General features: G+C 50.4%; 2 protein-coding genes and 1 long non-coding RNA gene across 6 annotated transcripts; 2 read left to right on the top strand and 1 right to left on the bottom strand.

Annotated features, from left to right (window-relative positions):
* Positions 1 to 28,235: 28,235 nt before the first annotated feature.
* On the bottom strand, positions 28,236 to 34,816 carry EMX2 (empty spiracles homeobox 2). Of its 2 annotated transcripts, XM_004611895.2 has the most exons (3): positions 34,144 to 34,687; positions 31,988 to 32,172; positions 28,236 to 29,784 (listed from the first exon to the last, which is right to left on the bottom strand). In XM_004611895.2, the coding sequence occupies exons 1-3, from the start codon at positions 34,550 to 34,552 to the stop codon at positions 29,617 to 29,619; spliced, it is 762 nt and encodes a 253-aa protein (XP_004611952.2). In that variant the 5' UTR covers positions 34,553 to 34,687; the 3' UTR covers positions 28,236 to 29,616. The 2 variants fall into 2 exon arrangements, with proteins under 2 accessions (XP_004611952.2, XP_004611953.2); XM_004611896.2 differs by lacking the exon at positions 31,988 to 32,172 and having other exon boundaries at positions 29,681 to 29,784; positions 34,144 to 34,816.
* A 648-nt stretch (positions 34,817 to 35,464) lies between these two features.
* LOC129399409 (uncharacterized) lies at positions 35,465 to 76,264 on the top strand. 3 transcript variants are annotated; one of them, XR_008627063.1, is made up of 4 exons: positions 35,465 to 35,782; positions 64,890 to 65,015; positions 68,870 to 69,574; positions 73,222 to 76,264. It is a non-coding gene; the product is annotated as an uncharacterized LOC129399409 (long non-coding RNA). The 3 variants fall into 3 exon arrangements; XR_008627062.1 differs by having other exon boundaries at positions 35,466 to 35,714; XR_008627064.1 differs by having other exon boundaries at positions 35,468 to 35,714; positions 69,392 to 69,574.
* Positions 76,265 to 130,784: 54,520 nt separating this feature from the next.
* Positions 130,785 to 131,823, top strand: LOC101552883 (40S ribosomal protein SA). Its single transcript, XM_004606213.3, has one exon. It carries the CDS (start codon positions 130,862 to 130,864, stop codon positions 131,747 to 131,749), a length of 888 nt encoding a protein of 295 aa, XP_004606270.2. The 5' UTR covers positions 130,785 to 130,861; the 3' UTR covers positions 131,750 to 131,823.
* Positions 131,824 to 142,895: the final 11,072 nt, after the last annotated feature.

The following is a 142,895-nucleotide window of genomic DNA, read 5'->3' on the forward strand; positions in this document are numbered from 1 at the left end:
ACAGCCCAGGGTAAATTGGAGTGGGGTGAGTCGGCCTGGTGCCCACCCTAGCAAAACCCCCTGGCAGTCACAGTCACTTGGCTTCCATAATCCAAAATCGCCGCCATGCCCCTGTCTGGACCCCACTGCCCCAGGAAGAACCTCACCAAAATATTAACCTGTTGAAAATTTGGATATGTGGACTTTTTTGACTGAAATCTCCACAGTTAAAATGGGCGACCTCCACCCACTTTCCAATACTCCTAAAAGCACTAGCAGTCACCCCCATGGACCAACTCCAGCACCACCCTGTAAGCTCTACTACCGGCCTTACTTCAAAGACCCATAGATAAATCTCAAAAGAGATCAAAAACCGTAGTTAATCTCGGACCTACACAAGGCTGAACAGACCCAGGTAAATTGAAGGGGGAGCATGTCAGCCTAGTGCCCTCCCAAGCAGACATCCCACCACAGCTACTTTCTTCCACAATCCAAAATCACCACCACCAGGCCCCAGCCAGGCTCCACCATCTCAGAACAGACCTCACTGAGATTAAATTTGCTGAAAGTTTGAGTATGCAGGCTTTGTGACTGAAATCTCCAGGCTTTCTCAGGGTCTGTGAGCTACCTCCCCCCACATACCTGTACTTCCAGAAGCCTTGGCAGTCACGTTCAAACCCCAAAGCTGCCACCCAGTTAAAAAAGCTACTCCAACCTTACCTTCCCAATAAAAATACTGAATTCCCTGAATAAACGTGATGACCATTAAGTACTGGTATTGCAAACCATAATGCACAAAAGAAGAGAGAGAAAGAAGAAAAGTGCCTGCCATAGAGGCAGGTTGAGGCAGGGAATGGTGTTGAGGGATGAGAGGAAAACAGGGAATATTGGTGGTGGAAATGTCCACTGGTGGAGGGATGGATGCTGTCAAAGTATAACTGAAACCCAATCATGTAATGGTCTTTATAATGGTCTATCTCACAGATATTCAATTTTTTAAAAAAAATAAATAAAAATGGAAAGAAAGAACTAAAATGGACTATATGTGATAAGATAAAAAATTAATGAATCTACAAAATATTATGAAAACAAGGCAGATAGCAAGGTCTGTATTAGTAGAAGATATTTAGAGAACTAAATTTAAAAATTGACTTCATTTATAATAGCATCATTAAAATGGATAGAATAGTTTAGAAATGAAAGATTGTAACATTTACTACTTCTTCACTGAAACATACCAGACATTGCTGGAAAAAATTAATACCTTCTGGGAAAACTAAATTAAAGGATTACATTATGTTCACAAGTAGAAAAGCCTAAATATTAGAGTATGTTTTGTTTTTTATTTGGGGGGGGCACTCAGTGCTTGGGAGCACACCTAGTGCTCCCCATGCTCAAAGAACCATGTGATTTTGGAAGAAGAGGCGTGGCCTCTTCTGTATGCCAGGCAAAAATGCCTCAGCCTCTGAATTCCATTCTCTTGTCAGCCCTCCTATCAGATTCAATATTACAATGTTCATTGATACCCAACTAACCTATGAATTTAACACAATTCTCATAAAACTTCCAAATAATAAATAAACATTAATTTGTAGATGGACTGGAGAGATAGCCCAGCAGGTAGCGTTTGCCTTGCACGCGGCCAACCCGGGTTTGATTCCTCCATCTCTCTTGTAGAGCCCGGCAAGCTACCCTCACTTAGGAGCCTGGCAAGCTCCCCATGGCGTATTCGATATGCCAAAAACAGTAACAACAAGTTCACAATGGAGATGTTACTGGTGCCCGCTCGAGCAAATCGATGAGCAACGGGATAACAGTGCTATAGTGCTATTTTGAAGATATTCATCTAATGATGATTAAAATTTCTTTGAAAATGAAAAGGACTTGGAGTTACCAAAAGTATTTTGAACTGGAGAACAAAGTTAGAGGATTTGTACTACCTGATTCAAAACTTACAATAAAACTACAGGACACTCTAGTTAAGATATAGTTGTGTTAGTGTGGAAAGAATAGATCTCTGAAGTCCAGAAGTAAACCTACGCATAAGGGTCAACTGATGATTTTTCACAAACATGAGAAGCTAATTCTACAGGGGCAAAGAGTAGGTTCTCAGATGATGCTAGGATAAGTAGATGGTCTGGAGGGAAAAAATGACTTAACTCAGAGTTCACATCTTACATGCATGCATACACACATTCACACACAAGATTAAAATTAATCATAGGCCAAGGCATAAAATCTAAAATATAAAGTGTCTAGGAAAAAGATATATATCATGAGTTCCCTTAGATGAGGCATACAAAAATATTCATCATTGTTTTTTTTTTTGCTTTTTGGGTCACACCCAGCAATGCTCAGGGGTTACTCCTGGCTTTGCACTCAGGAATTACCCCTGGCAGTGTTTGGGGGACCATATGGGATGCCGGGGATCGAACCTGGGTTGGCTGAGTGCAAGGCAAACGCCCTACCCTCTGTGCTATCGCTCCAGCCCCTCATCGTTGTTTTAAAGAGAGAAAAACCAATTACATCAAATTACAACTCTGCTCTTCAAAAGATATTATTAAGAAAAATAACAGAGGAGTGGAGAGATAGTAGAGAAGGTAGGATACTTGCCTTGGATGTCCAACAACCAGATTTGAGCCCTGGAACCCCATATGGTCCTCAAGAGTAAGCCCCTGAGTACTTCTTATCCTGAATGTGGCAAAAAAAGAAAAAGAAAGAAAGGAAGAGTAAGGGAGGGGAGGAGAGAGGAGGGGACGGAGGGAGGGAGGGAGGGAGAAGGAGGAGGGAGAGAGAGAGAAAGAGAGAGAGAGAGGATGGGAGAAAGAAAGAAAGAAGAAAGAAAGAAGAAGAAAGAAAGAAAGAAAGAAAGAAAGAAAGAAAGGAAGGAAGGAAGGAAGGAAGGAAGGAAGGAGGAAGGAAGGAAGGAAGGAAGGAAGGAAGGAAGGAAGGAAGGAAGGAAGGAAGGAAGGAAGGAAGGAAGGAAGGGAAAGAAAGAGAGAAAGAAAGAAAGAAAGAAAGAAAGAAGAGAAAGAAAGAAAGAAAGAAAGAAAGAAAGAAAGAAAGAAAGAAAGAAAGAAAGAAAGAAAGAAAGAAAGAAAGAAAGAAAGAAAGAAAGAAAGAAAGAAAGAGAAAGAAAAAAAGAGAAAGAAAGAAAGAAAGAAAGAAAGAAAGAAAGAAAGAAAGAAAGAAAGAAAGAAAGAAAGAAAGAAAGAAAGAAAGAAAGAAAGAAAGAAAGAAAAGAGAAAGAAAGAAAGAGAGAGAGAAAAAGAAAGAAAGAAAGAAAGAAAGAAAGAAAGAAAGAAAGAAAGAAAGAAAGAAAGAAAGAAAGAAAGAAAGAAAGAAAGAAAGAAAGAAAGAAAGAAAGGAGAAAGAAAGAAAGAGAGAGAGAAAAAGAAAGAAAGAAAGAAAGAAAGAAAGAAAGAAAGAAAGAAAGAAAGAGAGAGAAAAAGAAAGAAAGAAAAAAGAAAGAGAGAGAAAGAGGGAATAAACAACAGCTATAAGAGTTTTATATATATGTATATAATGTATCTATACATATATATACATATACAAACATAACTAGCCATAAAATATATGTATCCAGAATAAGTGCATGAAGACAAACAAACCAATGGGGGAAAAAAAAAAAACACAAGGAAGGATTTGAGCAGACATACTCACAGAAGATGATGTACAGATGGGCAATAAGCACTTGAAAAGATGTTCTACATCAATAGCCGCCTGGGAAATGCAAATTAAAAGTATAATGAGATTCCTCTACACAGCCACTAGAATTGCTACCAAAAAAAAAAGACAATGCAGAATAAGACTTGCTGAAGAACTATTGGGGAGCAGAACCTCAATTAAACCAACGGGAAGATCGATCCAGTTGAGGTCCTAGGCTAAGTAGTAGAGCAAAGGGCATGAACTTGCACTCCTTGATGTCAACAAAATATTTGCTGAGAAGCATCTGAGGGGCGAGTTTGAAGGAGAGAACACTTAGAAATCAGCACTTGATTCCCGTGAGGATCATCAAATTCTCCAAGGATGAATGATTTCTAAGGTATTGATTGTCATTGCCGCCCTCCATCTCAGTAAGTGTGGAAGGGCACGTGATGGCTGTGACGAGCAACAGTTTCAGGAATGTGGCCACCTGACCCCCTGGACTCCTGCCACTGACCTGGCAGGTCATCCAACAAATGTGGGTAAGACCACCTGCCCCCCAGCACTGCCACAGGGTTTTCATGGACACCAGCCGCATGCAGCTCATGGTGAGGTATCCACACGTGGCTGGTGGTCCTCCTCTTGCTAACCCTCTCTGAGTCTCTCAGAATCTGGAGATGCTGTCAGACTTCTTTAAGCAATGTCTCCTACCATTCTATCTGAGGATGCTGGAGCAAGACAGGGGCTAGTTTGCTCTCAGCCCTGTTTCTCCTCATCGTTCCCTGCTCTGCCTCACGCAGGGATAACCCAGACTCCTGTATCAGGAGGGCACCAGTAAGAGGCTGGAGGAAGGGCAGAGAAAGGAAGAAATCAAGGCATGTAACATCCTCCGTCCCTGCTTAGGGTTCCTTCCTGGCCAGAGCTTGCCCAGAACGGGTTCAGAGCAGATGTTATAGGTGCCACTTTTCCAAGCTCTTTCACAAGGAAGATCTGCCTGAGTCCAGTTCCCACATGGGCCCAGGACACTCTCTTGCTTTTGTTACTCTGACCTGGGTGAAAAACTTCCTGACCTGAGTTCTTCTCTGAACCCCATGAGGGTGCCTCTAAATCAGCTGCGCAACCAATATGATGTATTCCACCCCCTCTGGTCTAGTTACATGAGGAGGCCCCAGATTTTCTCCCGGGTAGCACCTGAGTGTCCAGACAACTGGTCACCTGGCACCAAGCACCCAAGCAACTTGCAGAACTTGACCATTGCTCATGCACTTGCTCAGACCCCTTTGCGCCTGCCAGTTCTCTCACAATCTCTGCAAAAGGCACCCCCCATTCCCACCCCGCCACCTTCAGCAAATCACCTGCTACCATCCATTACATGGGGAAGGGGGGAGCAGTGGGGGATGGGCAGAGTTGGCTTTTCTCTGCTTCCCAGGCACTGTGGCCATGTCTCATTCTACGTGTTGGTTTCTGGGGCATGCCTCTGGTGTCGGGGTGTGGGGAATACTCTCTCCCTTTAACAGAGAATAACTTCCATAGTGACAATCCAGTCACTATGGAGAGGTCCTCTTTGCCAGCTGAAAGCTGAACACCAAGTGACCTACATGACACACGGTCACCCCCTCCACCTGCCCCGCCCACCCACCCCCCCACACACACACACTTCACAGGGAAACTCAGGACTGAGGCTGAATCATCATTTCACACACCCCCAGGGTTGATCTGGATGGACAAAGCTACTTCCCACAGACATTGGGGACACTGCTTGAGGGTCCTGTGTGGACCCTTTCAAGAATGTGAAGGTGACAGCAAAATTCTTCAGGCTACATCCCTTGTCTCTGTTCTCCCTGGACTCCCGGGACTCCAGACCAGGGACCCACAGTTGCTGAGTGGGACCCAGCACAGGGTCCAGTAAGATGCCCATGGGTCACCTGTGGTCCGTGCCTGATCCCAGAACTGACTGTTCCCAGGAACAATCTGAGCAGTGTACAGGGAAAACCAGAAGGAGGGGGAGTCAGGAAGGCAAAGGCCTCTTGGACCAAACATATAACTTTGCAGGGTACCATAAACTCTGCCACCCAGAACATTCTTCCACACACATCTAGCTTGGACCAGCTCTGCAGTGGCCTCGTGGGAATGAACACCTCAAAGGCTCCATCATTTTTCTAGCTGTCTTCAATAACAATCTTTCGATCCTTTTGAGTCCTAAACCCAATCTCACAATAGCCACTACTATGTCACACCCAGTGTGACAACTTGGCACTTTTTCCCTGCTCATCACATCCAAATGGGGTCTCCCAACCCAGGCCAATATGGGGGTAGGTATATAGACAGGCAAGGGCCAGGAGGCTCTGAGACGAGGAAGAGGAAGATGGGTTAGGATGGGTTCATGGGCAGGGCATGGTGTGGAAGTACAGAGCTTGCTCTTACTCTTGGAAGAACGCCTTTCTGAGTCCGGGGATGACTTCCATGAAGGTAGCATCTACTACTACTTGGGGCATCCCAGTCCCTGGTCTTTGAGTGCTTCCTCCAGACATCTCAAGTTGGGGTCACATTGCCTGACCTGCCCACTGCAGTCTCTCTTATCTCCTAGGGACACCCATATACCCAGGTCCCCAATATCAGGGGCTCTGATAAAGCTTTCTGAGTGGTTCCCCCTGAAGCTGTCTCCTGGGGCTTGACATGAGGAGGAGATACCAGGACACAGCACACAGGGTGGAGAGGATAGGTCAGAAAGGTCTTTCAATGGAAACATACCACGTTCTAACTGCTTCCTTCAGAGAATGTTCTTGTCTTTATTTCAGTTCTTTCAGAGCCTCTAGTAAATAGCAAACATTGGTGAATCCCAGTCCTAGAAACTGTGCAAAGTCTTTGTAAAGGTTACCTGTGTATTGAAATTTTTAAAGTATGAAGTTCTGGGATCCAGCACAGACCACATATCCATTCATTCATCCATCATCTATACATCCATTCATCATCCATATATCACCCATCTACTATCTGTTTTCCATCCATTCATCATCTTTCCATTCATTATCCACTCATTCAATAAACTGAGAAGCTAGAATGTCCCATATCCTGCATTCTGTGCTCAGAACTCAGTCAGGATTAGCCACATGGAGAGAGGCTGCCCGGTGAAGCATGCCCATAAGGAAGCAGCTATTAAAACATGTATGGCATGATGCCCCCCGGGCCAAGTTCTCATGCTGGAACCACAGATCAGGCTCCTGATGGTGACTGAAGCCTCATGTTGGAATGATGTGTACATTAGACCAGCATTAACAGTATCATAAGACAGTAACTCATTGAAGATAATAAATCACACTTAAAAATAAATCAAATTAATTTTAAGAGAATAACATACTGAAGGAAAGCATCTGCTGTAAGCAGAAAACCCACCATGAATTTTTGAGCAAATAATGTTATTCTTGAGCAAATAATGAGAAGGGAAACATCTGCCTTCTGTGGCACTGTAGCACCCCCTACACATGAGGATGACCACCAAAGAAGCGTCATTAGGACTCACACATGCAGGAGATCGAACATACCTGTCACTTGAGCTCCTGGGTGAGGCCATCTGTGAGCTAAGACAGTGCTAGACCTTTACATATAAGAACTTAGCTACGCCCCACAATGACCTTTTGGGGATAAACATTCCCAGCAATTCCAGACGATAGATGATGAAACTTTGGTTGCCACAGGCTAGCTCTGGCCCTGGCATCTGTCCACACCAGAGATTCTCCCAGTGGTGTCCCCACACTTGCATTCTGAGAATGAAAATGCTCGTGCCCAGGCAAGGTCCAATCTGGCTCACCCACGGAAACAGGTGCTGTGGTCAGAGTAGCGGTGGCCTCATGTGCCCACCATCTGATTCACGTGTGATCTCCGTCAATGTCGCCCTCTTACTGCATCCCGCTGAATCCTAGCTGATGGGGCCCTGGGAATTGGAATTTTAGGAAACTCCCATCTCGGCAAGTCTCTGAACCCACTTCTGTTTTGTTTTGTTTCCCAGGCGGCTTCACATAGCTTCCTCCCAGTGAGCTGGAAGGAGAAGAGAGAGGAGTGGTGTGTGGGTGCTCAGGTGGGTGGGTGGGTGGGTGGGGCCCACAGACACAGATTTGTCTTCCTTGAAAGCACAGCTGTTTCATCCCTTGGTCAGGGAAGTGACAAGAATAAATCTCCGGCCTCCTCCTCAGAAGAGCAGATTCCTCTCCCGCAGGAATGCGCCAGCCTCTCAGAACCCGGGGCTCCGGGCAAAAGGTGGCCTATGATTGCAGCCCTTTGAGAAGCATGGCTGGGCCCGGCCCGGCACTTCCTGTAATAAATACCTTTGTGTCTTGAAGGAAGAAGCTGTGGATCGGAAACACCTTGGGCTGTGATATCGGCTCTGCCTCTGTCCACAGCACCTGGGCCGCTGCAGGACGGGCATCTGGGGAGACGGATCACCTCTGCAGCCTGTGGTCTCCCTCCCCGCCCCCAAATCTCCCGGTGTTCACTTACTGTTAAAAACCCAGGAGTGCAGGCAGACTGTAGTGAGGGTTGGTCTCTGGCACCCACGGCCTCCTGCACATTACCAGGCACAACCCTGGGACCCCCAAGTACAGGCCAAGAGGCCCTGGAGGTCCCCAGCGCCCCTGGGCTGGCAGCCACAAGTCTTCAAGCCTTAGCACCGAACTGACCACCTGGTTGACAGGGTACCACCAGAAATGACCCCTAGCTCAGCACCACTTGGGAACCTCCAAGAATAAAGAGGGGGGGGTGATTGGGGGAGGGGAGTAGGGTGTAAAGCTGGCAGAATTTTTATGATTAGTATTAGTCAATTAGACAGATAAGTAAACTCAAGCATGGTGCTTTTAGCCCAGCTCTCAATAGGTGGTATATTCTAAAATTCTGCATTGTTCAGTCTGCCACAAGATATTCTAGAACATTCATTTTGTTCAGTCCGCCACAAAAGATAAATATGGACTACTCTGGACTTATACATGAGAGGCAGTCTTTTCTCTCTGTGGAATTACAGAAAATCCTCCTCCCCTAAGGCATGTACTCTTAACACACTATATTGGACTCAATGCCTCCACCTCCAGGCAGTCTGCCTGGACAGTCTTCACCTTACCCTACAGGTAACTCCAACATCCTTTTGGTGTCTACACAGACAACAGAGCATGGGTCTTCAGAACTCAGGCTTTGGAGTCAGAAGGTCAAATCCGAATCTGCCCATTTTCTAGCTCTTGTCTGCAAAGCCCATTTGTGAATAGAGACTAAAAGACTCTCTCCATCTTGTACTAAAGGGGGGATGCCTAGATCACCCTTGACCCCAGTACTTAGAGAGGAGAATAGAGAAGGAAAGAAATCAAGGCGGGTGGGAAGGAAGAAGAAGAGGAAGGGAAGTAATGGGTGAAGAGCGGCCAGGGCTTCGGTTGTACGAGTGATGTAGGGGAGAGCCACATAGCCATATGTTCAAAACACAGACTCAACAGCACTCAAAACATGGGATGTAAGCGCAATCACCAAACTTTACAATGCACCTGTCAAGATGGCGGGAGGAAGGGAGCAGGGTGGGAGGATGGAGGGGAGTGGGTGGGAGGGAGGGTGGGTGTGGAGGGAACTTGACACTGGCGGTGGGATTGGTGTTGAAGTGCCTAAAACTCAATTATCAATAGCTGTGCAAGTTAAAGATCTTTAACTAAATAAAAATTAGCACTGTAGCACTGTCGTCCCGTTGTTCATTAATTTGCTCGGGCGGGCACCAGTAATGTCTCCATTGTGAGACTTGTTGTTACTGTTTTTGGCATATCAAATACACCAGGGGGAGCTTGCCAGGCTCTGCCGTGCGGGCAGGATACTCTCGGTAGCTTGCTGGGCTCTCCAAGAGGGACGGAGAAATCGAACCCAGGTCGGCCATATGCAAGTCACTATGCTATCGCTCCAGTCCAAATAAAAACCATAGCACTGGTAGCACTGCACTGTAGCATTGTCGTCCCATTGTTCATCGATTTGCTCGAGCGGGCACCAGTAACATCTCCATTGTGAGACTTGTTACTGTTTTGGCATATCAAATACGCCACGGGTAGCTTGCCAGGCTCTGCCGTGTGAGTGGGATACTCTCGGTAGCTTGCCGGGCTCTCCGAGAGGGACGGAGGAATTGAACCCGGGTCGGCCGCGTGCAAGGCAAACGCCCTACCCGCTGTACTATCACTCCAGTCCAAATAAAAATTATTTTTAATAAATTGTAAAGGCTCTGAGTACCAATTGAGGTACTGAGGCCCCCACTGTGAGGTTCTTCTCCAGAACTGACCCTCCCCTCCTCTTGAGACGGCTACCTTGTCCAAGGTCCCCTCTTCCCTGGGGCTCCAGAATATTGCCTCAGGGCATGGTGGGGCCCACTGGGAGCTCAGCTACCAGGCTTCCCTGCCATGCTCCCTGCGGCCTCACCCCTCCAAAGGCTGCCTTCCAAGAACACCCCCCTGAGAGGTCCTCCTCCCTCATTTCTGCCCCAGACCCAGCTCTCTGAGCCCCACTAGGTACACCCCAACCCATCTCATCTCATTCAGAAGAGAGAACGAGCTCAAAGATACTTCCCCACTAGGTTCTAGAATGTTCTCAGGGGGCCTCTTCCCGAGTCCTGTGCCAGCCCCAGCTTCAGTGAGGGCTTCCTTTTCAAGGTCCGACTGTGTCCAGCATCTTGCCCTTCCTGCCCCCATCTTTTCCCCCATCAAGATCCTCAATTGCCCAGTGTCCACTTGCCAGGAGGCCCTGCCGGGGAGCCGGGTCTTGGGACCCCCCTGCCCCCAACCTGGATGATCTCAGTTCCCGGCCTGCACTGCCCCCCTGTGTGCTGGCGGAGCTCCTTCCTTGGGACTCTCTTTAAAGAGGGAGACGGATGGAGAGATGAGCTGGGGGCAGAAGCAACTCTTTCCTAGATGAGGCTGGTTGTGCCTCCGGAGAGGAAAACGCAGCTTATCCTCCTCCCAGGGCGAGGGCAGAGAAGGATGAGGAGACCTTGTTCTTGCTGCCTTTCCTCCCCACTGCCCAAGACGGGGGCCCACCCTAGAGTAGCGTGCGTGCCTCCTGGGGGCACAGCGGTTTGGCACAAGACGCCCCCACACCTTGCAGGTATGGGACCTCCATGTCTTCAGCCCCACAGGGACCCCTCGCCTGTCTGTGCAGAGGTGGTGGGCACACGAGGAAAGGAGGGGTGTGTCCACACAACTTGCCGTTTCAGGGACCCCCACCCTGATGTCCTGATTGATAACACCCCTTTTGTGGATGAAGAAACAGACCAGCTGGCTCCCACACTCCGACTCCTGCTGCCCGGGGGGAGAGCCGGAGGGGTCCGGGCGTGGAGAGAGAGAAGTTCCCACCGTTCACTCATTCAGTCAGGCCACTCCAGGGTGTACCTGTGCCAGCCAGTGCCCGGCTGCCACACTCTGCCCACACCGATTCTTTTTCCCCATGCCGGAAGCTCAGCCTCCCTGTGGCCAGCTGCCGGCAGCCTCCGGCACCCAGATAAGGAGCTCTAGTGGATGTGCTTCCGGCCCCACGCGTGCCGCTGGACTTCCAATGCACAGCCGACCACAGCGGGAGTAACCTATTTTTTTTGGGGGGGGCAAATTTTTAAATAATTTTTATAATTTTTTTGTAATTTATTTATTTATTTTTTAATTAGTGAATCACCATGGGGGTACAGATTTACACATTTTCGTGCTTGTGTTTCCCTCACACAATGTTCGAGAACCCATCCCTCCACCCATGTCCATTCTCCACCAGTGAACCCAGTATCCCTCCCACCCACCAAACCCATCCCCCCAACTCCACCCTGCTCTGTGGCAGGGAATTCCCTTTTGTTCTCTCTCTTTTTGGGGGTGCTGTGGTTTGCAATAGGGGTATTGAGTGGCCATCGTGTTCAGTCTCTAGTCGACTTTCAGCACACATCCATCTCCCTTCCCGAGCGGGATCTCCATCCACATTTGACTTGGTGTTCCCTTCTCTAACTGAGCTGCCTCTCAGGGGAGATTTTTTTTTTTTAATTTATTAGTGAATCATCATGAGGTACAGTTACAGACCTACTTCCATGCTTGCGTTTCAGTCATACAACGGTCGACTGCCCATCCCTCCACCAGTGCCCATTTTCCACCACCAGTGGTCCCAGCATCCCTCCCACCACCCCCACTCCATCCCCTCCACCCCACCCCACCTCTGTGGCAGGGCATTCCCTTTTGCTCTCTCTCTCTCTCCTTTTGGGTGTTGTGGTTTGCAGTAGACATATTAAGTGCCCGTCATGTTCGGTCTATAGTCTATTTTCGGCCCGCATCTCCCATCCCGAGCAGGCCCTCCTAGTACCCTTTACTTGTTGGAAGTAATCTATTTTTACTGCACCATTTATGTACGGCAGGGACAGCAGTGACAAGGGTTACTGCAGAGATGGAGACCAGGCCAGCAGGGCCCGGCTCCTCCCTCGAAGAGGATGCTCCATCCTCCATCTGTCAGTGCTGATGGGACCTAGTTTTCCATACAATTAGCATACAATTTCCATACAATTCCATACAACATACAATTAGCACGGGGCCTCTGGCTGGGAGCAGGCTGCTACGTGCAGGTAGACCAGGATGGCGCTTTCCCGTGGGCATCAGAGAGGCCTCTGGCCGGACCCCTAGCAGGAGGCTCCCCTGCTGCTCGGCGGAGGCCCAGCTGGGCGCTGTGTCCCCTTCTCTAGGGAGAAGTTGCTCTTAGCAGTGCACGTGGCGTGTGGTTCTGGGGCTGGAACCGGGCTCCGCCATGTCCCGGGCCCCTCCCCGAGAGATTTTCCCAGACCGGCATCCTGTTGGGGGTGAGGAAGTGATCATGTTTCTCCCTGTAAGCCTTTCCACCTGCCCCCCGAAACGGGACGCTTTCTGTTCCTTCCTCCTGAACGGCCTTCCATGCACCCCCCCCTTTCCGACCTAGGCCAGCCACTCGGCCCCGAGTCCCTGTGCCACACAGGTGTGCTGGGCGCTCGCTTGCTTGCAGGCAGGTAAGTAGGATTTTGGTGCACAGCCAGTTCCGGGCACTGGATACGGGCACAAAGCCCCACCCCAGGGCACTGCCCCTGGCGTATTATCAGCTGCTCCTGAAACCCAATGCCCACCAGGCCAGGCAGCCAGGTGTGCCCCAAACAAGGCTATTTTTCCTCCCTAGAGACCCCCACCTCGTCTAGAGGGGGCTCGGGGGGCTGTTTCCAGCGGGCAGGGTTTCCCCAGCTCTGCCCGCTGGCAGGGTGAGCTTCCTTTCCTGCCTCCCTCCTTCTGAGACCCTGCGTCAGCCCCTGCTGTGCTCAGTCTTCCTGAGGGTGTTGACTCAAGGCTCTTCTCTCCCCCCTTCCTTCCTCTCTTCCTCAGCCCCCCTGGCTGCTGCCACCCCGGAGGGCTGGCCCTCCTCCCCGCGCCTGACTGCAGACAGGCCTGCTTGAGACCACGGGGCCCAAAGCTCTAGGCCCTGCTCTCTCGGGGACTGGCTGTGTATCCTTGGGCACGACTCTGAATTTCTGAGCCCAGGGTCCTCACAGGGGTAAGAGCAGACATGACGCCCGATGCCCCCTACACAGGAAACACAGGAAGTAACCAGCCCGGCTGACCCAGAGACCATCGTGGAACCTTCCAGCAAGTCTGCATTTTCACTTCCTCGGCCTCGATTCTCAGTCAAAGGTTTCCCTGGAATTATTTTGACTGCACCTTTTTAATATTTTGATTATACTTAATTATGTTTAATTACATTGCCCATGAGTCACTTCAAATGATTGTTGAAATGAGGCAAGAAAGACACACAGAGACAGGCAGATAGCAGGACAGGTGACACAAGACGGAGACAGGGAGATGAGCAATGACAGAGAAGCTCTGACCTGACCTGGGCACCAAGCACTAGCTGAGGGAGGCAGGGCCCAGCCCAGCTCCTGTGCCTTCTGCAGGCCCTTTGGGTTGACCCACAGGGTGGGAGGGGGACGAACCTGGAAGCAGGATCTTCCCCTGCTACAGGATCTTCCCCTGAACAGGGAAGGGTCCCGAAAGGCTGGCTGGGAAATCCAGGTCAACTTCCTGAAGGTAGGGGAACTGGAGACTGCAGGAAAGGTGTGATGGAAGTGGAGGAGGATAGACGGGACCCCTTTAGAAGACCCACTGCGAGTGAGCAAACTAGCCGGGCACTCAGAAGGAAGGAACACTCAGCAGAAAAACCCTCACTCCCCCATAATGCATACATACACACGTGCACACACACGCACACTCAATCACACATACCCATGTAGATATACACGTTCATTCCACACACCAGATGTAGATATACACATTCATCACACACATGTAGATATACACATTCATCACATACCAGATACCCATACACAGCTATACACACACAAATCTTGGCATACACACCCAGATACACACATACAATACATTCTCACATGGCCATATACACTCAGACACATATAAACACATGTACATACGCATATCCATGCAGGCACCAATATATGCATATCCACATACATGCCCTCATACAATATACAATCCATGCATACCCACACACACACTCACACTCATGTATACACCTATGCACACCCACTCACACAATATACCCCAGACACATACAGCCATGTACATACATACACCAATACACTCAAACATGCCCATATACAAACATACGCATACAACCTATAATACACAACCCCGTGAATGCCATATGCTTACACACATGCACATGCCCAACACACCCATATGTACACATATGTAAGGACACTGTACAATACATGTACATACTCACACACCCACAGACACTATATACCCACATATATGCACATATCCACACACCCATAGACACTATACATTGACATACATCCACACACCCATAGACCCTCAGATACACACTCACCTTTTCCCTCACACACCCCTTTACGGAGCCATGGCTCTTAGGGGCCCACCCCCCACCCCTTCACATCCCCAGGGTCCCCCTCACCACCTGGAAGAGCTCCGAGACCCCTCTGGCCATGCCTACACCCAGGGCCTCTCAGGAGTGCCTTTGGCACCTTCTCCGAATCTCTGGGGGTGGGGCTCAGAAACTATGATGGAAGCTGGGGGTGGTGGTGGGAACAGACTACTCAGAGTCACTAGGACACCTCAGTGGAGGGTCTTGAGAGCAGAGATGCTTGCCTCACCGGCACAGGTGCCCCGCCTGGAGGTACACAGAGTAGAGTCCCCAGGAGAGGCTGGGACGGCTCAGGTGAGGCCTTCAAGGCCGTGCACAACCAGCCTGGCCCCCAGCAGTCTCTGCTAGCCCCCACCGGCCAGCCTGGACTCCACCACCCCTGCAGCGCCCCCACCCCACCCCCCACACACACCCCAGGCCAACCTGGTCCTCAGCCCGAGAGATCCATCTCAAGCCTTTCAGCATAGGCGGGACCAGGACGGGCGCTGCCTGGAAAGAAACAGGTCAGCAGACACCTTTCCTACTGTCCAGAAGGGACTGTTTGGGATCATTAATCAACACATCACCAACACCCAACACCGAGGGATTGCTCTATATCAGAAGACATATAATTAAGGAAACAATAGCAGGCTTGTTGAATATTTTATTCTTAAAGATTGTTAATTATCTTTAGCACCCTGACACCTCCCAAGGTTCTCCCCAATCTGTAAAGATCAAACACGAGGCTACCAGGTAGCTCTCTACAGAGATCCGAGACGCAGCGGGCTGGGCTTGGAGGGGCCCCAGTGCCTCTGCTAGCTGGACCTGCCCACTGGGCGGAAGGGGAAGGGTTCTTGCAGCTGCAATGTTATACTCACTAGAGCTTAATTACACCCTCCCCTCAGCACCTCATTTGCTTAGGGTGCAACTATGCTACTGCGGGTGTAGTGACTTGCCCAGGACACAACTGTGCAGCTGAGCTGGAGAGATGTGAGCCACACTTAGGTCTTCTCAGACAAGCTGCAGCCGGTGGCTGTGGTCTCTGGGCCCAGCCCCCTGCAGGTGGGAAGAGATCAGCAGCCTCAATCCAGCAGCCTGAGCACCCCAAGCCTCAGAAAAGCCCAAATGGTAGGCTCGGAGAGGGGCCAGCAGGACCTGCCAGGAGGCTGCCTCTGACCCTAAGGAAGAGGCCCCCGTGTGGGAACACCCAGTCCATATTGGGGTGTGCAGGAGAAGTCACGGACCACAAGAGAGCAAAGGTCAGGAACAGAACCCCTCCTGAGACCCTGGAGTTCCACTGCTCTAGCAAGACCCCTTTAGAACATCAAGATCTATGACCCTACAAGAGATGTCACCCCCATTCCTCCACAGTGGGAAGAGGGGACCATTTGCACCTCCTTCGCTAGGCCTCCCCCCACTCACACCAGATCATACTAGGGTGCGTCTGCTCACAGCAGAGCATTGTCTCATGGAGAGGAGGAGGAGGAGGAGGAGGAGGAGGAGGAGGAGGAGGAGGAGGAGGAGGAAGAGGAGGAGGAGGAGGAGGAGGAGAAGGAGGAGGAGGGGGAGGAGGAGGAGGAGGAGTTGCCCAGGACCTGTGCTTAAGCTTTGCAAAGACTCCTATGATGAATCCACCTGAAAACTGTTACTAGCGAAGAGAGAGATTGTCTGAACTTTATATCTGAGCTGCCTGCTAGAGGGTTGGGGGGGGGGGCAGAGGGCACAGAGGGGGCCCACAAATGGCCTTGAAGGGATCATGTGTATTTATATGCTAGTGTTGCTGTAACAAAGCGCCACAGGCAGGGGTGTTGGACAACTTTTATTTCCTCCCAGCTCCAGAGGCTGATCCAAGGTCCAGGAATCCAGGAATTCCTGCTGGGAGTCAGCAGGGAAGGAAGAACGTGCTTCGGACCCCATTCTGCCTCACTGATGCTCCTCTTCTTGCCGTCTCCGGATCATCTTCCTTCTAAGTGTGTGTCCAAGCAGCCCCTCTTGGTAAGAATCCCAGTCCCACTAGATTAGGGCTCACCTAAATGACCTCTTTTTTTTTTTTTTTTTTTTTGCCCCTGGAAAGGTCCAACGCCAAATGCTGGGACTTAGGACTTCAACATAAAAAGCAGTGGATTTCACTCACCCAATAACTGTCAAAGATGGGAGAATACACCCAGCCTTCTACTGCTATTGAGCTTTCAGTATTTTCATAACACTAGGAGGGGACACACAGGGACACGAGTATCAGACAACAATGTCACCAGGTAAACGCTAGTGAGACTTGTTCTGCAGACTGCAAAGGAAATCCTCAAATTTGGTGCTTTTACAAAATAAATATGGCAATTTGGGGAGAAAGTGAGTTTCTCCACTAAAGACACAGCCAAGCCCAAGTCGCATGTCTGACAGGTGTCTGTAGAATCCCTTCTCTGCCGGGATGCTGGACTGGCCGGACTCTGCCCAACTCATGGATGGGAACCAAAGCCAGTGGCATCTTGCACTGCTTCACAGAAGAGCCGTGGCCAAAACAGCATGGAAGAGGGGTGTCCTCTTCTCCTTAGCACCAGAGGGCATTACCTGGATCCGCTCTGAGAACCCACCAGGCATGACTAAAATGTCCCACCCAAAGGGGAGAAATTCAGTGCCAAGGAGTCAAGATCAGTCATGGAGTCCAGAAAGTCCAGAAAGCTCTCAAGTACCCTGGCATGTATGTGATTCTTTCCCTGTGAGTGTTCACGTGCATTGGTTCAGATGGTTTGGTCATTGAACATTTACATTATCTTTAAGTAGCTCCCGTTTTTTAAAAATTTTATTACAAAGTTATTCATAGTTGGGTTTTTGGCATACAATGTTCCATCAGTGATCCCACCAGAAGTGTCAACTTCTCTCCACCAGTGTCCCCAGGTTCCCTCCCCTACCCCTCACCCCAGACCCAGCCTGCCATCTTGTCAGGCACCTTTTTTAAAGTTGGTGATTAAAGTTTGGGCCTTGAGATTTCAGTGTTGATAACTCTTGTTTGGATACATAACTCTACTATTCCTTAGCACCACCAATGTACCTGGGTCCTCTTGACCCCTGCCTGTTGCTTCTCATTTATCGCTTCCCTCCCCTTTCCCTTCACCCTATTTCTCTCCTTCTCCCTATCTTCTGGAGCCAAGAGTGATCTGGGCATCCCCACGCCCCCTTAAACCATTGTATTTCCTCGCCCCTTTATTCTAAGTACCACATACAAGTGGTATCATCCTGCTTTTGTCCTTTTCCTTCTGCTGATCCCTCTCATTTTAGAGTGAGAAATAAGTCTGATTATTTTGAACCATCCTAAGGAAATTTATTTTCTACTCCCCTATCGGCGGATACTTAGACCACTTCAATATTTCCCTGGAGCAAATAATGACTAATAACTAATCTCATCCATATGTCACTTCATATATGAAAGTGAGTGTGTTTGTGGAATAAATGCTTAAAAGAGGAAGTAAGCGGGCTGGAGAGATAGTACAGCGAGTAAGGCACTTGTCTGGCAGGTGGCCCTCTGGGGTTTGATCCCTGGCATCCCATGTGGTCCCTCATGCAAACTGGGAGTGATTCCTGAGTGCAGAGCCAGTGGCCAGAAAATAAATAAATAAATAAATAAATAAATAAATAAATGGAAAGGATAGAGTGAGGGAATAGAAAGGGAGGGAGAGAAGGAGGAGGGAAGGAGGGACACAGAGAGGAAGCCAGGCTCAGGGGAACAACAGATTGATATGGAGCCAGGAGGGTACAACTCACAATCAGGCAGCAGCTTAAAAAGTACCAGGTAGAGATAAGGTGCCTATTTTGGTTCTAATGGGAGCAGGGGTTCACAAGTGAAGATCAGGAGATCTGGGGGCCTCTCCCAGAGATTCTTCATTGGTGCAAGGAGACCTCCAAGTTACACCCAGCAATGCTCAGAGGGCTCAGAGGTGCTGAAGGTTGAAATAGAGTGGGCTGTGTGCCAGGAAAGCACCTGAGCCCCCATCCCCGTAATATCTCTCCAACCTTCTCATTTTCCCCCAATAATCCTCCGGCTTGGTTCTTTTGACTGAACAGGAGAAAGCAAATGGGATGGGGGTGGGGGTGGGGGTGTTGCTCCTCTCCCTCCCGTGGTTCTTTACTTCTCTTTATTTTTTCTTTTTTAGCTTTTTAGGTCATGGCCAGCAATGCTCTGGGTTACTCCTGGCTCTGCACTCAGAAATTACTCGGGGGATGATATGGGATGCCAGGGATCAAATCTGGGTCAGCTGCATGCAAGGCAAATGCCCCCTCCGCTGTACTTATCACTCAGACCCCAACCTCCTCCGTATGGTTCTGCACTGAAAAAGGCCAGCAGGACAGGGCCGGGAAGCAGTGGCCAGCACCAGGAAGAGGCCACAGGCTGTTGCATGCCCACTGGGCACCAGCAGTGTCTGTGTGAGGGGACAGCCTGGCTCTCCTCCTGTCCACCAACTGGTTAAAGACCTGGAATAGAGGCTGGGGAGCAAAGCAAGTTTCAGACAAAAGTCACTGGACCCGGATGTGCCCCCCACCCTTACCCCAGACCCCCAGGCCCCTGGATGTGCCTAACCCCTCTCCCCTGGTTAGGAATCAAGGGAGACAGCTAGACTAGAGTTTCCCACACTTCTTTGGCTTATTGCCCCCTTCTCAGAAAAAAAAAATGACTCAGCGTCTCCCTGGAAATCAACCTTCTTGAGATGAACAAACGGGAAACAGCTCCTCCCAGTTGTGCCAGAGGCCACTGTCACCCCAAGATCATTCCAGCACGCACACCCCACCCGGGAGGTGGGAGCACCCACTTCGGGGAAAGTCTGCTTTAGATTTCTTCCTGCAAGATGCTGCACTTGCCCCGAGGAAACCTGCTCAGACGCAGCCACTACATCACCCTTCACAAGGGCCTCATCACGCTCCCCTCACACATGCCTTACCACTCTCTCTACAAGGGCCTAAGCAGCGTACTACTTCCCCTCCCCTCCTCAACTCTCCCCCTAGCACGTGCTCAATAAAATCTCCTCTCAGCTGGGAACATTTGATGCGTATGTATCTGTGTGTGTGTGTTGTGTGTGTGTTGGGAGGGTGGGGTCATTGTGTGAATCACTGGGGAATCTCTCTGGGGCTGGGGAACTGGCTCCAAGGGCTATTGAAGAGTGCGAGCTTTGTGTGCCAGAGAGCTGGCTTTAACCTTCTGGCACCACTGGAATAATCCCCAAACACTGAACAGTGCTCCTGGGCACTGTTGGGCATGTCCCCAAACCCCAAAAAGAATAACAAAAAAGCATTTCAATAAGGCATTCCAGCTTGAGGAAACATCAGCATCATTCATTCCCCACCCCCCACCCCCAAAACTAGGTCCCGAGAGCTGTGTAAGTCTCAGCTGTGCTACCCTCTGACAAGCAGGAAAGGAGACATGAGAACCAACATGGCTTCAAGGCCTCAGCTAGCGGCCTCCCACCTGAAGGGAGGGACTGCCGGGCCCTGGGGTGTCTTGGAGACCCACTGAAGCCACTTAGGGGCATTTCAACGGCACTGTGGACTGGGCATCCCGGGCAGACGCCTTCTCCCCCACTTACAGGGCTCCCAGGGACCCACAGTCATGCACACACAGGCCCTTGCAGGCTCTCACCGATGCACACAAGCCAATGTTCACGTGTGTGCACCCTCAGCTCCTCCCTCCCTCATAGGCATAGGCACAAAGGTCCTCCTGGTCCCCAGGGCCCAGCACAGAGTTCAGGAGCTTTGTGGCTGCTGTTTCCCAAAGCTCCAGGCTCAGAAGGGGCAGCAGACACACACACACACATACACACACATACACACATACACACACATACATACACACATATACACACATACATACATACACACATACACACGTATACACACATACACACACATACACACATATACACACATACACACACATACATACACACATATACACACATACACACACATACATACACACATATACACACATACACATACTCACACACATACAAACACATACATACACACATACACACATATACACATATACACACATACACACGTACACATACTCACACACACATACAAATACACATATACACACACATACACACATACACATACATACACACATACACATACTCACACACACATACAAACACACATACAAACACACATACACACATACATACACACACACACACACCCCACCAGCCAAGAGTACATGCAGGACTGCTCAGAAGGAAACAGATTCATTTGCAAGAGCACCTGCCAAGGTGTCCCTCCAACACCCAGATCCCCGCCCTGAGCTCCCGTGTGTGGGGGTCCAGCTGCATGCTACAGGAGAGACGGGGCTAGGCGGGGGCTTCACAGAAATCCAGCTCATGGCTCCCTCCGCAAGCCACGGGAAACCAGCCTCCCCCACTCTTCCCCCCACACACGGGCTCTCCTCAGCCCCCAGACGGGCTCTGGAGGTGATGCCCGGCCACCACTGTGGTGTGCACACTTCGCTCCTGGCGTGTGAGCCGCTCGCTCCAAGGGACCTGACACACAGGCACAGCCAGGCACACTCAAACGCCTGCAGCCACCAGCACCTGAGCCCCAGAACCAAGCTCAGCACAAACTCTCCCTGAGGCAGAGCTGTTTGCTTCGGGGAAGGCACCTGCCTCGCACACAGCTGGCCCTTGTTTGAGGCTCGGCAGGACCTGGTCCCCCTGAGCACAGGGCTAGGAGGAAGCCCTTCCTGTCGCAGCACGGCTGGGCGTGCCCTGCCCCCAAACAAATGACAACTCTCTTCCTTCCCAGTTTCCATCCCAGGTACCCAGGCAGGAACTCAGCTTGACTTTGGTCTAAGCTGACAAGACCTGGAGTCCCCAGGCCAGGCCCTGGGCCCCACAGGAAGAGTCTTGGGGCAGGGGGGACCCAGAAACTTGGCTCAGGACCAGGACCAGCAGGTGCCCCTAAAGTGACCCTGCCCCTGGGCTGGAGCGATAGCACAGCGGGGAGGGTGTTTGCCTTGCATGCGGCCGACCCAGGTTCTAATCCCAGCATCCCATATGGTCCCCTGAGCACCGCCAGGGGTGATTCCTGAGTGCATGAGCCAGGAGTGACCCCTGTGCATCACCGGGTGTGACCCAAAAAGCAAAAAAAAAAAAAAAAAGTGACCCTGCCCTCCACTATAGGCCAACTCAACTGACTTCCCGGTCCCAGCGGAGGCTGAAGCTGGGCACCCAGGGACCAACTGGGGTGGGGTCGAGAAGGTGGTCTGACAGGGGGGAGGGACCCCTGGCATCTCAGGAAACAGAGAGGACACCCCTGAAACTATCACTTCATCCTGCCTTTTGGCCCACCTCTGGCCAGGTTTGATGTCCTGAATGAAGTTCCTAGGCCTCAGCCCAAAGTCCTGTGCCACCTGCAGATGGGGGCAGGCGACTTGGCGCTCCCTCCCCCTCCCCCAGCTCCTGCCAGCTCCTCCTCCTCAGGTGTGGGGAGTGGGGGAAGGGCAGGCAGGCTCTCTGGGGAGCAAAACGGAAGCCCCCTGAAGTGACCCCGTTTCTGAATGAAATTGAGCTGCCATTTTCATCTTCTTCCCAAATGTCAGCAGCGTTAGATCAGATTAGGAGCTAATCTCTTGCCAAAAATTCATTTCTCCAAACAGGAGAGGTGCCCGCAGGCGGGTGGAGGTTTGTGGTTAGTTTCCTCGCCACCCCCCCATACCTTTCCTCACTGGCTTGGATGGGGGGGTGGGGGTAAAGGCCCCAGCCACCCTCTTGGAGACGGAGCAAGGGAACCCACCAGCAAGGACATGTTGCGGGGGGAAGGTGCTGGAAGGGCCTGGAAGTCTACACACCTTCCTCCCTACTAAACCTAGGTCCCTCCCCAAAGCCCACCTACCCGCGTCCCCAAGTCCCCAAACCCCCAAGTCCCCCACCCAGGGGATGGAGTGGAGAAGAGGAAAGGAAAGCAACAACAACCTGAAGAGAGAGGAGGAAAGGGAGGGTCCACTAAAGGCACTGGTCAGTACCCGGCCGGCCCTCATCTGACAAGTGACCAGAGCAAGTGGCTGGGCTGAATGCGTAATTACCCCCAAGTGAAAATTCCCCATCTAATTTGATATTTGGTTCTTTGCAGAAGCTATAGCCTTCGTAAATAATATACAAAGTAAGAAACCTAATCCCGCCTGCTAGAATGTTTAATTCATCATTATGCGAGCTAATTGGAAGGTGATTATATGGTAATTGCTCATTAGTGGTGTATATTTATCGCTGTACCTTATGTCAAGGCCATGGGAATTGTGTAGAGTCTGTTCTCTCATTTCAAGGATCAGTTTCAGAAGCAGGAGCGAGGCAGGCAAGATCAAGTTCTTCCTGACGTCAGGGTCCAGCCGAGAGCTGGGGAGACCCGCGCTATATATAGGGCTTGGCGCGCGCCGTCGGTGGCCGGGGCGGAGGGACCAGACAGCCAGGCCACTGGCAGGCCGAGCCGGTCCTCCCGCCGGGAGAGAAGAGAAAACGGCCTGGGCCACTCTCCAAACGCGACTCCGTCCCTTGTTCCCCACCCCTCCCCCCGCCCGCACCTCAGGGCCCTGCCTGCGTCTGGGCTCTCTGGGGTCCTCCTGGGAGAGGAACCCTTCCCTTCCCCTCGGGTCCCCCGCGATGCGGCGGGGACGCGGGTGAAGGGGGCGGGGGTCCTCGAGGCTTAGACAGGACTCGGGGTAAGAGAGGGAGCAGGAGGGGGAGGCTTGGCCGGGCGAAAGACGCAGTTCGGAGACGGAGGCTTCCTCCCCCGCCCCCCGCACCACCCACCACGTCCGAACTCTCCCACCTCCGCCGGATGGAAACAGACCCCGCATCCCCACCCTCCGTACCCCGCGGGGCGCGCGCCGGGGTGGTGTCGCTGGGCAGGAGCACCTCTTCTCTCTGGGGAAGGCGGCACCGCCTGGCGAGTGGGGGGGGAAGTTGGGGGCTCCGAGACACGATGCGCGCCCAGCCCAAACCTCGGGCGGGCCCGCCGCAGGGCCTGGAACTCGGAGAAAGCGGGTCCCTAGCCCCAGAAAGTGGGGAGCGGGCGTGGGCTGCGTCCGCGGGTGGAGGCACGGCCTAGGCCGCGGGCCTCCCGCAGCGGCTCTCGGCGGCGGCGGGCACCGAGCTGGGGCAGCCGCCTCCCGCCGGGCATCTGCGCACGTGGGCACGAGCTTGGGCGCGCTCTGGCGCCCCCTCAGAGGAGGGCAACGGCGCCGCCGGGCTCTCTTCTGGGCCGCCGTTCCCAGGGCGCCCGTCCCCACCAGATCCCCACCGGCCACAGACCCTCGGAAACAAAAGGCCACGCGGAGGCCAGGGCGAGGCCGATCGATGGACCTTTCGCTTTCCAGCGTGGCACCGCGTCGGGGTTCCTGGCGTACCAGGTCGCGTCGGGAGAAGCCACCTCCTGCGCTCGGGCCACGGTTGGGGTCAGCGGGTTCTCAAAACTCTCACTCCCCCACTCTCTCCCCGACTGTTTGGGGGACGTCAACCGGGCGCCTGGAGGTGGGGGTGACGGGGGGGGGGGGTAGGCACCTGGGCTGAGACTAGGGCTGCGTTCACGCGCAGAGCGGGCCCCGCACCTCGGCGGCGGCGCGGTCTGCGCGTCCCAACGCTCTAGGCCGCCCCTTCGCTCTCCTGCGCCGCCAGCCCGGCCGCGCTGCCGCACCCCTGGAAATCAAAGGCGATCGCTGGGATAATAAAGGCCGGCCTAGGAAAAGTCGCAGTCACCAAATACGGCCATGGTTTGCCAAACTCCAGAGCGAGTGAGTGGTGCGCTCTGGGAACCCTTACACACCACCAAGCCTTTTCGCAGGCGCGCGCGTATAGATCCCGAGACACAAATGCTGCTCTGGGCCGGGCATGGTTGACATCGCGGGGAACCCCACCCAAACACGAGAAACGTCACGCGAGCGCGCGCACGCGAGCGCACGCGCGCACACACACGCACACACATCCCCATCTCCTGAGACTCAGCCCGCATCCCCAGTCACACACCCACTGCACCCACCCAGAGCAAATTCTAAAAACAACTGCGCTCCTTTGCAGGCCCTCAAGAACCAGCCCTCCGCTTCTCCCCACACTCAGTGCCATCCGGGTGCGGCTGGGGCAGATGGCGCTCGGCACACTCACAATCCACACTAGTGGCCTGCCCTCTCAGGCCTCAGACTGTGTTCCCAGCTGAGCCCTGGGCCGTCCCTCGCACCCCAGTGCCATCTCCACCCGACACAACTGCCTTCCAGCTGCAAGTCCTCTGCTCAGTGTCCTCAAGCCCGTGCAGACACACCAGCTTCTCCCCCACACTCACAGGCGCACCCCGAATGCGACTTGCAACTGTTCCCAGACGGCTAGCCGAGCCCAGATCCCTCCACTTCAGAGTGGAGTGGGGGTGAGGGGGACCCCCCAGCAGGAGCTCCTCCCCGTATCCCGGACTGGGTTCCTGCGGAGGTTTCCAGGGCCGCGTGCAGGCCCGAGCCCCCTCGCTGCCGGTCCCGTTTGGCGCGGCTGGCGGCTGGACACATTCCGTCCCCCGTACAAAAGTGGCCAGGCAGGTTCCCGGCCGCCGCCAAACGCTCCCGCTCCGGCTCGGCTCGGCTGCCAGCAGCAGAGTGAGAGGGACACAAGGGCACGCAACACCCAGAACGGGAGGCAGAAGCGGACCACAGACCGGGGAGCCAAACTTTCTCTCATCCCAGGAGTTCCTGGTGATTTAAAACCCACACCCCCAGCTCCCGACCCCTACATCACCCCCCTCCCCTCCCTTCCCCTCCCCTCCCCTCCGGGGCCGCGCTACCCGGCACTTGGTTGCACAGGATTCTGAGCGAGAACTGCTCGCGGGACTCACGTCCACCTCGCGGGCAGAGAAACGCGGCCTGGGCACCCTAATCTTGGCCATTCCTCTTGGTCCTCTGGAGTGGAGAGTGGCAAACTTTAACCCCACTCATCTCTGCGCCCCAAATCTACCGGACACGGGGAGGGTGGTGCGCCACAGGAAGAGGCCCTAGGCCACGAACAAGCAGAGCAGGACGCGGATTGAACGCGTACCCTGATCACGGTTGGGGTACCGACAGATCGCAGGGCGACGCGCAGGCGGTTCGCTGCAGGCAGGAAGGGCCGCGGAACCTGGTACTCCGTAGCCAAAGAAGCCTGCGGGGGTCACCCAGATCTGGCACCGGACGGCGACCCCGGGCCGAACGACTCCCACGCACCCTGCCCTCCGGGCTCCCGCCGAGGTCGCGCGCGCTCCGCGGCGGGAGAAAATACGCGCCCGGCACACGCGCCCCGCACCCGAGCCCGCGCGCCCCGCGCCCAGAGTCATCGTGGGATGGCATCTCGCAAATATTTATATTCTTCAGCACCACGGCAGCCCGCGTCCACATTAGACGCTCTAATCCTGCCACTTTAAATAGATGAATTAATAAAGCAAACGAGCGGCTAATAAGCTGCCTGTCTTGCCTTTTTGAGGCGGGGGAAGGACTGGAAAGTGCGCCAAATTTGTTTGCAGTGGATCAAGGCGAGCCGCCTCTGCTTCACTTTCTTTATCTTAATTCCGACTTGAAAAGATATAATTATCTAGTTTGAACAGAGCTGCTATCAAATCCTTCTTTGGGCCAGGAAGGGGGGCATTGGAGTGGATTGTGGCTCTCTGAGCCGCGCGGTGCAGCCGGAGATAGCGCGTAATGAAGATGTGGAGGCCCGAGATACAAAGGGCATTAACCTCATTAGCATGAAACCTTTTCTTCTTACCATTGTGGGACCCTTTCAGCCGTCTAATCCCCCCTATTTTCAAAGCTTGGTTTGTAATAAAGCTTTTAGGTTTTTTTTCCCCCAAAGCTAATAGTATTCTCTGATGATTTTATTGCTGTTACACTACATAGGACTTTTACCCCAAAAATCTTCATTGCCCTCCTCCCCCCCTCTTTTTTGTACTGAAAAAAAAGAATACTTTATGTCCCTGCAGAAATCAACGTTTTCATGAAGTTGGTAAGGAAACATTCTTTTTCTGGGAGAGTCTGTCTGAATTTTACCAGTCGGTGTCTGAGTTGGTGGTAAGTTTGGCTATGGAGGAAGAAAAAGCGAAACTTGTTTGAGGGAGAGATGCAAAGCCTACCCAGTGACAGCAAGGACACCTATCTGTCACTGGGTCACACTGACTGAGCAGCTCAAAGGGCCACTTGAGTTTCCAGGATCCCCTGAGCAGCACCTGTGCCCTCAAGAGGCAAGCCTGGGTATCCTGGGGTGGCCCCTCACCCCAACATCTCCCTGTAGCCAAATCTTACTCACACGTGTTCCTAGAAACAAAACAGGAGGGAAGAACCATGAATAACACCAGGACTGCCCAAAAAAATAAAAATTAAAAAAAACAGAGATGGGAGAACAGAGACAGAGATAAGGTATGGGTGAGTGAGTGGGGTGGGGGTGGGGGTACCAAGACTAGAGTCTACTTTAGAAGAGAGGAGAGGAGTTAAAAAAAAAAGGAAAGAAAGAAAAATTTCCATAGTGCCCTATAGTCGCCACACGTGCACAGAATGTCTAATCTTAACTTTTCAAGGCAGGATGTTAACAAAGCTTGTATTTTTGCCCAGCATTGTAACTTGGCCTTATCACAGTGTAAAGGGTGGGGAGATTGTCCTAAATTATGTCCAGGCAGCCCCCCTGGATCTGTGGATTAAGAGATTAAAGGAGACCACTGGGCAAGGCCTCCTCTTTCCCCTTCATATTCCTGGTATGATAATTGCTTAAACTGATTTGCACTTTCACAAAAGCCTGTAGGACGCTTTGTAGCTCGAACTGAACAGACGAGGTTTCTCTATCAATGGAAATAAAACTGATTAATGCAGCCTATCAGGATAAGAAGCAAATGAAGCATGCAAAAACAACCTCGTACCCCCAGAAGGGAGAAGGGGGGGAGCTAAGTTTCCTCCAAGACTAGTCACAACTTTTTCTTTAATGTTAAAATTCAGAGTTGAAGGTTTTTCCAAATGCTTGCCTTATAAGGTGGCTGAGGCCTCTGCTGTCTCACCACCTCCAGTAGAGTGGGGCCAGAGAGGGGAAAGAAAAAAGGAAGGGAAGGAGAGAGGGAGGGAGGAAGGAAGGAAGGAAGGAAGGAAGGAAGGAAGGAAGGAAGGAAGGAAGGAAGGAAGGAAGGAAGGAAGGAAGGAAGGAAGGAAGGAAGGAGAGAGAGAGAAAAAGGGAAAAGGAAGGGAGACAGAAGGGTATGAAGGTGGGAAGAAGCAGAGGCATGACTCGCTCTTTGAGGTCTGAATGAAAAACATTTAAAAGTGTCAGGATTCTGATTCTCCTAAATGTATTCCCCCATCCTGGGAAAAAATTCTCAATGCAACACTACATCTAGAATTTTGAAATAAAAACTAGAGATTAAAAGAAGCATTTTGAGCCTGAAACTCCAAATGAACTCCCTCAGGACTCCCTGCAATGGACAAAGTTCTGGCTGGAGAAGTTCCCTTCCTTCCTTTTTCTCAAAGATTTCACCGTCCCAACCCTCTCTCTTTTCCACACTTGTCTCTAATAGAAATGCCCAAGCCATCAGTCTGATGGCTCTCTCAGCTCAGACTGGGTTTCTTGAGCCCATTTGGGGGAGGATCACTCTTAAGTGATAAAGGTAACTTTTCTTAAAAAAAAAAAAAAAAGCACTTCAATTTCCCAAGACAACTACTCTGAGGGCATATTGATAAATCTTTATTGACAAAATATTGACATTGACATACTTCTTGGAAGTATATAGTGTGTTAGAATTCTAACAAATTAACACAAAACACAAAAATATTTACATTCTGGTATAGAAGACATTAAGGAAGCATTTGTCACTCTCTTTAGTAAGTCTATGATCTTGGAATAGAAACTCAGTGCTTGAAAACACGCTGCCCATGTCCTTGGCCACACTTAACACATCATCCCCGCTAACTACAGTCCGTCAGTTTCTGCAGTAGATTTAAAGTTTGGAATGGCCTTGCCGGTGAATTGTTGAACTCAGTCAATATCTCCAAACAATAAAAGGAGAAATTTTACCTCATGGTTTTAGCCCCAGGATGTTAGGAAAGGGAATGTCCAAGAAAAACAATTAATTTAGGGTTTTTTTTTTGTTCCAGTACAAGTCCTGACTCCTCCTGGGCACCCTCCCCCGCCCCCCAGCCCCCCTCCTGCTCCCCATTTCTCAGTATGAGGACCACTATGCGGAGCCCTACTTCACTTAGCTTTCACGATCACTTTGACGTCAGAAGGTATCAAAAAGTGTTTACAGACTGCACAGTTCTCGAAAAAAAAAAATCCAAATAAAAGGCACACAGAACCTGTCTTTGAAAGGAAAAGAAAATTACGATTCATTTTCTGTCTTTCGACACCATTCACCCAACAACTGCTACATGCAATTCAAGTTTTTGAACAGGTGTGGGGTGGGGCTGGCTATGGAATTTCGATTGTTATTATCACTAATTACTTTTAAACATGGGTGGGGGGGGACACTGCAAAGTGCAAAGTAAAAAGTCCTGTGCCTGGTTGGGTGTTTGCGTGTGTGTGTGTGTGTGTGTGTGTGTGTGTGTGTATGTGTATGTGTTATTATCATCTTTTTTAGAAAAAAAATCGGACTGCGATAAACGGAATGCCTGCCAACCATCTCGTCTCGCTGGTTTGGTGTTTGACTGACAGCTCCCCTTGTCAGAAAGCCTTCGGCCACATTAGGGTCTCTCTCTGCCTCTCTCTGCCTCTCTCTCGCTCAGTCTTTCTCGCTCTCTTCTCACTCACTCTCTCACTCTCTGCCTCCTCTCTCGCACTCACTCACTCTCTGCCTCTTTAGACAAGGGTTGCGTTGATGAAGGAGCCGCCTCTGACCTCTGCCATCTCAGTGCGCGCGCGGCCTCAGATCGGGACTGTCCTCGCTGCCCTCCTGGTCCCCAGCTTCCGCTGCTGCTCTCACTCCCTCTCCCCTTCTCGGTGAACGTGTGTGCGGTTTGGTTTTGATTTGGAAGTTTGTTATTTTTGTTTCTCCTCCTCTCGATCTCGGTTTTGCTTCGTGTTGTCCGCGTCTGTGGGGGTTCCATTTGTGGGTTTAATCATCTGAGGTCACATCTATTTCCTCGGGACTCGCCTGTTTGGTGGCGATCCTCCACCGGTTAATATGGTGTGTCCCTTTTTTCTTTTGTTGCGAATCTGAGCCTTCTTCTTCCAGCTTCTGTCTTTTGAACTTTGTCCTTCGGTTCTGAAACCATACTTTTACCTGTGGGCAAGAGGCAAATGGAGTGGTTAGTTCCTCCTCCCTCATGCTCTAAATCCTCTTCCTCCTTCGCCTAGTCCACACCGGATCTGAAACCCAGGTCAGGGGGGGCCCACCCTGTGACCACCCCTCAGTGGGAAGCATGGCACCTCTCCCCAGGCGCAGCACCCTTCTGACCCTGCCCTCGTCCCACTATGAACAAAAGCCTGGCAACAAACAAACGGGCAGACACGACCAAAACTAATAAATGGGAAGAAAATGTTCAAAGATGGGTCAAGAAGCCTCTGACCCGGACAGTTGCGGCAAAGACCTCCGTGTGGGCTACCATCGCTTCTGCAGGCCCGAGTTCTTTCTATTTTCCGCTCTGTTTGGCAGCGTGACCTAAATATAGCGCCTCCTCTGCGGAGCCCGCCTGGGGAGCCCGCCTGGGGAGGCAGACCTGCATGCAGGGCTCCTCCACCCAGGACACCCGCAGGTGAGATGGAGCCAGTGAGATGCAGGTGCTGGGAGGAAGCCAGGGGGATAGGGGGGGAGTAGGGGGGCAGCGGCGAAGGATCAGTCCAGCAGCTACCTTTTCAGCAAAGGAAAGGGGGCTCAAAAGTGAAAGCTTCTGAAAGGCGGTGGGATCAAAGGGAAGCGAGACCCGAGGAAGAGCCAGGAGAGGGAGAGAACTTGGTCTTCCACCCTTCTGGTTCCCTTACTTCCTAGGTCTAACCAGCCCCGGCCAGACCTGGCCAGGCTCCTCTCTGGTCACTTCACTTCCTCCCAGGGAGGAGCTAGCAGGCAGGGCCTCCTGGCATCAACTGCTAGAGGGCCCTGGAGAAGGGAGAGAAGGGCAGGTCCCAGCTGCAATTCTGACCTCCCCTCTGAGGCTCGCTGTGAGAGGGGTCCCTCGGCCCCAACCAGGCGGTAAAACTGCTCCAAATTCCCACCAGGGAGATAAGGGTGACAGAAATGGAAGTGACCAGCACCTCCCAGATCCCTCCCCCCCACCCCCCACCCCCGCCTCAATTGTCCCCGACAGCAACCCCCCGAGACTCCTGGGGTCGGCTCCAATCCTCCCTTTGAGATGGCCAGCCCAGGTCCCGGCTTTCTCTCCCATTGCCGCAGTCCCCCAAAGTGCCCCATGAAAAAGCCGAGCAGGAACACACGGCTGAGTTTAATTTGCTTTGAGTTTGCTAATTGAGGGGGAGGACGGTTCATTTCTCCCCGGCGCTCGCCCAAGGCGCGCGTCGGTGCGCTCGGGGCTTGACACGCACACAAAGGCCCCAGGCAGCGTGGGCAGCGAGGCGGACAAAGACCGCCGCCTCGGCCATCCAGGAGAAATCAGCCGGGCCGCGCCTGCTAACGGGCCCCGCACCAACCCGCGAGGCACTCGGCGGTTTTGTCCGAGGGGGACGTCTTAAAACAAAAGCCCTCGACCTCATTGCGCCTCCCAGAAAAAGTGTTACAACTTAATCTGCCCGAAAGCGTTACAGTTCGCGGAGAACTCTGACCCCGCCCTGCGGCTCCACGTACAGTAGCATCAACTGTAGCCCTAAACCCCCTCCCCGCCCCTGGGCCAGCCGGAGCCAGAACCGCCTCGGGATCCTATAGCGGCTCAGGGCTCCTGTCTCTCCCCCAACCCACCCCCCCTCCCCGGCCCCGCACCCCATTCCACCCCAAGAAGCGCCTCTGCACATCTCAGTTTCTCAGATGTAAGGACGCACCCAGGTTGTCAGGCCTTCTCTGATCCCCTCGAGGGGAGTAACTGGAGCTGTCTGTGTAGACAGGGAGGGGGCGACAGAATTTGCCCTTAACCCACACACCTTGATGCAGCCTCCAGCCTCCCACCCCAACACACACACACACACACACACACACACACACACACACATTCCCGACACCCCGCAGAGCTCTCCCTCTTTCTGGATCGCTACGGGGCGGCAGACTCTCTGAGCAAAACTCACAAAAAGTGCAGAAAGGTCCGAACAGGAGTTGCAAGCGGTGCCGGGCAGAAAGAGCGGCTGAGCCTGGCCCTCCAGAGGCAGAGACCCGGCTGCTCTTACAGCTCCAGGGCCCCGCACCTGGAAACACATTCTGAAACATCCGCTCGGAACCAGCTGCCAGACTGGGCACCTAAGGCCCGCTCTGGGTGCCACGCTGCTGTGCCAGCTGCCGGGGTCCAGAGCTCTGGGCCCGGGGTCGCCGTCCTAGTCCCGCTCACCTGAGTTTCTGTGAGGCTGAGACTGTGCGCCAGCTGCTTGCGCTCGGCGCCCACCACGTAGTGGTTCTTCTCGAAGGCGTGTTCCAGCCTCAGAAGCTGGGATGGGGAAAAGGCCGTTCGGATCCGCTTCGGCTTTCGGGCCAGAGCGTTGTGCAAAAGGAAGCTCTCGGGACTTGTGTCGTTCCCTGCAGGGGACACAGCAGAAGTCCCATTAGCTCAGGCCGCCCGGGCAGCGCGCTTCTCCCGAGCCGGGCTGGCAAGGCGAGCGCTTCAGGCCTCCGCGTACCCGCTGGTAGCAGCCCCGTCGGGGCCAACGGGCTGCCCAGGGCAATTGCAGGATCACGAATGCAGGCGCCAGGCCTCAACCACCAGTTTGTACCTGTTCAGCACTCAGAGCCCCTGCGATTCCGAGCCTGGGGCTCCGCCACCGGCGGACTCCACTGCCAGGGTGCCTACTGGAGCCCCGCGCTGAGGAAGGGGCGGCAGAGGCCGCTGGGGATGGGGGCCCAGGACCCAGAGAAAACTGTCTTCTCTGCTTTCTTACCTCTCCGGGAACTTGGGCCCGGGAAGGAGAGGCGGCGGAATTGGGGGGTGGGGGTCGGGGTAGGGGGGCGCTCTGCAGAGTTCCTGGGCACTTATTTTTAAATTGCCTTTCCTCTCCGGGAACGGGCGCTGCAAGGTTGTCTTAGCAGTCGTTCCGGAACCGAAATCTCGCCCAAGAGTGGTTTCGCGCAGAGGTGCGCGAGTTTCTGTCGCTGCCGCCTTCGTGGGCCGGGCAGTCCCGCTGCCCCGCTCCAGAGAACTGGGAGCCGCGAGCAAAGGGATCGAAACCCGGAGGTGCCTGCGCGCCGGCACCCAATGGAACCGCCCTCGACCCGGAAGATCCCGGTCTCCAGGCCCGGCGTGGGGCCCCAGAGCGTGGCCCGCGGAGAATGGGGAAAGGAAGCCCCAAACTTTGCGGGCACGGGCACCGAGTTTGGAGCTCACTCGTTATGAGCGGAAGTGAATTCCCCGCGAAACCCAAAGGAAAACAAAACCAGGCAGGAACGGAGGCAAATCTGAAGCGGGAATAAGGGTGAAAGGTGGTGGTGGGGGGGTTGTTTTGTTTTATCTTAATAGTGGGGTGTACGGGGGGCATTTCCGCGTTCGAGCAGGAAAGCCAAGGGTTAAGCATCGGACAAGCCGCAGAGTATTGATCGGCTGCTGCGGGGCGGACCCAGGTCTCTTCCCGGTTCCGATAGCTAAACTCCCAAGGCGTCCCCTTTTCTGGAGTTTTAACTTTCCTCCCACCCCCACGCAGAGAAGAAAATAAACACGTAGTTTTTGCTGCTGTTGTTGTTTAATAGCAAGGAAATAACACCCAGATCTTCCCCACTGCAGCCCGTCTCCCGGTCCAGTTCATTTTTTTTTCTACAACGACAGCAACAACAAAAAGCAAAAAGCAAAACAAAACCAGACTGAACCTGCCTTCCCGCCGCGGCTGCTCGGCGCCCGGTTTCAGACGCAGACCGTGCGGAGAGGAGCGAGAGCCGCGAGCCCCCGGACGCTTCCACCGGGCGGCTTCGCGCCTCTCCCGGGGCCGCAACACAGGAAAGAAGCCAAAGACTCTGGTCCGAGGACACGAAGGTCCCCTCGCCGCCCAAAGAGGGTCGGACTCCAGGGAAGCGGAGAGTGTGCGGAGGGGGCGCCGAGTGAGCGGCGAACGGGATCCGACGCCTGGGAAGGCGAAGCTGGCAGCCCGCTCCTCCCGCGCGCGCCCCTCCGAGCCGCGACGGGGTGGGCTTCGGGGAGCAGATGCAAAAGCCGGGGGTCCCGCGAGCTCGGAACCTCCTTGGCGACCGGCACGCCGCCCAGATGGTCCCGACCAGCCGCGCCACGCAGAGCACTTGGGGACAAGTTCTCTATCGAGCCGCGTCGCACTGCCCAGGGTCCAGCGGCCCGCAGGCCTGGCCCCCTGCACCCCCCGCCCCCGCCCCACCGCCAGACCGCAGCTGCGGGACCCGGGACCCGGTGCACGCGCGGCCCCCGAGGCCCCTCGGCGCCCCGTTTCCGAACGAGCCAGCGAACTCCCTCGCAGGCCTAGCCGGGCGCGCGTCCCGAGCAGGCCGGGGCAGTGCGGGATGCGGCGCGCCGCAGCCCCGCGACGTGGCACGTACCTTGGAAGCGGTGGCCCAGATATCGGTAGCGGTGGATGAGCCAGGGGTAGAAGGTGGACGGGTCCCGCTGCTGCGAGGCGAAGAGGGGGTGTGGCGAGTGCGAGGAGGGCAAGGGGTGGGCGGCCAGGGCGTGCGGCGGCGGCACCGGGTGCACCGGCACGGCGGGGTTGGGCGGGTGCGAGACCGCCTCGGCGAACACCAAGTCCGGGTTGGAGTAGACGCCCCTGCCGGCGGCGGCGGCGGCGGCGGCCGAGTGGAAGCCGTTGAGGAACGGGTTTATGGGGCTGGAGTTGGCGTAGCTGAGCGCCGCGGGACGGATGGGGTCCTCCGAGCGCGAGGCGGGCAGGGGACTGTCCTTGGCCACCAGCGACTCGATGGTGAAGCAGCGCTTGGGCGCCGGCTGGAACATGGTGCGCCGAGGCGCGGGCGCCCGGGGCTCCCGGCTCCCGGCGACCGCGGCGCGCTGCCTCCGCCGCCCGCTGCCCGCGCCGAGGACCGACGAGAATCGGGGACTTGTGGGGTGGGGGCGGGGTGGGGGGAGGAAAGGAAGAAAGAAAGGAAAGGAGAGGAAAAAGGAAAGGAGGGGGGAGGGGAAGGGAGCGGCGACGCCGAGGAGCCCGAGACTCTTGCACCAAACGCGCCCAACCTGGAGAGAGGGGGAAAAATCCTTCCAGAAGAATTTGCAGGCGTGGATCGGGGTATTTTTTTTTTTGGCGTGATGGCGTGGGGGGGGTGGGGGGATCGGAGTTAGAGGCTGGGAGGAGGGGGGGGAAAGTTTCTCGGGGGAGGCAAAAAAAAAAAAGTTTTCTCTCCTCTGCAAAAGGCGGGCAGGGCGCCCTAAGTCCAAGGACAATCCATGGAAGTGTTCGCTTCTTCACAAGTTGTGCAAACGATTTGTTAGTTCATGAGCCTAATTAGTGCGGGGATCACATAAACAGCTTCCTCCGAAGCCTGGTAAATGGCTTGATGATTGGTCGCTATTACTCGCCCTGAGGTGGAAGGGGGGAGACTCTTTAAAGTGCGTCAGAGGGAGGCGAGCGCCTGGGAACCCGGAGGCCTGGATCCGCGCCGAGAGTGGAACGGAGTCGGCGCCGCCGTCTCGGCCGAGCTTCCCGCCGCCCGCGCGGCCGCCCCGCTCCCCGCCCGCCCGCGCCGCGCGCCCCGTCCCCGCTTCCCGCCGCGCCCGCCGCCGCTTCTCCTCCTCCCTCGCCGCCTCCTCGTCCTTCGGTTTCTTCTTCTCTTCTTCGCCTCCTCCTCCTCCTCCTCTTCCTCTTCTTCCGCCCCCTCCTCCCCCCCTCCTCCTCCTCCTCCTCCTCCTCCTTTTTCCCCACCTCCTCCCCCTCCGCCGCCTCCTCTTCCTCCACCACCACCAACACTCCCTCCAGGACACCCCTGTCCCCTTGGAGTCCCGGCCCCGCGCCGCCTCTGCAGCGGCCCCCCTGGTCCCCAGGCCGGCTACACCTGAGCCGCCAGGACACACAGAAGCGCCGGCTCGCAGATTCCTCGCGCGCAGCCGCCGCCGCCGCAGATCCTCGAGGCCCGACGTCGGGGTTGCTGGGAGCCGCGCGAGGGTAAGCGGGCTGGGCTGGGTCGCGGACAGAACTAACGGAGCCCAGCGGCGCGGCCAGCGGCTTCCGAGGTGAGGAAGGAACCCGGCTGCTGGTGTGGGGGTCCTCCAACCGCGCCAAGCTTGGGGGTCCCAGGGTCCCAGCATTCCCGTGCGTTCGTTTGCAAATTGGCTCCGGAGTCGACAGCCTCTGGCTGGGGCAGGGGGCTTCAACTCCCGTCCACAGGGGCTCTCGCCCTGTGTGGGTGCTCTGCTTCTTCCCCAAAACTGTTTTTTTTTTTCTGTAATATCTGGGGCGGGGGCGGCCGAGGGGGGGAGTTGAGGTCAAGGGAGTAACGGATGTGGTGCAACTATTGTCGTTCGGTTGTCGTTATTACTTTTATTGGTGGTGTCGTCGTCGTTATTATCAGTGCTGTTATTGTTATTATTATTGCTATTATTATTCTGCCATCTGTCGTCCTAGGCGTGGGTTGCTATACAAACCCAGGGCTGGAAACTAGGAACGACAGACAGTTCGCGTCTCCGCTCCCGGACCGTGTCCGCATTTTCAAGCTCGCCTTCGGTTTTGGGATGATTTTAGGGCCGCGTTCCCTCATCCCCATTGGCTCACGCAGCGGCATAATTATGATCACATCCCAGGCTGCTGGCGCTGCTCTCTGTTTATTGGTGGTTAAGGGTCCATTATCTATTCATCAGCCGCCTCTTTTTTCCTGTCTTTTTTTTTCTTTTTGCCAATTACATTCTTCTAAAGTGAAGTACCAGCAGGTATTTTACAGGTTTACAATTAATGATTAAAAAAAAAATCTGATGTCCTTTAAATCTATTACTCTAGGCCCATGTCACTTCTCTTAAAGACCAAGAAATGCCTGTTTAGTGACTAGATTTTGTGAGACACAGGGAAAGTGGGGTGGGGGGAATGTGTCAGGGAAGCGAGTGGTCAAGGCCACCAGGTTTGTTTATTGGGGGAGGGTTCAGGCTTTAGGCCATCCATTCTGATTTCACCTGGCTTTCTGCTCCTGTCCGTTTCCCATCCTCTCTATTTTAAGAATCCGGTTGTCAGGGATTGGGGTACACAAACCCCTTTTTGGAAAGCCCTCCGGATTGGAAGCAAAGTAAGCCTTGTGTTCTGGGCTTGTCTGGAGCCCTGCTTGTCTTAGCTCCCCCCCACCAACCTTCCCGGGGCACACGTTCATATTTGGTCCTTGGGTTTGTGCCCCGCCACAGGAGGCCGTCTGCTCTGGTGCCAGGCACGGCCTTGGCCAGGTTCCTTCCTTCAGGGACTCTCATGGCCTCGCTTTTGTGGGTGTTTTCTTTTTTCCCCAGGCCCCTGGATACGGGCTAGTGACAGAGTTATTGGAATGGGGTGTGCCGGAAGATATTCTTCCCTGAGACCCTGAGACCCAAACCCCCAGTGCCAGACATGGCCAGGTTGCAGAGCTGGCTCTCAGCAGGGCTGGGTGGTCACAGCCCCAGGAAGAGCAGCCCAGGAGGGCCAGTGAGGCCTGAGGCCGCTGGAGAAGCCCAGGTCTTTGGATTGAGCTAGCTGGAGGCAGCGTGGACAGGGCTCAGCCCTTCATTTCCAAGGCCAGCTGGAAATTTGCAACCAACTTTGGACCCCAGATTCTGAAGGCAGAGGACAAGCGACCACCCTGGGGTGGCTCTGTAGGAGAACTGGAGGGCCAGGCTCCCCACTCACCCTCCAAAGTGGGCCTGGAACCTGGGGTATTCACACTGCCCCTCTGGGCGGCTTCATTGCCAGGCTGGTGTTTGAGATCGCAAAGGGGGATGTGAGACTGGATGACCTGGTGGGCAAAAGGGGTCAGTCCACAGAAGCCCCAGTTGGTCCAATGTGTCTCTCCCTCTTTAAAAGCTCTCTGGCTGTGGGCTAGGGAGATGGCTTAAAGGGCTGGTTGGTGTACAGGGTCCCTCACATTGACTCCTGCACCTCCGGGTGCCCCTTACCACGCTCCAGCCCCAGAGCCACTGGGAAGAATGGACCCCCATTCACCCTCCACTGTCCAGCACTGAGCAGGGAGTAGTCCTGGCTACCACCGGATGTGCCCCGCAAACCACAAGCAACAGCAATTCAGAGTGGATCCTTCCCTTTTAAATACTTTTCCTTTTTGGCCAGGATGTCCTGAGGGAGTGAGTGACCCTCCAGGCTAGATTGGTCTCCTGCAGGGACTGGGATGCTTGGGACCCTCGCCCTCCCTGGAGTGCTCCCTTCTCTGGCCTTCCACGGTCCTTCGTGGGCCTGGGGAGAGCCAGGTTTGGCCCACAGGTGGGGCAGCAGGGAGGGTGCCCATCCTCTTGCCAGGCCCCCTGGCCAGGCACGCCCAGGCCCCCAGCCTAGCTCAGCCCTCGCCCCCAGAGAGAGAAGCCCTTGGGGGGGGGGGGTGAGAGAGGAGTCTGGCCTGGTGGATGCCCTGGGAGTGAGATAATCTATGCTAATTCATGCGCCCAGACGAGAGCTAGGAAGGGTTGAGCCGCTAGGCCGCCCTGCATGCTGGGGAATTAACTAGCAGAGTAACTCATTAACCAGATAGGAGGGGGAGCAGCCTGGCCCCTGGGCGCTCTGGTCCCCACTCGGACCTCCAGCCGCCTCCTGCCCCCACTTCTTGGACCACGAGTCTGCCACTCATTTACCTAGTGGCCTTGGGCCCGGCAGAACGTGGCCCTTCTTTGTTCCTTAGCTGCCCTGGAAGGCTGGTGTTCGGTGACGTGCCCGACGGGTGCCACGTAAGGAGGGAGTAAGGAGGGGATTTGTGGATTCCACCTTAGAGCCCCGACACCCCGCCCCGGGAGCCAGGCAGCTGTGGGTGGGGCCGGGCTGCATAGATGCGGGAACCAGCTTCCAGCGGAGGCTGGACTGAGGGAGGCTCTAAACTCCGAAGGAGAGAGATCTTAGCGGGGAGATCTCGGGCGACACTGCAGATCTCTCCCGACCTCCATCTTGGAGTCGGTAAATCTGCCCAGTGCTGCCCAGAGGCCATCGATGGCAGGAGTGGGCTGGTGGGAAGGCTGACCGAACCTTCCACTTCCTGGCTGGCCCAGACACGGAGCTCTGGACAGGGAGGGCAGGTTATACCATGTATACATTATAGCCTATAAAACCTGCCCCTTTTTTAAAAAAATCAGTCCTGGGTGACTTGGATCAAGTTCCCCCACTTTCCCATGCCTCTGTTTTGTCTTCTGTAAAATGGGGATCAGAAACAGTCACTCGGTCCTTTTTGTTCAAGGAGCTTAAGTCCAGCCAAGCGCTCAGTGTTCAGCACATCTTGAGCTACAGGAAAAGTCACCTCTTGTCCACCAGGCTGCTGCTGTTACCTCCTTCCCGACGCGCTGTTTGCGGGGCCAAACAATAAATTGTGCAAATACTCCGTTTTTGCCAGTCTTACACTCCCGCCAGGAACAAGCCCCATCCCTCTTGTTCCAGTCTTCCCAGGGAGATGCTGGGAGCAGAGGCCAAGGAGAGGGAAAAGCCACCAATTGGAAGATATTGTGGGGAGGGGAGCCTCCCATAACCGGCTGTTCATTCACACGCGACCCCCGCCCTTTGGAAAGGCAATGCCTTCTTATTACCGCCCCCCCCCATCGGTCTCTGTGGAAACTGGGGGTCCCTCCTGCGCCTCGGTGGAAAGGAAACATCGGTCTCTTCGGAGTCCTTGGGAGGAGAAAGTCCTGAGCGTCCTGACCTTGGTTAAATATTAGGTCAGGCTTAGGCCAGGGGCTGGTGCGGTCTTGCCCACCCGCGGGCTGAGGCCATACCCAGGTCGCGGCGGTTTCGGATCTGTCCCGCGGGCGGGCCGGAGCCGGTGCTGTGCGCGGGCCAGGCGAGATGCGCGGACGTCGGGGGAAGAGGAGCCCTAACGCGGGTCCCGGGCTTGGGGCTGGGTGAGGCCCCCGGGGCCGGGGAAAGAATTCCTCCGACTCACCGAGATGCCCCGTGACGGGCGTCGGGGAAGGCGGAGGTCGGCGGTGGGGGCCTGGGAGCGATGTAGAAAATAACTACCTTTCAGACTCAGTTCAAATGCTGTCCGGACGGGAAACCCCCTTCTGGCCTCGTCCGCGGAGGCGGCTGGCGGCGGCCCGGACCCCGATCGGCGAGCGCGCAGCGGCGCCTAGTGGCGAGGGCCGGGCGCGGGCGGCCTCTCCGCCGGGTCCCCGAGCCCCGGAGCGCCCGGCCGGCCGGGGAGAGCTGGGGTGGCTCTCTGTCGAAAGATCCCGCCGGGACCGCGATGGGGCCGGGAGAGGAAGTGTCGGGAAGGAGAGGAACGCGGGAAAGCGCGCGTCCCTTCTCCGTCGGCTCCAGCTCTCCCGCTCCAGAGTTCTCCAGCCAGGCTAGAATTGCAGCGCCACTGGGACAGGACGCGGGCACCGAGGGGACATGGAATGGGCAGCGGTTTCTTTCAAAAGGCCAAGATGACCGAGCTGTGCCACGGCCGCCCCCCCGCACAAACTCAGCCACAATTCCGTGATGCCCGGCGCTGGGCGGCCCCGGGTGGGGGATGCGAGGAGCTAGGCTCTGCTGCGAAGTTTTCCCCGCTCCACGCCCCCTCGTGGCGGGCCCAGAAGACCCCGAGATTGGGCTCTCGGTGAGGATTCAGGAGGTGACCAATGATCGCCAGCCCCGTAAGGTGGCCGCTTGGTGGCCTCGGTGACCAGGATGCGCCCCTCATCAGTCCCGGGGCCAGTGGGCCCCTTCGCTGAGCAAGGCAGTGGAATCTGGTCGCTGGCTGGAAATCCGGAGACGGCTGGGGTCCCTGCCCAGTGCGAATCAAAGCCTGGAGGGGACAGAGCCCTGGAAGGAGAGTCTGAACCCGGGTCCTGACTCTGCGCCCTCCACCTCAGGCCGCTGCAGCAAGCCCGGGCGTCTCGGGGTCTCCGCGGACCTTTCAGAGGCAGGAACTCAGCACTGACCCAAGTCGTGCCACACGCAGGACCTGTCCCGCTCCTTGGGCACAAGGAAAGGCATCAGCCGCTCAGCACAGGCTGCCAGCACGGAAAGAGAGCTCCGAAGGCCGGCCTCACTCCTCTTAGCTTGCCTTCAAGTGGCCCCAAGCAAGGGGAGGTGAGGAACTGATCCTGACACAGAGGTGTAGGGACCAGGGCATAGGATGCTCTTTCACTGCACCACTCTGCACCTGGTGAGCTTGTCGAATTATACCCCCAAAGTTGCCCCCAAACTGTGGCCTTCAGTCGCCTTGTGCTTCCTAGGCTGAACAGGGAGACACAGAGACTCCCAGTTTGGAGGCTTGGGGGTTCTGACTTTTAAATTTGAGACTTGGATCCCTAGGATGATTTCTGAAAGTCAATTCTCACCCCCCCCCCCAGTGCCATCCCCATTTCCTGGGTCCTGGGACTTAGAAAGCGGGGAGGGGGGACAAGGGCATCAATGGGAAGGAGACTCCAGGATCTTGCTCTGACAGTTCCAGCTCATCCAGAACCCAGAGGTGAACTCGGGGGAGACTCAAACCAACCATTGCCCTCTTGTACGGAGCATCAGGGGTGCACAGAAAGATGTGGTCGAGCCCAGAATCTCCATGAACCTCACAATTTCTTGTAGAAGGAATCAAGCTACCCATTCCCCAGATGAGATGGCCGGGCTGAGAGAGGTGGCACAAGGCACTGCTAGCCCCTGCTGGCCCCAAGGCCGCCCCGCCTCCTCTGGCCGCGCCAGACACCTGCATCCAAGCCAATGAGAAGAAGCGGCGAAGACCCCCCTTAACCCCACCCCGCCAACTGCCTGGGCCACTTCCTCGAGCACCCCTAGCTCGATGCAGATGTCCCCATACACTGCCTCGACCCCACTGATCCACCTTATCCCGTTCCCCACCCCCACTCTACCCGGCCTCAAGTGCCCCTCCACCACCCCGCCGCCACACACGTTCCTCCTTTTTCCTCTCGGGTCGCCTCCAGCGGACTCGGACTTCGGGTTTGACACGAGCCGGCAGTTGGCACCCTCAGCGTCGTTGCTAGCAAGCGCCTGGGACTACAGGAGCCCTGGGGCTGCGGGGGCGACTCCGGGCGGGCGATCCCGAGTGACCCCGCCGCCTCGGGACGTGCGCACCAGCCAGCACGCGCCCGCGGACGGAAATGTCGCTGGCACGCCCGCCCGGCGGAGGCCGCAAAACCCCGGGCCGCGTGACCTCAGCCTCCAGCCACCTAGGGAACAAGAAGAGCGGACAGACGGGGAGGAGGACGGGGGCAGGAGGGGGCAGGGGCTTCCGAAGGGGCCCTCCAGAGAGGGTTTGTCGCACCGGGGTTCCGCGGAGCTCGCCTCCCAAAGCCTCTGCCCAGGAGACCTTTGTGAATCACCAGCGGCCTCGGCCAGGCTCCGGGCTGGAGCGAGTGGAAAGAGTTGGCTAGTTCGGGGCCCACAGCCGCTACCCACCTTCCCACCCCACCTCCTCCGACACACGCACATTCCTGGGTCCCTGGTGACCCGAAATTGTACTGGCACGCCCTTTGGCGCCCCTCACCCGCCCCCAGAGTGCGCCCAGCTTTCCGCGGCGGCCCCGAGCTGCCTCGGCGTGGTGACCCGCCCTCGGAGGCGGCGGGAGCGGCGGACAGCTGCAGCCGACGGGGACCTGCTGGGACCTGCCCGCGCCCCAAGACCGGCTGGCCTCCGAGACCGCCGCGCCCGGCACTCGGAGTTCCCCGGGCCTCGGCCCCCGGCGGGGGCCCCCGCGCTTAGCCGGACCGCCAACGGCTCGCCCGCGCGCGCTGATCAGCAAAACGTGCCGTCGCAGCGGCGCGGGCGGGGACCTCATTGGTTCAATATTAGCTTTTCATTCCACTCTATTGTGCCCATCTGAGATAATATTGACAGTGAGGTGAGAGTCCGCAGACCGCAGGGCTTGTGGAGCACTCGGCGAAGGGCGCACTCGAAGGCACGAGAACCCGACGCGCAAATAAAGGCACTCGCGCGCCCGCGCGCACAGGGCCGCGGGCCGACGCCGACCCCGCGGCCGGATCGCGGAGGGGGGACGGCGGGGCCTCGAGCCGGGCGCTGTGGAGGGGCGCTGCGCGTTCCCTTCGAAAAGAGACTATGGACTTCGAGGGTGCGCGTCGGTATAGCTCGGGAGGAAAACGAATTCCTATGCGCTATGATTTGGGTTCCCTGTAAAGTTAAGCCAACGCTGGCCACAGTCCCCCCCTTCCAAAGCAGGTCCCGCTTTGAGGGGGTAACGCTCGTTTTTTTCCACCTCCCCCACCCCCAACCCGTTCCCCCAGAAAAGTCAACAACCGCAGCAATTACCATTAAGCTGCCCTGCTTGCAGGTGCGAGGTTAATATCGAATTTCTAACAGTGCTTCTTGCTTTGCTTTGAAGCGGCTCCTTGCAGCCAGTTAGCGGGTTCCTTAACTGTCTTTTGAATCGCGGCTTTCAAGGGCTTCTGGAACTTTCTAGCCCTGCATATAAAGATTCGTTTCATTTTCCAAATCGCCTCTAAATGCCTGGATTGGAAAGTGACACTTTGAGAAGAAGGAAAGTTAAACTCTCAGGACCCGGCGCCAGTGCCGGGTTTGCTGGTGGCCCTGGGCAGGAGGTCCTCGGGTCTAGCGTCGGGTTAGAAAATTTGTGTCTCCCCACTCCCGGCCCCGGAGTCTGACCGCTAATAGATCATCTGGGAACTCCTCTCCCAGATGTGAAGCTGGTCCCTGGAAATCCTTACATCCACCACCAAGTGGGGAGCCAGAAGGGGCAAGGGTGGGCTTATGGTGGTCGCTCCCACATCCCAGAACCGGTTCTGGCTATGTTTCTGGTCTCTGGACCCTATACCCAGTCAGGAGACTCAGCGTTCTGGAAATCAGCGCCTAGGTATTTCAGAAAAGAAAAGTCTGTTAAGTGTGTGTGATCTAAGACACATGCGTGTATATTAGATATTAGCTCTATTACGTACATTATACAGATTAACTGCATCTAATATATCTATAGTTTATTTGTATTATAAAGTAATGGGTGGTTTCATCATATGCTCTTTAACATATATTTAACATCTAATTCCTACAGTACATGATTATATTATTGCTAATTTAACACATTTTATTATATATTACACATTGTACTTATATGTGTTGTATATAGTTATCGCCTTGGATACATACTGCATATATTTTATATGTGAGTATAGACGTAGCAGGGGTGACGGTAAGCTCCTGCAATTCATACTTCGGGTGTCTTAAATGTAATGTTTTCAAGTCCTAATTGAAACCACTTTGACAACAGCTCCGTCTTTATAAGAAATGCCCTGGAGTCCAATTTTGGCTCCAGGGAACAGGCTGGGGTCAATCCACCAGAAGGGACCTCAGGTCGCCTCTGGAAAGTGGTTTTTCAAATGTCCCTTCCCTGGGGACCGAGGGGACGACATGCCGGAGCTGGGCAGCTGCCTCCTGTCCTCGCTTGCATTGTGCTGCGTGTTTCGGTTTGGGGGAAGGCTGCTTAGAGTTGCCTATGGTCCCCAAACTACTGATGTCATGAATTAAAAATGAACTTGGGGCATGGCATGCAGCATATTCCCAGCTGAGGCATCTGGAAGAGAGGTGGGGGCCCTCCCCTCACCCCTCAGTTCAGGGTTCTGGAAGGGAGTCTGTGGGCTCCTAGGGACAGGGAGAGCAAGGGCAGGTCCTAGCGCGCCTGACCCTCTCTCCAGGAGGAGATCCGCGCAGCTCAGGTGGCCCGCTCCCTCCCATCTCTCCACGGGGTATAAGCTCCCTGGTGTAACTTTGCTTAAAAAAATGATTACGGGGAAACTATCAGAAGGTCCAAGGAAATGAAAGTGGGGGTCTGGGGTGGGGGTAGGGGCCCTGTGCCTGGCAACACTTTAAAAGGGAAAGAACCTCGAAGAGTTAGTGCAAGAGGGAGTTAGGTTTGGCTCATCCATTCCTCACCAGAAACCAGACTTGGCCACTGCAATAAATAGGAACCAGGTACTCACAGACCTGGGAGGGAAGTTAGGGGGTGTGGGCCTGGGCGTTGGGGGAGAGAAAGGAAAACCAAGCAAGGGAGACAGAGACCACAAGCGCAACTCGGAAATAGTTACCTGACCCCGCCTTATGAAGCAAAACTGCAACATTTGGTGAAAACCTGACCAAGAAACTTGAGTTCACCCCATCCACCGCCTTCCAGCAAAAACTACAGTTTTGAGTCCCCAAGTGGAACTCCCTCCCTTCATCGGGTCCAATCCCCAGCCTTGCGGAAAGAGTTTCCCAGACAGTCTCCCAGGTATCTGCTAGGACGAGAGGGTACCAGGACCACCCCCCAACCCCCACCTCCTTCATGTTGCTGAAAATAATTCTGACCCTCGGCCCTCTCCAGCCCTGCTCCCTGGGTCAAGGCGGCGTGGAGAGGCGTCTCAACACGCTCAAAAGCCAAGCCTTGCCATGCGCTTCGTGGCAGTGGGTCCAGGTGCCAACTGTGTGGTTGCGGAGCTCCCCGATGGCCTTCAGCACATCTGGCCTATCTGCTGTCTTTTTCCATCCAGATATCAGCTCGCCCGGGGCCTGGTGTGGGACACTTGCTTCTGATTGTGTGGGTGTCTGAGTCCCTGAGTCCTGCCCCTTGCCCTGAGTCCCAGGATCCTGGTGGAAGGGGAGCTTGCTCACGTGTGCACGAACAGGAAAGGGGTTATTTTACGATCCGGTTTTTAGCAAGGCATTTGCACCTGAGATGGTCCTGGTCCTCTTTTATTACTGGTGGCGCCTGTCCCAGATGTTGTGTGGAGTGTTCATGATAAGGGTCTTTCCTCTCTAAGTTCCCAGCAAGCCCCTGAAGTATCTCATTCCCACTTAGCAGATGAGAAGACTGAGACTGAAATGATACTGTTCACCCAAATACACATTCCCATTCTCTGTCTCTGTCTCTCTTTGTCTATCTGTCGTCTCTGTCTCTGTCTATGTATGTGACTGTCTGTCTGTCTGTGTATGTGTCTGTTTGTCTCCCTCCCCTGCCTCTTGGAAAAGAAAGAATTTGGATTCCAACCCAGGACTAGCAACTTCCAATATCACCCCCACCCAATTTCTCACTTCCCATCAAAATGTCCTCCTCCCTCCCCAACCCTGCCTGAGTGCTGAGCCAGTTGTAACCCCTGAGCATTTCCGGGTGTGACCCAAAAAGCAGGGAAAAAAAGACCCCTTCTCCCTACTAAGGAAGTTTAGACCCTCTGGGTAAGGTAAGAGAAAACACTTAATCCCGAGACCACCCCACAAAGCCAACACTTGGAGGGCACAGAACCCCGCCCCCACACGCTCTCCGGAGTATTTCCTTCTAATCCCAAGTTATGGGTTGGCACCGAGAGAGCTTATGTGGTTCACAGGGCGCTTGCTCACACCTCGGTTTAATCACACTTTACTCCCCCAGCTAGGGAGGGTGATATTACCCCAATAGTTCCCCTGTGCCAGTATTACCCCAGGACAGAGACAGACATGGGCTCTGTGAGGTTGAACAATTTGTTCGCTGCCCAGCCAGTTCGCCCAGAGTCCTGGCACTGGTCTGGGCCGCCCATTCCAAGCCTCCCAGCCCGGCAGATACCACATATGGGACCATTTAACCAACAGAATCAGACCTTGCTTTCTCTTGTGAAATGGCTAGGTTGTTTTCTCTCCATGTTAAGTGTTTCTGCAAATATTATTTGGGGACTTGAAACTTTCACTTCTTTGATGCCTCTGGTGCTCTCTCCACTGATGCACCATTCGTGTTGTTGGACCAACAGAGCGATAGGAGTAGATCATCACCAGTGTTCAGAGCTTGTTTCGAGACTGCAGTCTATTGATTTTACCTACGGTTGCCTATTTCCTTCTATTACTATTCGCCTTACCTGCCTCCCTAGAACTTAAGTAATAGATCAAGGATTTCAAAGTATATATGTGTGTATGCTTCATGACTTGAGTATTATCTTTAAATGTTTTCTCTTTGCTAAGATCCAGGAGAAAGGGTAGGAGGAATCCTTTGGCCAAATGGTTCCAAATCCGAAGGGAGATAGGGCCAGGGATGGTGCGGGTTACAGAGCATATGCATCCTGGATCCCATTCCTGGATTCACACACTCCCTCAAGCATTGCTGGGCACAGCCCTGGAGGCCCACCAGGTAGCCCAGGTAGCCCCAGCACCACTGGTCACTCACAGCACTGCATCCTCGGACCCTAGCATTGAACCATAAGCCCCCATAGGCAAGAATCGCCTGTTTTCCTGAACTTTCTAAGCACCTCTTGGAGCTCTCCCCCCTGCAAGAAAAGGGGTAGAGGGGGTTAATCAAGAAATCCCTTTGGGAATGCCCTGCCACAGAGGCAGGGTGGGGTGAAGGGGACAAAATGGGGGTGGTGGGAGGGATGTTGGGACCATTGGTGGTAGAAAACAGGCACTGGTGGAGGGATGGGTAGTCGATTATTGTATGACTGAAACGCAAGCATGAAAATTTGTAAGTCTGTAACTTTATCTCACGGTGATTCACTAATAAAAAATTTTTAATTAAAAAAAATAAAAATCTACAGACTAGAGACTGAACACAATGGCCACTCAACACCTCTATTGCAAACCACAACACCTAATCAGAAAGAGAGAACAAAAGGGAATTCCCTGCCATAGTGGCAGGGTGGGGTGGGGGGAGACGGGTCTGGGGAGGGGGGGAGGGATGTTGGGTTTACGGGTGGTGGAGAATGGGCACTGGTGAAGGGATGGGTTATTGAACTTTGTATGGGGGAAGCATGAGCACAAAGATGTATGGATCTGTAACTGTACCCTCACGATGACTCTCTAATTAAAAATAAACTAATAAAAAAATAAATAAATAAAAAATAAATTAAAAAATAAAAATCCCTTTGGTATTGGTGTTGCAACTTTGTATGCCTAAAACAATTCTATTATGAACAACGTTGTAAATTATGATACCTTAATTTAAAATAATATATATATTTCAAAAGAATCCAGACAAGAAGTGGATTGAGGGGTCTCCCCCCTTGAGGTGGCAGGTGTGGTATGCTAGAACCTGGGGGGCCCTTGGCCAGAGGGGTGCCTTTGCCTGCCCCTGCCCTGTAGCCAGTCTCTTCCTTGTTGTCTGGCCCACCAGGTGGTGTCCTGCCATTCCAGGCGCAGCTTTCTTCTCTCTGTTCCGTGTGTCATTTTTATTAGACCAAAAATGTGTAAAGAAAGGAACCATCACTTAAGTTCTCCCATAGCCAGAAGCCACTGTGGTTAATCATTGGAGGATGTTAGCTTTTGACTTTTGGGAAAGAAAAGAAAATTCGATTCTGTCTTCCCATTTGGGTTCTTGTTGTTCTGGTAAATATGAGGGATGAAAGGGATACTGTGGTTCTGTTGACACGAAGTTTGCCACTGGACACAGACTTGGGTCCCTAGTTTCCCTCTGAGAAAAATTGACAAGGAAGAACTGGGGGGGGCGGGGATTTTCTCAGGTACAGATTTCTTTGGGGGTAGTGACAACACAAATACATACTATTACCACTAGTCATTACACTTATAACCTGTGTATTTTTGCTGTAAGTTTACAGACCTCAATAAAAAAGCAAGGGACCTTAGATAAATATTATAACAGAAAAATAAATTGGAGAAGCAGCTGAAAAGCAAGTAGTTGGGACAGAAAAGAGCATGATGGGGGCCAGAGAGCTGGTACAGGGGTTAAGGTGTCTTGTGTTGCATACACGCATGGCACATGGCCAACCTTGGTTCAATCCACCCCACCACACAGTCTCCCAGGACTGCCATGTATAGACCTGGAGGCCCCCCCACGCACCACCAAGTATCCTAGTTAATCTCTAGCACTTCTGGGCTGAACAGCATGGCACCTTTGGGCCCTTGCTTTATAAGAAGGACACCAGATGTCTAATCAAAGGCATTTCCCTGCACCCCTTTGCAGATCTAGACTGGTGATCCAAGTGAGCTAGTGCTTAAAGGGATCATTACAAAATTCCTGCTGGAGTTACATATCTACCAGCCTCTCTTCTTTGATACAGTTACCCACCAGCTTCCCCTGGTGACACTGTGTTTTCTGCTCGAATTGGGAATGTCTTAGAGCCTAACAAGACTCTGTATTTGAGTAGGAAAGGGTAAGCTCGTACTCTGTTTGAGCAAGAAAAGTTTCTTAATCACTGTCTGCAACTCAGAATGTTGTCGCTCTTCCAAACAATGTTATAAACAGCAATCAAGCTTCCAAGTTTCTCCTCCCCACCCCAAAGCTATTAAATGCCAGCTCAGAAAAGATAGAACTCATAAGCCTGGTCAGAACACGAGTGCATGGAGTTAGAGTGGCTCTGTGCCATGAAACCAATGGGAGAAAGCAGCATTCTTCCCCCTTCCCCTCGGTGCTGTGGCCGTGAGTCATGTGGTTGTGGGGTTCACATGTCCTTCCTGGGCTCATCTCATACTCAGTGGCTACAGTGTTCTTCGGGGCCACTGCAGTGCTCACACATGTGCCTGCTGAGGGTTGCTGGCGGCCAACATGCTTGTACATCTTTTGCTGTGGTGTGCGCATGCACACATACAAACACACACACACACACACACACACACACACACACCACCACCACCACCACCACCACCACATACTCTCTGCATGCCATGCAGAACATCCCTGCTGCAGTGCGAGGTCCCAGACCACAGTGCCTGGGGGGGGGCGGGGACTGGGGAGTGTGTGTGTGCTGTGTGTGTGTATGAGAGAGAGAGAGAGAGAGAGAGAGAGAGAGAGAGAGAGACGCATGATGAGCACAGGGACAAAACTGGTCTTGAGCTTGCATGGTAGGTACTTTTAGCCACTGAGTATCCCAGGGTCCTAACAAGATATTCTTGTTTATTGGGCCACACTCAGTTGTGCTCAGGGCTTACTCCTGGCTCTTGGCTCAGTGCTCACTCCTGGAGAGAGCTGGGGGGACTGTATGCAATGCCAAGGATCGAACCCAAGCTGGCCACGTGTAAGACAAGCACCTTCCCCACTTCACTATTTTTCGCCTGATAATTTTTATTATTTTTTTTTGGAGAGGGGCTACACCTCTCAAGGATTACTCCTGGCTCTTCACTCAGGGATCACTCCTGGTGGAGTGGGTGAGACCATATAGGGTGCTAAGGGAATGAACTCAAGTTGGGGTGCAAGGCCAGTCCCCAACCAACTGTACTATCCCACTGGCCCCAGGTTACTTGCTTGTTTTCAACCAGATGTTCATTCTAACTTTATTGACTTGTTTCTCCTCTTCTCCCTCCCCTCCCCTCCCCTTCATCTCACCCTTTCCTCCCTTCTCCTCCCCTTCATTTCTTTCCCCCTGATTTCCTTCCTCTCCTCTCCCCTCTTCTCCCTCCCCTCCCCTTTCCTCCCCTTTCCTTCCCTTCCATTCCCCTCCCATCTCTTCCTCTCTCATCCTCTTCCCTTCCCTCTTCTTCCCTCTTCTTCCCTTCATTGTTATTGTGTTGTTGTGTTGCAATGACTGGGGGTCATCCCACAGATGTCTGGCTGCAGTATTCGCGCATTTAGCAATGGAGCTGGCTGAGTGGGGGTGGGGTGGGGTAGGGTGGCCACACAGCAGGCTGCAGAGCCTGCACACTTGTCCCTGGTGCCTTGGAGGTTCTACTTCACTAGCTGCGGTGCTCACACTCACTCTGGTTTCTTGTTCACCAGGGGCAACTTCAACTCACATGTACTCTCTGAGGTTTCACTTTTTGCTCCCACCCTTTCTAGAAGTGCATGCTGGAGGGTTGCACCCCTTTTCTTGTGCCATCCACACACACGGTGCAAGGAGGTATGAAATCACTTGCTGCGCTGAGAATCACAGATGGCAGAGTGGCCAGTATCTCATTTGGTGCCTATGGTAGCGCTGGGGGTTGAGCTCAATCCCTTGCCCGTGCAAGGATGCTTTCAAAGCTGCTGAGCCACTCATATATGTTTATACATGCATATGTGTACCTGAGCCAGTAATACATGTTTATATGTAAGTGTGCATGCCTATTTATCAGGTTCTATTTAGTAATCAGGGTGTAAGAATTCAAAGCATTTTATCCTGCCCCATGAAACTCACCATCTGGGGGGGGCGGGGAGGCTGCTGTGTTCATGAACAAGTGCAATAAAATCCTCTTGGTGCTGTGATAGAGGTTGTCCTAAAGAAGCGAAACAAAATAGTAGAAGTGAGTGCTAGTTGGGAGAAACAAACCTTAAAATGAGCAGCTGATAGGAGAAGGGACTGGTTGAAGACCTGTGGAGAGAGTGCCAGTGACCATGGTGCATTTAGAGGCCCCCCGATCTGATGATCTGATTCCACCCTAAAACCTTTGTGGCTTCAACACAAGCTTTGTGGCTTGACTTTTCTCCATCATAATTGAAGCTGTTTGATTTTGTTTTTTAACCTTCATTTTAATGTGAAAGGAATAGAGATGGGCATTGTTTGCAGTGTTGAAGAAAAAGGAAAGGAAGTTTAGAGATCTTGTCATCCTGGAAGAAGGATTATCAAGGGGCTGGAGCGATAGCACAACAGGTAGGGTGTTTGCCTTGCACGCAGCCGACCCAGGTTTGATTTCCAGCATCCCATATGTTCCCCCAAGCAACACCTATAGTAATTCCTGAGTGCAGAGCCAAGAGTAAGCCCTGAGCATTGCCGGGTGTGACGCAAAAGAAAAAAAAAATTATTATCAAGAGAGTTTGCCTGAGAAGTGAGAGGATCTGGCGAAAACCCCCAAACTGGGGCAGAAAGCAAAGGTTACTTCTCCACACCAGCCACCAGGTGGCGAAACTGGCTCTGGGCAGCTTGGTTGCTGTCCAGAAAGCATGTGGATTAGAAGGCCTTGTGGTCTCCAATGTGTGGAACAAATGTCTATTGCATTTGAAGATTCATTTATTCATTCAGACAGAATTGAGAAGTTCCCCAGTTAAAGGACAATTGACCTGCAGTTAACAGGGCTAAGAGATTTGGTAAATTACAATCCTTTCCCTCCAAGACTAGTTGGGGAAATAGAGAACTATTATTTAATGTGTTAAGTGTCCAGACACAAAAAATCTGTTTTTTCCATCCTCCTGCTCAGGAAAAGGCTGTTGAAGCTATATTAAATGACACAAGGCAAGAAAATATGTCCTGTGTTTCTTCCCAAGAAATTCCTGTGGGTGGAGGAAGACTGATAGACCAACAGATTCTTTTTCTTTTTAATTTTTTTTTATTGAATCACCATGAATTACACAGCTACGGAGTTGTTCATGATTGAGTTTCAGGCAGACAACGCTCCAAGGCCCATCCCTTCACAGTGTCCACCTCTCTTGACCGATGTCCTGCTTCTCTCCCACAGCCCAGGCTGCCTCTGTGGCAGACATTCTTTTCCTTTTTCCTTTTAGGCACTGTAGTTTACAGCACAGTTACTGAAGGGGTATCATGCATGTCATTGACTTCCCTTCAGCACCCAGTCTTCATTCAGAGTGACCACTTCCCTCTCTCATTGTCATAGTGGCCCCTTCCCTCACCTATCTCTTGCCTCCACAGTCAAAAGCTTCCCACTAAGGACCAGTTCTCCACCATTCTTCCTTTCTATTGCCTTTGGGCATTTAGTTATTCCCCTACTACTAACAGATCTTTAGGGAAAATAAGAAGGTATTTTTAGTAGGCAGCAAAAAAATAGCACGCTAGGATATGAGTAACTGAACACAGGCAGGTGAGAATAGTGAGCAAAGGACAAAAAAAGAACACCCATTTATTAAGTTGTATATGTGTCAAGTACTAGACATGAAGGGTCACCTTTAATCATCATCAAACAGCCCTTAAAGGGCACAGATCCCTACTTTGAGGTTTTGAACACTGGGACTCAGAGCAGTTAATTCAATTCTCCAACACACACACACACACACACACATACACACACACACACACACATACACACACACACACACACACACCATGAGGATTCAAACTCTTGTCTCTTTGACTCCAAAGCTCTGTCGCAGAACAGAGCTTTGGAGTCAAAGCTTCTCCTCGGGACAGGGGTTACTCCTGGCTCATGCACTCAAGAATTACTCCTGGCGGTGCTCAGGGGAACATATGGGATGCTGGGAATTGAATCTGGGTCAGCTGCATGTAAGGCAAAACACCCTACCCACTGTGCTATTGCTCCAATTCCCTGGTCTGATTTCTTGAGGGTGAATTCATTCTACACCCCTTCACATTGCACTTTGATGAATAGACACTATTTTGGGCTTAGAAACATGGCACTGAGGAAAACAAACCAAATTCCACTGCATGGAACTGACATTTCTCAGCTGTCTGCTGACATGAATAAAGAGACTTATCAGCCGATGAAGGGAGAAAGCTTCAAGCTAATGTCCATCACTGTTCAGAATCTTGAAAACTTGGAAACAACTTAAATGCCTCTTCATGGGGGATTGATGGAAAAATGGTGATGCTTCCATACCACAAACAATGTAGTTACTGAAAATATGGGAGGTGCTATCTATTCACAGACCACGACAAGGTCTCCAAGACCTGTTAAGGGTCAAAAAGGCCGTTTCAAAACAATAACTTAATAGGATCTCATTCATGTTTAAATAAATAGTACTTAAGTTTGTGTGTTTATTTGTATAGTATCTCCAAGTCTACATAGACATTAGGTATATTCATAACATAGAGTTACACATAAACACTTAGCTGTCAACTCAGAAAGAAAAGTTTGAGAAAGCTCTGCAGCTGACAACTGGACTACTATTAGCTGTGTGCAGGGGCCTGGTTGATGGTGTGGCTCAAGAACTTTTACTGACTACAGTATCTACTTCCTGACTGTTTCATTTCTGACCAAGAGAAAGCATTCATGTGTGGTTAGTGTCATTAAACAAGGAGATACATGCATTGGGTACAATTGAGTTATAGCAATATGATTATGGACGACAATTGTTACTCTTTTAATCTCCTTTAATGTTATTTTAATGTGTCTATAGAGAGATATATACAGAGATGAGATGATGCCAAAACATAAAAGGTGGAATTAAAATACGGTGTCCTGGCTTGGAAATCTTGCCTCTCCCCACCGCACCTGCAGTTTATAGTAAAAGCTTTTTTTTTTTTTAAGAGCATCATGGGATGTTGGAGAGAAATCCTTGATCTCCCAGTTCTGAGGCACATGTAATTATTTCACAGTTAAGTAGCCTCAAGGATCTTTGCAATAGATATGACTTCATTATGAGAGCATCACGCCTCTCCCAGAAGTAATTGGGCTTTGGCGAGAGCCAGTGCGAGGGTTCTGGTATGTGATGGGTGGCTCCCAGACCAAGCCAAGTGCATTGAACTGAATTGGTCTTAGCTTTGGCTATTCTCTGAAAATCCACTCCCACCTCCTGCCCTGCTCCCTTCTGTTGGTCCTCTCTGTGACCTTGGGCTCTGCTGCTTCTGAGTCTTTGCTGCTTCTGAGTCTCCAGTGAGGGGAGTTGGGCTCTGTGCCCGATAGCATCATTTCTTGTAAACTTCTGATTCGATGGTGCAAGTTGTTACAAGAGGCAGCCACATTATTTCACCTGTAGCTGTTGTGATTTCAAGTGTGTGTGTGTGTGTGTATGTGTGTCTGTGTGTTACAAACAGCTAAGTGAGTTTTCTGACCTTATGGAGTTCCTGGTAGAGTCTTAGGGCTGCTGCTGCTTCTGCTGCTGCAACTGTTTTGAAGGGCTCGGAACAGAGACATGGAGATGTGCTCTGGGTGGAAATCTCTCACCTCTGTGTAGCCTGGGGTGTCCAATCTTCCCCCACCCCCCAGTGCGGGATGACTACAGGACTAGAGAACAGTTGAGTATGGTAGTAGGGTGAGAAAAGGTATCAAGGTGTGGCCAGGGAGAGCTTAAGGTCAGGATGAGCTCCGGGAGTGCTGGAGATGGGATCTGGGTGCTTACAGGCAGTCCTGTGACTCAGCAAACATTTGGTGAACACTTGCTGTGTACCAGGCACATTGCTGCACTGTGCGAGCAGGTGCTTATCAAAGCCTTTCTGTCCCAGGCTCTCCTTGTGGCAAGGTCCCCTCCCTGAGAGCATCCTCACATCCCTGCCCTCCGGGCACACTTGCTCGGGAACCTCCTGAGCCCCCCCCCCCCCCGTCCCCCATCCTTCTTCCTGTCTATGGGAATGCAACTCCCTCACTCAGAGGGTGAGCCTGAAGATCGAATGAGGTCCAGGGTGGGAATTACCCGTTGGACTATATAACTAATTGGGTCATTAGAAAGCTCTTTGGAACACCACCGGTCTTGGACACATCAGAACAATGCACCGTCTGTTTTCTCCCCCGATTTAGCATGAGGTGTACTGATGGCGGGGCTCAATCGGGCAGCCAGAAGGAGCCCTGGCCCTGCTGAGCCCTCACGCAGCTGAGGGGCCCTTCCAGACCCGCCTCCCAGGAGAGTTTCCATGGATACTGACCAGCAGCCCCTACAGTAGGGATGGAGAAACTCCATCGTTGCTGCGGGATCAGACCTGGCCCCACTAAAATCCATGAAACCAAAGCCTTGTTACGTGGGTCCCTCCCAGGCGAAGGGGCCTGTTCCCTAGCCCTTCTGGGTGTTCACGAGCTTTTATGGGGGTAAGCCCTTGCTTGGTCCACAATCTGCTCAGCCGGAAGAAGACACCATTGGGGACCCGAGTGCCTCTGGTTGCGCAGACCACCTGGGGCAAGTCCCCTCACTCCTCTGAGCACAGACGTGCTTGGCATCTAACTCTAAACGGGACACCGGATTGCTTAAGAACAGCCAAAGGGAGAGGAGAAGAAAGACTCCCTCCCTCCCTCGTACCTCACTTCTCAGCCCCCTGAAACAAGGCTCCTCATCCAAGTGTGAGAAGTGCTTGGCGTAAAACGTGCATGACAAAGATCCGTTCTCCGGAACTCACTCTGTCGGTGTCCTCTGCCTCTGTGGCCACCTCAGCAGCAGACTGGCACTGACTGGGCACCATCTCTGCAGAGTAAACTGCCTGAAGTAACATGTTGGCATCAGAGATTGCCCTCCCACCCTTGTTACGTTGACTCTTATCATGCCATTGAAAACAGTTCGGAGAGTGCCGAGTGGAAAGAATATTTGGTCGTGGGGCCGGAGTGAGCTCAGCCGGGCGAGTGTGGGTCTGGCATTTCCAGGTCTGAGTCTGTCTGATCCAGAACAACACAGAGCCCGCCCCCCTCCCCACCCCCAGTCCCGGTTCTGTGGCCCTGGTGGCCCTCGGGAGCTCAACCCTCAGGCTCCCAGCCTGGGAAAGACCCAGAGGTTAAATAAACCAGTACTTGGTGTCCTCTAAAACAGGCTGAGTGATGTCGCTCTTTGAGTGTGGCATGACCATACCTCTTTCTTTTTTTAAAAAAAAATGGCTTGTGTCTTCCCAGTTTTTCAACTAGAACGACTTTTATTTTTTAACCTTAAAATAGCGCTTGACAAAGTTTAAAGCCATCATGCGTTGCTTTTGATAAAGCTCCACTCCTCCCCACCTCCCACCCCAGTTTGTCATTCTAACGAATTATCACATACCGAAGGTTTCCATGTTTATGCTGGTGAAATTATTCATTCCCCTCCCTAATTGAATTCGAAGCTTTATCTCTTTTCAAGGGAAGTCTTTCACCTCAAAATATGGAATTGTTCTACTTGGGTTTTCTAGGTTTGGGTTTTTGTTTGTTTGGGGGTTTGTTTGTTGCTGGTTTTATTTTTTTTTTTGCAACTTTTAATTTTTTTAAAAAAGTTAGCATCTTTAAATATATCTGGAATCTCTTCCAGTGAATGCAACATGAGGTGGAAATCCACTTTCCAGCTACCCCACCCACCCCACAATGGATAAGGAATTACTCCAGTCCCATTAATCTGCCCTTTCCCCACACATAGAAAATACTCTTTCTCACACACTAAGTCCTTATATATACATTTTATTCCCTTAACCAATTTCTGAATTCTACTTATTCATTTATCTATTTGATATTCCTAACACATTATCAGACTGCTTAATTACTCCGACTTTGTAATATATCTAAAAATCCAGCAAGGAAAAAACCTCTCTCTTTTTTTTTACTTTTATAAAAATTATGTTTTCATGCATTTATTCTCCTAGTAATTTAGAACCAATTTACTTCTTCTTTTCTTTAAAAGCTTTTGTTGAAATGGCATAACATTTATGAATTAATTTAGCAGACAATTGAAATCTTCTTAATATTTTCTACCTCAGGTAGAAAATCAGCAATTTTCTCTTTTTAGATTATTTGCTGTACTTCAATATTTGCTTCTAGAGAGATCTTGGATATTACTAATAAATTAGTCACTGGCTTTTTAGTTTTATAGGTGAGTTATATTTTTTGTTTTATCTTGCCATAGTAGACAAAATAATTTTCCATTTTATATTTTTGACTTACTATTTAATTTATATGAGAAAAGTTTTCAGTGGGAATTCTTAAAGGCATCTTTCTTACTTCTATTAGTTGATTCTCTTAAATTTTCCTTTTAATAATGGAAGGTAGAATAAAACATATCTATCAGATAAAAATGAAAATTTATAGATGAAAAAATGGACGTTTAAAAACTACTATTCAAAAGTAGTCAATTTTAACATTTTGATGAATGTCATTCACAATGCACATATTTATATACACATATATACTAAAAATTAATATCATGATATATGAAACATTATTTATGTGCCCACTTAAGGAAGCAAGTATATTTATATGTCTGAGATTAAGTAGACACGCAATACATATATAAATATGCAGTTGTTCAAATAGCATCATAATATGCATGATGTTTTCTAATCTACTTTTCCTGCTTGATAAAATATCATAAACATTTTCCACACTGATTTTTCTATAATTGTTTTAACAGCTATATTCAATGTCTGATTTATTTAAGGAATCCCCTAATTTCAAGTTTTTAGATTGAGTTCATTTTAAATACTATAGATCTATAGCAAACATCTTATGACTAAATTTTTGTGTTGGACCACAACCAGTGGTGCTCAGGGGTTATTCCTGGCTCTGTGCTCAGGGTCACTCCTGATGGTGCTCACGAGGACCAGATGCAGTGCCAGCGTTCAAACTGGAATTGGCCACATGGGAGTGCCTTAATCCCCCATATTTCCTTTTCAGCCCCCTTGTTGATTTCTTGAATAGCAATTTTGAGAAGTGGAATTTTGGGGTCCTAAGGCCTATAGAAATCAAAGCTTCAGGATGAGGTGACAAAGTGCCTTGCCTTGACACATTTTCCATAGCTAGTTCTTCACCTCACTCTGCCTTCGGTTAGACCCGAGGAATGGTGCCGGCTGCATTGCTCACAGCCGCATTACTCATGCTGCAGCATTTTCCTGCCATGGTCCATTCACCGTAGCTTGGGCTGTGCCCCGGTTCCTGGAAGTAAGCCCAAGCATTACACGAGGAGCAGCTTCAAGTGACGGTGGGGAACCTCGGCTATTATTTGGGTTTTTTTTTGTTTGTTTGTTTGTTTGTTTTTTGCTTTTTGGGTCACACCTGGCGATGCACAGGGGTTTCTCCTGGCTCTGCACTCAGGAATTACCCCCGGCAGTGCTCAGGGGACCATATGGGATGCTGGGATTTGAACCCGGGTCGGCCGCGTGCAAGGCAAACGCCCTACCCGCTGTGCTATCTCTCCAGCCCCGATCCTCGACTTTTAATTCCTTCTAAAGCCGAAATAAAATCATTAATGGGGTCAAGATTTTTTTTTCCTGAAATTTAAAAAATTTAATTCAAGAACCGTAATTTACAAAGCAGATTGATAGTTGAGTTTTAGGCATATAATATTTCAACCCCCACCCCACCGCCAGCATCAGCTTCCCTCCACCAGTGCTCCCATACTCCATCCCACCCATGTGGGGAAGGAGGGTTGGGATTTTGGTCATACGGATGATGTGGAAGATGGTATAGCTGTATATACAAAGCACAACTCTGAAAGCGTGAGATCCAAATTGCAACCACTGAATTCTGTCAAGCAGACAAGATTCTTTGCGCATTGTAGCAAGAAGGTGGCCAGAGAAAATTTATGGAACATGCTTTCTTCAGCCATCTCTGCTCGCAAGGAGCAGACAATTCATAGTGCTTAAAAGAAAAGAAAGATTCTCTTCCCCTGTCTTTTTGTTTTAATCCGTGAAAAAGGTGTCCTGTTTCTCCCTGTCAGGTGTTCTCTTGGCAGGTAGCTCCTGATTCCGAAACCCTGCTTGCACGGGGCCAGGCAGCCCAGACTATGGACACATCTGCATTGACAAGTCGCAACTTAGATCCTTCTATGGCGTTTCTGCTCTTTTCAAAAATGTTAATAAAAACTTAATGTGGAAAAAAAAACAGCTTTTTCCAAATATGTGTACCCATGAGCCCGAGGCAACTCATACTTTCTTATAAAATAAAGTAGGTCACTCACATCAATCATATTGTCTTAGCACATTTTTTCCAAATTAGGAATTCTCCATCCATCATACCACGTTATGGCATCCCTTCTCCAAACATTTCCTTTTAATATGCTCTTTAACATGATAAGCAAATCTAATAGAATACATTAGTGTCACTTTTCCCTGATGGAGTGCTTCCTCCTGTTGCGATTACACTGAGTTCAGGGAGACGTTTTCTCCCAGCTCACCCTGGAACGGCGATTGCCCGTTGAAAATATGACAGTGAGCCCAAAGCTGCCAGCGCTACATTTGGGTGTCAGTCTTCCGATCTCAGCACTCCTCTCTCGCCTCTCTACCTGTCATCTACACGAACAGCTCAGAAGTTGAGTCTGTCTCACAGCAAAAATAATAGACACAGATGCTGTATGCGAGAGGGGTGTTTCGATTTAGCCTGTGGATTCGGTAGGGTTACATATGTACACAGACTATCCTGAGAGATCAAAGGCTTGTCCTGGGCTTCATTTTTTTTTTTTTCAAACCACGTTGCTTGCAGAAGATTTCCAAATCTCCTGGATCATGCCTGGCTTCATGTGTGTGAGAATCTCCTAATACCAGTTACCATCCTTGTGCAAGTGAGTTTGGACCCCAGGCAAGAGGCTCCCTCTGTTTACCGTGCACGGGAGATCAACAGTTTTGGCATTTTTGTAGATCTGACATTTACCTGGCAAAACCAGGGCATTTGTTTCCACTCAGGTCTCTGAGTTCTCAGACTCATGTGTTCGTTGTTAGCACTTGAGTTCCTCTGGATGCAAGTTTTGGAATAAATCACTTGGGGAAAGTTCGAATGGGAGAAGTTTGCAGGGTGCCCAGGAATTCTGCTGTTTCAAGCATTTGGCCACCCAACAGAAAAAAAACATCTGAATGCAAGAGAGAAAGTTCAGTCTGCCCATTGCGTATTGGGTTCACGGGACATTTAGTCTGGACACGTGGGGTCCTGCAGTCACTGGTTTCAACCGTCCACCTGGAAGTTAGTCTAATCACTTCTCCCCGGGGCCTTGGGGAAAGGCAAGATCAGTTCTAAACTCTGATCAAGCAGCGCTTCCTTAGATCACCACGTTACTGACCAGTCATGACTCAAGAATGGATCTACTGAAAAAATCAACTCATTTAGCACAAAAATTCAGCATGTCTCCTTCTCTTATGGTGCTTGGACATCAGGCGTGGTACACGTAATACAGAAGGAGAGGGGCTGGGGAGATAGAAAAGGGGTGAGGTGTTTGACTCACACACGGTTGACCCTGGTCACTCCCCAGCACTGCGTCGGGTGGGTCCCCTGAACCCTGCCAGGAGTGATCCCTGAGCACAGGGTAAGAGTCAGCCCTGAGTACTGCCAGGTAGCCTTGAGGGAAAAACAATACTCAACGAGTTCAGAGATGGGAGAGACCCTTCCCAGGTGGCATGGGGAGTCATTTTGAACCAGGTGCTGGGGGTGAATAGACGTTGAATCTGCACAGATGAGGAAAGAGCCATAGGCCAGAGTGGGACAGTGTGCAGACAGTGGGGGAGTGGCCCACAGTTTAGAACCAGTGGGATACAGGTGGCCAAGAGAGGCGACGGAGAAGAAAATAAAGTGGCATAGCCTTCAGGAAGTGTTCCCCACGTTTCCACATTTTCCATTTGTTGATTAACATTTGGAGACACCACTACTGCCCACTGGTTCCCTGGACACTGGGGGAACACCACCAGGGAGCACTCCCCAAAGGCCAAGCAAGACTCCAGGTGCACTGGCAAATGCATTCACTGGGTCTCTGAATGTTTCTTGAGCAACTACTATGTGCCTTTCCATCACACTATGTCCTGGGGGCAAAGCGTGTTCAGACAGATGAGGGTATACTAACTTTCCGGAGAGAAAGACCCAAAAAGTGAACAAAAGTCATTTCAGTTCTCAAAGAAGCAAAGGAAATAAGTGATGTGGCAGGCCGGAGGGTGGCAGGCCCGGTGGGCCTGCAAGCAGAGGTGGGGATGGAACCAGCTCATAGAGGTGGAGAAACACACACAAGTGGAGGGAGGGCGCAGGGAGCGAGCAGGAGTCGACTGGGACTCGGGTGAGTGGAAAGTTCCTGCAGGTTTGCAGCCAGGGAGTGACCAGGCTCCCAGCACTGGGCTTCCCGCTCTAAAGCCAACATCTGCTCTAACCCCGCCATCACCATCTTTCCCTGCAAAGCCCAAACAAGTGCTCAGAGTGCATCGGCTTTTATTTTTTCAGCAATCTTTGTACCCAAACCACCGTAGCATTTTTAATAACAAACTGGCAAGGAGTCAGACATCTGTACTTGAAAAAAAACAGCCCAAGCCAAGTATTTCTAAATGTTTTATATTTACTTGTAACATTAGAATAACCATGAGGTTGCTTTTTGCATAATCGGAACCAGTCTCATTAGGGTTCCGCAAATCTCGTCCTCCGTGGGCTGGGGGGTGGTTTTCATTAAGGCAGTGACATTGATCTGACAGGAGTGAATCTCTCCTTGAACATTTGTGGAAGAAAGGGGGGAAAAGTTGAGAGGAGTCCAGGCAAGCTAGAGAAACGGGAACTCTGCGAAGATAACCATCGGTTTGACATTAGGGAGCCACATGGAGACAGCCCTGCTGGGCCGCTCTGGGAAAGTCACTGAACCTCTCTGAGCTTCCATTACTCATAGGCAAATGGGGATGCATCTACTCCGTGGAGCAGTGGCGAGGTCTAAATGCAACTGCCAAGGGAAAGGAGCTTCGGCCCAGATTATTTTCTGATCCTCTTCCTCCAAAACTCATATTTCACATGTAGCTTATTTCCCCCATTGATTCATCGTTTTTATTTGTTTATTTTTAGTAGGGTTGCATTTTTTTTTAATTTGTCCAGTGAAAACATAGGATGGGCTGGGGAGATCGCAAAGCAGGTAAGGCACTTGCCTTACGACTTTGGTTTGATCCCTGGCATCCTCGATGGTCACCTGAGCCCTACCAGGAGTGATCCCTGAACACAGTCTGGAGGAAACCCTGGGCACAGTTGGGTGTGACCCTAAAAGCACAGGATACCCAGTGAAAGTTGGACTTGAGATAAGCAACAAAAAAATGTTCAATAGAAACCACATCCCCATGTACTACTTAGCACATTCTCAACAAGCTAGTATTTGCTGTATACCCGATAAACCCAGGATTTATCTAGCAATCCTGGGTGTTTGGGTGGCTGGGCGGAGTTCTCAGCAGTATTTAGGGGGCTTTTCTGGGGTCTGTGCGCAGATGCGTGAGGGACCGTGTGGTGCCAGGAATTGAGCTGGGTTTAACTGCAGGCAATGCCAAAGTTTTAGCCCCAGTACGATCTCTCCAGCCCTGGCATCCTGTATTTTATCTGAAAACCCTATTTTAAGGGTTTGATGGACCTACCGAGAAGAAAGAGAGTTTTTCTGACAGTCCCGTCTTGGAATTCTAGCCAGGCATCTATGTCAGCTATAAACGACCAAGAAGCGACTGCGTCTTTCCCCCTCACTGTGTCCCCAGCGTCCAGCAGAGAATCTAGCAAGCAGTGGTGGCTTTGTGAGGCCACTGAAGTAGCAGCTAAATCCCCTAAGATTATACCTTTGATCGACCGGAGAAGCAGAGCCGTTTCAAAGACCTTGTCGATCAAGCCATTCCCTTCCCAAGCAAGGTCAGACAGAGACCCGCTGACCCCACAGCCCCCCCACCTCCCGCCAAGCTGACCCAGATCAGAAAGGAAGGTTTCCTGCAAAGCTGAAGCTGAGTGGGGTGCCCTGACCCCAAGACCCCCTCCTAGCTGCCTCCAGCACGGCACAGACTGTAAGAACCTCCACTAGTTTCATAGTTCATCTCGTTCATGGCCGACGAAGATGAAAGTTCTAGGTTGCTCTCCCCGTCCCTTCTGGGAAGCAGGACACACTGGGGTGGGTGTCAGGGGAAGGGTGGGGGGGTGGTCAGGCTAAGAGGGGCCCCCATGGCAGGGGTGACCCAGGCTGGACATTGTTTTCTCCCAGGCAGCCTGGGTGCAAAAGGCAAGTGTGAGTGTCACGGGAACCCGGACGGGGCAGGAGAAGCAGCCAGCTCTTCGTTCCCGCTAGTTCACTCTCCAAGACTTCTGAATGTGTTTTGAATTTTCTCTCAATTAAGATAATCATAAAAGGTTAAGATATTTCAACAGAACTCCACCTGATCCCAGGGCTTGATTTGTATGCTTAATTAGTTCCCGCACATATGGTTCGGAGTGTCTTATGAAAACAGGGTAATGACTCGAGGTATATTTGGGTATGAGATGGAACGATGTTCAGGGGGACATTCAGACCCATCTCAAAGGCCCCAACCTGCCCTTGATCTGTGCAAAAAGCTTTTTTGCCTGACATCTGTTTCAAAGAGATATCAAAAACTTTCCAGGGGCCTCATGATAAAACAAAACTCCATACGGAGATAGATATCAGGCGCTCAAATACTTCGGATTCAGCATGGCCTAAGGAATGTGTGGTCTCTGAGTGGAACGGTGGTGGGCGGGAGTAGGGGTGCGGGGGGTGGGGGGTGGAGGGGCTCAGGCGAACTTGTCGGTGAGGGTTTGGGAGCCCAGAGAGAGTGTGGGGCCTTGGCACAAGATGAAGACGGAGCAGCTGGGTCACAAATGTCCCCGGGCCCTTTGTTCTTTGTGGGTTTTGGGTCCCTGATAATAAATCAGGTGCTCCTGTGTGCGGCATATTTGGGTCACCCCAAGTCTCCCCCCACCACCACCACCACCTTCTGCCCTGCACCCCTCATAGGGAGACATTTCTGGAGCCTGGCCCAGGGAGACTGAGGCATTGCTCTGGCTCTCCTGCCCCTCACCTGCACCCCGAGTGAAGGGGAAGGAGAGATAGCTACTCTTCACACACAGTGCTCCCCCTTCCACACACCCAGTGCCCCAGAGCTGGGTCCTTTTCTACTTGAGCCTTTGGACCGAGCTTGGGCAGTAGCTGTCCCCATTAGACACCATCTTCCAGGAGGCGATCAGCCCACAGGTTTGGCTTCAGTGAACCATCACACCCCCCTCATTCATGCATTCATTCATTCATTCACCCATCTATCGCCCGCCGTTTTCATCAACATCTATCAAACATCTCTGTGTGGGGCTTTGAGGGTGGGTCTGTGACGGGGAGTGCACCTGTAGGAGTGGCCTCTGGGAGACGCATGTCCCCAACAGAAGGCATGGCCAGGATGATGTGATATTTTTTTTTTTTTTTGCTTTTTGGGTCACACCCAGCAATGCTTAGGGGTTACTCCTGGCTTTGCACTCAGGAATTACTCCTGGCAGTGCTTGGGGGACCATATGGGATGCCGGGGATTGAACCCGGGTTGGCCGCGTGCAAGGAAAACGCCCTCCCCGCTGTGCTATCGCTCTGGCCCCGATGTGATTTTTTTTTTCTCTCTCCCTCTTTTTTCTTTTTTTGTCTTTGTTTTGAGGTTTGGGGCCACAGCTGCCATGCTCAGCTTGCTCCTGGCTCTGTACTCAGGGATTGCTCCTGGCCCCAGGGCCACATATGGTGCTAGGGTCGGTCCTACGTAAGGCAAATGCCTCCCCCCCATACTGTCCCTCTGGTCGAGGAAGGCGTGTTTGAGAGAGGCAGAGACACTCAATACCAGAGCCCTGAGGGGAGAGGTCATGTCAGCCCACTAACGAGGGGCAGTGAGGACCCCGGGGGGTTGGGCTCGGAAAGGTGGGACCCCCACTTGGACGGGGGTAGCTGGGTGACATGCACTCCCGGCGGAGAGGACAGCGTGAAAGGGAAGTGCTGGCTGGCTTCTAGGCGCCCATGTCGCAGCAACCAACGCAGCCTTCACACCCTTGCTTCCATTCTCACAGAGAACACCCCAGCACACAGAGGTGACATGCCTTTGGCCTCAAGAATCCCCAAGCTTCTCACAGCTCTCGGACACTGACACCTGGATTCCGACTCAAGCTTCAGCTTCCCAGATCCACATGAGGCTGGTAAGTTCGGGAACGATCAGATGGCTGAGGGTCTTAGCCTAAATCTGGAGGAGGCTGCTTTTCCTCCATAGTCTGGGGGGGGCTTGAGCAGGGCTGGACGATGGGTGGGTGGGTGCAGCTCTGAGCAGGACAAGCCAGAGCAGGAAGAGGCTGAAAGCAGGAGGAGGAAGCGTAAGCCGTGCCCAGGCCTCAGCCGTCAGAGACCAACAGAGCCAGAGGAGAAAGGAGCACGGAAATGCAAGAAAGGGGAGCCGGCGGCCAGCCTAGCGTGTCCTAAGAAGGGGCTCCAGGAACACCACCACCGAGCGCCTGCGCCAAATCCTCCAGAAGGAGTCACTCGGCAGCAGTGGCAACTACGGGTCACAGCGACTTCGCGGCTGTTTGCTCTTATCACCTTCATTCTTTTGTTGTTTGGGTCAAACCGATGATGCTCAGGGATTACTCCTAGCTCTGTACTCAGGAATTACTCCTGGCAGTGCTCAGGACCATATGGGATGCTGGGAATCAAACCTGGGTCACTGAGTGTTCTTAAATGGCTACAGAATAGTCCAAATCAAGACTGTATGGAAATTTATCAAACCAAGCTACTGTTGTTCATTTCACTCTTTCCCAGTGAGCCTCTTATTACACAAAGAAGGAAGGACATTTTCCTACATGCCATCCTGCATACGTGCCCTCTTTCCCCTGTCTCACTGTCCCCAGGCCCATCCATACTCAGGCCTGGCTCTTCCAAGGCGTCTACTCCGTAAAAGGACTCTCTTACCTGCATCCCATTCTTTGGCTTCAGCCCACGGATCTGTCCTTCGAATGCCATTTGTCTTGTTTTGCAGATGCATTTCTTGCCCTATTGCTTTACTATCTCCTACAGTGGCTTCTAGCCACAGCCCTATATCTGGGCAGCCCAGGCCCCCGCCAGAGTCCCCTTGTCGCCAAGTCCTGCTGATGTCACCCATGATCACTACAGAGGAATGTGAAGTGCCGGTCAGCCCACAGGGCCTTGATGGGAGGCGCAGCCTCTTCCCCCAGACTCTGACAAATTGCAAAAATGCTCAGGATTCCACAGAAACATCTTGAATCCCTGCAGGCTGGGAATGCCCCGATGGGACGTGCTCACTTTCCAGGGGTTCAGGTGACAAGGAACTGGAACACATTTATTTCTCCCCCTCCCGCTGCTGCATACTTGGCTCTGAAAGACCCAGAGACCAGCCTGGGGTTGGGGGATGGGAGTGGGGGGGTGAGTAGGAAGGTAACAACTCCCAGGAGTATTGTCTTGGAGCCTGGGCCCCCCATGTGGAGTTCAGATGCATCTCTGTGAGACTCAGCCCACCTGGTCTGGGTAGTGTGATGTGTGCCACCATGGGGGCCCCCAGTTTGGGGAGTGTTTCTGGGGGGGGGGAAACCTTCTGAGGCAGCACAATCTGGCCACCTCTGACTGACTGATGGGCACAGGACACCAGACCGTAGGGAAAGTTGGTGACTTCCATGAGACCCAGCACGTTTCCACATGCGCCTCATCGCCCTTAGACTCTTCACAGTCTCCCCTGCCGAGTCGTGCCCCACCAGAGCAGCTGCCACGGGGGCTGAGAAGGCGCCGGCGTCAAGTCTAAGGCTGACCAGAGTGATGGGGATGGAGAGGCCTCGAGACTCAGCCTGGCTCCAGCCAACAGGTGCAGACAGACGATGAGAGGAAGAGGCTGCCGGAAGGGAGGAGCGGAGTCACCCAGATAGCCAGACAGCTTGTGTACTGCCCTGGGTCATCCAGACCCCCAAAGGGGTGGCCATTATGTCTTGGACATGGTGGATTTTTTTTAATGACCTAATTTCAATGTTTTAATTTATTTTTTACTTTAATGAATCACTGTGAGTTACAGTTACAGATTTACAAACTTTCATGATTGTGTTCCAGTCAAACAATATTCAAGTACCCATCCCTCCACCAGTGCCCATTCTCCACCCATAATGTTCCCAGCATCCCTCCCCTTAACCCCACTCCTTCCCACCCCCTGCCTCTGTGGCAGGCACATTCCCTCTTACTCTCTCTGTCCTTTTGGGTGTTATGGTTTGCAATACAGATATCAAGCGGCCATCATGTTTGGTCCATAGTCTTGTTTTTCAGCACGCATCTCCCATTCTGAGAGATCCCTCCAACCATCATTTACTTAGAACTCCTCTCTCCTTTTCTCTCAGCTACCTTTTCTCTCAGCACATGAGATTAGCTTCCAAACTGTGGGGCAATCCTCCTGACCCTTATTTCTACTGTGACATGGTGGATTTGATTCCCCTGAATTTTTTTTAAGTGTGTAGTCTAATAAAAATAGCATTTTACAACTTTTTTATTGTTCAGGGTGGGGAAGCAGCTACATCTGGCAATGCTCAGGGCTTACTTCTGACTCTGCACTCAGGGATCAGTCCTGGCACACTTGGGGGCCCACATGGGGTGCCAGGGATCGAACCTGGGTTGGCTGCATGCAAGGCCAATGCCCTACTTCTGTACTATCTCTCCAGCCACAGTTGACAACATTTTGTCAGGCCGAAATAATGTTCTGATGGAAGAAGCCCCTTTCTCACCTGCATGGGGCACTGTGTGCCCGCTCACCACCTGGAGAGAACTGCCTATCTTGGGGAATCTGCTTCCCAAGCAGAAAGGGATGGAAGAGTGGTGGTCTCATTCTAGCCCCAAACCCCGACTGCCCTAATGAACCAAGATCTGGGAAAGTGGCAGCAGAAACAGCTTCCCACAAATCCACAAAGTGGAGACACACAGTCTTCTCTCTGTATCCTTTGGTTCTTTCCTGACACTTTTCCCACGTCTGCAGATTCTGCAAAGTCCTAATATCTTCCCCGAGGGTCTCCTGTCGGACTGGAGAGATAGTACAGAGCTTCAGGCTCTTGCCTTGCAAGCAGCCTACCCCAGTTCAGTTCCACGGCACTGCATGTGGTCCCCTAAGCATTGTCAGAAGTGACCCCTGAGCACAGACCCAGGAGCACTGCTGGGCGTGACCCCCAAAATAATCTAAAGTTTACTTCATATTAAGTAGTTTTGTAGAATCTAGCTTCTATTGCTTGCAAAGAAAAGTTTCATTTTTATTTTTTTGGTTTTGGACTACAGAGTCTGCTCCCAACTCAGTGCTTGTGGCTGCTCCCAGGTGGTGCTCAGGGGTCACGTGGCACCAGGGACTGAACCCCTGAACTTTGCAAATATGGCCTCCATCCCTTTAAGCCAATTTTCCTGCCCTCAGCTAACTGAGTGTTAATCCAATCATTTGGATTAAGTTTAACTGTACAGGGGAAATAACAGTAATAATAACAGTGGCTTAAACAAGATTGTTCTAAAGAAATGAAAGTGGAAGTACATGTATCACTTGTATCACTTGTCTTCCCATTGGTCTTCGATTTGCTCGGGCGGGTGCCAGTAACGTCTCCATTTGTCCCTGTCCCGTGCTAGAGTAGTCCAATGATATCTGCTCGCTCCAGGAACAGGAAGAGCCTCAAACCATTCATTCACAGTTTTGTTTTGTTTTGTTTTTTGCTGTTTGGGTCACACCCGGCGATGCACAGGGATCACTCCTGGCTCATGCACTCAGGAATTACTCCTGGTGGTGCTCAGGGGACCATATGGGATGCTGGGATTCGAACCCAGGTCAGCTGCGTGCAAGGCAAACGCCCTACCCGCTGTGCTATATCACTCCAGCCCCTCATTCACAGTTTTGACGAAGAAGTCTGACCATCTCGTTGGTGGGTGGCTACGCGGTCTTCTGACATTCCGTGGAATCCGGAAGTACATGTACATTACAGAACTAATTTGTTCTATATACATGAAGAGTCTCACACCTCCCTTTTCTTTGTTATCCCAGGCCGAGGTGGCTGCTGGAGCTCCGGGAATCTTGACACAATCCAGACCGCAGAGCAAGGGGTAGAGGAAGGTCATGTTCTTTCCCTTTAAGGGCACTTCGAGTTACTCTTCCCCTTGAGTCTCATTGACCAGCACTCAGCCACCTTGTCACAGTGAGCTGCAAGGGAGTCTGGGAACTGGAGGCAATCCACTCACGACGGATTCTGTCAAAGGACAGAAATCAGGATATGGACATGGAAGTAAATGGCAAGTCTTAGATGTAACACTCTGTGGCATATAATCCAGAAAACACAAATTAAATCAGAAAAGATCTTTATTTTTCTATCAAAATGGAAATCCCTGTAATGATGCCGATGGTGTCCTGCACTGATGCCCAAGTGTCAGTTTCCTGAACTTCGGAGAACTCGACGATGTGCATTCAAAATCAGCTGTGCTTTCCCCGGCTTCCTTACAACCTCACTCCCAGTCCTTACTTCCACTCCTTGAAGCCCCACTAAGGAAATTGCCCTCCTTGTGCTCATAGGTGCAAAAACATGCATTGTGGTGATTAAAAGTTGGAAACAGCACAACAGCCAAAAATCAAGCCAGAGACAGAGAAGTGGGGGAAGTGAACGCATGACTTGGCAGGCGGGTGACGGTGCCCTGTACACTGACGCAATACTTTCCAGCATCGTCTATAAATCACAGTTGAAAGGACAGAACCCAGGTACGCTTAGCCTCCCACACGAGTAAACACAACAGGGATGGTGTTTCCTGTGGCGCCTCATGTGTTCGGGGAGACACTTCAAACAGCGCAGTGGGGGTGGCTAAGAAGAGAAGAGAAGCGGAATTCAAAGTCACACAGATGAATGTCCTCTAGGCTCTTTCCTTTCTTGGGGAGGCGGCTGGGGGAGCGCATGACTCTGGGACTGAGCTGCTTCGCATTCAAACCCTGCTCTGCTGTTCTCCTCCGGGCTTACGCCTGGCTCTGCACTCAGGAGTCACTCCTGGCGGGGCTCAGGGGATGCTGGGGATTGAACCTGGGTTGGCTGCATGCAAGGCAAATGCCCTTTCCAGTGTACTATCGCTCCGACCCCCCCCCACACACACTGTTCTCCGGACAGCCTGCCTATGGGCCCATGACCTGAGTGCTGGGTTTTAGAGTTGAGCAAACCCACATAAGGCACTTGTACCACACCTATGTCGGAGGGACCCCTGAGGGTCACTTACTGGAAACAATCTCTTCCTCCTGCTCCAAGTCCTCAAAGCCCAAGTGGTTGCTGAGAGCGATGCATGAGGAAGGTTGCTGATGGCTGGACTGTCTCGCTGAGGCCTAAGATGGTGGACAAGAATATAAGGAAAGAGGGGCTGGAGTGATAGCACAGCGGGTAGGGTGTTTGCCTTGCACGCGGCTGAACTGAGTTCGATTCCCAGCATCCCATATGGTCCCCTGAGCATCGCCAGGGGTGATTCCTGAGTGCAGAGCCAGGAGTAACCCCTGTGCACCGCCAGGTGTGACCCAAAAAGAGAAAAAAAGAATATAAGGAAAGAGGCTACATTTCACTGTTTTCAGAGTTTTCTCCAACTCCGGTGTTTTGTTTCATTTGGCCCATACACACCCAGTGATGCTCAGAGCTTATTCCCAGCTCTGTGCTCAGATGTGCTCTCACTCACCAGGTGGGGGGGGGGGCTATATGTGGTGCCTAGGATTGATTGAACCCGGGTTGGCAGAATGTACAGTAAGCACCTTAACCCCTGTACTGCCTCTCAGGCCTCCAACTCAATGGTTTTTATTTTATTGTTATGTTTCAATAATAAATCAACCTGTAGTTTTTTTGGGGGGCAGCAGTCCTCAGGGGACCAAATGCAATCCCAGGGTTCGATTCATGATCACGGATGCAGCTGCATGCGAGGCAAGTGCCTTAACCCCTGGACTGTCTCTCCGGCCCCCTCTCAGTGTTCTTGAAACCTTGGGCCAAAGTCAGTGCGTGAGTCTTGAAGAACAAGCAGCGTTTTTAAAATGCAGACTAGAAACGGTCCAAGTGTGAGCCAGAACAAAGAATGCTTCTTGGGTGTGAAGTGGAGAGGAAAAGTGGTGGATTTCTTACCGAGGGTCACCGTCCAGGTGACCTGTGGGCACTCTGGCCAGGTGTCACCTGGACTCATGGGCTGAGTTTGCTGTGCCCACTAAGGCCCATCCTGGCCCAGTGGCACAGACAGGTCTACCTGTGCCGGGGACAAAAATGATGGGTGCCCACCTAACCACGCTCCCCACCCTCCCTGCCAAGGTGGTGCCCTGCATCCTTGGTGCCAGCACAGGTGGGAGCCAAGGGCTTGGCCCAGTACAGAGGGCACAGAAACGTGCCACCGACAGGGTGCGAGGCAGGAGGTGGCTCTGAGTGAGAGACAGACAGTCCCTGTGCAGAAGGCATCAAGATCAAGGGGTGGCAGCCCAGGGATGGCTCAGTACACGAATGGCTGCCCTAACCATAATGCCCATAAGTAGAGAGAGAGTAAGAGGGAAACTGTCTGCCATAGGGGCAGGGGGTGGCTTTGGGTTGGGGGGGCGGGGAATGGGGACATTGGTGGTGGAAAATGTGCACTGTTGGAGGAATGGGTTTCCGATCATTGTTCGACTGAAACTCAAACATGAAAGCTTTGTAAGTGTTGCTCACGGTGATTTGATTTTAAAAAAAAATTAGAAGAAAACAAAAAGATCTAGGGGTGGTAGCTGCCAGAGATGGAGGGAGATTCTGTTCCTGGCTCCTGGCAGGGGCCAGGCGCACGGGCACTCCTGGACCCGTCTGCACTCATCTGTCTTCACCAGGCACCCCCCCCCCCATTTCCACGTCCCACCCGGTTTTGGCGAGGCATGACAAGCGCTAGCCAGGGCTCTAGAATGCAGGACCCTTGCACGCAGGGGACATAGGTCCATTTGAGAGCCCTGCAGCCTCTCAGGACCTGCCATTGCCTGAGCTGGCCGGCAGAAAGGTTTGAGTCATTGTGAACTCGGGGGCTTTAGTTTCAGGAATTATTGCGGGCATACCCACCAACTCGTTTGTGCAGGGAGGGAGGGGCTCCCAAGCAGTGCTCGAGAGACCCAGGGACCTCCTGGCAAGTCTTGCTCAAACTGGACCTTGGGTTCAAAACAAAAACCCAAGGGTGCAAGCAGCTGGGGCCCAGTAGAAACACACCCAGAAATTCTCAGGGGACCCTGCAAGGCCCAGGGAATAGAACCTGGGTCAGGTGTGTGCACCCTCGCTGCTCTCCCGCCCCCCACCCTGTCTCCCCTCACCTCATTTTATACTTGAAAACACTAGAGAGGTTTCCACACTTACTCGGCCTACTGTCCCCTTTTTAGAAAAAAAAAAAAGAGTCCGTGTCCCCTGAAAATCTCTCTTCTTTAAGGGAGTGAACAGATAGCACAGCCAGTTGCACCCCAGACTATGACTGTTCCCCACTGTTCCAGCAGCCCCTTGGGGGGCAGTATCCCCCATTTTGGTAAAATCCGTGCTCGAGAAACTCACTTGTATTTTTTTTTTGGCTCTTTGGGTCATACCCGGTGATGCACAGGGATTACTCCTGGCTCTGCACTCAGGAATTACTCCTGGTGGTGCTCAGGGGACCATATGGGATGCTGGGAATCGAACCTGGGTCAGCCGCGTACAAGGCAAATGCCCTACCCGCTGTGCTGTCGCTCCAACCCCAAAACTCACTTGTCTTTAAGGTATCAGTGCCTACATGGGATGCTGGGGATTGAATCCAGGTCGGCTGCGTGCAAGGCAAATGCCCTCCACGCTGTATTAGTGCTCAGGCCCTCCAGTCCCTGTTCTAATGGCGTTAGCTCATGTAGACCTCGATGCAAGCTTAAGACCACGGTGCTAATCTAACTCGATTTGACATGGGAGGAAACTGAAGCAGGGAGACCTTCTCTAGCTTGCTCAAGTTTGCACCTCTGTTCAACCCGGGCTTGACTTGAATTTATAATTCTCAGGGGCACAAACACCATCTTAGTGCTGTGCCGCGGGGGTTCCTCATACACACTTGACTGGCTCATTTGTCCCTGCCTGGGTTCCAAAATGCTGCTGTGAGACCCTCCCCTCCTTGTGACCCACTTCCCCAATCCTGACTTTCCCCAGCCCCACCCCCTCAAAAAGGGGGCTCCTTCAATCTATTCAGTTACATTCTCCCACCCTGCAAAAAAAAAATCTGGAACATTCCAGAAAACCACTTTCATAGTACAAACACTTTTTCCACAAATTCTGTTTGGTCAACAAATCCCTTCAAAGGGGTGTCATTTGAGATCTGTTTAAAAAAAAGAAAAATACTCATTATTTGGGACCTCACTATTTCAATATTTGTGATCTTTTCCAGAGACCATACAGGGCTCCAGTATGAAGCGGTCAGCAAACTTTTCCTCGCCAGCAATTACAGATCCAGAGTGTCAACAAGATTGTAGAAGGTGTGTTTAAATCAAGTGTCTTCAAGTCTCCTCCAAGGTGACAGGCGCCCCCAGGAGAGTCTGGGGACTGCGAGACAAGAGCCCGATGGACGCTTACCCCTCCCACCACCGGCCCCCTCATGCTCGCTTTTGGATTCACCAACTCGGGTCCTCTTCTCTTCTTCCATGGCAGGACTGGATTCTGCTACTTGGCAGGGGAGCTCATTAGCGAGTGTCCCCTGTCAGCCTGGGGGACACTGAAGGTCAAGTCCAGGGACAGTGATAGCAGGAAAGGGCTCTGGAAGGAACTTCTTCTACCTGTCTGTCTTCTATCTGTCATTCTTCCCCCAGGAAAGTGTCACCTCACCTAAAAGTCTGTAGACCAGGGTAATAGCCCATTCCCAATCCGGAAAAGCTAACAGGCTGCCTCTGTTGTTTCTTCTCTTCTTTCCATTTTAGTTTTAATTGGGGGGGAGGGGTAAGTCCTCACCAGCAGTGCTCAGAGGACCCAGGACTCACATCCCAGTGATACTTGTCCAGCCAGCCCTAACGGCTCTGTGCTTGGCCCTGGCTGTGCAATGCTGTTTAGGCCCAGCAACGCTGTCAACCTCTGGACTAGATCCCAGAGTACTCAGAAGGCCAGGAGGTGCCAGGAATCAATCCAGGGCCTCGTGTATTCCTGCCCTTTCATCTCTCTCCCAGGACTGGCCACCCTGATCTAAGGCATTGCCTGTGGTCTAGCAACTGAGAGAGGTCGGAGAGCCTTGGGGAGGAGAGGGGAGTCTGCCAATTCTGGAGTTTTCCAAAATGAAACCTTCCACTTCTTTCTAGATTCTCAGGCCCTAGACTGAAATGTTATAGGGTTAGGTTGCCCAACCCTATCCCAGTTTAGAAATTATTTATAAATTGTTTCGGAGTTTAAACAAAAACAGATTTCGGTGTTCTGCAGCTTTTAAGGGCATATATATATATATATATATATATATATATATATATATATATATTATTGAATTACCATGAGATACAGTTACAAGCTTTCATGTTTGAGTTTCAATCATACAATGATCAAGCACCCATCCCTCCACCAGTGCACATTCTCCACCACCAATGTCCCCAGTAAACTCTCCCCCTATCCAGCCCTCCTTCTGCCTTCATGGTGGACAATTTCCCCCATACTCTCTCTCTACTTTGGGGCATTATGGTTTGCAATACAGATATTGAGAGGTTATCACGTTTGGTCCTTTATCTACTTTCTGCACACATCTCCCATCCCAAGTGATTCCTCCAACCATCATTGGCTGAGTGATCCCTTCTCTATTCCAGCTGCCTTCTTCCCCAGCTCATGAGATAGGCTTCCAACTACGGGGCAATATTCCTGGCCTTTGTGTGTACTGTCCTTGGGTATCAGTCTCATGTTATTTTATATTCCACAAATGAGTGCAGTCTTAAGGGCACACTTTTACTCAGTCTGCAAAGGTGCTGTGAGCAGTGAGAGCAGAGCCCCAGCATAATAATACAGAGATGTATGACCCCATGATCTCAGCTTTTACCAGCTTCTCCAGGTAGATGCAGAGAGTCCTAGTTGGGGGAAATATAGAGCAACTACAGGACTGGCTTTCTTGCTGGCTTTCAATCTGACCTCCTTCTGGGTTCCTATTTATACTGCCACAAAAATGAATCATGTGGCTGGAAGGCATAATAAACCACTTTCAAATCATGCCCTCATTCCAGTCTGTTGGTAGATGCTTCCAGAGAGCTGTGTTGAGAAGATGATAGAGGGTTGGCGGGAAAGAAGGCTGGGATCGATTAGTAATGTCTGCTGCGGACACAGGAAGGAAGACAATGACACACTTACTCCTCCTCTATTTGCCACTCCAGCCACAGACATCTGGAGTTTCCTTTGATTGTATGTGTTCATGATTCCTCTCGCCTTCCCCACAGTCAATCTTCAGTTGCTTGTAGGACAGAACCATCAGCTTCAGAGGAACTGAGACCTGCACAGGCCAGCTGTTCCCGAGACCAGAAATCAGATGTAAAGCGTTTTTCCCCAGGAGTGCTGAGCTGAATCCACAGGACACAAAGCCTGGCCCATGTGGAGATGGCCCCCTCCAGGAGTCCCCTCCCAAGAGACCAGGCAGGATCTGGCCTCTGCACAAAGGAATACTGACAAAAAGGAAAACACCGTATGAAAAAGCGGGCTGCAGAGACCTGCAGGGAACATGGGTCTCCCTGTCCATAAGGCAGAAATAAGTGGCTTGTCATATGTGACCACATATGTCTGGGGCCTGCTCCCAGCACTCCAAGTTGAATGAGGGTGATCCCACGTCCATTCCTCTCTTTGGGGCACTGAGCCTAGAGATATTCTCTGTTCTGAACTCAGGTCTCCCCTTTGCAAGGCAGAAGCCTGGATCTCACCACCTGGCCGTAACTGGTCAGTCCCAACATCACGATTCACTGGTTCTCATTCCCGAGATGTCTGCCTAAGAGTGGGTGGGTGCAAGTGCACGTGTGTGTGTGTGTGTGTGTGTGTGTGTGAGTGTGTGTACTCGCCTTTCTGAGCTGGGAAAAATCCATATTCTCTCTCTTCTGACCGAATTAATCAAATAAATCTTCTGTAAGGAGCTGCTAAATGAGTCACAGATGGCTCTGCCCTTTTACAGGTTGCAGAAAGCACCCGTTACAGTTCTTTTAATTTATCAGAGAAAGAAAAAAAAAGGATGCCCCAGTGCACCCCTTCCCGCTCGCAATAATAATCAGAACCAGCCTATTTTCCAAGGGTCCGAGACTCATTTTCAAAAAATGTGTCTCAATAGATGGAACAGCGGGGAGACTATTTTGCCAAGTTCCAACCTCCAGCTCAGCAAAGGTGCCCTGGCTGGGGAGAGTGTTTATAAAACCACATTTAATAAAAGAGAGTGTTCTATTAAGTATGTTTGCGAGTGTATTTAAGCATATGGTTTCCATATCAGGCGTAAAGATGGCAAACACATGCTTTACCTTCTTCCCAACCTTTCCGAGAGACGTCCCAGCTCGGGGGTGGTGAGATGGGAGGCTTGGTTTTGCTTTTTACAATCCTGACTCTCAGGGAACTGCACGGAGGGAAGCTGAGGACACAGAGGAAGACTGCTTTGTCTACTGCTGTCATTAGTCCCAGGAACTTGCCTTGCTGACTTCCTTCAACTGCCCGGCAGCCGGCTGGCCTCCTCCAAGTCGTGGGGGCTGGCCGAGTTACATGTGTGAATCGATTTCAGCTGCAAAGAACTTGAGCTCCTGGATTTTGACTTTGAACCTTCAGGGAAAGTCATTGCTTTGAGTAGGGCTTTGAGTCCAGGAGTCCCTGGGGAAGGCCGGTGAACCATCCGCGTCAGCATCCATCCCCCTTGATCCGCTTCTGGTACTGGGCTTGGATACGGGGAACTTCATCTATTTCCTTGAAGTCAGAGTCTCTGAACTATGGCCCTGTAGGCTTTGGAGACCCTAGAAAGTCAGTTTAGAAAGACCTTCACAGCCCTAAAACCATCTGAACCACACCCCCACTCTCCACACTCATTCTGAGACCATTCAGGAAGGTGAGATGCCAAAGGGGTATCTTTTTTTTTCCCCTATTGATGTAATTAGCCTAAAGAATTTGCTTTGCTTTGCTTTGCTTTGCCGACTTCAACGTGTGAATCAATTGGGGGGGTTGGGGGAGGGCGTGCATCTGCAAGGAGGCCGCCCTGCCCACCCCCACCAACCCTACCAGATTTGCCCGAGTTATAAATCTACTGGTACCATTTCTTTTTCGTCACTTGCCTAATCCTGTGCCCTTCGTTTCATGTGCTATAATTATTAACATCTGCTTGCTGCGCCCGGCCCGCTCCGAATCTGCAAAGGCAGTTTTCAGGCCAGAACAATGGTGACAGCTGTTTCATTTAGCCCCGGGCCAGCACTTCCTGTTCAGTCTACAGCTGCCCTCCTGTGTCCAATTTCTGTTTCGGGGGTTTTGTGTTTTGTTTTCTGGGTCCCACACCCCCACCCCCTCCTTTCATCTGACCTTGCTCTAGGTTTAAGGCAAAGTTCTAACGCCGCACCAAGAGCTAGTGTTTCGAGCACATATGCTTATTCGATTGGGCGAGCCAACTGAGGAGAGAGCCAGGGTCGTCTCCGGTGGTGAGGGTGGCAGAGGGTAGGTGGCAGAGGGTGGGGTTGACCACCAGGGACCCGGGAACCAGGCGCCAAGGACATGCCTGGGTCCTCAACTTGGGAAGCCAGCAGATGTCTCTGGAACTTAGAAATGGCAAAACAGACGGAACTCACCTGTCCCCTGCCCTGGGGTCATCGGCAGAGCTGACTGGTAAAGGGTCACCCAAATACCCCACTGAAGGACCCGTGATTCTGGGAGCCCACCCACATGCTGGGTGGATGGTGGGCAAGCTCACCAGGTGGGAACTTGTTTAGAGACCATAGTTTTCTCACGGAATCTCCAGCCGTGCCTACAGATCTTGTCTAACTGGCACTGTCAGGGCTGAGGAACGGGGTGAGGAGGTGGCTCAGGTGACACCGTCCAAGAAACCAGCTTTGCGGGGGTCCCCGGAGTAGGCAAGGCTATGTGCACAGGTGGACGGAGATGCAGATGACCCGACCCTACCCTCTGCCCCCGTCCCATCCCATCCGATCTTGGGGGTCCCTGGGTCAACTGGCTGGCAGATGTCAAGCTACTCTTTGAGACCCCACCCCAAGAATTGGACTAGAGATCTCAGATTTGTGTGTTCTCTGGGTTCCGTGGAGACTGCCAGGGAGAGCGAAGCCAGCCCCTCCGTCCCAAACACACATGGATAGAGATCTTATCAGGATGTGTGAGTGTTGGGTGGGGGAGTGGGCTGGGGGCGAATCCATGGCTGTGCCCTTTGTTGGATCTTAGGGGGCAAGGGTCAGCGCAGAGCCAGGTGCTGTATGACCACGCCCCCAGCCCTTCCTTCCTGCACAAAGGGAGGACCCCTGCCAGGAGAGTCCCACCGCAGTGACTCCAGGCAGAGACTCGGGAGTGTCCATCTCTGTGCCTAGGGGCAACCATTTCTCCAGCTTAGTCTGAAATGTCTTTTGCTCCCGGACCCTCCTGTACTCTCAGGACACTGACTGGGACCTGCATGCCTAGATGGGAATGTGAGACAAGTTAGGGACCCCAGGGTTAGCTACTGGCACCCTAAGTCCACCACCATGACTCTAAGCTACTGTGGACAGCTGAAGCCCAGCAGTTCCAAGGGCAGAGAGATTGGTGCCGACCCAGGGGGCGACAGAGGTCGTCTCCGTGGGGCGGAGGAGATGGGGCTGAGGGCGGGAGCCCAGGCCTTTGCAAGCAGCTTCGTGGGCAGAAGGAAACACTGACATTAGAGGAGGCAGAAGAGAGGGGTGCAGCGTGGAGGGGCCCCGCCACCGTCTCCCAGTGCTGAACTTGAACTTGGAGCCATGAGGTCTGATATAGCCTGTCTCAGGGGCAAAGGGACCTTTTCTTAAATTCGGGGGTCCGGGCACCATAACCTGGCTTCTCCACAGCTGGTCCTCTGGAGCTGCAGATTCGCCCCCACGCCAAGCCCCCCACTTTCAGGCTCTGCCCTGCCCCCACCCGGCCCGGCCTCCCCCCTCCCCCCTGGCGGCTCTTCCTCACTCCTTCTCTTCTTAAAGTTAATTGCAACTTTTTTTCTCAGCGCCCTGATCTGGATAAGCCACATCTCATTAGAAAAAGATTTAGCTGGAGCCCAAGCAGGCTGGGGAAGGAATCCCTAATCAACAGAGAAAAGATTTGGGTGTAATTGCTCTCTCCCGCCATTCTCAGCCCTCCTTCCCCCCGTCTTTCTCTGCTCATTAATCTGAAAAGAAAGTCGCGCCTGAACATCCTGGTGTTCAAGTATCTGCTGTTGCCGGAACGAACAGCCGTGTGCCGGGGCCTTTCTGTGGTGGGGTGCCTGGACGGGGCGCTGGGGGTGATGGGCATGAGGAGAGCACGGCGGTTGTCAGGAGCTGGGGGTGAACCACCTTGGGTGGGGAGCAATCCTCTAAACGCTCTGAGGTGCATGCACGCCTGGGCGCCTGGGCCTGGACACGTGTGTGAGGGGGTGGGTGTCGGGCACACGGGAGTGAGTGTGAGTTCTTTGGTTGTTGTGTGGGCAGTGCTTTGAGGGGCAGGTGGTGAGTGTGGTGTGTCTGTGTGTCTGCACTGCTGTGTGTATGAATGAAGTGTTTTGTGGATGGTGTGTGTGTGTATGTGTGTGTGTGTCTGTGTGTGATTAATGTGCTGGTTGGTGCATGTGTGCTCTGTGTGTGTGTGTGTGTGTGGTCGGTACATGTGTGTGCTTCTGTGTACCTGTGTGAATGTGCATATGTGTGTGTGTTTGTGTGAAGTGCTGGTTGGTGTATGTGTGCTTGTGTGTGTGTGTCTGTGTGTGTATAAAGTGCTGTGGTGGTTGGTGCATGTGTGTGCTTGTGTGTACCTGTGTGTATGTGCGTGTGTGTATGTGAAGTACTGATTGTGAACATGTGTGTGAAATGTTGGTTAGTTCATGTGTGCTTCTGTATGTGTGTGTATGTGAAGTGCTGTGGTGGTTGGTGGATGTATGTGCCTGTGTGTACCTGTGTGAATGTGTGTGTGTGAAATGCTGGTTGGTGTATGTGTGCTTGTGTGTACCTGTGTGAATGTGTATGAAGTGCTGTGGTGGTTGGTGGATGTGTGTGCTTGTGTGTACCTATGTGAACGTGTGTGAATGTACATGTGTTTGTGTGTGTGTGTGAAATGCTGGTTGGTACATGTGTGCTCGTGTGTGGTGTGCATCCATCAGGTACATGTGTACTCACACGCTCTTGCGGTCTCTGCGGTTTCCTCTTGCCCCCATTAAGCCCCAACCTGAGTGCCCATATGGTGGACTGTGGAAAACAAATTTAGGAGCAAACCACCCCCAGGTCAGGGCCACGGGTCCTTACGTGCCTGCTAAGAAACCACAGTGTTTCCCACTCTTCCTGCAGGATCTGGACATTCTCCACCGTGAGCAGGGACAGTCCTATGACTGGTGGGAGGAGGGGGGTTTCTAAATGATCCTTCTTCTTCAGCGGAGGAAGTTTCATAGGCGGAAGGAAGAAAGCAGTGAAGCCCAGCTCTGGCAAAATGACTGTCACATGGGTCAGACATAGCATAGGTTCAGGCGCGTGGGTTTGGCCAGCCAGGGTTTGATCCCCAGCACCACCCAGGGTCCCCGAGCCCTGTCAGGGGTGACGCCTCAGCACTGAGGCAGGAGTGAGCCCAGAGCACCGCCGGCTGTGCCCCCGCCCGGCCGTGTCTCTTCCGAGGGCTGGTTGTTGGCGTTGCACCTGGCGAATAGTTGGACTCCCCGTGCCCCTCCCCAGCCCTGTGATCCGGCGAGGCCCTCCAGGTGCAGGCCGGGCACGGATGTCCCCAGGCAAGCCTCTGTCCCCGGAACTTTGCCTGGGTTGTTCCCTAGCAGCATAGAACTGTGTTCGTGTTGTGCCTGGAATCCATAAAACGAGTTCGCGGAGGCAAATAATAAGGTGCCTCTTTCCTGAGCCCACGCCAGGTGAGGGCACCCGCTCTCGCTCCCGTAAAACATAATAACAGGAGCTGGCAGGAGGCGAGGCCTTCGCCGGGGCCTGCTTTCATCTTCCGAAACACCCTCCGAGGGAGCGTCCACACGGCCCCTGTGCCACGGGGGCCGGCTGCGCTGAAGCCAAGAGCAGTCGGGGGTGTGGCGGGGGAGGGGCAGCCGCTGTGGGCAGAGCTCTGGCCCCCTCCTCCGCTCCCAGGGTCAGTGAGGCCCTGTGTGCAGCTGGGGTGCCGGAGATGAAGCGGGGTTCCCTTCCCGTGCCCCCCGCCCAGGCTAAGGAGCTTGCCTCGCACACAGCACCTGGCATCACAGAGGGTCCCCCAAGCACTTCCAGGAGTGTCCCTGAGTGCAGAGCTAGAAGTAAGCCCTGAGTACCACGGGGTGTGGCACCCGAACAACGCCCCGCCACATACACACACTCACAGTCCCACTGAGTCCCGAACATTGGTCTCTGTCCAGCACGTGTCTCTGTCTCCCCACCTCGGCAGCCCATTTTGTCACAGCCAGTGAGGATGATGAACCCTCCCCGACGCCAGGTCCTGCCCTGCCATCCCACCCTGGCTCTTGACCCTCTCCCAGCACCCCTGACTCTGCTGCCAGGGCACGCAGGCTTCACCCTCCCCTTCCTGCCCGCCAGGGAGAAGCCTGCTGGCCTCTTCCCTGCCTCCAGGTGGCCCCACCAAGTACCACACACATGTCAGCACACTCGTGTGCAGGCCAAGCGCACACGTGTACAGCGTGTGGCCAGGGAAGGCTCTGGAATGCGGGCTCAGTGTCCATCCGGGGGTCGTGGGGGTCAGGGTCCCGGGCCCCGCCTGGCGGGGCGGACGGTCCCCCACTCTGCCATCGGCTCCCCTCCTCTCTGTCCTCACCAGAGCGCAGTGTGTTGTGTGTGTGTCTCCAACACGCCCATCCCCGCCACCTCAGCGTGGACGCAGGCTGTCAGCAAGAAAGTCACAGGCCTGCCCGTGAGGCAGGAGGTCACAGATCTGGGGAAGGGGGGGACAGCAAGAGTGTCCAATGCCAACATTGGACATTGGGGGTACCATAAAGTAAAACATCCACCAAGCTAGGGACACCCACCCCCAAAGCAGCACAAAATAATTCCAGCTGATTCTCTTCAGGCTGCAGTGAAAATGGCCTGACCCCCGCCAGTCCCCACATGGTGGAAATATGCCATCTCCTACACCATGGTGCTGACCAGGGGGGTGTCCCTGGCCACCAGAAACATGGTCAGGCCATCACTCAGATACAGTTCAAAGGCCACGCCACCCTTACTGCAAGGCTTACTGTGATCATCTGGCTCAAAGTCAGCGCCTGGACATCCGAGGTGGCAGTCTGGTTAGATCATGGGAGATAAGAGTCACCTGTAGGAGCAGAATGGGTTAAATGAGACAAAGACTGGACCTCACGGGGGCCAGGCAGTGCTTTGACACACCTGCTCCCTTTCCTCTCTCTTTAATGTGGCTCCTGAAGAACTTCAAATGACACCTATGGCCTGCACTGGTGCCTCCCACTTTTTACCTCGTACCGGCTGACCCAGGGTTGAACACGCCCAACGTCATCAGCCCCTGTTTTACAGATGAACAGACCGGCTCAGAGATGTCTCAGAGGACAGACACCAGCTAATGAGCAGCGAGGCCACCAGGCTCCAGCCCAGTAATTCTGGCTGGACACTGACACCACCCCCGATGGTGCTCAGGGGTTACTCCTGGCTCTGCACTCAGGAATCACTCCTGGTGATGCTCAGAAGACCATCTGGGATGCTGGGGATGGAACCCGGGTCTGCCATATACAAGGCGGGTACACCAGCCGTTATGCTATTGCTCAGGGTACCGACTTTTAGAAGAAACTCCCAATTCAAGGGTCGGTCTGTTGTATTGACAAGACCTTCTGCTGGCTGCCTGGGGCCAGGAAGGACGAGTGTATAATTGAAACCTAAGCAAGACAAACCTGAAATGAGAAGAACCCGAGACCCGGTGCTGAGGAAGTCCTCCTGGAGTCAAGCGTTTCCCTGCTGGGTAATTCTTAGCACCCAGTGCTCTGGCAGACCGCAAGTTTCTCTGCAAGCACATACCTGGGTGCCGGCCCCTCCCTGGGCCTCTCTTTCCCTATCTGAGCACGCAAGGAGCTGGAAGGGATGTTCTGTGATGTTCCTGCTGATCCTGGTGCATCTCAGCAGAGCCGTCCCCTGACCCAGGTTTGAGAGGGAGCTAAGAGCACCCCGCTGGGCTGAATGACCCCTCTCTCCTGTGTCATGCGTGAGAGGGACACAGAGAGGGTGGCTGTCGGGAGTGCCCGAGGATATGAATGAGCTAACACGACTGATGCATGCAGCGGGGACCCTCCAGAGAGCCAGCCCCAGGCGCCCCTCGCGGCGACCTGGACGGCCAGCCGGCCGGGCTAGTTCTGGGTCAGGAGACTCAGCATCGCTATCTGCCTTGGAGTCTTCCCCTGACCCGACACATTCAGAAGCTGAATTTGATCTAAGGCGGGTTCACCTTGCACTTGGCTTTGGGAGGATTTGTTACCGCTGCAACTCGATTCCCCGATTGCTCAGGTAACAGAAGGCCCCGGGATGCGGGTGCCTGGCAGGGCCCCAACATCTTCTGGTCTACTGGGAGGAAGGCCAGCAACGGCCACCGAGGCAAGGCCTTACTTCTTCTTCTTCTTTATTCTTTGCTTCTGGGGCCATACCCAGCAGTGCTCAGGGATCACTCCTACGGGGCTTTGGGGGAACCATTTGTGGTGCTGGGGATTGAACCCAGGCCAGCCGTGTGCAAAGCAAGCACCCTACACAGTTTTTTTTTTTTTTTAAATCCCAGGAATTGTGGGTCAAGAGCCTCCAGCATTAGATAAAGGTTTATCAGCATTACATAAAGGTTTATCAGCTCAACAGTTCACCTCCTACATACGCTCTCTTTCTCACAGTGCAACTCGGCCTTAGGACGTCCCTCGAACCTGGTCTTGTCTTTTGGACTTGAGAGGAACCTCAGTTCAGTGTAGGCTCCAGGCAGTCTCTGGCGTTCATCGACTGCCATCTGCTGGGCAACTCTGGTATGACATCGTCACCTATCTTGCCTGGCAGGTTGTTAACACCTGCTGGGAAAAGATTCATTCATTCTATCAAAAAAAAATATATATATATATATTTTAGTGTACTGAACTGTAACTATGAGTTAAACATTGTTGGAGTCACTTGGGATTTATTAGGCAAAAAAAAACCAAGCAAATAGCTCTATTCTTTTGGCTTTTGCAGGGAGTGGCAGGCATTAGACACAAAGAGTATGAGAATATGCTAAAAAGTGAAACGTGCTTGGAAAAAATGTAAAGTAGAACACATATGAAGGATTGAAAGTGGGAAGTAGGGGGTGAGCTGCCATATGAAACAGTTTCCAGAGCGAGCATCATTGAGAAGACGCCTTTTGAACAAAGACTTGAAGGGCATGCACGCAGGGATTTGACATGGAATAAGAGCCTACCTGGTGAAAGGGGTGGGGGTGCAAAGGCCCTGGGGCAAGTAGGTGCTCTGTGCATTCAAGGACCACCAAGGAGGCCAGAATGAATAGAAGAGGAGTCAGAAAGCTGAAAAGCAAGTGGAGGAGTGTCCAGAAGGTCTTATCGGCTTGGTTCTGGGGCCTTGACTATCTCAGTTGCTTGGGCCGCCCTCATCAGAGAGCTCCAAGTGACTCACAAGAAACATACACATCTGTTTCTCTCAGCATCACATGTGCTTACGCCCATACATACGCCCTCTGGAGGCGGGGAGACCAAGAAGGAGGAGCCGCTGCTTCCATTGCTCGTGAGAGCCCCACTTCCTGGCCTTCAAAAATGCCACTTTGTCTCCTATGTGCTCACAGGGCCTCTCCTCTAGAATATTCTAGAATATTGTCTTCTTCTAAGGCCAAAAATCCTATCATGAAAATCTATCCTGGTGACCTAATTTACCCTAATTACCTCTCAGAGGTTTTTCCCCAAGTGCCACCACAGTGGGGAAGTGAAGACGTCTATGTTTGAGTGGGAACGGGGGTGAGGGGGCAGAGGTCAAGACTCACATGTTTAGTTGGTAACGTCGACTTTTACTTCAGAGAGGCAGCTCCGGAGAAGAGGACGAGACGAATATTCCATAATTCCCAGGATATCTTGGTGGCTTCCTGATTTGAGGAAGTCAGAACTGAAGCCATTCTAGAAACAGCTGTGAGCAACTTTCTGTCAGGACAAAGTTGCAGTGGTGCCGCAGAGCCTAGAGGTGTGGAGAATGTTCCAGAGACACCAGCCACTCAGTGATTCTTTTCTTTACTCTGGGAGCAGATGCAGAAAATGGCAGCAACAAGGTTCCGTGTGTTGAGGATGCTGCGAGCATTTGTGTAGGGGTGTGAGGGTGTGTTTGCTGGGCGTATGTGTCTGGACCTATGTGTGGGTGTGTGGTGCCGAGAGAATATTCACTGAGTAAATGAATGCTTCCTTCTTTTATTCTGGCGTCCGCTTGAAACGAAAAGGCGATCCTATCCCAAACACGCTTCCTGAGCGAGCCTTCTACAAGCACCCCTTGTTGTTCTCTCTGGCCCCACACTGTCCCCAGAGAAGTCTCTGGAGAGGCTCAGGGTGCAGTGAGACCTGCCACCGGTCAGCCCGCTGGAGAGAACCATCTCCTGGGGTCCCAGTCCCGCCACAGGTCCACATGCCTTCACAGAATGGTGAGGAGACGTGGGCTTTGGGAGCAGACAGTGGGGCTCTCCTTTCCGGCTGACATCAGAGGACAGTTTCCTCACTCTGCAGTCTTTTTTTTTTATATAATCTTATCATCAATTTTATTTTTTTAATTAATAGTTTATTTTTAATTAGTGAGTCAACGTGAGGGTACAGTTACAGATTTATACATTTTTGTGCTCATGTTTCTCCCTTACAAAGTTTGATAACCCATCCCTTCACCAGTGCCCATTCTCCACCACCAGTAAACCCAACATCCCTCCCCCCCTCCCCAGTCCCGTCTCCCCCCACCCCACACTGCCACTATGGCAGGGTATTCTCTTTTGTTCTCTCTCTCTGATTAGGTGTTGTGGTTTGCAATAAAGGTGTTGAGTGGCCATTGTGTTGTCTCTAGTCTATATTTGGCCCGCATCATCTTTCCCCCACATGACCAACAACCACATTTTACTTGGTGTTCCCTTCTCTGAGTTGCCCAGAGTGAGAGAACAGCCTCCAAGCCATGGTGACAACCTCCTGGTACTTATTTCTACTATTCTTGGGTGTTAGTTAGTCTTATAGTCTATTATTCTATATTCCACAGATGAGTGCAATCTTTCTATGTCTGTTTCTCTCTTTCTGACTCATTTCACTTAGCATGATACTTTCCATGATGATCCACTTATATGCAAACGTCATGACCTCATTTTTTCTAACAGCTGCATAGTATTCCATTGTATAGATGTACCAGAGTTTCTTCAACCAGTCATCTGTTCTAGGGCACTCGGGTTTTTTCCAGATTCTGGCTATTGTAAACAGTGCTGCGATGAACATATAAGTGCAGATGTCATTTCGACTATACTTTTTGGCTTTTCTGGGATATATTCCCAGCAGTAGTATTGCTGGGTCAAAAGGGAGCTCAACCTCTAGTTTTTTGAGAATCGTCCATATTGTTTTCCAAAAGGGCTGAACTAGCCGGCATTCCCACCAGCCTCACTCTGCAGTCTTGGCTCCAAGGGGAACATCATACCCACCTTGTGGTTCCCCCCGAGGGAATGAAAGGGACCCAGCATTCATGTTTCTGCCATTCATGCCCATGTGGGCCAGGTGGTGGTGTGGGTGCACAGGACAAGGTCAAACTGCCATGGAGAATATTCTAGAATACTCTAGAAGGATGTCTAGAAGGACCTCAAGTCACCAGGCCTAAGGTCATCACTTCCAAAAGCAGGTGCTCATGTCTCTAAAGGCAATTGTCAGAGCTACCATTGGTTAGAGAGAGAAAAAGACTCTGTGTGTGTGTGTGTGTGTGGTGTGTGTGTGTACCTATGTAGATAAGCATATGTTTAAAGTATGGGAGATACCAAGGGGTAGATACTGCCGATACTATCTCCTACCCTTCAAGTTTATTGAAAAATTCAAATCAAGGAGTTGGGGAGATGATGGCCCAGCGGTCAGAGGCTCATGCACAGGACTGAAGTTTGAATTCTGGCACTTCCTGCCCCCGCAAAGCACTGCCTAGTATAGCCTTGGAGACCCCCAAGCACTGCCAGAATGGTCTTGGGGGGACTTAGCTGGGTCTGAGAAGGATGGAGTCAGCTGGCCTGGTTGGCTGAGCACAGCTGGGAGAGGCCCCCAGATCCCCTGAGTACTTCCTGGAGGCCCCAAATATAGGAATTATTTGTAAGTGCTCTGTAAGTCTTCAACATGTATCTGAAGAGTCATATTATTAAAATATTTGTCAGAAACACACACATTAACAAGTTCAGGATAATGGTCCTGTGAGAGAGGGTGGGATTTGGAATTAGATGTTTAGCTACATCTGTAACATTTTATTTCTCTCTAAGGAAGAAAAAACTGAAGCAAATATGGCAAAATAATGGCTTCCTGGGATTGGAGCAATATCACAGCGGGTAGGGCGTTTGCCTTGCACGCGGCCGACCCGAGTTCGATTTTTAGCATTCCATATGGTCCCCTGAGCACTGCCAGGGTAATTCCTGAGTGAGAGCCAGGAGTGACCCCTGTGCATTGCCGGGTATAAACCAAAAAGCAAATAATAATAATAATAATAATAATAATAATAATAAATAATAGCTTCCATTTTATTTTTTTTTTATTTTTTTTTTTTTTTTTGCTTTTTGGGTCACACCTGGCGATGCACAGGGGTTACTCCTGGCTATGCACTCAGGAATCACCCCTGGCCGTGCTCAGGGGACCATATGGGATGCTGGGATTTGAACCCGGGTCGGCCGCGTGCAAGGCAAACGCCCTACCCGCTGTGCTATCTCTCCAGCCCCTCCATTTTATATTTTAGACATAATATTTTTTACCAAATACCAATACTAATCCTAAATTATGTGTAATATTTTTTTATTGCCACTCAGTAAATGGAGGGCCTGGTGAGTTATGAGGCCAAACAGGAACACATAAATGAAATGAAAGTATAGCTAAATTTGAGGTCCTAGCTCATGTTATTAACCATCCAGTCTCCTGGATGTATATTAGTACACATCTGAATTCATTTGTTTTATTTTGTTTTAGGTTTGGGGCCATATCCTTTCAGCTGTGCAGACACCTTGCTCCTGGCTCTGTGCTCAGGGATCACTCCTGGTGGGACTCAAGGGACCTTATGTGGTACCAGGAATCAAATGTGGGTCTGCCCCACGCCAGGAAAGCGCCCTATCTACTGTATTATTTCTCTGGACCCAGTACACACCTGAATTTTACATGCTATATTTTTTGTTGAATACTTATCCATCTAAGTCCATAACAATACTGAACAATATTTTTCTCTTTATTATTATCAAACTTCATTTTTTGAGCAGTTTTTTTTTTAAACTGAGTGGCAAGTATAGTTCTCATGCTCTCTTTGCTGCCACGGTCCATCGTCCTCCGACTAACAACATCCTACCCCAGAGTGCTGCATTTTTACCAACAATGAGCTAACTTAGACACATCATTCTGGCCTGGTTCAAAGATTTACATTAGCGATCTCTTGTGGTGAATTTCGAGGGGTTGGAATGAGTTTATGAAGACCCACAACCCTCATCTTAGCATCACTCAAACTAGTGTCCCTGACCCACCAAAAATCTTTGCTCCGAATTATCCGATTCTCCCTCACAAAACCCCAGGCAAAGACCAGCCTTTTTATTGTCTTCCTAGTTTTACCTTTTCATAGAATAGAATCATACACTACACATTCTTCTCCAGATTGTGTGCACACACAGATGCATATGTGTGTGTGTGTGTGTGTGTGTGTGTGTGTGTTTTACTGGAAATCAGCCCAGGTCTCCTGCATGCAAAGCATGCAGTTTGCCACAAAGGCATATCCCCAGCATTTAATTGCTCCTTTCACTTAGTCCTAAGCATTGAAGTTTCCTTCGTGTTGTTACATGACTGATAATTCATTTTCTGTTGTCTGGATGGATCAGTTTATCCTTTCACCTGCTGAAGGACATCTGGGTTGCTTCTAAGTATTGACAATTACGTGTGAAGCTCTTGCAAACATTCATGAGCAAGACTTTGTGAGGACATATATTTCTGATTCATCTATTTATGTACCAAGAAATACAATTGCTGTGTCATAGGTCGGGTGTGTGTGCTGGGTTTGGTAAGAAACTACCCCAGTGAGCAACAAATGCCCAAGCAAAACAGAATCAATAAATATGAGAACTGGTAGGAAGTTTAGTAGGAAGCTTGCCACTGGAGTGGGCCTGGGGAATCCAGCAGAAATGGGAGCACTGTGACAAAGATAGTCAGAAGTAGTCACTTGGGAGGAGGAGGAATCAGATTCTGATGGTAGTAAAGAGCTATGCATGAAACCATCATCAGTAACACTACCGAAAAAACACAGTGCCCCCAAATTATTTTAAAAGTGACTGTCATGGGGCTGGAGCGATAGTACAGCGGGTAGGACATTTGCCTTGCACTCGGCCGACCCAGGTTTGGTTTTCAGCATCCCATATGGTCCCCTGAGCACCGCCAGGGGTAATTCCTGAGTGCAGAGCCAGGAGGAACCCCTGTGCATTGCCGGGTGTGACCCAAAAAGCAAAAAAAAAAAAGTGACTGTCATGGGACCGAAGAGATAGTACAAAGAGGTAAGTTACTTTCCTTGCATGTGACTGACCCAGTTTGGATCCCTGGCATCCTATATGGTCCCCTGAGCACCACCAAGAGTGATTCCTGAGTGCAGGACCAGGAGTAAGCCCCGAGCATCCTATGGTGTGGCCAAAACAAAACAAAACAAACCAGTGTCTGCCATAGAGGCAGGCTGGTGGGTGGGAGGGAAACTGGGGACGTTGGTGGAAGGAAGTGGACACTGGAGAAGGGATCAATGTTTGGAACATTGTATGACGGAAAGTCAATCATGAATAATTTTATAATTCACATTAAGTAAAGAAATAAAGAAGAAACTGCACCCACGGTCCTCCACAGTAGCACTTCCGCTTTCCACTCCCCCTTCCTAACGTTCTAGTCCTTTCCAGCTGTAGGTCGTGCAAAAGTTTGACATCCGGATCATTCTCATCACTGTGTAGTGGTCTCTCCTTGTTTTACTCGGCATTTTTATGAAGGCATAAGACACGAAACACAATCTTACAAGTATTTTCACCCTCTGCATATCCTCCCTGACGAGGTCTCTTAAGGTGTTTGACTAAGTTTTAAAATCAGGTTGTTCTTTTTGTGTTGAGGGTTAAGAGCTCTTTGTCCGTTTTGGATAATAGTCCTTTATCACATGTGACTTTTGCAAATATGAGAAGCTATCTCCTCATTCTCTTGACACTGTCTTTCACAGGGCAGCTTTATGAAGAATATTAATGAACTCTAGCTTATCAGTTACTTCTTTCGGGAAAGGGAAGGTGCCTTTGGTGCTGGATCTAAAAAGCCACTACAAGGTCAATTCGATTTTCTCTTATGTTAACTTGTTCTTCTTTTACCTGATGTAAAACCTAGGTGATTGTTTACATGTGTCCTCTTTCTTATCTATGCATTCAACACGATAAATTTCCCTGTAAGCACCTGTTTTACTATAACCCACAAACTGATTTATTTTGAAGTTTCATTTTCACTTAGTTCAAATTTTAAAAAATTTCTCTTGAGATTTCTTACTCGACCCATGTGTTATTTACATCATGTTGTTTAGCACCTAAGCATTTGGGGAATTTCCCAGCTATTTGTCTGCTATTGATTTCTAGTTTCCTTCCACTGGATCCCCAAAGCAAACACTGTATAATTTTTTTTTTGATTAGTTGAGTTTCGACGTTGTGGACCAGGATTTGGTCTATCTTGGTCAATATCCCATGTGCATTTAAGAAGAATGTGTGTTTTGCTGATGCTGGATGAAGTATTCTATAAATATCAAGTGTTCACTCTTGATTAATGGTGCTATTGAGCTCAGCTATGTGAAGAAGAGCTATGTTTTATAAAGTATTCTATAATTCCCACCTTAATGCTTGATAACTTTTATTGTTGTGAAGTCCACTTTATCTGAAATTAATCTACCTACTCCTTTATTTTGGTTGCTATTAGCATGGTCTTTCTCCATACCTTTATTATTTTTTTATATGACGTGCCTTTATTATCAATGTGAGTTTCTTACCTATATTTCTCCATGCTGTTATTATTTTTTTATACGACGTGCCTTTATTGCCAATGTGGGTTTCCTATAGTCAACGATGGGTTTGCTATTTTTTAATCCACTTTGATGATTTCTGACTTTCTGTTGTCCATAATTAGACCTTGTGGGCACTTAATTTATTGGTATTAGCTAGTGACTATCTACTACGTATGTTACTGCTTTCTTTTTATGGCCCTTGCTCTTTGTTCCCATTTCTTACACAATTTTTTTTTTGCTTTTTGTGTTTTTAATTGAGCATTTGATATGATGCTGCTGTTAGATCAACTAAGAATAAGAAAAAATAGGAGCGGGGCTGATAGCACAAGGGTTGGAGATATATGCTTTGCATATGCCTAACCCGTTTTCCTCCCTGGTAGGTACCACACGGTTCCTGAGCATCACTGTATATAGCCCTGGAGACCCAGAGAACTGCTGGGTGGCCTGGTAGCTTCTGGCACTGAAGAGGCCAAGACCCGCCACATCCCCAGGCTCTGGCTCTGAACTGTCCACCCAGTTGTCTGAGAGTCACCTACAAAGATCTGAACTCTGTAAACAGTGGCCTGGAAGAAAAGGAGTAAGAAATGGAAAGGGTATTATCCTGCCATCACTATTCTCCTTTTTGACGCTCTCTCTTTTCTTGTATGTAGGTCCGAGTTTTCTAACCTGCATTTGATTTCTCCCTAAGGATCTTCTCTCAGTGTTTCTTACAAGGCAAGTCTGTTGGCAACAACTTCCTTCCATTTTTATTTGCCTAAGAAACTTGTTTTCCCTTCCCGTTTGAAGGAGGATTTAGTAGAAAGCAGTCAAATTAGTGAGGATTTTCTATTTCTCTCTTTCAAAATTTTAAAATATTTCTCTCCCTGTTTGTCTGGTTTCTGAGGAGAAGTTGGATATAACTATTACTTTCATTTCTTTCTCTGGCTTCCTTCAAGGGTTTTTAATTTTTGTTTTTTCTAGAATTTTAATGTCTAAGTCTGGGTGCTGCTTTCTTTCACATCCTGTCTGGTGTTCTCTGAGCTTCCTGGATCTGTAGGTCAGGAACTGGCATTGGTTTGAGGGTTAGGGGTAGGAGGGAATTTCTAGTCATTATTACTTTAAGTATCATTTCTGTTTATTTTTCTCTCCTTCTAGTATTCTAAAAATATCTGTTACATTTTTTCTACCTAATTCATGGCCCTTAATATATTTCTTCCCAAGCCTTTTACTTTTAGCTTTTTAATTTTAAAGTTTCAACGGCTTTGATTAATGAATGAGGGTTAAAATTAAATTACTTTCATTAAATTGAAATGTGTCTTTCCTCAGCATGTTCTAGCAAGGAGCCCTGTAAATATATTCTTCTTCCTGGTGATGTTTTTGATCTTTGACATTTATGTTTTATTCTTTCTTAGAAATCCCATCTCTCTGCCCATACCATCTATCTGTTCTTACACTATTTTCCCACAAAAGCCCTTGCCTATTTATCAGGAAAGTTGAACATCCCTGGCCTAACTGACTCTGGTACGAATGCTCATTTACTTTCTTCAAACTGAGCCTTTTGCCTTTTTGATGTCTTGTCATTTTTGTTGACAGCTAGGCGTGACATATTAAAAAGAGCTGCAGTAAATGAGCACTTGTAATGCTGTGTAAGGGAGTGAGTGTGTGTCGGGGTGGGAGGGTCTTCTCTAGACTCAAGTCCTGGACTATGAACCCCACCGGGGCTACCCAGACCCTCTCCATCCACCTTCAGAATTACTACAGGTAGGTGGGACTCAGGTATTTCCCTTTCTCCACATGAAAGACACCTGACGCTGAGTTTTTGTTCTTATTAGATTTTTTTTTTTTTTTTTTGCTTTTTGGGTCACACCTGGCAATGCACAGGGGTTATTCCTGGCTCTGCACTCCGGAATTACTCCCATGATGTTCAGGGGACCATATGGGATGCTGGGAATCGAACCTGGGTCTGCCGCATGCAAAATAAACGCCCTACCTGTTGTGCTATCGCTCCAGCCCCCGTAGTTAAGTTATTTTTGCCCTTTCCTTTTATTGCTTCTTGAAGTAAGAACTTAAATGTAAGAATTTACACCTCACCCTTTCAGTTCTGCTGCCCCATATATTTTGATAAATTATATTGTGTTTCCATTTCAGCTTTCTCTTTCTATTTTTTGTATTTCCTTTGAGATATTTCTCTTGAGATGTTTCGGGAGGTTCCTATTGTTTTCTTATTTATTTATTTGGTTTTGATAATTGTGTCTGGTCTGTTTTTGTTTTTGTGGTTTAGGAGCCACCCCGCTGTGCACATGGCTTACTCCTGGCTGTGCACTCAGAGATCTCTCCTGGCAGGACTCCGTAATGTAGTGCCAGGGATCGAACCTGTGTTGGTTGCATGCAGGGCAAGACCCTTACTCATTGTACTATTGCTCATCCCTTGATAATAGTGTCTGATATTTTATCTCCAGGAGAACAGAAGTTTTTCACTGAGAATATTATTCTGTCACTAATGCTGAGAACTGAGCAATAGTACAAATGAATGATAAAGGAATAATAAAGGAATTATTTATTATAATTAATTTATTATTAATTATTATTAGTTACTTATTATAATTCCTTTAGATAATGTAATTATATTGTCACTGTTACTGTCATCCCATTGCTCATTGATTTGCTCGAGCGGGCACCAGTAACATCTCCATTGTGAGACTTGTTACTGTTTTTGGCATATCAAATACACCACGGGTAGCTTGCCAGGCTCTGCCGTGCAGGCAAGGTACTCTTGGTAGCTTGCCAGGCTCCCCGATAGGGACGGAGGAATCAACCTGGGTCGCCCGCATGCAAAGTGAATGCCTTACCCGCTGTACTATCGCTCCAGCCCATAATTATTATTATAATTATTAATATAATATAATATATTGTGTTTTATTAATTATACAATATATTATGTTATATATAATTATATAATATAATGTGTTACTATAATTTATTGTGATGATTATTTATTATAATTATTTATTATAATGAATGAATGATAGAAACTTTCCATTTTTTTTAAATCCCCAAAGAAAAAACTTTAGGCTAAAAAGGGAGAGGGAAGTATTAGGACATTGCTGGTGTTTTTAGCTGGGTGAGAAAATATAATTGTATTTTATTTTCTCCTCTTAGCTTTCATATTTTTCAAATTTTCTGCCACGAGCAATGTACCTTTTATAATCCAGTAAAGAAAATACAAAAGTGGAAGTTACTATTTTAGATCATTTTCACTCTCTCCCTGGCAGGTTATAAGAGAATTTGAATTACCGAAAAGGCTGAGGATGATTGGCAGGACGACAAAAGGCCCCCAGGAAGTTTCCAGAGCTGATCTGAGCAGGAACCCCCTCTGCCAGGTGAGGATCCCGCCAGTCACCCACTTTCCCAGGCCTCCGAGGTGGCTGCTAAAATAACATGATCATATGCATTTTTCAGTCACCAGAGTCAATTTCATCCCTGTGGACACACTGCCCGGACACCCTGAGCAGGCGTGAATTGCTGTTCATTGCGAGCAAGCTGGGTTGCCATTGCAAAGAAAGCGTCCAGCTGCCCCGTCCAGCTGTCCAAATTCCTCTGGCAATTGACTTTGAGGAAATAGCATTGGTGTTTGCTTTCAAGGTTCATAGTATGTAAAAGATTGTGAAATTTAAAAGGAGAGAAAGAGAGAGAGAGATGGCAAAGAAAAAATACTGCAGGATTAACTACCTTTTGCACCTTTTGTCACTTCTCTTCATGTTATTTTTTTCAAGGCAATTTCTCAGAGAAGTTAAGCAGACAAGTGCCCTTGATGGTGACCTCAGCTTCCTGCAGTACCACACACACACACACACACACACACACACACACACACACACACACACACACACACAAACACACACAAAATGTTTCTTGGGTCTTCAGACCCATTTCTGCAGGTGAGATAATGGGCTTTCTGTATTTGAAAATAAGCTGAAAGTTGGTTCATTTTTTAAAAAAAATCTGCTCTTACAGAGACTGAAGGTTAGGGTGCATGCCCTGTATGTGACTGACGCCAGCTTGATCCACGCACCACCAAGAGTGACCCCTGAGCACAGATCCAGGAGTAGCCCCTAAGAACCAACAAGTGTAACTCAAATATCTCACCCCATCGCTCCCAAAAACAAATTCCTCCCACAAAGAGATTGCCTCAGTCTGCAAATTTATTTCACCCTGTTAAGCTTTTGAGTTGAAGCAATTTTCTGGAAGGACCAGGGGAGTCCCTCTGGGCTCAGGAGCGGGCAGGAATGTAACTGATCCCTCGGTATCTCAGGGCACCATTCTTGGGGGATTCCCCACCAACGGAGGAAAGAGAGTATGGCACAGTACATGCGCCTTGGAGCTGAGCCAGAGAAGGCGTCAGGAGCAACAAGCATATCGGTCTCGATTTGTCAGAGTTCTCTAAAATAACCAAGGACATGAGAATCTGGAAACAAATCCCATAACCTGCCAGGGGAGGGGAAACAGACCCCACATCCCCAGAACAACTCCTATCAAACAAAACAGACTCTGCTGAAAGCAGCCCGAAATAGAACCTTGTAATCCAAACCAGATTGTCCATTTTCAAAGCCATTTGATTTCTGTAATTCCTGGGCACCGGATTTGCTGACCTGCTGTTGCGATTGCTGACTGGACTAAATTGAAACTGAGCATGTCCAGAGACATAGAGTCACTTAGTCGTGTAATATTTATTGACACCTATGCGTCCAGTCTCTTCCAAACTATCAATTGCTCCTCCGTGCTCCCTAGGGAAGACTCCTCTGGCCCACGGCAGCAAACGCTCTCAAATATTTCTGCCTCTCTGCAGCTTCTGACCAAGTCAGGGTTGTTTTCCTGACTCTAAAAGTTATGTGTGAGCTGTTGGGAAAAATAAAATCGTGAAATTTGTTTACACATGGATGGTCATAAAGAGCATCATGCTGAAGGAGATCAGTCAGAGGGAGAGGGACAGATACAGAATGATTGCGCTCACTTATGGGCATAAGAAAACAGCAGCATTGTATGGGAATAATACCCAGAGACGGTAGAAACAAGGGCCAGGACTGGTCCATGGTAGGAAGCTTGCCACAAAGGGAACAGAGGGTGCAGTTAGGACAGAGAAGGGACCATGATGACAATGATAGTTGGAAATGATCACTCTGGACAAAAACTAAGTGCTGAAAGGAGGTAAAGTGATATGCATGATACTTTTTCAGTAACAGTATTGCAAACCACAGTGCCTGAAAGGAAAACGAGAAAGGGAGAGGAGAGAGAGAGAGAGAGAGAGAGAGAGAGAGAGAGAGAGAGAGAGGGAGAGAGGGAGAGAGAGAGAGAAAACTGTCTGCGATAGAGACAGACTGTGAGGGAGGGGTGAGGGAGCATTGTGGGTGAGAGGAAAACTAGGGACATTGGTAGCAGGAAATGTGCACTAATGAAAGGAAGGGTATTGGAACATTGTATGACAACTCAATAGTGATCAATCATCAACAACTTTGTAACTGTATGTCTCACAGTGATTCAATAAAAATATTTTTAATAAAGTCAAATAAATTTTTAAAAAGTTATGCATGAAATGTCTTTTGCTTTGGCCAATGAAATGAATGAAGAAGTGATGTTTGAAGCAGAAACGTCATGCCTATGTGTCATTTTCCCCATCTTCCTCTTTCTCGTGTTGTGACTGCGAGGTGTGTGTTCAAACAATGCCATCAGGATACCAAAGTAACTCTCACATACAGCATTCCCTTGGACTGAGGACAGAGAAAGAATGAATGTGTAAAGTCACTAAAGCAGGACATGGTTAATGTTATATAAGCTATAACCTGACTTATCTGTAGGAAGACATTTTACAGAGCCTGGCTCTTATCTTCTGATCAAACAGAGGCTTGTAACGAGGTTGCCACTATGGTCGCCATTTGTTTCTCAATAGACTATGCCCATAACAAAAGGACATGTCACAATCTGCATTTGTATGGGGGTCCAGACACGCATACCATACCATTTCCTCCCAGCAGAGAGGTATAAGTATTCTAACTGCCAGTAGAATAAACTCTCTTCCTCCTTGCTGCTTTCTGGCTCTGCCTCTGTTCATTCAGCTGCGTCCCCTCCTCAGCCCCACAAAGGGTCCTCCCTGATGGACAGGACGGGACCCCCACACTTATCCTTGCACACATAGTGTGCATGTGTGTATGTCTACACGCGCGCACACACACGCGCATGCGCACACACACATGCGCATGCGCACACACACACACACACACACACACACACATTCTGAGACACTATGTGAGCAAAGGAAGGAGCCAGGGCCATAGGGCGTGGGGAGGTGAGTTCTACATGCTCTCCACCCCCACATAGTCTGCCCGCCAACCTGGCAGAGAAGCTATCTAGACATTACAGGGTGATAATAACGAAAGAGTTATGACAGAAGCTACCTTTGAGAAGGAATTCATGGGGAGCCAGAGAGATAGGACAGCGGGTAGGGCTTTGCCTTGCACACGGCAGACATGGGTTTGGTTCCCAGCATCCCATTTGGTCCCCCAACACTGCCAGGAGTGATTCCTGAGTGCAGAGCCAGAAGTAACCCCTGAGCATTGCCAGGAGTGCTCCCCCTCCAACCCAAGAGAAAGAAGGAATTCATGGGACAAGGTCCAGGATAAATGAAGAAAAGGCTCACGGCCCCTCCAAGTTCACTCCTCCCATTTCTCCATCCTGCCTTTTGCCCCTGAGATGGGTCTGTGCCTCCTCCATTCAAAAGCTCCTCTTTAGGCACTGGTTAGGTGGGAGCATTGGAAGGGACCCCAGAGTTGAGTCAGGATAAGGGTTGAGCAGAGGTTAGAAAGAGAAAGAGGAATGTGAAGCTGAACTGTCTCTGCTACTGGCTCCCTTTCGCAGGGCCGTCAGGCTAATGGCACCCCACCCACCCCTGCAGAAAGTCCCAGCTCCTCTCAAGCATCCTTTCCACCTGGCTCACTCCTTCCACGTTCCTGTAACTCTCTGTCCTGGCTCCTGTCCCTTCCGGTCCAGGGGGGTAAAAGGCCAGTCAGTTCCCAGCTCACTCTCCCTTTTGGTTTCCCCGTCACTAGCCTCACCCTTGTACACACTCCTTGCTTGAAGGACTCCAGTTAACCATCACCTGCTTCCTCCTTGGCCCTGGCCACCAAAGCCTGTGCAGGAGCAGCGGCTATGGGAAGGAAATGCTCGCACTTCGTCCAGTGGCAGGGCCGACTGGATGCATTCCTCATTAAAACACAAATATTAAGTGATTGTGCCGCCGTACTTCAAACAGGAAGGTTGTACTCTAGAACAGGGGAGGAAAAGCATGGGTCTGGTGGCCCCATGGCCAGAGGGTGAGCCCTCACCTCAGAACCTTTGTCTCCGGAAGAACTGGGCCACAGGAGCCTCCCTGGATATCACATCACCTCCAGGGAGCATCCATCCCATCACCCTCCTCTGGCAAAATGGACATCAGAATCCTAGCTACTGTTTTCATCTTGAACCTAAGGGCAGAAACTAATTAATTTGAATATGCTTAAGGAATATGCTTCAGAAATATGCTTGAGGAAGTTACCTTCAGAGCCTGGCAAGCTACCTGTGGCATGCTCGATATGCCAAAAACAGTAACAACGACTGTCCTCATTCTCCTGATCCTGAAAGAGCCCCCAATACACCGTTGGGCTACACTAGCACGCGACAGGGATGAATGGAGGTGTTACTGGCACCTGCTCAAGCAAATCGATGAACAACAGGATGACAGTGGTACAGTGATACAGTGATGCTTAAGGAAAAAACCTTAAGTTCTTTCTCTTAAGACCTTTTAGACCTTTCTTTTAGGTTCTCATGAATGACATTAGAAATTCTTAAGAAAATTACCGTTTCTGGGGCCGGAGCCATAGCACAGTGGGTAGGGCACTTGCACTCGGCAGACCCGGGTTCGATCCCCGGTATCCCATATGGTCCCCCAAGCACTGCCAGGAGTAATTCCTGAGTGCAAAGCCAGGAGTAACCCCTGAGCATCGCTGGGTGTGACCCAAAAGGCAAAAAAAAAAATTACCGTTTCTTTCCCACAACCCCACAAACTAAGTTTTCCTTTGTCCTGGATTCCTGTGGTCAATTCTCTGAATTTATTCATTCGTTCATTAAATAATTGACTGGTTGGTTGTTTGGTTGTATGACTGACTGGCTAATTGGTTGGTTGGTTGGTTGGTTGGTTGGTTGGTTGGTTGGTTGGTTAGTTGGTTGGTTGGTTGGTTGGTTGGCTGGTTGGTTGACTGGCTGGTTAACTGGTTGACTGGTTAGTTGGTTGCTTGGTTGAATGGATAGCTGACTGGCTGGCTGGTTGGCTGGCTAGCTAGCTTATTAGTTGGTTGGTTGACTGACTGGCTGGTTAATTGATTTGTTGGCTGGCTTGCTGGCTGGCTGGTTGATTGGTTGGATGGTTGCATGGTTGGTTGGCTGGCTGGCTAGCTTCCTTGTTGGTTGGTTGGCTAGCTGACTGGCTGGCTGGCTGGCTGGTTAATTCGTTGGCTGGCTGGCTAGCTGTCTGGCTGGTTGGTTGGCTGACTGTTTTTCCATATGGAAAGCCAAAAGGACTTTCACAAGTTGGATTTGGGAGAGTACTAGACTGTTCCTTTTCCCCATTATGGGCCCTGCTGCTCCTTAGCTGTTCCCACTCTGGGAAGATGTGGTCAGAAAGGGGCTGTGCCTGCAGCTTCCAGCATTTCCCAGAGCAGCTGAAATGAGCAGACACTGGATTACAACCAAGGAGCGGGACCTGGGAATGGGTCTGCTCAGGCACACCATGATAGAGAGTGGGAGGAAGTGCAGACAGCTGCTTGGAAGATGTAGGAGTTTATCGCTGTCTCTGACTCTAATGACATTGTCACTGGTGTGTTTGTATTCTTTCCAGAGCATGGAGGACAAGGAGGGGAGTATGTTTCCATGTGCTGGGTCAGAATCGCCTCAGAGGTCTTTTTTTCCTGCAGCACCCAGGGCTGCACGCCAAGACCTGGAGTAGTCCACAAAGCAACCTGGTTGCACGGTTCCAGGGTTGCATACCAGACCCAAAAAGCAACAGGAGGGTAATAAAGCCCTCAGCAGTTTAATTTGCATTAACTATGCCCTTGAATCAGGAGTGTACTTTCCAAAGAAGCAAACACTGATTCATAATACAACTCACAGAGATTTCCCCTCAGAACTGGAAGGAAAGGCAGAGTCTGAACAGGAAGAGTTTCAGAAACGGCAGGAGGGGTGGAGTGATATTGCAGCAAGTGAAGCATTCACTTTGCAAGTGGCCAACTTGGATTTGTCCCTAAGCACCACCAGGAGTGATCCCTGAGAGTAGACCCAGGAGAAAGCCACAGTGAGGTATGACTCCTCCAAAAATTAAAAAGCAAAAACAAACAGAGGGAAGCTAGGAAAGCAAGTGACAGCAGGAGGCACAGAGTGGAGGCCCACACACCTGCGTCTACAGGTCCAATACTGGGGATGTACTTCTGGGGCGAGAGAAGGAGCCGCTCCTGAATGCTAGCCTTCCTTCCAGAATGACCACTCTGTGGATTCTCTACATGATTGCATGTCAGCACACTTACCCTTAAATATACACACCGCCCCTGGAAACCTTGATAAACTCAGTCTCTTATTCCCCTGATCTGGCCCCAGCTTGCTTTTGGAATAAGCTTCTAAGTGAGTTATAAGTTGCTGGTCCTTGGAGCACACTTGGAATCATGGTAAAGCTGGGAGGAGGCTCTGTTGGCTGAGTCCAACTTCCACATAGCTCTTAACCACTAATGCACCAAGACGGATGGTAATGGCGATGCTGGTCAGACTGGGAACTCAGTGAAATAAACCCCAATCAGCGCCAAACTCCCTGCCACTTTCTCCAGGAGTGAGCCATGTACCAGGCTGTAGGATAACATGGGCTTTGTCCTTTTAGTCTTGCCGCAGGGAACTTAGTTTACCTTAAAGCAATGTCCTTTCTGTATGGACACAGGAAGACAGTTAATAATATGCTTTGTAACTTGGGAGCTGATTGACTCCAATAATATTTACTCCCGGGCATCTGCTTTCTCAACTCAGTTGCCCTTAGTTCCTAGCACCCCAAAAGCAGGGTCCTGACGAGGGATGGAATGAACCCAGGGCAAGCTGTGAGCTACCCTGGCATCAAAATGGGCCAGGCCAAAGTGCCACAATACTCAACTATAAGTTGAGAGCATGGTCATAGACAAATGCTGTCATGATCTAAAAGTAACAACGAGACTAGGACCCTGCTGGGGTTAGGAAGACTAACCTGGCCTGAGGACTGTGGTCTGGAATATATAGTGAATGTCCTCAGGAAGAACCAAACTTTAACTTAAGTTTATATCTCTTACTGTGCTCATACAGAATGACATTGCTAGAAATATTAGAAGTAAATTTACTATAGCTATTTAAGCGAATTACTAGATGAGGAAGGAAGAAAGAGACACACCCTGACACACCCTTGTTTGGACCCCACCCTTGAGCGGATCTCCTAGTAATGTCATCAAAATCCTTAGATGAGATTTTGTTAATGTCCTCGAGAAATGGTCTTACCCTTTTTTGTTGATTTGTTAATGCTCAACCCACCTTTGTGTCGCTACCCTGTGTAATTTGCTATATAAACTGAGACTGGGGGGCACTGAGGGGAGATAGAAGAAGAAGACAGAAGAGACGGAGAAGGAGACACAAGAGAGGACATGGGAGAAGAACAGAGAAGACACAGAAGTAGAGACAGAGAGAGGTTGGGAGAGACCAGAGGAGAGACTACAGAGACAGAGAGACAGACAGAAGAGAGCACAGCGGCACACACAGAAGCAGAGCACAAGGAGGAGCCATCCCCAGCCGGTCCTTACACAGCAGCTCGAGAGCACCAAAAGCGAGCAGCGCGTGCAAGAGAGAGCTGCCCCGAGTGCCCGCGGACAACAGAACAACGCGACACACATCATATCGTCTCCCCCTCCCGTGCGCGCCGCCCTTGTGATTTTTTACACCAATCATGGTTGAGTTCATTGTCTCATGGACTGACCCCCATAGTACACATATGAATTGCAGCTTCCTTCTGTGACTGTCCCACTGTCCATTGCCTGACTGGCCTCTCATGAGCTCACATGATCCTTCATCCCTTCATCACTTCGTCACCAGAGTCTGGGTTCAGCCCTGGCAGGAAAAGAGGAAGATGCAGATCATGTCATAAGGCTGTTTTTCATAGGCCAATGGAAGTTGCATCAAAGGAGAATACTGTGGAACCAGAGATGTGGCTGAGCAGCAGAAGCATAGAGCCTCGGGTTCAATCCCTGGCACCTCACACACAAACATAGTGATGCGGGGCTGGGCAGAGGATGCAAAGGGAGCACATACTTTGCTTGCAAGAGGCTCGTGTTCAATGCCTGGCACAGCATGGTCCCCTGAGTACCACTGGAAGCAACCATGGAGCATTTTATAAGGTCCCTGAGCACTATCAGATGTGGTCCCCAAACCAAACAATCTGTGTTTATTATATACTATCACATTTATAATTATGATGACGGATGCTTTTGTTTTTGTAAGTTTGCTATGGACTCACCAGACAATCTCATCCATCCTCACAACAGCCTCTGTGGCAGGTCCTATAATAAAATCTACTTCAAGAAAGAGGACTGAAGCTCAGAGAGGTTCTTGGTTTCCCAAGGACACAGATGCCTGGGGAGAGGAACAAGGATCCCAATTTCAGCCCATAAGCTGGGTCACCCTGTTTTGGGGTCAGGGAGTCCTTGCAGGTGCCCCAGGCCAGTCTCTGGCTGGGTGGTTAGGACTCTGATGGCGGGTGCAGGGCATTGGATGAACCGGGTGGCAGGAATCTTGCAGCATTGTGCCCTAAATGGAAGGAACTTGGGTCAGGTCAGGTACGTGCTTTCCTGCCAGTGCTCTCGAGTGTCCTTAGTGAAAAGCCACAGACTGCTTGGCTCTGTAAGACTTGCTGTCTTCTCTCTCTCGGTGTCTCTCAGTCTTTCTGTCTGTCTCTCTGTCTCTCTGTATCTCTCTGTGTCTGTCTCTCTGTGTCTGTCTGTCTCTCTGTGTCTGTCTCTCTGTCTCTCTGTATCTGTCTGTCTCTCTCTCTGTCTCTCTGTCTCTGTCTCTTTGTCTCTCTGTCTCTCTGTCTCTCTCTGTGTCTGTCTGTCTCTGTGTCTGTCTCTCTATATCTGTCTCTCTGTCTCTCTCTGTGTCTGTCTCTCTGTCTCTCTATGTCTGTCTCTCTATATCTGTCTCTTTGTCTATCTCTCTGTATCTGTCTCTCTGTCTGTCTCTGTCTCTCTGTCTCTGTCTCTTTGTCTCTCTGTCTGTCTCTGTCTCTCTGCCTCTCTTTCTCTCTCTCTCTCTGTCTTTCACTCTCTCTGTCTCTCTCTCTTACACACACACACACACACACACACACACACACACACACACACACACACACACTCCCCTTCAGTGACCACACGACCACACTCCCGCCTGGAAACGTCCATCTGTGAATCAGGGAAACACTTCTCTGCTCTCTGCATTCAGCGCTGGCTCGTCCCCCTCGCAGCCTCACTCGCAGATGACCTCATTTTTCCAAATCCACCTTCTGGGGCCGTTCCTCGCTGTGTTTCCGAGCTGAGTTGCACTGTGAAAGCCACAAGTGGTTTGGACAGGCCTCCCCCACGCAGGCCCCCCAACAGGCGTCCTCGTTGGAGTGGTGTGGAGAGGGAGGTTGCTTTCAATCCATGCGGGGCGAGGATGCTTGCAGTGGCGGGGGTGCGGGAGCGGTGGCTTGTCTGCCGGAGACTGTCCCTGGCAGGACACCTTGGCTGCCGTGGCGGAGCCTGGCTCCCAGCCCTTCGGGAAAGCGCCATCCTACCATTCCCTTTGGAGCTGTGATGAATGCAATTACAGTCCTGCTTCCCCGAGCCCACCCTCTGTCCCTCAGCCCCGCTGCACAGCCAGGCTCCAAACATTCCCAGGACGTAGCACTGGGGCACCATTGGGAATCTTCACCCCTCCCCTTATTTATGTTTTTGTTTTGCTTTGGGGCCACACATGGCAGTGCTCAGGGTTTACTCCTGGCTCTGCACTCAGGGATCACTCCTGGAGAGGTTCAGGGGGCCCCATGGGGGTGCTGGGAATTGAACCTGGTGGGCAAGTGGCAGATAAGTGCCCTATCCACTGCACGGTCTCTCGGCCTCTACTCATTTTATAGCCAAGGAGCCTGAGGCTCTGGGACGTTGTGTCCAGTGTCCGAATCATAGCCACAGATGTCCCCAGTGATTTGGCTGGGGTGTGCCATGTGGAGCACCGAGTGAGGATGGGGTGATGAGGCACAGGGTTCTGAGCTGTATCTTGAAGGACTTGAGAGTCCTTAGGAGCACGTTGGGGGTGGAGGGTGACCATCATTTGTTCTCTGGGACCTCAGACCTTCTGGAGCTGTGGCTGTGAGCAAGGTGGGGGTATGAGTATGAAGAGAACAGAGCTGTGGGTGATGGCCTAAATGGGGAGCTTCTGGTACTGGGCATATAGCTTGAGTGGCAGAGCACGTGCAAGGCATGTATGAGGTCCTGAGTTCAATCCCTGGCACTGCCTACCCACACCCCGCACAATTTAGAAAGACAAAGTGGAACTTTTTTTTTTTTTTTTTTTTTGCTTTTTGCTTTTTGGGTCACACCTGATGATGCACAGGGATTACTCCTGGCAGTGCACAGTGCACTCAGGAACCACCCCTGGTGGTGCTCAGGGGACCATATGGGATGCTGGGATTTGAACTCGGGTCGGCCACGTGCAAGGCAACTGCCCTACCCGCTGTGCTATCACTCCAGCCCCCAAAGTGGAACTTCTTGAAGTAATAGGGAGCCCTGAGGGCTGCTGAGTGGGAGAGAGAGCACAAGGCACGCACGGGAGCACCCAGAATGATAAAGGAGACAGTGGGAATGGCTGGCGAAGGAGGGTCCTTTTGTGCTATGAGCAGACAGAGGAAACTTGGACTTTTACACTCAGCCCGGAGTCCTGTCTGCACCCAGCTCAGCTCCAGAACGGAAAATGAAACAGCTCAGCTCAGACACGGTCAGCTTTGCCCAGGCAACTGAGTCTCTGTCTCTCTCTGTCTCTTCGTGTCGCTCTGTCTCTCTGTGTCTCTCTCTGCCTCTCTGTCTGTCTCTGTCTGTCTGTCTGTCTGTCTGTCTCTCTCTCTCTCTCACACACACACACACACACACACACACACACACACACACACACAATATTTAGAAGAGTCAGACTGAACTGTCCCCACCCCCTGCCACCCACATGGATGGGCCTGAATTCTGCTTCCTACCACCCCCTGAGAGCACTGACCCCACTCCACCTCCTGACCCACCCAGGAGGTTTGAGGGGCTCCAAGACTCACAACCTCCTCTTCTCTCTGCTTTCAGATCCCTCAGAGAAACCCCAGAATTTAGTGCTCCTCTCCCGTTGAAGGAAAGAAAATTCTTTCTTGGGCTGAGTTCTTCACCGCAACTGGTTTTCATTAGCTTTTCAAGTGGAAAATACCGCCCTGCCCCGCCCCCAGCCCAGTGGATAGCTGCCACTTACAGGCAGCACCATTGTTCATTGCCTCCTTTCATGCACAATGACCCAAGCTGCCGGCTGCACCCGCGGAGTGGAGGCAGGGAAGTCGCAGGCAGAGGGGCTGGTGCCTCTTGCTAGAGCTTCAGGGTGGAGGAAACCCGGATACTTGAGCAACCTGCTCACCACCGTCCAGCCTCGGCCGCAGACCCCAATCCTGTTCTCTCCTTCCTCCTTCCTGACTCCAAGGTCAAATTCAGCTTCCTCTGAGCTGGGAGAATTGACCCACGGCTCTCTTGGGGTCGCCGATTCTTGCCCCACCCCACCCCGAAGATCTAACTCTTGCTGGTACTGAGACCGAAAGGGGTCTAGCCTCCCAGACTCCGCCTGACCCCTTAACACCCCAGAGACTGGAGTGAGGTTGAGGGCCAAGCACAGGAAGAAACAGGAAGTGGAGGAGCTGGAAATGAAGTGGGAAGCTAGGAAGGCCGTGGCAGAGATGGCCATGAAGAAACTGGCCAGCAGAGCTCAAAGTAGCCCGCTGTCCACTGCCAGCTGGTCACACGGACAAGGAGAACCAAAGTCTCTACCAGGAAAAGTCGAGCCTGGAGATTATTTACATTTTCCTGGGCCCCTGCCAGCCCTTTCCAGGATTTTGTCAAATTTTCCGCCTACTTCTTTTCCCTGTGAAAACACAGTCTCCGTGTCAGAAAAACCCATCTTCAACATAAAAGGCCTTATAGTTATTTCCTTTCCATTTTTTTTTAAATTCAGGGGTGAGAGGGGATCGTGTTACTGAAGGGCAGGAAAGGGGGCTTAAGGGCTTGCCGGAGCTGTACCCCTCTCCCTTGCCCCCCACTCGTCACGTATGCTCTTATAAAAAAAATTCACTCCTTACCCAGAATATCCCCTGCAAGACAATAGCAGCTATTTCTTGGGGCAAGAAGAAAACATACTAGGGCGTCCTGCTCTGCACCCTCAAAAAGTACTAGAGAAATATGCAGCCCAGGACACATTCCTCACTGCTCCAAAGGGCAGATTCTCCCCAGGGAAAGCTGAGATCTCCACACACAAATGATGATGTTGGTATAGAACCAATTCACGAAATGAATAAATATTATTTGTTGAGTATATGTGTATGTATTTTCAAATGTATAAGCTCTCTCTCCTAATACCACTATTCAGAACACTACCATTTTGATATACATCACTGTTTTATTTTGTTTGTTTGTTTCTGGACCACATAACTGCTTAAGGGCTACTCCTGGCTCTGTGCTCAGGGATCACTTTGGGCAATGCTTTGGGAAATCTACCTGGGTTGGACACATGCAAGGCAAGTGCCTTAACCTCTGTATGATCTCTCGTCTCTCTGAATCTCTCTAATCTCTCTCTCTATTTCTCTCTCTCTCACTCACTCTCACTCTCTTTCTCCTGTGCTCATGTGATATTTTTGGGCCACACCCAGTAGTGTTCAGGGATCACTCTTGGTGTGACTTGGGGGACCTTACGGGGTGCCAGGGATCAAACCCAGTTGACTGTGTGTAAGGCAAGAGCCCTACCTGCTGTTCTATATCTTTAGTCCCTGGGTCTCTTTTATAAGTGACCAATTTCATTCACAAGGGCTCAGCCCTCAGGACCCTCCCAGTCTCCACCTCTAAATCCATCACACTGAGGTGTGAACATTCAATCCAGAGTATCATCATCATCATCATCATCATCATCCCGTTGATCGTGGAATTTCTCGAGTGGTCTCAGTAACGTCTCCATTCACCCTAGCCCTAAATTTTAGAAGCCTCTCTATACCTGTTCTTCCCAACGATGTTGCATTGGAGGCTCTTCCAGGGTCAGGAGAATGAGACCCAGATTGTTACTGGTTTTGGCATATTAATACACCATGGGGACCTTGCAAGGCTCTCCCATGTGGGCAGGAAACTCCCAGTAGTTTGCCAGCTTCTCCTAGAGGGAGAAGTAGGCTATCTTCCAGGAGCTTGCTTTTAAGTCTCTGGATGCTGGCCGTGTATGGGATTACAAGGCACTGGGGGCAGTCCCTGGATGTGACTGCCTAGCAACTGGGAAAGTAGCTAGGGAAATCTGGACAGAGGAGGCCCAGTCCTGATGCGAGCAGGCTTGGAGGTCTCAGTCCCAGGTCCCACACATCTGGGTTCCTCTACTGGTACCTTTATGCGTGAGGCTTGTCCGAACATGTGGAGAGGGGCCTTGAGCATGACTGTGGCTAGGTTCTGGAGGTCTTCGGCCGCTGGGAGCTCTGCTGGGGGCGAGGAGGGAAGCTGGAGCCTATCCCCTCCCAGGGGCCCCAGGGAAGACAGCCAGGCATGCAGGCAAGAGACTCTCTGCGTAATCCAGAGTAATTCTAGGATTTTGGGATTGTCTCTTACTGGTCAATATTCTTCCAGTTACTTCCAAATTGGGCTTTTGTTCATTGTTGTTTGTGTTTGTCTATGCTTTGCTATTTTTCCACACAACCTTGTCATCAGTGCTGGGGCTCTCTTCTGAGATATGGGGCTTTGGTTATGTGCAGTGGAGTTCTAGAGCCAGCGAGGAGTCAGGAAATGTGTGTTTAAATGGTAACAGGCTTCCCCGGCAGCAAATCTGGAAGGCCTGGCAATTCACACTCCTTCAGAACAGCCTCCAACTTGCTGACTAGAGCGTGACCTTTTCATAGGGAGTCCTCTTCCAAATTTATTTCACTTTTAGGTAAGACATCTGAAATGTATAACTCTGAATTTATCCATTCTCTGCATTTGCAGCTCAGCTCTCAGCCTGGGGTGGCTTGGTCCTGCGGGTATCACTGTATCACTGTCATCCCGTTGTTCGTCGATTTACTCGAGTAGGCACCAGTAACATCTCTATTCCTCCCAGCCCTGAGATTTTAGCAGCCTCTACTTACTCGTCTTTCCCAACGATTGGAGGCTCTTTCAGGGTCAGGGGAATGAGACCTATCGTTACTGTTTCTGGCATATCAAATATGCCACAGGTAGCTTGCCAGGCTCTGCCTGGGGGGGTGGGATACTCTCGGTAGCTTGCTGGGCTCTCCAAGAGGTATACATATTACTCTCTATGATTTGTTGCCTACTGTCTGAACTCCATCAAATATGGTGTGGTAATTATGGAAAATGGGTAGGAAATGTCTTATACCACGCGGTCCAAAAAGTGGCCTGCAGAGTGGTGGCAGTTGGGTAGTGGAGGTCGGCTGCTGTGGCTGGGTCCGTCGGGGTGGGGAGGGTTCTCACCCACCCCCCTCTGGGGCACCCTGAGTGAAAACAGCCTGGCAGAGAGCCCAGTGGCATGGCTATGGAGGCCTCATTTTATACTCTCATCTGGGCGGAACGACTGTTGAGATCTGGAGGGTGGCCAATGAGATTATCTGGTGCCAGCAGGGTGTGGCAGGGTGTGGCTTATGGGTATGATCCCTGGGTCACCGGAAATTGGGGGATAGCAGGTAGAGGATCTCTGCTTCTGGGTCCAAGGTCACAAAGTTCCGCATTATCTGGGTTCCCTGGGACTTCATTCATGCATGAGGCTCAGCCCGAGAGTCCAGAAAGCTGCCTGGAACGTGGCAGCAGTTAGGTAGTGGAGGTCGGCTGCCAGGGCTGGGTCCCTTGGGGTGGGGAGGGTTCTCACCCGCCCCCGTCTGGGGAGCCCCGAGTGTAAACAGCCTGGCGTGGAGTCCTGCAGGTATAAGCAAAAATGCTTCCAATCCCCATTCCATGGGTTTCCCTAAATCCCTGCCTCATCCAGGATTCTGGAATCTCCCAAGGGGCATGGGGAAGGAGTTGGCAGTTTTAGGGTCTCCTCTGGGTCCACACTCTGAGCAAATTGAAATCACTTCTTTGGGGATCATCTTATAACCCCACATATAAAGTTCCTTCCCAGGCTACCTCAACAGAGATTGGGAGTGAGCCCTTTACACACACACACACACACACACACACACACACACACACACACACACACACACACACACCTTATACAGTTATTCATATGTAGACTACTGAAACTAATGGGGGGAAATTACATCTTAAGATACATATGACTCAAAATTCCAAGTTCAATATGCACATTTTGCTTCCGGTGGTAGAGGGTTAGGGCCACAAGTGATGCTCAGGGCTTACTTCTGGCTCTGTGCTCAGGAATGGCTCCTGATGGTGCTTGGAGACCAGATGGGGAGCTGGGGATGGAATCCAGGTTGGCCACACGCAAGGTAATCTCCTTACCTGCTGTCCTATCACTCCAGCCCTCAAAATGCACATTTCTAAACAGGCTTCTGATTTGTCCTGGTCCTGCCTCTCCTCAGATGAACAGCTGCCCCAGAGTAATGGTACCTCTTGCCCTTTCCCTTCTACTGAGCGTCAGTTCTCCCAGCCTCTGTATCCAGGTGCTGGGGCAGTGGGACAGAGTACCTTGCTGAGGGTAGCTCTGTCAGGGGTAAGAAGGAACAGCCCACTCCTGACCACAGCAAACATCCATTCATTTGATCCATTCTTCACCTTGAGCAGAGCATTCTTCATAAAACACAAGCTAAGGACAGAGAGATAGTACAAGGGTTAAGGGGCTCGGCTTGCACAAGGCTGACTCCAATCCAATCTTTGGTACCATATATGGCTCCCTGAGCACTGCTCCCCGCAACGGAGGGTCTGGGAAACTTGGCCACTTGCAGCAGAGAGGATGAGAGGGGCAGGATGTTCCCTGAGGTAAACATTTTTTTTTTTTTTTGCTTTTTGGGTCATACCCAGCGATGCTCAGGGGTAACTCCTGGCTTTGCACTCAGGAATTACTCCTGGAAGTGCTTGGGGGACCTTATGGGATGCCGGGGATCGAACCCGGGTCGGCCGCGTGCAAGGCAAACGCCCTACCTGCTGTGCTATCGCTCCGGCCCCCAGTCCTGAGGTAAACAGTTTTGACCCTGTGGACCTCCTGGAAAGATCCAGTGGACTCTAAAGACTTTTCCAGAATACTCTTTGAGTAAGGCTGATGTATTCTAGAATGAAGGTTGTTGAAGAGGATACAGAGGGTAGTTACCCTCGTGGGAAGTCACAGCAGTTGGGAAACACTTGTTCAGGGAGCTGTGGAAAGGCTGATGGGGGCAGGAAGAAGAGCCCAGAGCCTCAGACAGGCCCGCCACCTGCACCAGATACAAGCGCCTCATCACGCGGCAAGAGGGCTCAGGCTGCCCACACTCAGCTGCTGCTTAGAACTCCCCCGTGCGCCTTCTCCAGGGAGGTGCCCTGGCCACTTGCTGCACTTGTCAGAGGGAGGAGAAAGTAGTGAGTGCCGATGTGTTCGCCCACCCCACCCGGAAGGCCCACTGCGGCTGCCGATCACCTGCCAGTCCCTCCCACGCAGCGGCCCGTTTAGTGAGGCTTATCGGAAAACAAAACAAGATGAGCTGATTCTCTGTGTGAAATGGGTTATGTTGGGCCCTAATCCCCCACAGCCAGCCAGCCCGGTCCCTGCAGACCACCTTAGTGAAGGTTACGTCCCTTTCAGGCACCAGGAGACAGAAACCCGGTAATGCATTCAGTGCGGCGAAAACTTAATCCCAAATAGCATTTTTACTCATACGAGGCAAGTTAACTGGCTGACGATTCAATTCGACAAACACTGTCCCTGAATTGAGGTCATCCGTTTACTTAATTGGAACTTGGCTGCTTCTCCCGTGGCCTTCTGACCAATGCTGGGGTCGAGATTTGCAGATGGCTTTTATTCTTCCGATTATGGGGTCCCCTCCTGGCCAGGGGTGCTGGGATGGAGGGGGATTGGCAGTATGCTCCCACTATGCCCAAGTAGAACCCCCAGAACACCCAGGCATGGGTGGGTCAGGAGGGGTCAGCTTCAGGAATGACTCTGGCATGACCCTTTCGGGGTTCTAGGACACTGGGGGAGTCTCCATGACAGGGGGTGATCTTGGACTTTGTGAGAGAAATGGTGGCTGGGCTGCGGAATCCCAGAAGGAAGGTGCTGGGCTGGTCAGGGGTCCCCAGAAACAGGATCACAGGGGTGTGCCTGAAGGAGTTGACTATCCACAAGGCCCCATGGTCTGAGGACCAACCGACAAGTTGCTGATGAGCAGAGTTCACGGTGAGTCTGAGGACCGAGATCCAAGTGAATCCGTGGTGTCCAATCCATGTCTCCATCCAGGATCCCAGAACAATGGAAAAGTTGGCATGACATGACTGTGTGAGGAGCATTAGGCAGGAAGGATTCTCCTTCTGAGAACCCCCTGGTTCATTATAACGGGATCATCTACTTCCTAGGGGAGGACCATCTATTTCAGGCCGTCCACAGGCTTACATGTTTGTTTCACTCCCAGTAATCACTATAGGAACACCGAACATGGTGTTTGACCAATATCTGGACACTCCATAATCCATCCAAACGGACATAAAATTTGAAAGGGTATAGGGATTTGGGACCATACCTGGTGGTGTTCAGGGGCCACTCTCAGCTCTGTGCTTGGGGATCCCTTGTGCTGGGGATCCAACCGGGTCAGTAATGCAAAGTCACATGTGACACAAGCACCTTAACCCCTGTACTATTTCTTTGACCTGGTGCATAAAAATCAATGATTGGGACTGGAGCGATAGTACAGCGGGTAGCATTTGCCTTGGATGCAGCCAAACTGAGTTGATACTCCAACCCCCGACAGGGTGCCCCAAACCCTTCCATGAGTGATCCCTGAGCACAGAGTCAGGAGAAATCCCTGAACACAGCAGGGTGTGGCCCCAAACCTAAAACCTTTAAGAAAAGCAAAAATGAAATGCATTTTCACAAACACCAAAAGACGAGTCAAAGATTGTGCCCAAATCAGGGAAAAGGATGGGTCTTATTCTGTAGCCAGAGATGCTGGGTATCCCACCTCATTCTCCTAGATGACCACTGCCTGAGACAGGGACATAGGGATGTGCCTGCAGACAGGTCAGGAGGAGGCAAGATTCTGAGGTCGTTGTACACTGGAGGTGAGCAGATGTGGAGGGGGGACACTGTACATTGAACTACACATGCAGGGACAGGGTGAGTCACATCGTACATGGCTTAAAGGAGAACTCTGGAACTTGGGGCATGCCCTGAACCTATCTCCTTGAACCACACTTGATCTACCCCAGCCGCCTGGCAAGGTAGCAGGACAGGGCAGAGTCTCCTCTCCTGATCACATGGCACGGCTCTCCCAGATGAGTGCCGGGTCCCCAAACAACGACCCACGAGCATAGGGGACATTCGCCAGGAAGTCACAGAAGGAAGGAAGAATTCCAAGAAACTGCACCCGTCTTGTCCCAGGCAAGGCCTTACAAGTACCAACTCATTCACCAGACAAGGGATGGAGAAATAAATCAGAATTGAATGAATCGGGACAGCACAATCTGCATACCTGGGTGCCCACAAAAGCCCGACTGTGCTTTCTGGGCGGAACTGGGCTGTGAATGTCACTCACCATACAAGCCCAGAAGGTCGAAACCATCCCCCCTGCCCCCTTTGATCCAGGAAGAAATGAGTCGCACAAACAGGAAGCCTGCGGGGGTCACACAGCTGCTCAGGGTGGGGCTGGGGCTGGCTTGCCAACAGTCCTTCCCCCAGGAACCCCTCCACCCTCCCTCCTCTTCCCAAGCTCCATGAGGGATCCCCCAAGTTTGGGTTGTCCACCAGGCACCCCTAGAACTGAAAAGAGAAGCCTGGCCAATACAAGTCTGATGATTCACAGAGAGGAAAAAGCAGGCTCCTGGGCGGAAGGAGGAATAGGGCAGCTTTTGAGCCCGGTCCCTCCACTCCTCTGCGTGCAGGGGCCAGGCCAGGTCTGGGCCAGCATTCAAAGCTGCAGGTCTCTCTTGAAGGAGGTCAAGGGACAGCTCCAAGGACAGTGGTCAGAGGGTCCACTCGCATGTGGGAGTTGTGTGGGTCAGAAGTGGCTTTGAGCTCTGTACCGACTCGGGCACAGAATGGGGACTCTGTCTCCTCTCCTCCCTCCCCGGTCCCTCCACCCAGCCAAATGCGGCCATGATTGTGTGTTTGTGTACTGGGCCTGGGGCTGCGTCATCCCCATGGGACACACCGCGTCTGCCCTTCCAGGGTAGAAGCAGCGCTGAATGATAATGCCAGATTTAACTCCGGGCGCAGATACAGATTAGCAGCCTTAACGCAGTCTCCCGGCTTTGGAAGAAGCAGACATAATTCAGCACCCCAAAATGCACTACTGAGGGGAGTCCCCCTGGACTAGGCAGAGATTTGTGGGAAGGATCCTTGAGTTCACATTCTTTTGAGGATCACTTTCCACTCAGAACAGACCTCGGCAAGGTGAGGGCCCCACAGACATTAGAGAAAATCCCAGAAGCCCCAACTGCAGAGGTGAGTGGGGGGGCAGCACTCACAGGCCTGAGCTGGAAGTAGGAGAGGCAGCGGGGGTCAGAGGATCTGAGTCGATGGCATTTAGGGGGTTATTGTCTCAGGGCATTTTCAGCCCCTGGTAGGTGGGGGAGGCGGGGGGGTTCAATATTTGAATACAGTATTTAAACTTCACCAAGTGACAACCTGAGTAAGAGGGATCCGGGACATAGAAGGCAGAGACCCCCCAGGTGGAGGGGGTCCCAAACCTGAATGGGGCAGCCCTGGGTCTAAAACTGAAACCGACACCCAATGCAGAGAGGGAGAAAGAGCTAGAAGGAGCCAACAGTACAGGCCAGCTTTGACAGCGGGCTCTGAGCGCTCTGTCACCAAGTGGAGAATGACGGGGAGTGAGCCAGCATAGGTACTGCCCAGACCCCTCCACCACACCGGGTCCTATGAGAGGTGAGACAGTGCAGTGTACGAGGCAGGTAAACTCGTTCATTTAAGTTGGTCGCATTAAATCCCGCCCACCAAGAAAAGGGACCCATTCAAAATTGATAATGGGATAGCTGGGGTGGGAGATGGCAGCAGATAAAAGGAAGACCTCCCCAAAAAAAACCAGGCTCTGTGTGAGAGAGTGTATCTGTGTGTCTGTATGTCTGTATGCCTGTCTCTTTGCCTCTCTGTCTCTCCCCAGCCCCCATCTGCTCACCTACACCACAAAAGACAGCAGGACAACCTGATCTCATGCATGTACATGTGGTCATGGCCTGAGAAGAAGGAAAGTCAGAATGACAGGGAACCACTGGGGGTCCCGTCCACCAGAGGCACAGTAACAAAACTTCAGACTAGGAAATCATACACTGGCAAAAGAACAGCACAGTGACAAGACCAGGCCATTGTACACTGGAGGTGAGCAGATGGTGAGGGACTTTGCACACATGCAGGGACAGGATGAGTCACATCATACATGGGTAAAAGGAGAGGTCTGGAAATTGGGGAGTGTCCTGAACCCATCTACTTGAACCGTACAATAAACTCTTAACTTCTCAAGCGTCTGAGTTTTGTATGAAAATCTTTCATACACTGCTCCAGAACCCATTAGGGCAGGCAAAATCCACTTAAGCACTAATAGGACACAGTCCCTTGACCATTTATTTCCCTGAAAATTCCCAGAACCAGGCTTTTTAGAGAGAACATCATTATCTCCTGTTCCCCATGGGAAGAGTAAAGCACAGAGGGTTTGAATTTATGAAGCCACTCACCCCACGATGCCACAGGAAATGTGCCCAGCACTGGATAAGAGCTGACCTAAAGGGCCATGGCCCTCTGCCTTCATGGAGCCGACAGTCTTTGGGGAAGCCAGGAATTAGGTAAATGAACCCAGAGTTGAACATGCAATCACAAAGCGCCATAAATACAGTCAAGAAAGGAGTCAGACTCTATTCAGGAAAACAGTATGACAAACTCAAACCAATGGGAGACTCGGGCAAAATTTCCTCTGAGGGTTCCTAAGGACCACCACCTAGTGAGTGACAGAGCCAAGGTCTTGCTCTTCCCAGCAGGTCCTCGTCGCTAAACAGTGGCTATGAGGGGACTTGGCAGTTTCCTTCTGATATTCAGAGTGTACATCCTGGACCTTGCTGGGATTTCCGGAACACTCCATTCCCTCTTCTTCATTCTCACTTCTTATATCATTCCTTCAGCATCCGGAGTTAGGATGAGTCAAAAATGGGAAGCTGAGGCACCACCACTCCAAAAATGATAAATGAGAGCCAAGGGCTTTCTGAGTTCTGGGAATGGAACCTCTTGAGTGCCAGCAAGAGGTTCCATTCCCACCTTCCCTATTTACCAAAGGTGGGACTGAGACACTGGCCTTTGGCAGACTGTGGAGAGATGCGTCACGATCAGCATGACCTCACCCAGCACACCTCCCAGGTGTCCCAGTAGAGTAACTGCTGGGAAGGAGCGTTGTCTTCCGGGGTTGAGGGACTGCTCAGCACAGACGCTTCTCTCCTCCCTACGTCTCTGCTGTCACCCTGGATTAAATGTGGGCAGACAGTTTCCCCACCCCTGGCACTAAGCTCAGCCACAGGATTTGCTTAAGTCAATAGGATGTCCATTGCCAAGAGGTAGGCAGGGACTGGAAACATGCTCAGTGGGCTTTGCCCTCTCTGTGACTCTGCCACGGCTAGACAGAGGTCGCCACCTCAGCCTAGGCCCAGGATGAGAATCGGGAGTACTTTTGATGGGTCAGACCTGTCATTTGTGGTAGGTATGTGGCTCAGGGGCAGGACTTAATATGGGCCCAATTGACACTGAACAACAAGTGCCAGAGACCTCAGGAGAGTCACACAGATGGAAACAGCCTTAGAAGTATTTTAGGCCATCCCTGTAGTGACCCAGGGCTCAGACCAGGGCATCCTCGGTTGTTATAGGAAGAACGAGAGAAAACTCATGCCACAACTGAGTTGGTAATTATGAGAAGAGTTGGAATAACTATTGCTGCTACAATGTTTTCCCCCAAAAGAAATCTCAGCATAAACAGGTAGAGAATACAACCTCTGGGCCCTTAGGAATATTAGAAATGATGCTGTCTTGCTTTCCATGTGCATGATTTTTCTTTCCTACTTAACAGTATTGCAGTAGGTCAAGAGCAACAGACATTCACAGGGCCAGAGAGATAGTACAGCAGGTAGGGCGCTTCCCTTGCACACAGCTGACCTGGGTTCAACCCCCAGCATCCCAGGTAGTCTCCTGAGCACCAGCAGGACTGATTCCTGAGTGCAGAGCCAGGAGTAACCTCTGAGCACTGCCGGGTATGCATGCTCTGGCGAGCGCGTGTGCGCATGCACACAGAGAGAAAGAGAGAGAGAGAGAGAGAGAGAGAGAGAGAGAGTCTGATATAAAATTCAGGAAATATTTGGAAGAAAGAGAGAGAAGAGAGAGAGAGAGATGCAAGGAATGATGTTTCAGAAGAGAGAAAGGAAAAATGGTTCCTATTCTATACTCCCAGGGGCTGATACAGATTTTTCTCTCTCCCACTAGGAGATCAGTAAGAAAATTTTTGCAATTACCAGACAAGTGACAAGAGAGGCTTTGTCCAGAGTGTGGGAATTAAGTGAACACCAAACAAGGAAGATGTGTCCCCCACCCAGGGGCCCCACAGTCTTGCTCCAAAGGAACAGGGCCAATAAGTCAACTTAAGTTCAATGGAATCTCGCAGATTCTTTCTCCTCAACCTCAACAGGCCAGAGGCAGTTCCCAGTGCTCTTGGCTCCTGGGGAGGGTGTCCCCTAATGGGTACAGGAGGAAGGACTCCCAGCAGGTCCCTACAGCCGGAAGGACCGCTCAGAGTTGGAACTCCTCATTCTCCCGCAGGTGGATGTAGCCAGGCCAGCCCACGAGATCTGGAGAAGCTGCTGGTTCTACTAGAGGCGGTTGGCAAGGAGCTGGGGAGGCAACAGGGACAGGAACGCAGGGCGGGTGGACCTGCTTCGGGTCGGAGTCTGGGCTTCCCTCTTGAGGAGTGAGCAAACGCCTGGAAGGAGTTCGCTCTGTCTGCCAGAGGATGAACCTAACTTCCTCCTCTCCCCATTCAGGCCCAGCTCTCAGGAAGGCCCTGGGGAATGAGGGCTCCGCAGTCTTTGGCAAACGTCAGACTTCCTCTGGCAGCAGCTGTTTTCTGCTTCCTACCCCCTGAAAACAAAGGAGAAAACAAAGAATGCCCCTGCGGGTCACCCAAGTGGCCTTGTGACCACAGTCCATTGCCACTAATGACTCCAGACTTCACCCCAGAGGCCAGCTCTGCTGAGGGTGCGGTGTGCCTTCCCCCAGCCCGAGCATCTGGGTCACAGCTTGGCTAAGTGTTTGTTTCTGGGCAGGCTGACTTAACGGTGACTAAGCTTGGAAGTCATAAAACCTGGTAATAAACCTGTCAGTGAGGCTGTCAGCCAGGCCAGGATATAGACCCTGGGTGTCTTTTGCAGCTGGGCAAGGCCTCTTGTTCCTAGCTCCTCCAAAGGCCTCAGGCGGTCCCTGCCTGAAATGTGTTAAAATCCACCCTCTCCCAAGGTCCTTGGTGATGGGCCAGGAGCGTCCAGCTGGAATCCACAGAAGATGATAGAGCAGGGATGAGACGGGGCGGGGGGAGGGGTGGTAAGAGAGGTCAAGAGCAGTGTGACCCAGGACTGGGGCGCACCCATTTTCTGTCATTCAGTCATTTTCCAAAGCCTTTTGTGAATCAATGGAGGGAAAAAAAAAAAACAAAACAGAATCTTATCAACAAGGGCTGTGTTCCTGAGAATTTCCAAGTTAGTTCATTGTAATACCTTCTGCTTCCCAATGTGGAAACCCACAATCTAAAGAATCTAATTATAGTCCGGCTCATCCCTTAGCTTGGGCAGCAAGCGTCATCTCTCGAAGACTCCATTGCTCTCAGATGAGGATGATAGTATCACCTACCCTGCTTCCCCCATCGGCATTTGGCAAGGTTCAAATGGATTAACGAACTCAGAGGATTTGGAAAAGGGCAGGGTGCCACTTAACAATGAAGAATAAGATGTATTGAGTTCAACCCAATAGATCCTGACCGAGTGCCAGCTTCATGCCAGGCAACAGTTGGGAACCAGAGATACAGTGATGAGGGAGAAAGATACAGTGCCTGCCCTTGGGCCCAGCCCTTTGCTAGATGCTTGGAAGAGACAAAAAAATAACAATAGCAATGATACTAGTTCACTCACCAACCTTTCTCCAAGACCTATGTTTGAGCTGTGCTGTTCATATACATTTAACACTTGCAAGGGTCAGGGTATACCTCAAGCTAGTGAAGGATACAGAGTCACAGACATACACTCATAAATAAATACATGTATGTCTGTATCTGTGTGCTACTTGTGGCGTATTCGATATGCCAAAAACAGTAACAATAGGTCTCACAATGGAGACGTTACTGGTGCCCACTCGAGCAAATTGATGAGCAACCGGATGACAGTGACAGTGACAGTGTACTTGCATGTGCATTTTGAGTCTTTAGATATTACCATATTCAACAGTGAAAAACTAAAAATAATTTGTTCTAAGATTAGGACCAAGAGAAGGATGTCTACTCTTACTATTTACAGTCAGTTTAGGGTAGCCAGAGCAATAATGCAAGAGAGAAAAAAAAAACGCCATCCAAATCAGAAAGGAAGAATTGAAATTGTCACCATTTGTATGCGACATGATATCATAGTGCTGTGTTGCTTAGCTATGGGCATAAATTCTGCAAGATGCATCAGTTGGCGATGTCATCACATGAACCTCTTGATAACAACACTGCAGTGGAGTTTGTATGTGTGGGAATCTGGGGAACAGAACAGCCTGAGAGTAAAAGAAGCATAATCGGAAATACGTTTTCAAGAGACAGTCAATACAACACGATTCAGCTGCTGGGATAATGGACTGTGACATTTCAATGGTTCTGGTTGTACTAGGAAGTAGGGCATTTGGGAACGAACTTTATAGATGGGGTTCCATGTTGGCAAGACATCATATGCTGGACACTGGTGTTTAGTGGATCTTTGTATGACTGAAACCTGACCATGAACAGCTTTGTAACTATGCAACTTTATTTATTTAAATAAAATATTTTTAAGAAGACATCATATGCACATGACTATACATATAAAAACTCCATGTAAAATCCCTCTAGGGCTGGATAGAGAGTACATTGGGTAAGGTGCTCTTCTCCCACATGGCCAACTTAGGGTCCATCCTGGACAGAGCCAGTTGTAAGCTCGGACACTGCCAGGTCCTTCCCCCAAACAAAACAGAACAAAAAGCACATCTAAAAAATGAAATTCATTAAAAAATTCATTAAAGTTGTAGGATAAAAAAATTGCATCTTGTCCTGCCAGGAGTGATTTCTGAGTTCAGAGTTAGGAGTAAGCTATGAGCACTGCTGGGTGTGACCCCAAAACCAAGCAAAGATAAAATAAAAATTAATTATTCTATTTATCGTTAGTGGGCTGCAGCGATAGCACAGTGGGTAGAGCATTTGCCTTGTATGCAGCTGACTTGGGTTCTATTCCTTCGTCCCTCTTGGAGAGCCCAGCAAGCTACCGAGAGTATCCTGCCCACACGGCAGAGCCTGGCAAGCTACCCAAGGCGTATACAATATGCCAAAAACAGTAACAACAAATCTCACAATAGAGATGCTACTAGTGCCCGCTCGAGCAAATCAATGAACAACAAGGTAACAGTGACAGTATATACTAATAAACTATTAGAATAACAAATTAGTAACACAATCCCACTTATAATTGAATCAACAATTAAAATATCTAGAAATAAATATAGTAAAGAAGTGAAAGACCACTTGTATAGTGAAAATTGCAAGACATTAATAAAAGGAAATTAAACCAATAAATGAAAATATGTTCTAGATATTGGAAGAATTACTATTGGTAAAACATTTGTACTCCACAAAGCAATCTACAAAGTCAATACAAGCCCTATAAAATGTCAAAGGCCTTTTTTACAGAAATAGAGCACACAGTTCTACTATTTGTATGAAACCACACACACACACACACACAGAGGGAGAGAGAGAGAGAGGAAGAGAGAGAGAGAGAGAAAGAGAGAGAGAGAGAAAGAGAGAGAGAGCCTAGAGGAACCAACACAAAAAGAAAAGAAAAAAACATAGGTAAAAAGAGACATCACCAGTCCTGATTTCAACTATATAATGAAACTAGAGTAAGTAATGTAGTATGATACTGGCATAAAACAGTCACATAATACAATGGAATTATGATAGAGAACCCAAAAATAAATCCATATGTTTATGGTTAAAGAAATGAAAGATATCCAACGGGGAGAGGATAACCTGTTTAATAATGGCATTGGGAAAACTGGAAAGTCATATACAAGGATTGAAATTGTGCACATCTTATATAATAATTTGCTTCAAAATGGATTAATGACTTGAATGTATGACTTGAAACATAAAACTCCTAGAAGAAAATATCAGTGAAAATCTCCCTGGTATAGGTTTTGGTGATAATTTTTAAAAATCTAATCCTAAAGCTAGTGCAACAAAAGCAAAAAATTAAATGTAGGGTTACATCAAACTTTCCACAGTAGTAGAAACATCAACAAAATAAAAACACATCTTATTTGCAAATATACCTGAAAAGTGGATAATACATAAAAATACAAAGAACTTATACAGCTCATATCAGAATAAAATACTAAACAATCCAGTTAAAAGTTTGGCAAAGAATTTGAATAGGCATTTTCCCAAAGAAGACATATGTATGGTCCTTAGACATGCAAAAAGATGTTCAGCATCACTATCCTTAAGTAAATGTAAATCAAAAGCACACTGAAATATCTGTTAGACCCTCTTAGGATGACCGTTATCAAAAAAGCAACAAATGACAAGTGTCAGAATATAACTCAGTGGTATAGCTCATGCCTCATATGTGTTAGACCCTGATTTCTATTCCAGCACCACAAAACCAACAAAACACAAAAACAAACAAACAAAAAAAAGTGTTGACAAAGATGTGGAGAAAAAAAGAACCTTTGTGCACTGTTGGTGGGACTGTACCTTGGAGTAGGCATTATGGAAAACAGTATGGCTAGTTCTTTACAAATTAAGCATAAAAATAGAAAATGACCCACTTATTCTTTTCATCAAAACAAGAAGCAACTCAGAAAGGTACATAAGCTCCCTTGTTCATTACAGCATTATTTACAGTAACCAAGATATGGAAAGAATGAGTCAGTGAATGAATAAAGAAATATACTTACATACAAACAGAGGCTGGAAAATTATTCCCTTGTGAAAAGAACAAAGTGTATCCATTTGTGACAGCATGGTTGGACCTCAAAGGCATTATAAGTAAAATAAGTTAAACTGGGAAAGAAAACTTCCACATGATCTCTCTTATAAATAGGATCAAAAAGACAAAAATAAAAAGGTTTTAGAGGGACTAAGAGATAGTACTCCTGGTAACGCCCTTTTCTTGCACTTAGCTGAACCTAGTTCCATCCCCGCATTATCCCTTGAGCACCACCAGGAGTGATCCCTGACCACAAAGCAGGAATAAGCCCTAAGCACAACCAGGTAGGGCCCAAAAGCCAAAAGCCAAAAGCCAAAGTTAAAAAATAATAAAAAAAAAAAAACTCTTAGATGCAAAGAACACGTCAGCAGTCAGCACTTGCCAACTTGTCAGAGATAGAAAAGGGTCAAAATTTTAAAAAGGGAATGGGAGAAGGACTTAAAAGACATCTTTTAAAAAAATAAGAGTGACCGCCGAGATGTGATCCCGGGGGCCGCATGCATGTGCGGCCTCTCCGCAGCTGCACAAGCGTGAATCCAGACCCAGCAAAACCTCTTTCGGCATGGGCAACTCCTCACAGAATGTCTCCAGCCTGAGAACTAAGCCTCAGCCCTGTGCCCGCTCAGGAGGGGAAAGGTATTTCTCTCTCTCGCTTCTTTCTCTCCGGGGATGAAGGGCGCGGTGGCCGCCATATTAAGACGACCACAGATTGGGTTTTCAAGCCTGCAATGATCTAATATCTGGAAGAAATCTCCCTGGACTTCTTGTTAAAGTACAGAAATTCAAAACCGCGCGGCCGCAGTAGGTCTTCACAGTAGGTCTGAATCTAGTGGGGTACTCCTAACAACAATAGTGAGGTTTGTGTTGAAATATTGAATGTAACTAAAGTAAACAGAATGTAAAATGAAACTTATCAGTTACAAGGTAGGGGGTGGGGGGGCGGGATGGGAGGTGTACTGTGTGGGTTTTTTTTTTTTTTGGTGGTGGTATATGGGCACTGGTGAAGGGATGGTTGTTTCAGCATTGTATAACTGAGACCTAAGCCTGAAAGCATTGTAATCTTCCACACGGTGATTTAATAAAATAAAATTTTAAAAAAATAAAATAAGAGTAATGTTTCTGAAGATGCTAATTTTTTAATTAAAAGACTGTGATTTACAAAGTTATTGATGGTTGAGTTTAAGGATATAATATTTCAACACCAGTCCCACCACTGGTGTTGACATCCCTTATCCCCTTCCCATTCCTGTTCCCCCACCACCACCCCTGCCTGTCAACTTGACAGGCATATTACAAAGTTTCAGTGGTTGCAGCTTAGATCTCATGTTTTGAGTGTTGTTGAGTCTGTGTTTGGGGTCTGTAACTGTAACACTCACCCATATCACCAATAAGTAACTGTGATTTTTTGACTCTGGCACTTTCGGCTCCAACACAGTGACGCTCCAATCTCTGCCGATTAAGCTCTCATCATCCACAAGTTGTCAGGAATTTGTGCTCAGATATGACATGGAGTCATCTGGTGCTGCTTTCTTCCCTCTCGCCCTCCTCCTTCTTCTCTTTCCAAACACTCAGTTCCAGGAACTGTCAGAACACAAACCTGCCTCCTTGTGTCAAAGCAGTCTGCCCTGCCCCAGAGAGGGCTGGTGGGCCCCGCGGGAACTGTGGGTGAGGTGTGGGGGGGTGGTTTTAGTGTGGAGACAAACCCCTGTGTGAGGAAAGAACGCTCCTCTGTGTTTGTTTGTGTATGAAATCTCTTCTCTGAGATCAAGGCTATTGCTACTTAGCATCATTAGCTACAGCTACAGTTTTTGTCCACAAAACTGTCTAAAGTCAGAGAACAGCTGAATAGAAAATACGGGCTTTGTATAGTGTCTGGAAAGCAACTTATAAGTTGCGAAACAAGTCCCGCCAGCACCGGCTGCAGAGAAAGCCTCAGAAAGGAAGTGGGCTTGGGGAAGGGGGATGTCTGGCTTTATTCAGAGGTGATACAATAGCTTGCGCGTGTTTAGACATTTTTCATGGAAAATCTATGCATATTCATGAGGGAGAATACTGATCATGCGCAGTTGAAGAGCAGATAATAAACATATATCGTCATATGTCATGTGTACAGAAAAGTCTAGAAAAATATCTGGAGAGGTATGTTTTTGATACCACAATGAGGAAATGGATCAAGAGGGGATTTTACTGTGCAGTTTCTACCCACTTGTCTTGTCCAGCCCAGGGTCTGAGGTTCTCATCAGCAGAAAAGTATTTATAAGGTCTTGTCTTGGTCCAATCACAGCCAGAAGAATATTGGATGTACAGTCTAGGGCTACATCACCTGTTGTCCCACCACCCAAAGCCTTTTGTGTTTCCTTAATCCCAAAGAGAGGGCCTAGTTTTGACCAGAAGAAAAGAGCTGTAACAATTTTTATTAATTTGATTACAAAATACTCCAGTGACACTCATTTTTTGGGAGGTGGGGGTAGGGCATTTGCCTTGCACGCAGGTGACCTGAGTTTGATTCCTCCGTCCCTCTCGGAGAGCCCGGCAAGCTACCGAGAGTATCCTGCCCACATGGCAGAGCCTGGCAAGCTACCTGTGGTGTATTTGATATGCCAAAAACAGTAACAAGTCTCACAATGGAGACGTTACTGGTGCCCACTCAAGCAAATCAATGAACAACGGGACGACAGTGCTACAGCGCAGTGCTACAAAACACTCCATCAGAGTGTCATGGTGAGGGGAAGGGAGATCTCTGAAAACCACGAGGGTGCAAGAATTCACTTCCCAGCCCTGACGCCCCGTGGAAATGCCTGCAGACCCAACTATAAGTGGGATCCTCTTCCAGGCAAGGGCTGCTCAGGACCTCCTGATGTGGAGTCTAGAACATGCTCTTCCTCGCCCACCCCAGGGTTCCAAGAAGGAAGAGGGAAGCTGGAGGTATTGAAATACAAGTCCTAGACTTTGGAAACTGATCGCTCCTTGTTAGGCTGGTAGGGACTTTAGTTTTCCTTCTTTAGCTGCAGAGTTGAAACAACCACAGCGAGAGTGGGATGACATCAAGCACCAACCTAAAGTTGCTGGCAGGGATCAAGGTCAAGAGAAAAGGGTTTGATTCCTTCCAATCCACACGCATACAAGGGACCCATAAAAGTGTCAGACTCCTCATCCAGTTCACACTGGCCCCTGACCTCTAGGTGACTTGACTCTAGACCCCCAGACTGACTTAAACTCCTGAAGCAAGCTTGCGGTGTAGCCTCATGAGTCTTATCCTGTCCAGTTAGGAAGTGACACAAGTTCTGAAAGCTTCTCTCACCTATCCTCCTCCCCAGGTTGATCTCTGTTATCTGCAAAAGCCCAAGAACAACTAGCAGAAAAGAGAGACTTTTTTGGGCCTGAAAACAACTAGCTTTGAAGAGAATCAGTAAGGAGTCTGCATTTAATCCCAGCAGAGCTGGGGGGACATGACAGCGTATCCGTGTAGCCGTCATTTTCCAAGAAAGTCGTATATACGTGTGAGAGACAATGATGAGCATGCAAAATTGAGGAACATATGTCACAAGGACAGAGAATGGTGGAGAGACACCATGAAGCTGTGTACGGTGATGAAAAAGAAGGTGAGAGGAGGTCAAGAGGGGGTCCACAACACAGTGACCACTGGCCAGTACCATCCAACCAAAGGCCCTGGGGTCCTGACCAGTATAAAAGTAATCTTAGGGTTCTGTCTTTGCCTACTAAGAGCCAAGAGCAAGATGGTGTCTCCGAGGAGCGGTGGTTACACCTTTCAAACTACAGCTTCCCCCAGCTCCAACTAGAGGGGAAGCTGGAGGCCTTGCATTTGGGTCCACACCTGGAGCGGGCCTGACCTGGAAAGCCACTGTGTGCAGTACCTGTTTCCATTTCACTTATTTGGGATACTAATCCAGTTTTCAAAGGGTAGTAAAGCAGGCAGGCAGTTAGGGGGTCCCTGGCAAGGAGTTCTTAGGATGTAATAAAACCAAGATGGGAGATGAAGAAGTTACTCTGTGACTAACCCGAAAGCAGCTAAAAGCATTATTGCCAGACCCGCTTTGTGGACACAGAAATTGAAGTGATATAAGGCTCGAACCGACCCCAGCACAGGGCCAAAGCAGGCTGGGCCCCTTCCCGAGAGATGCTCCAGGCAGGAGCAAAGGGTTATGGTACAAAAACGAGAAGTTTCAAGCTCTTCTTGTTGACAATGCCATAGAAACGAATTCTTACCTAGGTAGAAACCCCCATGCAGCTTGAGAAAAAAAAAACTATAAAATCAACCTTGCAAAGGCAAGCATCACACCTCCACATTCTGGAGGGGGGCATGTGGGGGGCCATCTCCCCCCCCCCAGATGTGTGCTCTCAGCTCTCTCTACTTCTGGAGAAGCTCATGTTTTTTTTGCTTGTTTGTTTGTTTTTAGCATTTCTCTCTTGGGGACTGGAGCGATAGCACAGCGGGGAGGGCGTTTGCCTTGCACGAGGCCGACCCGGATTCGATCCCCGGAATCCCATATGGTCCCCGAGCACCGCCAGTAGTGATTCCTGAGTGCAGAGCCAGGAATAGTCCCTGAGCATAGCCGGGTGTGACCCAAAAAGAAAAAAAAATTCTCTCTTTCTCTCTCTCTATATACGTGTGTGTGTCCCCTTCCATATAATCTCTACATAAAGCTGTTTTTCTTCGTCTCTCCTTTCAATATTCTTTTCTGTAAGAAGGCGACAGACAAAAATTCTGGGTAAGGTCTAGGACCAACTTTCTTTTCCTGTAAGAACAAGTCCTCACTCCATTCTGATTCCACAGCTCCCAGAGAAATGGGATGGCAGGGACCCTCTCCCACGCTGGGCAGAACAAGTGGAACCCAGGTGCTTGCTTGACAGCTGCCTCGTGGGGCTGTACAATGCCGAGGCTCAAAGCAGACCTTCATTGGTCTTAGATTTCTCCTGGTCAGCTCTGGTAGGTAAGAGGGGGACACTGTGTGCAGGGAATGGGGGATCATGTCCCCACCCCACGATCTCTTGACTTTCTTTATCTTTACCTCATATGGTACTTTAATCTTATCTCGTTGAATTTGTTGCAACAAAACTGTGCTCATTGATATATTTTTGAACCTTTCAGCGAAGGGGGTGGGGCTTATAGTCTATAAAGACCCTTTGGAGATTTAGCTCTGGGAGAATCTGCCCTGATGACCCCCAGAGGGGTCTGAGCAGCATGGGAGGACACGGTGCCCAGTTTCTGGTTCTCCTTCCCTTCCCACTTCCAAACACTGGAGTGGGCACCTACAGGTTGACCCACCTGTTTCCTTCAAGCCTTGTCTACACTGCCCAGGAGGTTATTCAGAGGCTAAACTCAGACCCATCTGCAGAAGCTCATCTGAGCACAGAGCCTGGGTGAAATCACAGTTTGATTCTCCATATTTGGACACTTTTCCTATCAGATTCTCTTTAATGAACTTACTTATTTGGGGGCAGTGCTAGGGATGGAAACAAGAGCTTCAGACATGCAGGGCAACTGGTCTACCACTGAGTCACATGCTGGCCCCCAAATATATATTTTTAAATATAATGTAAAGGGCCAGGAAGTGGCTCAAGTGGTATAATATAGACAGACCTAACCTGCACAAGGCTCTAAGTGTGATCCCTGATACTTCATGGCTGCCTGAGCACTAAAGCAGGGAGGATTCCCAGTGACCCTTGATCACTATAGACCAAGTACAGAACCAGCAGCTGCACCAATGCTGCAGAGCACCACTGTTGTACAAGCTGGTGAGATCCCATACCAAAGAAAAGGTACACTAGATAATACTTAAATAGAGAAAAATCAATAAATCAGAGCATTGGGTACCTATATACCCACCACCAAGATTAACGCTCAAAGGTTTTGCCCAGAGATTTGAAACTCATCACACTCTCTTCCATTCTCCACCTTCCTCAAAACAACCTGAACTTGGTGAATTTGGTGTCAACACAGATTGGGATAAAGTTTGACAACAAATAACATATAAACAAACAAACATAAAAAAAAAAAAACAGGAGCTAGACAAGATAGCAACAAAGGGCCAAAAGCAACACATCTAGAGAACTGGCCCACAAAAGTTGGGGAGGGTGGGTTGAAAGGGAAGGGTATTGGGGATCTTGGGGGAAGGAAGGGGGTTACCCAGGTTATGAGTATGGTGCTAGAATTTACATATTGTAGATCATAGTACTTCAGCCAATATTAAAAACAGGCTTTAAAAATAAGAAAAAAAGAACAATAATTTGCAGTAACATAAGCTTTGTAATTGTTGTTTTTTGGTTTTTTTTTTTTTTTTTTTTTTTTTTTTTATTTTTGGGTCACACCCAGCGATGCTCAGGGGTTACTCCTGGCTTTGCATTCAGGAATGGCTCCTGGCAGTGCTTGGGGGACCATATGGGATGCCGGGGATCGAACCCAGGTCAGCCGCGTGCAAGGCAAACGCCCTACCCACTGTGCTATCGTTCCGGCCCCAAGCTTTGTAATTGTTGATGATTTCATATAAAATCATTATTTTATATTTTCCAGGAAAATTTAAAATATTCAGCAAGAAAAAGCATTGAGGAGCCAGAAAGAGAGAGAATAGAGGGGTTAAGGTGTTTGCTTTGCATGTGATCAACCCTGTTCTATCTCCAGCATCATATAAGTTCCCCTGAGCACTTCCAAAGGTTACTCCTGAGCACAGAGCTAGGAATAACCCTGAACACCACCAGGTATGCCCCCAAACACACCCATCCCCCAAAAAACAACCCATGAAAGAGTTGCCTGAGTAAAGTGTGGTTCTAGGACCCACTGGGGATGAGAGATGCACGCGGAAAATAGACTATAGACTAAACACAATGGCCACTCGGTGCCTCTATAGCAAACCACAACACTCAAAAGGAAAGAGAGAACAAAAGGGAATGCCCTGCCACAAAGGTGGGGTGGGGGGAGGGGTGGGAGGGTTACTGGGATCATCGGTGGTGGAGAATGGGTACTGGTGGAGGGATGGGTACTCGAGCATTGTATGACTGAAACACAAGCATGAAAAGTTGTAAGTCTGTAAAAAAATTATTATTATTATTATTTTTAAAAAGAGTTGCCTGAATGAGCTCGATGGGTCTCTTTTGGAGAGGAGCCACGGAGGAAGCACCTTGGGCTCAGGGATGTGGCCCACCACGACACCAGGACCAGTGGTGCCCTAGACCACTGCCGCAGCTCCCACCAAGACCCAGCCACTGCCAACTTCCCGCAACTTTGCACCCAGCAAGAAGGGAAGGAAAGAAGAGCATGACACCTGCCTTAAGTCAGTTCACACGTCTTGTACCATTGGCCTGATTTAGTCACAGACCCCTCGGTAGTCACTGAGGAGAAGCTGGAAGATACAGTTTTTCGTCCAGTAGACCCCGTGCCCATGAAACACCAGGCCTCTCAGTCCGAGAGGAAGCACAGGGTTCACGCTTTGATGGACAAGTACCAGGTCTCCATTCCCAGCATCACTTGGACCCTTGAGCACCACCAGGGGTTGCCTGAGTGGCCCCAAACATTGCTGGACCCAGGCAGGGCTGCATCATGGGACCTGAGCCTTGAATCAACTGGCCTGGTTGGTTGTTAGAGTAAAACGGGAGTAAACCCACCATGCGCCTGAGCACTGGGGGCTTCCTCCTCCCCAACACCCCCAGGAGTTTCATTCTAAACATCAAAGAAAGAATGAAACTGAGATACACCTAAGGTCTCTGCCACATCACAGTGTGTTTTACATTGACGAAGGTGGAGGCAGGGGGTTCCCTGCAGTGCTCTGGGTTCCCTGCAGTGCTAGGGCTGGCCACAAGCAAGGCAAGTGCTTTTACTCCTGTACTATCTCTCAGGCCCTGTCACATCACTCTTAACAGAACACTGACTTACGACCTTGAATTGCTGAACTGCTCAAGAAAGGAAATTTTCTGAGAGCCAAAGATAGTACAGTAGTATAGGGGTGAAGGCACTTGAATTTCACGCAGCAGAACCAGGTTGGATCCCTGGCAGCACGTATGGTCCCCCAAGCACTGCAGGAGTGATCCCTGAGCACAGGGTCAGACTGAGCCCTGTGCCAGTTGGTGTGGCCCCAAAACCTCCATTGAGAGGTAGACAGACAGACAGATAGATAGATAGATAGATAGATAGATAGATAGATAGATAGATAGATAGATAGATAGATAGATAGATAGAGACTCCGAGCCAGGCTGTGTTCACTCGGGGTGCCCCAGAGGGGCACGGGTGAGAACCTTCCCCGTCCCAAGGGTTCCAGCCCCAGCAGCCGACCTCCACTACCCAACTGCTGCCACGATCCAGGCCACTTTCCGGACCCACAAAGTGGTCTGTATATATATATACATATATATATATACATATATACATATATGTATATATATATATACAGACCGTTCGGAGAGCCCAGTTAGCTACCAAGAGTATCCCACCCCCACGGGCAGAGCCTGGCAAGCTATCCATGGCATATTCGATTTCCAAAAACAGTAACGATAGGTCTCATTCCTCTGACCCTGAAAGAGCCTCCAATCATCGGGAAGGACGAGTAAGGAGAGGCTGCTAAAATCTCAGGGCTGGGAGGAATAGAGATGTTACTGGTGCCTGCTCGAGTAAATTGACGAACAACAGGATGATAGTGATACAGATAGGTAGATAGACAGACAACAGATAGATAGACATATAAATAGGTAGATAGGTAGACAGATAGATAGACAAACAGATAGATAGATAGACCTTTCTAGGCATTTAACGTACTTCACACAAATAGGCAAATAACCAAGCTCAGTGGTGTCACAAATAGGTCAACCCACATGGTGATTCTACCAGCAGCTCACAGAGCGCCCCCTCAACTTTTGCAAAGAAAAAAAAATTTCATCAAAAAATAAATTCCTAGCCTTTCCGCGCTGCCCAGCGAGGGATCCATACGGCGTTGTTCACGATTCCCGTCGTAACTTAAAGGGAAATTTCACAATGTCCGGAGCCCTCGATGTCCTGCAGATGAAGGAGGAGGATGTCCTCAAATTCCTCGCAGCAGGCACCCACTTAGGTGGCACCAACCTGGATTTCCAGATGGAACAGTACATCTACAAAAGGAAAAGTGATGGAATCTACATCATAAATTTGAAGAGAACCTGGGAGAAGCTTCTGCTGGCAGCTCGTGCCATTGTTGCCATTGAAAACCCAGCTGATGTCAGTGTGATCTCATCCAGGAATACTGGCCAGCGTGCTGTGCTGAAGTTCGCTGCTGCCACGGGTGCCACTCCAATCGCCGGCCGCTTCACTCCTGGAACTTTCACCAATCAAATCCAGGTGGCTTTCCGGGAGCCGAGACTTCTGGTGGTTACTGATCCCAGGGCTGACCACCAGCCCCTCACAGAGGCGTCTTACGTGAACCTGCCTACCATTGCTCTGTGTAACACAGAGTCTCCTCTGTGCTATGTGGACATGGCCATCCCTTGCAACAACAAGGGAGCTCACTCTGTGGGTCTCATGTGGTGGATGCTGGCCCGGGAGGTTCTGCGCATGCGAGGCACCATCTCCCGTGAACACCCATGGGAGGTCATGCCTGATCTCTACTTCTACAGAGATCCCGAGGAGATTGAGAAGGAAGAGCAGGCTGCTGCCGAGAAGGCCGTGACTAAGGAGGAATTCCAGGGTGAATGGACCGCCCCAGCGCCAGAGTTCACTGCGACTCAACCCGAGGTTGCAGACTGGTCTGAAGGGGTGCAGGTGCCCTCTGTGCCCATTCAGCAGTTCCCTACTGAAGATTGGAGCGCCCAGCCTGCCACAGAAGACTGGTCTGCAGCTCCCATGGCCCAGGCCACGGAATGGGTTGGAACCACCACCGAGTGGTCTTAAGCTGTTCTAGACTCAAACGGAAAGTGAAAATAAGGTTGACGGAAAATAAATGAGTTTCTAAAAAAAAAAAAAAATTCCTAGTTAGTAGTTGTCTCCTTCCCTGTAGGCACTCAGAGTTCAGTTCTCGTTTCTCCTGGTCTACGGGGACTTTGTTCCACGTGCTCCGTGGACAGTGTCCTTCTAAGTGGCAACACTGGACTGGACCCCGCACTCCCCTTGGAGAAACCCTGAGCAGCAGGGGCCAGTGCGGGACTCAGCCCAGTACTGTGTTAGAGAAACAGCATTCTGTGTGCTTCTCTGGCGCCAGCAGCTGGTCTATGTACAGAGACGACTTTGATGGGGTGCCCATTCCTGAACCTGCCACAGGTCCCCTGATGCTGAAGTCACTTAAGCCAGCTCAGTCGCAGGTGTGTGCAAAGCAGAGATGGATTATTGGGATGATTTAAAGAGGAAAATTTTGCCAAAGTCGTCTCAGAGGTACTTACCTTCCCCAAGGAATGGCAAGCTTCTGGCTTACTCTAGTGTTTTAGTGCTCCATGAAAGGCTAGCTCTTGTTTCCTTCCTTCCTTCATTCATTCCTTTATCCCTCCCTCCCTCCCTCCCCTCCTTCTCTCCCTTCCTTCCTTCCTTCCTTCCTTCCTTCCTTCCTTCCTTCCTTCCTTCCTTCCTTCCTTCCTTCCTTCCTTCCTTCCTCCCTCCCTCCCTCCCTCCCTTCCTCCCTTCTTCCTTCCTCCTTCTTCCTTCCTTCCTTCCTTCCTTCCTTCCTTCTTTCCTCACTCCCTCCTTTCATTTTTCATTCATTCTTTCTTTCCTTCTTTCTTCCTTTCTCTTTTTAGGAGCTATCTCCCTAGTTGAATTGAGAACTCTCTTTCTGGGGCTGGAGCTATAGTACAGCGGGTAGGGTGTTTGCCTTGCACGCGGCCGACCAGGGTTCAATCCCCAGCATCCATATGGTCCCCCAAGCACTGCCAGCAGTAATTCTTGAGTGCAGAGCCAGGAGTAAACCCTGTGCATCGCCAGGTATGACCCAAAAAGAAAAAAGAAAAAAGCCCTCTCTTCCTCATTCCCTCTCACGCTTACATCTGTGCCATCTCGTATATATATTGTCCTTTTGAGCTTGCTTTATAAACCATTCCTATGAGTCCCTGGAGATGTTTCCCCTGAATGTCCTCCAGAGCATCTCTGAACTATCTCCGGTTCTGGCATTACAGCAAGCTGTGGGCACAGTCACCTTCATTCCAGGAGAAGGACGAGCAGAAGCCGCAGGGAGGCGGGTCCCTGGCTCCTTGCACAATGCTGTGCTTCCCCCTTTTCCAAAGCTGCTGAAACTGCAGAGAAAGTTCTCGGAGGTAATTCTGACCATAATAGTACTCTCTGGTGGTTTGGGTTTGGACTCAAATATCTGAGTGCCAGGGTTAATATTCTGGCTTCTTCTCTTATTTGCGGTGAGTTCTTGGCCAACTCGAATTGCTTCTCAGTGCTTCAACACTGACAGCCATAGAACAGGAATGACAGTTGTTCAAGTCACCCGGCGGTGTGGAGGATGAAATCAGATCATGCTTGTAGCATCCTCTGTGGCACCGGCTCTCTGGGAAGTGTTTTAGACATTACCTGAAACAGTGTTTGTCTGTGGCTGCCCGAGACCCACTCTATTTGTCCTCGTGAGCACAGCCTTGGCTTTAGGCTCGGTGCAGAAACACTTTCATTTAAAAAACGACGATGAAAATGTTTTCTGGCTTTCCTTGCAGCCAGAAATGGCACTGTTCTTGCCAAGGACATATTAGTTAGACTCCCCAGTAGTGCTCCCAAGAGAGCTTTTTGTTTTTTTGAAGGAACCAGACTGAATTGGCAAGTGCCCTGCTTCTCCTCCTTCCCCGTCCTCCTTTTGCTTGCGTAGAACATGAATGTGATGTCCGGAGCTTCAGCAGCCATATTTTGACCATGAGCCTAATTTGGGCTCCACATGATAGATCAGAAAGATGGAGAGCTGTTCTCCCAGATGCAACGGTCGAGCTGGCATTCCAGCCCCGGGATGGTTGCCAGGTAGATGAATAAATAAACACCCCCTAATCTACTTAATTCCTTATTTGTCCCTTATAAGCAGTCATCACTATTCCAGTTGTCATAGGAATGGGACTCCTTCTGATGAGAAGCAAATCCACTTACACAGGAGCCTAAAGTGGTTTGCAAACGAGGTGCCACAGAACCTAGGGGGCTCCATGGAGCCCTCTCTCAGACTAGAGATTAAGAAAACGATTTTCACCCCCTGGCACCTCTCACTATGCCCCCAACTTTTTTTTTAAGCTTTTAAAAAAATTATAGTGGGAGAAGTGGCCCAGCTAGCTTTTGTTTAAAGAACAGATTCCAGGGCAGAAAAGAAAAAAAAAGAAAGAAAGAAATGAAAGGTTTGGAAACTGCTGCTCTTGTCCAACCCCCTCATTTTGCAGATGAGTGATCTGAGGCCCCAAAAGTGAGGTCACTTGTCCAGTCCAGCCCAGCCAGGCAGCGCCAAGGGGAGAACCCAAGTTTTCTGCTCTTTCCGGGGGACCTGCCAAGTGCTGGAACCGCCACAAAAAAATAAAAGCGGATCCAGGGAGTTTACAATCGCAGCCAAAGCCCCAGCCCACGGCCCTCTGATCAGCTGCCCGCTCTGGGGGACTGGACAGGCCCCTCGGGCTTGAACGAAGGCAGGCAGGGAATGGCTTTGCCGGGCCCTGGGCTGCTGCCCTCCTGCAGAGAGAAAGTTGGACTGTTTCCTCTCCTCTCAACAGTCATTCAGTAATTATTTGTTTACCGCTTTAAAAGCTCACAAGCACACTAGATGTGTAGAGAGAAGGGGGTGAATGGATGGTGTGAAACCCTCGGTGCATGGGGTTCTTTGTCCCTGTTCTTGTTCTTCTCCTTTGCAAAATGCTGGCTTCATCAATGCGACATCAATGGCTGCTAAGCTGCGGCCGCTGTAAACACCACCTTATTCAAGGTCAATTAGAGAATGTTCTATAGCAGGAAGCTGACTAGGGGGCTGGCACCGGGGGCCTTTATCAAGAGGCCCTCCCTAACTGCCTGCTCTTGCTTACTTGTTCTACTCAATAGAAATCTGTTCGACCAGGAATGGAATAAGCAGATGTTAAAAGGACAATTCAAAAGATTCCCTTCTAGGACTATAACCGGAGATTCATACCCTCACTCTTCCCTCCTCGATCTGCCTTCCAATTCATTCAGCTCTCCAATAACTATCCCTCTGCTGGTTATGGTTGAAGGGGCGGGAGCAGGGGAAGGGCGCCAAGTAATGGAGTAAGTGCCACTGGTTGTCTTAAACCTCGCCAGCATGAAGCATAGCCAGTCAGATCCTGGGGATGTCTAAGGGGCGGAGAGAACAAACCTAGGAAAGGAGGAACCAGTGTGGGAACTTCCTTTCCGAGCCTCTCCCTGTGCCCAGGCAGAGGCAGGAAAGCAACAGAATAAGGAGAAGAGAGGCTCTGGGCTTTGTGACGCAGGTGGCAGAGCCCAGGACACAGACCTCAGAGGCCTCTCACAGCCCTGGGGTATAGGGTGAGTGACATCATCGGCCAGAAAGGTGAAAGGACAGGACAAGCGATGTCATAATTGGGAAGAGGAAACACATTGTGTAAAGTTGCACACAGGAAGCAAAGCAAGAGCACGGCCTGGACATTGGGGACCTAGAGCTACTACTTAAACTGTATGATGAAGAAACGTGATGAATCCATATGGTTCGGGAGCAGGGTGGGCGGGGGGTTAAGGGGCTTGACTTGCACACAGGTGACCCAGTTCAAGCCCTGGCACCGCATATGGTGCTACAAGTAGCACCAGGGTGATCCCTGAGTACAGAGCCAGGAGTAAGCCCTGAGCACTGCCAGGTGTGATGGAAGGAAGGAAGGAAGGAAGGAAGGAAGGAAGGAAGGAAGGAAGGAAGGAAGGAAGGAAGGAAGGAAGGAAGGAAGGAAGGAAGGAAGGAAGGAAGGAAGGAAGGAAGGAAGGGAAGGAGAGAGAGAGGGCAGCAGGGGAGGGAGGGAGGAAGGGAGGGAGGGAGGGAGGGAGGGAGGGAGGGAGGGAGGGAGAAAGCGAAGGAGGGATGGAGAGAGGGAAGGAGGGAGGGAAGAAAGGAAGGAAGTTTAGTCCCATAAACATCAGGAGTTTTGTGTGCTAATTTGACATAAAAAATTCAGAGGCCCACTCAGGAGCTAGCCAGTTTCACAGTAACGTAACCATCCATCCATCTATCCATTTATCTTTGCAGCCATGTATTCATTCATGCAGCAAATGTTTGAGCATGTGCTCATGTGTCTAGTACGAGTCCAGAAGAAAAGAGGCAAGATCTCCACTTGGAGCTCCTGTTGGGGAGAGACAGAAAACAGCATCGACACAAGTGGACGATGGAGGCCACAGAACAGTGTGGAACAGGCCACAGGGCACCTCAGCAAAGACAGCCACTCTCCACCCCCCCCCCCCACGCAGGACTCAAATGGAGAGCTAAGATGAGCTAGAGGAGAGGTCTCTGGTAGGCCATCCTGCCAGAAATAGGGAAAGAGGGGTTCCACAGTGATCAGGGAGCCCAGATTCCAGGGGGAACTGAGCAGCACTTCCATTGATGACATTCAAGGGAAGAAAAATTATACAGTGGGACTCAAAATCACGTTCCTGTCCACAGACCCATTTGAGATGCTGGCCAAAGTGATAGGTGCATGAGTCACATGTCTTTGAGCAGGTCCCACATGGACCCTCAGAACCTCTCGAATATAAGACACCCAGGGTTGACCTCTGAGGAGAAAGTGGCTCCTTTGTAAAAGATGAAGGGAGACTAGGGCCAGGAGAGAAGATCACAGACGTGAAAAGAAGACCCAGAGGCATCATGGCAGAAGCCACAAATAAAATACTCTGAGGGGGACAATACCACCAGTGAGGCAGTGAACACTGAGCAAAGCCATTGGATTTGGGAGCTGGTTAATGGATGCCTTGGAGAGTTCAACAACTGCAGTGTGTGAAAAGGCCACCAGAGCCAGGTTGCAAGTTATTCAAGGAGAGAACCTTGAAAACATTATCCGAAGTGAATGAAGCCAGATACCAGAGGGCACCTGCTCATTAAAATATATATATATATTTAATATTTTAAATATTTATATAAAATATCTGGGATCAGGTACATAAATTCATAGGGACAGAAAGCAGGGTTCGTCAGAGACTGAGGAAGGATGAAATCAGGGGCAGCTGGTGCGAATTGAGGTTTCTTTCTCTTAGGGTGATGCACAGACTCTAGAATTAGACAGTGTCGGTGGTTCACAGTGAATATATTAAAAGTCATTATGGTGTGCACCTTAAAAGAGCACTGAAGCATTGTCGCACTGTCATCCTGTTGTTCATCGATTTGCTTGAGCGGGCACCAGTAACATCTCCATTGTGAGACTTGTTGTTCCTGTTTTTGGCATATTGAATACACCACGGGTAGCTGGCCAGGCTCTGCCGTGTGGGCAGGATACTCTCAGTAGCTTGTTTATATCTCAATTTTCATTTAAAAAATATTTGAGGAGTGGGTGATCTTTGGTGAAAACTAGTATTTTAAAGAGGGAGAGAATCTTGAAAGCGTTATGATCATTTTAAACCTTCTGTTGGAGCTAAGAGTCAGAGGACCAGGGTTCCGTGGACTCACTCTCTTACTGGCAGAGGTCGTTCTCATGCATTCTCGGCTTCTCGTGATGAGCCCTTACCTGGGCCTGCCCCAAACGCCTCTCCCTCCAGACCCAAGTCCCTGCTGGCTCTTGCAGTTCTCACCTTGATTGCAAGACCATCAGGAAGCATTGAGTAACAGCTTATTCCTTTCAGGTCCGGAGAGAACTCGGCTGGCTTGGGCCACCATGAGGAGCAGATCCGGCTAGAAGGAGTTGACGCTGGGGCCAAGCCTCCTCTCTCAGTGGCGTCGAGAGTCGGTGGACTGGGTTGTCCTGGATCCCCTCTTACTCACGAATCACGAAAATCCCATCAATCACCGATTTCTCGGGCGGGCTCAGTAACTTCTCATTTCATCCTTTCCCTGAGATCTTAGAAGTCTATCTCGACTCGGCCCTCCCAACGTTGTCACACTGGGGACTCTTTCAGGGTCAGGGGAATGGGATCCAGCTTGTTACTGGCTTTAGCATATGAATACACCATGGGAAGCTTGCAAGGTTGTCCCATGTGGGCAGGAAACTCTCAGAAGATTGCCAGTTTCTCCCAGAGGGAGAAGTAGGCTACATGATATTGCGAGGCCGCTTCGCGCTTCTGGGAGCTTGCTTTTAAGTCTCTCTCTGGATGTTGGCCGTTGATGGGATTACACACACCTGGGTTCCTCTGCCGGTACCTTCATGCATGAGGCCTGTCTGAACGTGCAGAGAGGGGCCTCCAGCATGGCTATAGCTAGGTTCCAGTGGTCTTCGGCTGCCGGGAGCTCTGCAGAGCAGAGAGTCTCTTGCCCGCACGCCTGGCTGTCTTCCCCGGGGCCCCTCGGAGGGGATGGGCTCCAGCTTCCCTCCCCACCCCTCTTATTGGTGAACTAAAAATACCAGGAAAAATGAAGTCACGCAATTCGCTTACACATGGACAGACATGGAGAGTATCATGCTGAGTGAAATGAGTCAGAAGGAGAGGGACAGACATAGCATGATTGTACTCATTTGTGGGATATGTAAAAAAATAATAATAAAAGTATGAGGCTAATAACCAAGGACAGTGAAACAGGGGCCAGGAGGATTGCTCCACACTTGGAAGCCTGATTCAAGTGGTGGGGGGAGGGACAGGAGGGCAGTTAGGATAGAGAAGGGACCACTATGACAATGATCTTTGGAAGTGATCACTCTGGACAGGAACCGAGTGCTGAAAGGAGGGAAAGGAACAAACATGATACCCTTTTAGTCAGTACCTGTATTGCAAACCATAATGCCCAAAAGGAGAGAGAGAGAGAGAGAGAGAGAGAGAAGAGAGAGAGAGAGAGAGAGAGAGAGAAGAGAGAGAGAGAGAAGAGAGAGAGAGAGAAGAGAGAGAGAGAGAAAGAGAGAGAAGAGAGAGAGAGAAAGAGAAAGAGAGAGAAGAGAGAGGAAGAGAGAGAGAGAAAGAGAAGAGAGATAGAAAGAGAGAGAGAAAGAGAGAGAGGAGAGAGAGAGGAAGAGAGAGAGGGGAAGAGAAAGAGAGAGATAGAAAGAGAAGTGCCTGCCATAGAGGCAGGAGAAGGTGGTGGGGGCGGTGGCAGGAAGAAAACTGGGGACACTGGTGATGGGAAATGCGCACTGGTGAAGGGACAGGTACTGGGACATTGTATGAGTGAAAACAGCTTTGTAATTGTATATCTCGAGCGGGTGCCAGTAACGTCTCCATTCGTCCCAGCCCTGAGATTTTAGTGGCCTCTCCTTACTCGTTTTTCCCAAGGATTGAAGGCTTTTTCCAGGGTCAGGGGAATGAGACCTGCTATTGTTACTGTATTTGGCATATCCAATATGCCACGGGGAGCTTGCCAGGCTCTTCCATGTGAAAAAAAAATTAATAATAATAAAAATAAGTAAACCCACGAACATAGAAACTCAAGTACAGGAGAAAAAAAAAACACGAGGGATACAAGAGTCAGATAAGCCTGGAACTGGCAATTGTTTACCCAGGAGAGCTGGTTCCAAAGAGGTGTCAAATCAGAAGCTTTATCAGCCACTTGCATTACAAAACAACAACACCTTCCGGCAAACACCTCCCCCTCCGCCCTGGAGTGGAGCAGCCCAGTTCCAAAGATCTGGGTAGCACCTGGAGGCAAACGAGCAGGATCAAAGAAACGATCTTGAATCTGAAACCACTGACCTCACCGAGTAGGGGGATATGGAGGCAGAGAGTGCAAATACAGCCTCTACAGGTACCCCTGCCCTGAGACTTTTGTTTTGGGGCCACAAGGGTGAATCCTGGCTCTCCTACTGCCTTGCACACAAGCTGACTTGGGTTCCCTGTATGCAGTTCCCCTGTGCACGGCCAGGTGTGATATCTGAGTACCAGCCAGGAATACGCTCTGAGCAACACTGGGTGTGGCCCGAGAAACCTTGTAAGCCCTGTGACAAAAGGGAATTAAGGATTCAGATCTATTTAAAGCTGTTGGTTGTCAAACCCAGCAGTTTCCCAAAGTGGGGAGTCCATTCCACACCCTCCCTCCATATACTGGGGGAGAGACTAGAATGGTTCAGGAGTGGGTGGTAATATAGCCTTGGGCGCAACTGCAGGATGCTGAGTGGATTTTTTTTTTTTCTGAAAAGAGGGTAGTTGGCAAAGTTGTGATCCTAAAATAGTTTATCTGAGTCTGACCAGGGGCTGGAGTGATAGCACAGTGGTAGGGCATTTGCCTTGCATGCAGCTGACCTGGGTTCGATTCTTCTGCCCCTATCGGAGGAGAGCCCGGCAAGCTACCGAGAGTACAGCGCCCACACAACAGAGCCTGGCAAGCTACCTGTGGCATATTCAATATGCCAAAACCAGTAACAAATCTCACAATGGAGACATTACTGGTGCCCACTCAAGCAAATCAATGAGCACCGGAATGACAGTGACAGTAACAGAGTCTGACCAGAGCAGGCACAGCCCTGAGTGTCCTGTGGTGAGTCCTGTCATGTCTCGTGCGCTACCACAGAGAAAACCTGAGCCTCCTCCCACCCATCCCGCCCTAGGCTAGCTCTGATCATGTAGGGGGGCCACAAGCCAAGGAATGTGAGCAGCCTTCAAAAGCCAGGAAAAGGCGAGGAAATGGACTCACCCTAGAGCCTCCAGGACAGACGCCTGGGTCAAAATCTTGCCCCACAGATCTCTGAGATAAAGTTGTGTGGTTTAAGGCCACTACGTGTTTGGTGCACGGCAGAGCCTGGCAAGCTACCCGTGGCATACTCGATATGCAAAAAACTAACAGCAGTGGCCCTCATGCCCCTGATCCTGAAAGAGCCCCCAATACGCCATCGGGCTACACTAGCATGAAATAGGGACGAATGGAGATGTTACTGGCGCCTGCTCAAGCAGATCGATGAACAACGGGATGACAGTGCTACAGTGATACGTGTTTGGTAATTTGTTACCACAGCCAGAGCACTAACGTACCATGGGGATAGTCCAAGGTTAAAGATGATCAGGAGATAGGAAGCCAAGCGCAAATGGTGGTGCTCTGAGAACATTGGCAAATAGGAGACCCAAATCTGGCCTGCCACTTTCCCGTCTGTGAAAATTGGAGGGTTGGAGGGAGTCCTCGAGTACGTGCCACATTGCACATGCTGGTGCTCTGGGTCTGCAGGGCACTCGCTGGATCTTCCGGAACCAGGTCCCAGTGGAGAAGCTCAATCAGTGGACAAGCTCAATCAGTGGACAAGCTCAACAAACCCCCGTCCATCACTTTGGATGGTTGGACGAGCTGGTCTACCAGGCAACAATGTCCGGAATACTGCACTGCTCCCGTCACCAAGGACACCAAAGCGCTCTCCCCAGCCCCTAGCACTTCCCCCTTGGAGTTTATGCCTGAAAAAAACGTTCTCTGGGTCGAAAACATCCACTGTCCTTTTTTCGACCCTCTCCCCAGCGGCCAACAGTACGAATGAGTTATAGCATCAGAATGCCCCTTCGGGACACACAGCTTCACGTAGCACCTGAGCAGAGCTACAGAAAAGGTGGCAGCGCCGTGGCCTCGTGGGGTGGAGTGGCTGGTGCCAGCATCCCCTGGAAATCCTGCGGGCCCTTGAGACCTAAAAGCGTTTTCAAACAGGAACGTTTCCCGGCAGGACCTTTAGTTCACCAAGGTTCTGGTTGAGATTCCTGGTAGCAAACCTTAGGAACCGATTCTGGTGCACTTCAGAGAAAACACAAAATCTCCCCCCGTGGAAGGAATCGGGGAGCTCACAGAAGTGAACAAGGAGTGGAGAGAAGATGCCCAAGCAAACAGGGCAGCCAAGAGCGAGAACACAGTCACATTTATGTTGTGGGGAAGAAAAGTTTGATTTCGACACAACTGTTGGCACCGCTGGCCACTCTCCACAGTGACTATTGCATTGGCAGGTCAGTTGCTGCCACCCTGAATAACCTATCACCCTGAATAACCTCCACCTGACCCGACCCCCCCTCCCCCCGCCCTCCAACACACACACTCCTTTGGGTGGCAGCCTAACTTCCAAGGCCAAAGCGGGAAAGAAACATACCCCAGTAAAGGATAAATGCTGCCCCCTGGTGGCCAAGTGTAGCAATGCCCTTGTCCCACTCCACCTTCCCAAAGGAGTTGGAGGTCCCAGTTCAAGTCTCTTGGGGAACATGACCCCGTACCAAGTAGTTTCATGAGCTACCTCTGCCTTAAAGGGCCTCATGGTCTGCCTCTCTATTCAGATAATTCACCTGGGAATGTGCCTGCTAGGAAAGACCAGTGAGTCTCTAGTTTCACTCTTCTGTTTCAGAAGTTGGGAAAGTGGGTTAGACCACGAGACGGGATTCGAACTCAGGCTGCCCAGCACCCCACTAGGGGCCCCTCACACTGTCCTCTGGCCTGCAGCTGGTGGGCTCTGGCATAGGACCAGGATGAGAGGGAGTTGGATGTTGCTATGGTAACGAGAAGTCACAGTTTCTGCCAGACTCGATAGATTTCTTGAGCCTGTCTCCGGTTCTGAGAAAGGGTGAGCCGTAGCTCTGTGTGATGCATTTCATCTTTACACCTTGGTAAACAAAGCTTTCCAGTGAATAATATCCAGTTCAGCGAAACGACCCTTTACCACGTTCTGGGCTTTCTGAGAATCTGATTGCCTCGGGCACGGTCCTGCACCTCCCAGCGAGGGTCTCTGGGCAGAGGCCTGACGGGAGGCCATCACGCCTGGGGTAAGAGGAGAGAGAGGAAGCAGGAGGGAACTCGGGAAGACAGAGAGGGAGCTGGAACTTCTGGCGGGCTTTGTTAGTTTTGACTCAGCTTGGCAAAGGCGCACAGCATCTTGGCTGGACAGGGCAATTAACAGCTCCCCAAGCTCCTAATGAGGCGTTTTCTTGTGTTTTAAGCTGCCTGCGGAGTTTCCCAAGGGAATTTATTCCTGGAAACTAACATCTCAAAGCTGGCCTCCTGGTGCACCTGGTTCAAGGCTCCCAGCTTTGGCCAGTTGGCTGGAAAGTAGGAATTCTG

The sequence above is a fragment of the Sorex araneus genome, chromosome 11, assembly GCF_027595985.1.
Source record: "Sorex araneus isolate mSorAra2 chromosome 11, mSorAra2.pri, whole genome shotgun sequence".
Classification (NCBI taxonomy): Eukaryota; Metazoa; Chordata; class Mammalia; order Eulipotyphla; family Soricidae; genus Sorex; species Sorex araneus.

What these genes read in the sequence shown, in the direction of transcription:
- EMX2 (XM_004611895.2), bottom strand. Translation starts at nt 34,552, where the DNA reads ATGTTCCAGCCGGCGCCCAAGCGCTGCTTCACCATCGAGTCGCTGGTG. An exon ending in TCTGGGCCACCGCTTCCAAG is followed by an intron (nt 32,173 to 34,143) that starts GTACGTGCCACG and finishes TGTCCCCTGCAG; the next exon opens with GGAACGACACAAGTCCCGAG. An exon ending in TCAGCCTCACAGAAACTCAG is followed by an intron (nt 29,785 to 31,987) that starts GTGAGCGGGACT and finishes TCTTGCCCACAG; the next exon opens with GTAAAAGTATGGTTTCAGAA.
- LOC101552883 (XM_004606213.3), top strand. Translation starts at nt 130,862, where the DNA reads ATGTCCGGAGCCCTCGATGTCCTGCAGATGAAGGAGGAGGATGTCCTC.